A 130,977-nucleotide genomic window follows, 5' to 3' on the forward strand; every position below is an offset into this window, starting at 1 on the left:
ATTCTGTAGCAGAAAGAACAGCAAAAAACAGAAGCTTCTTTCACAGGCTGCCATCCCAGTTAATGACAACAGAGGGCTCAGCTGTAATCTATAGAATATGTTCCTTGTTGCTGGAAAAGCCAGCCTCCTCAACTACCCATGTTCTTTGGGGCCTGGAGGGGAAGACCACACATCATTTCTGTTTGCCAGAGTACTGTTCACACCTTCCCCCAAAGCCTTAGTCACTTCCCATTTTGCTATGAATTATGCCTGCCTGGGACTAATACCAATTTCCCCCTGTTGATGACATAACATAAAAGTCTTGTTCCACAGCCTGATGCTGAAGGAAAATTGCCCAGTTGTATGACTTTAAAAAGGGCAAATGGTCCTCAGCCTCACTCAGCCCTAGCAGATACTTCTTGTCATCTGTCTTCACTAAAATCACATCTTCCAGCAAAACACACTTGGAGGTCCAGGTTCCCAATATCTTGGCTTTGTCAGAAAAAAAGGATAGGTTCATCTTAGCCATCTTTACACTTCCACTTTCTAGGACAGCAAAACCTTATTTTGTGAATGCAGAACTTACATCACTGTCCCCTGCCTCCACACATACTTTCTCTCACCTGTTTTATGACCTTCTGCACTGAACAGCTTTGACACGGCAAGTTCTCACTCATCCAGAAGGAAGGAACTGGAAACATATGGTCCAACTCTTTTCCTAGCCCCATGTAAGATAGACTCTGTTTATGGATCCTAAAAAGGCAGAAAACAGCAATAATTCAGTACAGAGTAGCGACATTCTGGCCTTCCTTATATCAAGCCCTGAAATATTAGCCCAAGAACTGGAGTTTGGCCTGCCAAAGCATAAATGCACCAACTCACATGGGCTTTGCAAAATTCAGCACTTGTACTCACCAGACTTCATAAGGAGAGAGGAAGCACTGACCTGACCAAATGAAAAAAAGAGACTCATCTTTCTTCAGTTGTCCATTTTGTCCATAAGCAAGACAATAAAAGTGGTGGAAGAAAATATGCTTAGGGATACAAAAGGAAAGGGGAACTGCCACTATTTTATTACAACAACTGCTCATCCTGGCAGTAAGATAATAGAAGTTGAACCTTCCACATTTTTAATCTTTTCAAGGAACAAGTGTTGGGGGGGGGGGGGGGGAGGGGGGAAACCACAGAAAACAAAACACTGCTGCACATAATCCTGGACCTGCAGTTGAGCAGATTTGCAGCTACTATGTCTGAGCACCAGCTACCCAGAGACCCTTGCATTGAACTGACCCTTCAATGCACTTAGCCATTCAAGCCACCTCTTGCTGTGGCAATACAGAGCTGCAGACAGTACAGAGTCTTTAAAACCAGCCATAGAAGATAAACAGGTGAGAATCCTTTCTGAAAAGTTGCTTCTTCCCGCCTCTCATTAGTGAAACTTTTGCCCTTAGTTTGAGACAACGAGCGGTGTTCCTGACTGCAGAGACAGTCTGTCTCCCAAACGTGCCACTCCACAGGGCAACCTGTTAGCCTTCCTCACCCCTCAACTTGTTCTTCAGCTTTCTGTCTTTCCTGGAAAAGTGAGCTCAGTCATGGCAAACCTACAGCATGCAGCGTTTATTACATGAGACCTGTTACACCTAGAAACTGCATTGAGAAACGCATCATGAAGTGCTGCTATAAAAAACAGCTAAAGTAGACATGGGCAATGAGATGTTCCAAACCAGGTCTGACATACAAGAAGAGACCATATCTCCCCCGCGGCATTAACATAATACTGGAATTGTGTATTGTAAATTTCTGACTTATTTATTTTCTAAAAAAAATAAAACAAAACATTGCATTTCTTACAAAAACTGGATCATCTTTTTTACTTTCTTTGATTGAGGTTAGCAGATATGGGTGCAAGTCCCTAATGCTGCACAACATATGCATATGTTAATATAGACAGCAAATGCGCAGAGTTTTCTGCCATCTGTGCCTGCACTCCTCAAATTCAGCTTCTCCAGTTACTAAGTATGCAGTGAGTTGGCTTAAAAAAAAAAAATCTAAATACATCTTTCTCACACACATTCAGCACTAGTTCGTTCTGTTCTTTATTGTACTTAATAACCAAATCTAGCAAAGCCATTTTCTGACAGCTCAAATACCACTCTTGATTACCAGTATAGGCAACCTTGCCTTACTCTAATGTAGTGGCATCCTCCTCACAAGCACAAATTAGAAGAGCATTTCAACAGGAGTCAAAACTACTTTGGTGAGTTCACACTCCTCACGTTGGCTTAATCCAACCTAGCGAATTAGCTTAATTCAGCCTAGTGAAGGGCCTGCCTAAAGACAAACAGGCCTTTCACAGATGCACCAGAACAGCAATGCAGGGCCTGGTCTGCAGTGTCTTATATTTGCAGGTGGTTCTCTCCCACCCTCCAGACCCGAACAATGCCAGCTTACCACAACACGGGCCCAGCTCCCTTCCTTCACAGCTCATTGTGACTGCTGGTTGGCCTCCTTCACATGTATAGTGGAGCTCTGCCATGGGTATTTGTTAATAAAGGCCATTTTCCTTCTGCTGACAGCAGTGCCTTCTCTGTTGCAGGACCGAATATGGTGGTAAAATACTGCTTTCCAGTTAGACCAATTTTGCTGCTTTTCTAGAACAGCCTTCTCCATCCCTGAAGTCTCACTCGTGCTGTGAAGTTTGAGGGCCTTCAAAAAAAAAAAAAGATGACAAACATCACAGCAAGGGAGAACTGCAGCCAGGAAGCAATTTAATATCTTTTATTAAACCAGCTTGCAGTGTTGGCAGTTCCAAACTGCAGCTCATATTCATTAGCCCCCTGCTTCTACACTGGGGAGCTGGCAGTGGAGATCAAGGATGGTGTTAGAAATGGGATCAGCACAAGAGGAGAGGCTGCTCTCCCAGTAAAAACACAGAGCAGAGCCACAGCAATCACAGCAGTAAGAGACACTGCAAATGGAAAACATACCCAAAACACATCCAGAAAAAACTCCTGTCTGTAGTGGGGTTCCCCAGTTTCTGCTAAGCACCCGTCATTTCCAGACAAAAACAGCCACCAGGGTGCCTGCAGTTACTCACCCGGATTCAGCCACATGCGGATGCAGCTGAAAAACAAGGAACTGCACTTAAGTACATGCGAACTTCCTATCAGCATAAATATAAACCAGCAATGCTCACCGTTTTACAGCCTGAGACTGCTGATAACAAGAGCTGTTTGGAGCTGTTTCTAACTGTATTTCCAGGGGCATGACAGCCCCCACCTGCTCCATGTCACTACATAGCATACATTGCTTAACACACATGAATTGCTTGGTGAGCATCCTGCCCTCCTGCAAGCACACAACACCCAGGACTGCAGAAACACAGCTCTCATACTGGCTAAAATGGGGTTGTCCCCAGCTTCAGCCACCCAGTCCATAGTGACCATCCCAAATCCCTCCAGACAGTTTTTTTTAGAGGATATTTTAAAGGATAATTCATCTTATCTCCCTCTGGAGGGAAGTCAGACTGCTAGTTCAGACCTGATGTGCACATGGGGTGCCCCCTTTCCATGCATTGCCAAAGCACAAGGAGTTAGGTTTTCTGCACTCACGTCCTTACAGTGATTGAACACAACAGAATAAACCCAAGTTACAGGGACATACATGTAAAGCCAGGCAGAGCAGCAGGGCTTGAGCTAGTGGAAGTCTTCACTCCTCTCTCCCATGACAACAGTGCCTAAAAAAAAAACACAAAAAAAAAAAAAAAAAAAAACAAAAAAACGTTTCACAGGAACGGGGACAGCCCTAATCACAGTCCTAGAGAAAAGGGGAAGGACGAGCCCTCTTACTCTGTGCAGCACACAGGACAAAGATGGTCTCTCAGCCAGGTCAGGCAGGCTCAGTCTCACTCACAGACTGCTCCCCACCTACAGCAGACCTAGGAAAGAGGGACAGCACGGCTACAACCCTCTGGCCTGCACCAACTCATGCAGCACCACCTGTAAGAAATCCCCAAATCCCCAGCTGCTTCATTATCTGGAGACCTCTTATCACTGCATCATACCAGCTTTTTTAGCAACTCCCTTCAGTGAGAGTTCCTGAGCTGTCTGTGAGCTTTTTGAGGTCGATATAGCAGGCTGAACCCAGTACTCTTCTAACTTTATTAGCTCTTTTTGCCATCAGCTCCAAGCAGAACATCAGCTCTCTTGGCAGCCTTTGGACAACATAAATTGCTTAGGCAAAATGAGGGCTGACATAATGCCAAAGTAAAATGCTCTTAATGAGACTTTTTAACGGTGTGGACATTTAAAAAAATAATCATAGCTCAGCTAGACTATGACACAGATGGAAGAAAAAACTTAACTCTTGTAGTTTGGATTCACATTATCAGCATCCTGTGATGTTTGAAGCCTGAGGAAGAAAACTCACCATGACAACCCTTAAACCACATCACAGTTTCTATTGTGTTGTTGTGCTTCTGCTATTAAACAAAATACTGGTACAGCTTTATCAGGTGATTTATGCAGAAATGCATGAAAAATAGGTGGAATATTTAATGTAGATTACACCTTAGTGCTAAAAAAATCTGCTAAATGTACTTTCCAGAGCGTGTACAGAAGAATCACTAAGTGTACGCAAAGCCACGTCTCAGAGTGCAGACCACATTCGGCATCAACACCTTTCCTCACTGAAGTCTTCATGCCTCAGAGGTTGGGTGTGCTGATGCTCCTCTAGACCGAATACCATCTCTAACCAAAGAGGATGAAATTTCTGGAACATGAGAAATGGACAAAAGTAAGACAAAGGCACTAAAATTTCTTTGGGCAAACGTTACTGTAGGGATTTTCAAACAGCACAAGGAATAATTTCCCAATTTTGAGGGACACCACCCCTCCAGCAGCACAGCAGCTCACCGAGTCAGTGCATATTGGTTACTTACGAACTCTGGAATAGAAATGCCACCTTCTGATCTTCCAGCAATATTTCTTCCTATAGAATTCAAACATCTTTGAAGATTTCTTTGGGTAGCTGTGCAGCCCGGCCTGTGTTTTTGCTTAAAAAAAAGGATATTTGCTGATCACAGGCAGATACTATAGTTGGATGAGATAGGGCTGTTTTATACAGAAACCAAGATCAAGGGCAATTAAGACAAGAATAGTGCCTGTTCAGACAGAGAACAGTAGCAGGTTTAGGATCTATCTTGGATTCTTGTCATATTTTCATCTTTTATGTGGCATATTCTAAAGCTCATTTTTTACCACTAAATGTTCTTGTGCAAAATACTTATTTTTCAGGATACGCATCTTTTTATTATATTCTTAAAAATCAAATAATGAATATTATTTGATTATACTGAGATATTTAAGATATATTATTATTTGATTATATCAATAAAAATATTCTTAAAAAATCAAATAATGGAGATTCCTAAGCAAAGGAGGACTGCAGCCACAAGGGACACAAACAACATGGGATACACACTATACCTGAAGGAGCACAATCAGGACTCTGTAAATCAAGAACATTACTAACAAGACACACAGCACTCAAACTCCTTTCTGGGACATTTTTTTCAGGCAGATTCCCTGATCTTCCCCTTGTAGTCTCTTCACTATCCATCGGAACTGGAGGCAGCAGGGAAGTTAGGGCAAGCACAACTCCTGGCAGCTGGCCGGCCTGCTATTAGCACCTTTGTTATCATCATGCTCTTCACATTTTCAGAGCTCTTTAGAGACAAAAGGGAAAAGCCTGAAAGTCACTGCTAAAGCAGATTAGTTTTCTGTGATGAGTAGATGCAGATCCCTCTATACAGGCTGTTTTCTCTGCTTCCTTTCCTGCAATTAGAAAAAACATTACCTTCAAATATTTAGCAGCCACTCTTCATACTGCTAGCTGCTCTAAATCTTCCTACAAACCACGTCCAGTTGAGAGTCACAGTTCAGGCTCAGTTTGTACCTGAAGATCTAAAATTATCTTCTACCTCTGTAATGAAGATATGTAGCTGACATGATCGTTGATGCTACAGAAGGTACAGAAGTGCTGCACAATAGCTACAGTATTTTAGAGCCACTCTCCCTGCCCAATACATCCCCATACAGTCAGGATTTACTGCTTATTATCCCCACTTTATAGACTGGGACCTAAAGCCCATCAAAATGTTTTCTCCAGGCGAGAGGGAGAAACACAGGATTCTTCTCACTAAATTGAACAGTCTTAAAAGTTGGGAGCCTCATTTCACCTAGGGTCCTTCTATAATCAGTGGTTAAAAGATAGGGGCCTCCAGGGAAAGATCTGTCCCATTCTGAAATGAATGGGATAATAAGCTGCTGCAGTCAATAGCATAGGGCCCTGTTTGAGGAGGACAGGCACCATTATATATACAGAAGTGCAATTGGGAGGTGACAGCAGTCGCAGACTCCCTGTTTGATTCAGCAAATTGTTCATATAAATTCAGCCTGCCATCTTCAAAGGCCTACTGTATGCTGATTGCCAGGGCTGTGGCAGCATGGAAAAGGCTCAATACCAGCAAAGCTGGCAGAAAGGAAAAATAAAAAGGAACAATTCAGGTGAAGCTTGACACAAAACAAGAGATACAAGTGTAACCTTGTTGATAGCACATACAGAAAGATATTCAGAGAAAAAAACATCTCAAAGCATAATTACCCACTGAGTAGACTATAAGCTCTTCCGAGCAGAGGCTGTATTTTGTTATATACTTAGATATCACTTCGCATACAGGAAATGTGGCTCCTGAACATTGCTGCAATGCAAATTAAAAACCTGCTCTGCTTATCATAATTCTCTTAACTGGTTGCATAGCTCTTGGGGAGGGAACTGTTGGCCCTGGAGACAGAGCACTTCAGTCTTCATAACAACCACAGGTTTATCTTAGGATTTATATTTGGTTCCACACTCATCTAAGTAATGGAGCAATTACTTGGTGATATGCCATGCATGAACTGTACAGAGGAACACACAAGAATCACATATTTAATTCTGTATTGGACAGAAAAAATGGATACTTTCTGCATTCCTCACAGATATGATGATGAGATTTTAAAATTTTATAAGATACTTGAATGCAATCTTCCAAGGGCTTTTCGCTGTCTTTAGTCAGACTTGGGCTGAAGTAGAAACAACATTAAAGCTTAAACCTGTCATCCCTTGCTCCAAGAAATGTTTGTTTCAGAATCCAGGTCTTCTGCTACAACCTTTTCTTGTTTTAAAAGCCACACAGACACAGAATAGGTAAGTTATACTGAACTTCAACATCCACACTCTTCCCCCTTACATCTCTGATCCCTGAACTATAGACATATTTGAAAGCATCTCAACACTGCAACAGGAATGTGAATAAATCAAGATCTACTTTAATTTAAAACACAAGTGCAAAGGATTCACAACTACAGATGAGCAGGATCATTTTTTCAAATTATAAATCTTTAAAGCCCTGCTCTTTTGCATAAAAAAGCAGTATATCTGGAATACAGAAACATTTTACATCAAAAACTTTCCAGTGCAGCTAAGGAAGAGCTAAACAAATTCATTTCAATTAACTTCATCAGCCCCAAACTTAGACGTCCAGTCTAGGCAAACCACCTACGATCCCTCTACTGGCCACAGGCAGAGTGGTATCGAAAGAAAGCAATTTCATCCTTCAGCAGGTATCTAAAATGATGGAGATGAATCACCCTCTGGAGGCGCTCTTCTCACCATGGTCTACAGAGGCAACCTATATGCTTCTCAGTCTGGGTGCCCACCATTTAGGTGACTGTCATCAGTGCAGATGAATTCCATCTCAAATTACTTCAAGTAATCAACTGTGGCTTCAATTTTGAAGCAGGATCTGTAACTGGAGTAAATAGCAGAGGATAGAGATTATTTACATCTTCTGAAGAAAATGCAGTTACGAGGTTAGTATCTGAGACAGTAAGACTGTCCCAGGAATAACTTAAATTCCAATAAATTTGTATCTGGTTTTCAAAATGGGATCCCAGTTCCACATATAAGACTATATTCTTAAGACCTCACGAAAGTGCACACCATCACTGTACAACGTTACATCCTGACCTAGAGTCCAATTACCTCAACTAACTCACTGATCAGAAACTGTATCATACAAAATATCTAAATCTATTTAAAAATAACAGAGAGCTGCTTAGACAACCAGAAACCTTCTGAACATATCAGCAAAGGGGTGGTGGGGAAGGGGATACCAATTACAAAACATACATCAAAAGTTTCCCTTCTCCCCATGTTCTGCAGCAGCAAGTAGGGGAGATGAAGGCTGAACAAACAGCCTCACTGTGAATGTAAGTATCTCTCCTGGGACATGCAGGACAGCTGAAATGTTTTCATTCTGTCCCCTAAAGCATTCCCAAAGTGCTGCCCCACATTTATCTCAGGGCAGCACTTCTTGGCCCCTCTTGTGAGAAAGGACTCAGAAGGAAAGCTGCCTGGAAACTACAAACAGGAACAAGCTTCCTCAGAGTCTCCATTCCAAACAGCACTGGAGGTGTTGCATATTATGAATTTTCAACCACAAAATCCTGGTGGCAAGAACAATTGTCTTCACAGAGTCTACTCTGAGGCCTGCCTCCAAGGGTTTCCCCTCCAAAAGTTTAAGAAATGGATTCAAGACTGACCACTAAACCATACATATTCCTCAGCAAAAGAGAAGCATGTTGACGCAAGAGAGCTGTTTGAAAACAAATATGTACATATCACATCTGCTTCCTAGGAAAATATGTACAGTTTTCTAGGTCCATGTTTAACTGAAGATTAAAATCATCTGTGGAAAAAGTCTCAGAAGAGAAAAATTGTTAAGTCTTTGTGCATTGTTGGACAGTTCAAAGGCATCTGTGCCACAAAATGTACATTTAGGTCAGCTCAAGACTCCAGTGTACAACTAACAAAACAAAGATCACATTTCTAACTGGAAAATTTTGTTCCAGTTCAGTAGTCAGCAGCCCAGGCTTACAGGAACTTGCAGGCATTCAGATACACAACCTCAGACTCCGCATAAAAATGCCGTTCTTTGGAAGAAGCAATCCAGAAGTCATGAAATACCTGCTTTATTCTTGAGACATACTTGGTCTCATTAGGAACTAGTACATATTGATTGTCTTCAGCAAAAGAGAAGCCACAAAGGCCAAGACTGCAAGGACAATATTCACATTCATCCTGTAAGAAGATCACTGACAAGTTCTGAGCACCATTCCCAGGACAAGACCGCCTGGTCTGTTGGTTATTTATAAGTGTTACTTTTTCCTAGTATTTTCCTCTTACGTGAAGTCAGCAGGTAGAGGTACGCTTTCTGTATTGCTGGATAAGGGGAACCAAGCACTCTGGAAGTCCTGTCTGGAGCAAAAAGGGGTGATCCAGAAGCTCTTGTGCCGTTGCTCTTTCTAGCGGTTCCCGGGTCAGCATCCTGTCCAAGAAGTCTCTCAGAACTGGGGAAGTCTGTGAAAAAGCAACCAACCAAGTCAGCAAGATAAAGGAACGAGGCAACAGATCAACTGACAGCAGGTTGCTGCAGTGGGTTTACTTAAAAAGGACCTGTGCAATTCAACTTTGTAGCCCTGTTTTTGCACAGAAACATAACAGGAGACAGCATGCTTTTTATGGAATAATGGTAACAACTGTCTGTCACCGGTAGGCACGTTTACAGGCTGCTTGTTTTTAAGGGGGCACACATCTAAGTTTATCTTGTTTCCCATTTTGTTATTCTTTTTTGCATTTCAGCTCAAAAATTCAGCAGATTTCCTGCAGCACATTAACTTGGGTGTGAAGGGTTGAGCAATTCCTTCTTGTACTAGGCACAAGAGTGTGGAAAAAGTACTTAAATGTAGGTATTTAAAATATTTTAAAAGTATTTAAATATATAACCCAAGTAGGATTTGAGAACCTGGAAACCTGCTGCTGCTGCTACAAAATTCAGAAGCTACAGAGCAGTGTACCAAAAGAACTGAATGACCTCAGCTGGACTGTCCTTTAAAATACAGGTATTGAGGCCAGCTGAGTCACTACATTCAAGTACCACTGAAAGGCTCTGCACATCTCTTGCTGGTAGTAATCCTCTGTCACATTAAAACTGGATAAAAAATTAACTTGGTGCATATTTATTTATTTTAATGCCACTAATTACATCCATTTTAGATTGAGGGCACTTTTCTTGCTCTGGTTAACTTAGTAGATCACAAAATACTGTTCACAGTGAGGCACAGCTTATTTCATGAGTGCTTTGAACAAACACTGTGATTGCCAGAGGATGAAGGCACAACACAGCTGAATGCCAGGATCCAGCTTTTATCACTCTGTCAATACATCTACCCATGCTTTAGCAAACCAGCAGAGATTATCCCAGGTGGTGTCTGTTTAGTCTGTTGCACCCAATGCTACAGCAATTGACCCCAGCGAACCATTAACTGCAATCAAAATGCAGCAGCTGTGGATTCAGCCCTCTTAGCTCCATGCAGACAGCAGGGAGACAGGAGGATGGCCAGAGGCCTGTTGATCCAGAGGTCTGCTGGAAGCCAGCTTGCTTCCCAGGAAGAAGTGGAACAGAGCAAGACTATGAACAGCTCTGGCTCTCACAGCTCACGGTGGGGTCGTCTCACCCATCAAGGTGTGTGATCCAGACCAGAACTGGCTTTACACTACCTAAGCAGGTCCAGAATGTGACCTTGAAATTTCAATTAGTGTTGCAAAGGCAAATAGAAAAGACAGCAGCTGTTGATGTTTGAGTGTATGCTGTTAGTTCAGCAGCCTACTCTGTTAAATAATTCAGTTTTAGCAGCTGCAGATATTCTGATTAATTGGAAAGGCCGCATAGCTTGGAATGCTGCAAAAGCTATTTGATCTTAGAGGCTTGGACTGAAATGAAAAGAGGATGGCTCTAAGTGATGACTAAAAGGTAATCACTGCATTTCTTATGTCACTACTAGTTTTTCAGAAGAAACCATGAGGCTGAGTTAATCTTCAAAGCAGCTGCAGTGTCCCCCATGAGCTGCTGTCTGTTTTGAGCTCTCTTGCTCTGACCATAACACAGCCTCTGCATTCCCAAAAGCTGCTAAGCTGGAAACTCTCCAGAGCAAGGATCCTCCTAGTTGTTTCCCTAGAAAATGAGCTACTCTATTTACAACAGCAAGGTACCAACTATTGCCTCCACCAGAAGCAGCTTTGATTTGCATTATTAGGTTTATGCCCTAGTGACTTCACATTACCAGGACTGTTTCCCAAACCAGCCACTAGCTGTCAGCAGCAGCTTGCATCCACTGAGGCAAAGAAGGTCCAAAGAAGTTCCCCAAGAAACATGTTCTAGCAAGACCGTTTTCACAGCCAGCTCTGCAGGGAACAGCTGGTATGGATGTTTCCCCACGATAATCATCAGGTTCACAAGTGCTTTGCCAGTATGCTCACCCTGTGGAAATTTTTCAGTTTGGGAGGAGGACTGTCACGGAGTCTTTTCATTGCCTGGACCGGAGAATCACTAAAATAGGGGGGTTCTCCATCCACCATCTCTATCACCATGATTCCCAGAGACCAGATATCCACCTGTGGAAGCCAATGTTCCATCAATACACAGCTCAGAGCAACAGGTCCTCACTACGCTGCTTTCACAAAGGATACAACACCCTTCCCTTGACAAACATTACTGAGAGTGTAAACCATTAACCCACTTAATGCTACTGGATCCCTCACTGCAGCTTAACAAAGCCAGCTTTCCACTTAGGACTGATCCATGCCGGTGTTGCAACATGCAAAGGTCTGCAAGTAACTGCTTGTGCTACATCTGGTCGGTCGGTAAACAAAACTAATCAGTCTGCTGCCACCTGCCCATAATTTCAGAGCTCCCATTTGTGTCTTCCCTGCTCTCCTCCCCACCCCTCACGGCATTGATTGATTTACTGATCCATATCACATTACAGGCTGCTCCTTGCTAACATCTGTCTACACTACAGCATATACAGGCCTATGCCAAGCTTCAAGTATAAAAATAGAGTAAGTTTACACCTTGTTCCAGGAAGCTGAATGTGTTTTTATTTTTTTTTTTTTTTTTTTTTTTAAACTTTATTTATTTTTATTGCTTTAGGTCAAATGGGTATCATCACAATCAAATCTGCAATCATAGTTATAGTTCTATTTTAAATAGCTCCTAGATGCTTTTCCTGGAGAGCCTAATGTTTAGTGGGACACCTCAAAATATCATTTGCTACCTCTTCTGATATTAGCAAAGTGGTGCCTTACCTCAGTAGTGTATGGTACCCTTGCAATAACTTCTGGAGCCATCCAGTAAGGAGTACCTACTAGGGACTTTCTTTTGGGTACATCTTTACTGATCTGAGCACAGAAACCAAAGTCTGAGAGTTTGACCTGTGCAAAGAGAAAAACAACAAAACTTTAAAATAATTTCTAAGCTATGTGGAGGGAAGCACCAAAGATAAAGAATACAAAAGGAGTAAGAGAATGAGGTATAAAAAAAGAGACTGAGAACAGAAAGGAAATAATGAGACAAACTAAGGCTACAGCAGCAGAAGACAGAAAATAATTTTTTGGAGGAAACCTACCCTTCCATCCAGTGTCAACAGAATAGAGTCACTTTTAATGTCTCGGTGAATGACCCCCTGAGAGTGAAGATATGAAAGAGCCTGCAGCACTGATTCACACACTGTTGCAATTTGCTCTTCATTTAGCCTGAAATTAAGGACATAGGTTTTTAACTGCATTATACTCTTCTGTGGATAGCACTAAATCACAAGTCCTGTGTAAAGGCACTGCACAGTTTTGAAGCTGAGCTGCAGGTAGGTATTTTGGTTCCCCATGACCATTACTCTTTCTTGTTCTTTCTATTCTTTCACAATTGTGTTTTATTGTTGAAAACATTTTTGTCTTGACTAGCAGCTTAAAGCTTTAATAAGTCTAATTCAGAGAAATCACATTTTAAATCTGGTATCTAAATTCATCAAGCAACATACTGTTTCAAACAATTATGATGCGTAAGACTGCTTCTTCATGCCAAGATGCCACAGGAACTGTTGAGACAGCTTCTTACTTTTAAGCACATATAGTGGAACTTGTTCACAAGGCCTATTGTGCAACTTTATGCAAAAAGGATCTAAACAAGTAATTTTATAGAGAATGGGGGAATTCCCTACAGATTTCATGCAGCTAGACAGCGTGGATAGTCTTACACCTAACTAAAGGTAGCACAAATAGGGGGAGATGCTGTCATTCCTGAATTTTATTAATGCTAGCACACTGTGTATGAACACCAAGAACCTGATCTTCAGAATCTCCTGCTGTGTGGACTACCAACACAAGAACCTTCAGGATCAAATTAAAGTTTAAAAGGGCAGAACTGAGAATTATTTCCTGTAGCTGAGGCCAATGCCAATGGTTTCTGCACACGTACACCGAGGAATGCTAGAAGATATGTACTTCAAAGAATCACTGAAGCCCCCTATTTGAGTACTTTTGATTCTCAGCCTGTCTCTAGCAGTTGTTTCAAACCACTCTTACTTGGGGGCATGGAAATGATAACTCTTCAAATCCATGTCAGCAGGTAAGACTGAGGAAAAAGAGAGCTCAAAATGTAGAACTGTGCAGAGCACGCAACACTTTCTGAATAGGTAAGAGCAATTTCTATACATTTAGGAAGGAGGTTGCACCATCACCTGAGAAATTCATATTTCTACTGCTTGGTTGGTATTCCACATCTCATTCTACCAAAGTGACCATCTGACCAGGACACTGCGTATTTTGGCTGCACTGTGCCATGCCTATGTCAGAAATGTATCTGAAGGATGGCAGGGGGCTACTTTACCATTACAATTTAAACTCTGAAGAGAGATGGACAAAAACTACCCCAGTACAGAACCTAACCTATTTAGAAACAGTGCTTTTTACTTTGGATATAGCATGAGCTATAAGGAAAGCCGATACCCTTCATAGCTTTGTGGTTCTAGAAGATAAAAAGAGGTATACTTTCAGCCTGTAATGTAAGGAATTTGGTTTCAGTCAAGTGACTGCATAGTGTAAGAGAGATTACTAGGGGATTAGCTCACTCCTGGAGATGCAAATCAGTTATCACCTTCAGCAAGTATTTAATGAGGGGAATGACAGTGTTTTCCTCCCTGTGAAAAAGTGATAAAGGCTTGCAGCTTACTTTTGATAAATGTTATGGTTTTAACAGATCCTGTTTCCACTATGTGGAAAAACAAGTATTCATTAAAGGGTTCGAAGGAAGGCTTTGTAAAATAATATCTGTGCTGACATCCCATGATGTAATTCTGTCTCAATGGTGGATACACACTACATAACCTTCATAACTTCATAACCCTTTCTAGAATATGTTTTTTTTGTTGTTATTGTTGTTTGCTTTGTTTTAAATTATAGTTCTATTGGCTCTACTAATACCAGCTATGAGCTACAAGAGTTTCACTGGCTCTGCAATGCCAGGACTCAGCACTTTTCAGGACTAAACATTCCATTTCCTGTTCAGGAGCACATACAGGACTTTTAGTGAAACCTTGGTTCTCAGTCCCTGAGACATACCTCTGATCAAAAAATTGGAGGGCTGGCCAGATAAGCATTTCCGAGACATTCCTTACAGGTGTGGTTGTAGAGGATACAGAGGACAACATGCATTCCTCCCCCCCACCCCCCCCAAACACATCACAGGTGCACATCCAAAACAGAAAACCCAGCAAAACAAGATATATGCCTTAAACCCACCATAAGATCAGTAAAGGTCAGTCAAAGTACATTAAGTGAATTAAAGGCATACTACAATTTTTAAAAATAAATACAATTAGCATTAGCAATACTACTTAATTGTAATCCAATTAACATTCTGAATCTTCTAATAGAGGAAAGCTCATTCTACAGAAACTCTTGGTCAGTCTTTTCTTTGGAGCGCCCTGTGCCAGTTTACAGCCATTTCAGGACTGCTCAGAAGCTGGGGGAGGGCAGGTAAGACACAATCCTCAAACTCATCACCAAAACTTTTTGTGAGTGGGACTCTGAAGAGGGCATTTGAGAACAATTTCTTTGCCCTACAGAAATGCTTTGGGCATTAATGGATATGAAGTGGTGTGGATACAAAAACAAATTTAGGAGAGTGTCCAGTAGTTGCTATCTTTAGGCAGTGAAATTTGGGAAGGTACCCAGACCTCAAGGACCTGCTGTGCTTCCCCCAAGAAGTTACCCACAAATTCTACTTTGCTAAGGTTGTACCATGGCAAACTATTTGCATATTCTTTAATAGTGAGCTTCCTGGCCAAAATACAACAGATATAATAAGCAATACTTTTTATGAGTACTGTGTTTTACAGGGGAGGTTATCAACGAGATAAACAGCGAGTATCTAAAGAGATCAGTATGGTAACAAGTTCCCTTCAACACCAGAAGCAGATCTGAATGCTTCAAGTGGATGACAGTTATGAAGCGCAGCAGTTTCAGGGCACTGCAATCACAAGCATCACAAGAGCTCTGAGGGAAACTGTTCTTCCCAGAAATCTCCACTCTGCTGTCGTCTATGAGGTGGACACACAAGCACTGATGCTTTGGGTTTTGCTTCGTACCTGATCTGAGACACGATGTCTGTGAGGGCTCCCCCCTGCAGGAACTCCATCAGCACCCAGAGCTCCTCTCCCACGAGGTAGCTCTTGTACATCTCCACTACGTTGACGTGTTGATAGTCCCTCATTATCACCACCTGTAAAAACACAGGGAATGACTGACCACCATGCCACAACTTATAAAATCTAATCCCATCTACAAAGCAAATACATGTATGTGGAACTCTATGAGTACAATGCAGTTGTCTCCATCCCTGCAGTCATTCATTATCTTAGTACTAGTATAATTCTGTTAAAAAGAAGATGTCTTCTTCCATCCCCCCCCCTTTTTTTTTGTTTGTTTTGTTTCTTAAAACAACATTTACTGTTACCATGGCTTTGTGGTGGACAGAGAACCCCACCTCTCTACATTTACCTCATTAAAAAGGAGCTCCCGGCGCTGCTGCTTTCTCAGGTCCATCATTTTCACTGCCACCTGACGCCCTGAGTGCTTCTCTCGAGCAATGCAGACAATACCTGTGGACCCTTCGCCAATCTTTACATAGTTCTCCAGCAATGTCCGGGGATCCCCTTGGTCCACTACCATCCTAAGGGCAGCTTTGAACTGCTCATGAGTCACAACCACTGGGTCTTCACTGGCCAGCTGCCCTTTCACAGAAGAGTCCTGGGGAAGGTGAAGGTTGCTGGAACTCGTCTGAGTCTGACGGTTTCTCGGAGACCCTGCTGGTGATGGCCTGCCTTGGGGCACTGCGATCGCCTTCTCCATTGTTGGGGATTTCTGGGGAGTTCCAGCTTCCGAAATCATCCTGGGGAAGTCAGATGCAGGCTGATCTGGTGGAAGAGACTGGGCTTTGGCTGCGGGGCTGTGGGGTGAACCCCATTGCTGGGGTCTGAAGAAAGCATTAGGCTTTGGGAAGAACAAATATGAAAGCAGAAGAAAGAAAAAATGCTGGTTAGATTAAGCAGCAGGCATCAGCTGCATCTTACGCCACTCTGGCCTAATGCATTTTGCAGCAGACAGAGCGCTCTAGGTTAAGAGCTCTATGTTCTTGTCTCCAGGCCTGCCCAGCATATGCTGCATGATTAGGGGAAGCCACATGGTTGTTGATTTTCAAGAATCGGCTACAGGATGGATGTGATGCTTTAAGGACCTCCAAAATACAGCAGGGGCTCTGTTCTCAGAGGGCTAGATATCAGCTCATGCTTAAAACAAACAAACCCACCCCCCCCACACACATAGAACCAGCAGCCTGCTAAAAAGCATTCCAACCTTGCCACCAAAACTCAGGGGCAACCTGAGTTGCAGAGAATTTGAAAATCCTTTATCCCTCTGGTCCTCTGATCTTTCTACACACAAAAAGAAAGGATTTCTGCCAAAGCTGTAAATCACTTTGATGTCTTGGCCTAATTCCCTCCGGGTAATTACACTCTGCCTACGGAAAACTCTCCCTGCACTTTCCACGGGTACCTGCCGAGCATTCCTGTTGATCAGGCACAGAATTAGCTCTCTGTTTTGGGAAAAGCACAACCAACCAGAACAGCTGCGGATGGCCAGGGCAGCACGTCAGCTGCGCAGAGCCACCTGCCACATCACGGGCTTACAACCGATCTCCAATGATCTGGGGTTAGCAGTGCTCTTTCCTGAAGTACTCGAGGCTTTTTGGAGACCTCCCACTCAAGTACCAAGCCAGCCCAACCCTGTTTAGTTTGAGATGTAGTAAGATCACAGCCTGCAGTAACATGGCTTCAGGGTATGCATTCCCATGCTAGCAGTACACATCAGTCTCCCAAGAAGGAAAAATCTTGAATCTTGCTCATACTCACCCTCAAAATGCTGACTAATTAAAACACCTAGCAGGTTAGGTATAAAATACATTATACTTTGTCATATTTAACTAATAGTGGATCTGACAACGTAGCGCTTCAGAAAGAGCCAACCAGCCACTCATATTATGGGACAAATAAAAACTTCAAAGCAACAGGCTTTTTTGCTCTTACAATCCAGACAGAGTGTTAATAAAGTTAATAATATGGGCATGGGAACTGAAGATTAGCAGCAGAGAAATTTTTAAAAGAACATTCATTTTCTCTCAGAAAATATTCGTGTAGAGCTTAATTACATCCACCTCGCTTTTTTAAAATCAAGGATTTCTGAGAACAGTAAAATCTGCATAAGCCAAGCATATGCACACAGCCCCTGAATGTTTGATTTAGCAGGTCCTGGCACCGTGGTGCTGGAGTGCACAAACTGCCTGTCAGAAGTTACTTCCTCTTCATTTACCAGCTCCACCCCTGCAGTTCTGTGGAGACATGCTCATGGCAGCGAAATATCTATTTCCCAACTCTTGTTTTGTCTCAGGAGGGAGGGAAAAAAAAAAAAAAAAAAGATTTTATATAACCTAGAGCAGGCAAAAGGGCATAACTCGCATGCAAGCTCACACATGTTTGTCTAACCACACTAAGTATTATTTCCTGCTCTGGTTATTTGACAGCCCCTGTACACACGTTTGCAGTCGCTGGACGTTTTGATGTGTCACTGCTCTCCCACTTCTCCCCCCATGCTAGGCCAAAAGGAAAGGGCCCTCCACCTTACCGTGGTGACCACTGGCAGCCTGTCAAAGCACGTAGCCCCCCATTTTCAGTCAGATGTCCCCTCTCCATTTCTTTTGCAATTAGACATTTCTTAAATGTCACAGCTGCACACCATCATCTCCATTTGGAAGGGAGATTCCAGATTTAATCACTGAAGATAAACAATTGCCAGTGACAGCACAGATCCTTCACTGAAGCAGAGAGATGGACTAGATAACCTCAAGGTCTCACAAATAGCTCGAGTTCAAAACACACCCAAGCACGTGCACGCACACGTGCTATCTGGCCAGTAACCTCTGCTCCTCCTTGTGAAAGTGCAGAGGCATGGAAAAGACACTCTTGCCAGAGAAGAAAGAAGAGGTTAGTCCTCCTAAGTACTCATGGACAGGCCTCCAGCCAGTACAGATCAGCCTAGAGTCACTGAGACAGCATATAAGTATGGTTTGTGCTACAGAAAAACTGCATTCCTCCAAAACCCCACTCCCTCAGGAAGGGAATCTACAGGGAGAAGGCTGCGTTGGAAAGCCTTGAGCCTGATCCTTATGCAAACTGCAAGTGTTCCTGCAACAAGCTGGGCTGGAGCTTGCAACACTCATTAGAGCAATCCGTTTTGTTGGGCCAATGGTTCCTGTCATCTTCCTCTGAGTTCAGGACTCCTCATCTGCAAGAAATTAGCCTGGCCGAGCACCAGCACAGCACAGCCTTAAAAATGCTCAACAGCTGTGCAAGGACAATGAGTGCTAGGTTAGTCTGTGATGAATTAGAAGGAATGGCCTGAAGGGCTGTATTTCCTATCTAGTAAAAGGACCTGGAGTTTTTCTCATAGATTAATAAGTGAGTCACTCATTCAGGGTAGCTTTCCTGGGGGAGACGTAGCTATGAGCTGTCCCATCTGCAGCAAAACCCAAGTCAGATTTCCTGTTTGACAGTACTGTGGGTGCTGATACAAACATTCCTGTTGTAGGCAAGTTGGCAGATAAGCTATAACCACCAGACTCCACTGAAGTAGTCGTATTTTGCACAGGCAAAATAATACATTCCTAATGTAAATTATGGAAATTGCACAAATAGAAAAAGCACATTTATGTTAGTATAAGGGTATTTAAGTTATGCCTTTACAAATACAAAAGGGCAAAAATTAGTAAGTCCAGTGTCTCCTACCCACCCGACACCCCTGCATGTACAGCTTCACTAACAAGGCTTTCCGATGGAGATTGTGCTGCTGTTTTGAACTATGCCTAGCAGTATATGCTGTGAAGCCTAAGAGTATGTGTTTCCTCCAGCCAGGACTATTTTGATTCCAGCATTAATCACAACAGTAACAGCTGGTTGTGCATTGTTTGCAATTAAATTTGTTCTGCTGTTTTAAGTAACCTCTGGAACTCTAAAGTTAACACTGCATTCATCATTTAAAAATAAGGAATAACTGTACCTTTATATGCAGGGAAGGGCCTGACTTGTTTGAGCTGCTGGAGGAGGGGAACACACTGCGTAACAGCCTCCTCTTCAAGCTGTTCTCCCTTGATTTGGAGCTAGGGCTGCCCTCTCCTGAGGGCCTGGAGTTTGCTTGTCGTACTAGACAAGGTTGAGGCCAGCACTCTTCTGAGCTCTTTTTTCCCATTTTGTCACTCTCCCCTGGCAGAGCAGGCACATGCTGCAGACCAGAGGCGCGCTGGAGGCAGCTGCCATCAGCACCCTGGAACTCCGAAGGCCCAAGGGACTGGGCTTTCATAACCATACCATTGGGATGAGACTGTCCATCCAGTCTGGGTTTGTAATCAGGCCACATAGTCTGCCTCCGGGTCACCTTGGTCCCACCATTGCAATTGAGGTAGTTTCCATATCTGTCTGCCCAGTCTGCTTCAGGGCTCTGAAGATACATGTCTGGGGGTCTGTCTTCCCCCAGGAGCCCAAGGGACTGGGCTCTCCTCCTGCTGGTGGGGCTCCTTCCCCTCAGAGTGTTGGAACTGATGGCAGAAAGCTTCTGGATATCGTTGAGTATCCCAGAGATATAGCCTTCCACTTCCACGGTGCTGCCCCTCACCACTGTCTGTGAAACACAGAAAATGGGGGAAAAAGTCAGAGATTTACAATTTGAGGTTCAGTTAATCTTGACAAAGTTTAGATTTTGTCTGTCTAGCCAAAGCAGACCCAGGGAATTTAGTAAAGTAAGTTAAAAAATAATGATAATAAAAGGACAGAAAAATTTAATTTTCCTTTACTGAGGGAAAAAAAAAATGAATCATTGGGTGACATGCTTATTTAACAGAAGCAGCAGTGCTTTCAGCCAGAACAGTGAATCCTGCTGCTGCACTTGCATCCTAAAGGACAACCTTAGAGCAAAACTGGGTGTATTTAGTACTCCCTCCTGTGCCACACTACATCACTAACTTAGGCTCAACAAGCTCCTGAGAACTAATAGTCCTCCAAAGAAGTTACAGCATGCCGCAAGCTTTATCTGCATCAATCACCTTGCCATTCCAGGATAAGGTTCATCACTCCCCTGTACCACTCTCAGTACCATTGTAATCAGCATCCCTTAGTCTCGTTGTCTACTATTTTTGCTAATGCATCTTAATCTCAACCAATGCATACCACGCTGTTCCAACGCTGTATTTCTCCTCTGTTCTGCCAAGCTATTATAATTAAAAATGATGAACAAAGGGTCACACCAGCTCACAAATGCCTTGTAAGCAAGTGATGGAGAACAAGGCTTCCATCCAAACAAGCAACAGCACTACAGAAGTAGGACACTTGAAGCTGTCATTATATTACATAGTGCTCTACCTTGTTTATTCTAGAACTGAAATGCTTACAGAAGCTTTTTTAGTGCTGGAAACCAAAATGTTTTATTTCTTCATAGAAATTTACAGCATAGAATCGCTCCTGCACTTTCATGAATCTCTGCCTGAGGAAAATCCTTCCCTGGAGTGATGGCAATCTCCTGTTTGCTAACTGAACTCTGGGGATCTTCTAAGGATGCTGAATTAATTACACCAAGCCTAATATTTAGCTCATACAAAACAGCAGCTCCAGTAATTTCAACAGAATGCCACCACAGTGCATGAAATGCACCTGGCTTGCTCAGTGTCCGGGAACAAAAGGCAAAAGGGAAAGATTTTGTCAAACAAGGTGAAGAAAGAATAATCCAACTGATAACACTGCACACACAACATCACCTGCAGCTGAAAATTCTGCTCTTCAGTCCTGTTGTAGCAATATATCTCACCATATACATGCACCTTCCTCTGCAGCCTGTCAAGTAAATAACATGCTGAAGGCACTAATTCCTCAACTTGGTTCCATCATTTTTGCACAAAAATTGGTAGGAAAAAAATGCCAGAAATAAAGATACTCAGTCTTTTAAACTTGTCATTGGGGTGGGAAGAGTCTTCATTCTAATTCATCCTTTAGAGACTTAAGACATATCAGGTTACTTCAGTAATGTACTCAGTTAAGAGCACAAGATCGTAAATGAGTCTGAGCAAGGACAGATGGAATGTTCATGTCCCTAAGTAACACAGCCCTCAGCAGGATGCCTCCACACCCTTGCACAGGGAAGATGGGAGAGAAGGAGGCCCTCCTCCACAGCTCACTGATGTGCTCAGTGTTTCTACGAACTTGGGAAAAGAATAGCTCAAAATAAAGTTAAAAGAAATCTCAAGAAGCCAAATAGTCCAAAGTAGAGGGACAAAAATCATTCCAGAAAGGACTTCTGTCCAGCATGTTCACAAAATACGAAGTCTCCAAGAAAAGATGCTGTTGCCTTTTCAGAAAATCCATTAAATTGTTCACCTTATATTTTAGATAAAAACATCTTAAAATTAGACTAAGTCACACCTGTTGCACTTCCAACCCATTAAGTCAGTCCTATCCCCTGTGGACGGTGAAGATACGAGTTAGCTGTACTTTGCAGTCATATTTAAAGACTGCATCAGATTAATGAATAAGCATCTAAGTTTGAGGCAAACCTATAGGGAATGCTCTTACAGACATCATGTCTTACTGACCAAGATCTAAAAGTGATATTTTTAAAAAGAAAAGTGACCATTTACAAGCCACAAACAGTACATGTCAAAAAACAACAATAACAAAGAAAAACATACACACTATGAAAGCTGAATCCAGAACCTTATGTATAAGGGCTCAGCTTAACAGGGCCAATTAGCACTTACACACACACACACACACAAAAAATAAATAAAAAAAAATCTTACTATCAATCTTACTATCGATTGGTATTATTGAATGGGAATTTGTTCAAGCGAAGTTTAACAGGAATAAATCAACTATACAATGCAATCTAAAAGCATATTTGCACCTGGACTTACTGGGCAAAAAGAAAAAAAAAAGTATTCATTTAAGAGTCTTTTGCAGTTTTTAAAGACTATTAGGCATTCTAACCATGTTCTCTTAAAAGTTTTGCAACTTCTTCTTGCTTTTACCATCTACAGATATAAAAAGTCATAAATGAAAGTACTGACCAGTATCAGACTCAGGAAAAACTCCAGTTTCTCCACTCTGTGGTCGTTTCTATATTTGATAGTGATGCCTCAAACTATTCCTTGAGTATACTTTTCCTAAATACTTAAGAAAAACTTAAGTTTGCTCTGGGAATGTCATAAGTAACAACATCAAGAGCCTAACTCAAGATGTAGGAGAGATCCATCATTTCTCCCTGACCCAAAGCCTGTTAACTTGTCATAGAAGGAAATTGGGTTGCTTGCCATGATTGGCTTGTTCTCGATAAATCCATGCAGGCTACTAGCTACTTCCCTGTTATCTTCTAGGAAGTGATTGCAAATAGATTACTTGCCTATTTGTTCCAGTTTCTTTCCGGGAATTGAAATTATTCTGACTGATCTGTAATTCCTTGAATTTTATTAGGCCCAGCTGACTTGAAAATATCTAACTTATCTAAAAAGTCTCATGTGTTCTTCCCTTATTTTATCCTGAGTTCCTATCCTTTTGTGCTCATGTTGTTAGCCAACTGATCACAGTTAACCTTTTCCTGAAGAAAAACATTAAACATTTAAGAGTTCTCAGTGTCATCTGTTATTAACTTTCTTTCACAATGAACAGTGAACTAATTCTTTTCTTCATCCCCCTTCTCCTCCTCCTTAGTGTACTTGTGATGTTTCCTTAGTGCTCTTTATATTCTCTGAGAATAACATCTCTCTTTGTGCCTTGGCCTTCCAGTTTTGTCCCTACATAAATTTCTTTTTTATTTGCCCGTTATAAATTGACCTAGTTTCCACTTTTCTGAGCAATCCTCCTGCAGTTTAAGCTCATCAGAGAGCTCCTGATCTCAACAAGTTGGTCTCTTATTACACATTTTCTGTCTTCTCTGGATTGCGGTTCTGTCTCCTACTACATTTTGAACCTCAAAGCAGATTCAGGACACCACAAAACAAAGACAATACCCTTCTTATTTTACCTGTTCTTCCTGAACAAGCTTTTCCCTTATAAATCAGCATTCTGCTGGAAGATCCTGATGTGCCATTTAAATCGCAGGTTCGGTTTTGCATTACTACTTGTGTTATACTAAAATGTAGTCCCATTTAGTCTGTATTTTAGGCATCTATACACAAAAGGCTAAATATATTCATCAGATAGACAGCTATTTTCTTTTAAGTCCCTCCTGAAATCCAAGTAGTAATATCTCTATTTTACAACATACTTTTCACTTTTTAGGCTCTTGTAACATTCTTCTAACCAAGAACAAAAAGTTCCCACAGGCTAGCAAGACTTTAAACACTGTAATTCTGTCACCATCTTTCATTCCCTCTTCCAAGAGGCCATCGTGAATCTGCCTCTCTTCACACGCCAGGTCCCTGCAGACATTTATGAGCATACAGTCTCCAGATGACCATTATGAACCGCCATCCAAGCAAGACAACCATCTAAATTCACCCATCTGCAAGGATCAGTAACCTCTTCCTCCTTACTGAAGGACTTGCTTTAAGGAAATTCTCCTGTTTACTACGCTACACTTTCTGTTAAAACTGCTGGTTTATAAACCCTTTTAGCCTAAACCCAAGTATAGTCCTGCTCCCCGTTCTCTCTCATTCACTGAGACATCCACGAACTGCAAGCTACTGCTACCCAGCTCTCTCCCACTCAGGCTTCCCTGTCAACTTAATTACCAGCCAAATTTGCTCACCCACGAGAATGACAAACTTGCTAAAACAGGTCTCTCTACGAACTCTCCACTTCCCTGTACAACAGCTGAATATATCCGAGTCCCCGTCAGCTACCATGAGAGCTTTCACAGGTCCCTGTTTCAGTGACAGGCAGCCAGCTGGTTATTTGAACAGTGACACTACTGCAGCTAAGGATACTGATGTCCTTATTTCTGATGAAGTTACTATCTCCTCAAAAAAAAAAAAAAAAAAAATTAAAAAAAGCAATGTTATCAAAGCCCAGACCACTGCCATCCACTGAACTCATTACAGACCCCACCCTTAGCCCTTCTTGAGTATACATGGGGTTCTGGAGACATTAACTCAGCTTGGCTTCCTTCCTAGCCCAGGGAAGAGGAAAGAGTAGTCTTCCTTTCTTACCTTCATAGGCTGGAGTTGCATCCGGGTGATCCTTGAAGGGTCTACCACCGGCTTGGGGCGCCTCAACGTGTCTAGAATATTCTGCCATTGAGGTGGTAGGCCCACAAATTTGCCTTCCTTTGGGTCAAATGAAGTGTGGACACGGTGCTCAAAGTTCTGCGGAGCTGATATCTCAGGGCGTTTCTTCTTCTTCTTGCGGAACATGGTGCCTGAATCAGAGATGGCAATGTAGTCAGTGCTCTTGAATGTCTAGATGTGATCTGCTCAATCAGTAACATCACATTTCGATAATATCAGTTAAGTATATTGCATTAAAAACATTCTTCAGTGACAAGCACTTGGACAACAATGGAGCTGACAAGATTATCTGCTCTTTACAGATGAGGAAGTAGAAGCAATAGTAGAGCAATGGCTGGTGCAAGAACACCTACCAGATCAATAGCTGAACTAGGACTGCTGGTGACCTTTTTAGTTCTCTCTCCACTGTGAAACAGTGGTTCTATTTCAGAGGGGAAAAAAAGGGATACCTGTTATATCCATAGCTGAACTCCTCTTTATTTCTACACATTCATTTTGCCTATCATAAAAAAATTGAAATACATATAATAGATACACATTTATATTTTACTAGTTTCTACTTAGATCGAAGGTTTGGCTTTAGAGTCCAGCCAGTTAAGACAATATTGATGTGCTACAAAACTGGGCTCGGGTTGTCCTCTCACTGGTTATTTAAGACTACTACAAGTAAGTAATACACGTTTGAGTCACATTTAAAGGCAACAGAGTTGTTGTCAAAGGAAGAGCTGCCCAAGACAGATTTTGAATCTTCATTTTCCTAGCATGGAAGCAAGCGCTTCTGAGAGAGAAAGGAAGTGGTAGTTGGACACAAAATTCTGCCAGCAAGTAGCTGAAGAAGGTAAAATGAAAAAATTAAGATTCCTTTCCCTGGAGGGCTGAGAGATACAATTTGTGTAATAGTCCTTACAATTACAGCAAGCCAAAATCAGCTAACACTTAAAAATATCCAAACACGGGAGATGTTCAAAACCTCAATTTACATCCAAAAAAAGAGATGTAGATAAACCAAAAGCCAAAAGTTTTAGACTGTTCTGAAACTGGGAACATATGGAGGAAAAGAAAGAATCAGCACTCTGCATGTGATCACTTAACTCCAACATGGGTAGAATAAAATACAGTGGGACAGGACAGCCTGAATAGCTGGAGAACTGCAAGGGATGGGCACAACTTCTTCAGATAAGACAGACAGGGAAGAGATGAGGTGAAGGGATGTTACCCTTTCCAGGAAGAAACAGCTCAGAAGTAGGGAGATTTTCTATGGAGAGCCAGGCTTTTCACTGAGGTGTGTGGTGAGAGTCTGAAAGATGAGTCATAAACTGAAACAAGAAAGGTCCCAACTGGGTAGATGGAAAAACTTTTTCATGATCAGGGGAGTCCAGCACTGGAGCAGGTTGTCAAGACAGGCAGAGCAGTCTCCATCCTTGGAGATTTTCAAGAACAGACAGGACAAAACCCTGAGCAACCTGTTCTGATCTCAAAGGTGACCCTGCTTTGAGCAGGAGGTTGGACTACAAATCTATTGAAGTGGCTTCTCCCCTGAGTTATTCTATTATTCTATGAAATGGTTTTATGACTCTAAAGTTATAAGTTTCTAAAAATGTAACTTGGAATACTTCTGTAATAATTGGAATATTTCTGTAACTTTCCACTCTTGTGGAAATATGTTTAATGGGCAAATGACAGTTCTGTGGATGCATTGGACCAGGTGTGCTCCAGAGCTCAGCATCAGGATGGACTGAGTAAGGAGATCCATAAGAGATTAGACAAAGCAGACTGCCAAAACACTTTAGGTACTTTAATGCTAAAGCTTTCTAGTCTTTCTAGTTTGGGAATAAGTTGTGCAGGTTTAGTTTTTAAAGAAGTACCTGTTCTTCCCCCTTCCTCTGACAATTTTCTGCTTACCCATCTGTACTCAGACCTTTTGGGTCAGAAAGCTTGTAGAAGGGGACTTAGACACTGTTAGTAATAAATTGTGTGAAAATCCAGTCTTGCTTTGAACAGAGTTTATAGTCCCATGGCTATCTGAATTTAACTCCTTCTGTGGGCTTACTCAGAATAATGAAACACAATCCTATTCCTAACTTTCACTTTAGGTTCACTCTTTCTTGGAAAAAGGAGTTGTATCAGAACCCAAGTCCTTATTTCTGTCACTCTGAAGACAACACTCTTGTATACCAAATTTACATGAAACTTCATTACATTTACTGAAATTCAGTGTCCAGATTCTTAGGATATGTTCTAGATAACTGTTATACTGCTGTAGTTCTCTAAGAAATGAACCCAGATATGTTATTTCTGAACTTCTGGAAATAAACAAACCTACAGAGTTATAATTGAAAAAAAAACAAAAAAAAAAAAACAGTCAAAATCATTAGAAGGAAGTCAACTGTTCTAATCAAGTGGTTCCCATGACTCTAAATTAATAATGTATCGGTAACATTTCCCCTAGGCATTCATTGGTTCAATTTAAACCAAGGTAGTAAACTACCAGTTTTTAAATACAGGAAACATACTGACCACACAACACAATTCTAGTCCATGACTTCTTATTCTATGGATTATTGCAGTTTATCAAGTGTACAGTAATAGTAGGAGAGAAAAAGTACATTCTGGATACCGCTAGGCTTGAACAACTGATCTCCAAGTTTAATCGTGCATTAATATTAGCATCTGCCTCTCACTAACATATCTTGAAGTGATGAAGACCACCACTTCCTTGACATCAGAAGATTTCTGACACTTGATCTTCAACTTTATAATGATCATCTTCCCCTGTACAGGACCTCAGCTTCCAACTATTTGTGCTGCATAAATATTTGCAAGGGTCAGAGGCAATGAACACATACAGAGATAACATTGTGCTGTAGACATGCACACACTCCTAGGAGTCACTAGCCTCAACTATCAGCACACCACAGGTTTTTTTTCCCCACAGTGAAAAACAAATCAAATATTTTGAGTTGTTTTACTAAAAACTTGATGAGAGAGCAAAGTGCAGTCACCAGGTGAGCAATGACATTGCTTCCTTGTGCTTTTCTGAGATCCTGAAAATGCATACACGCCTGCTTGACATGGTTACCATGATCATGCAGTCACTGGCATGGGAACCATTTATGTGCCGCAGAAGTGCTTTTACACCATCTAAGCCCAGAGACGTGCAATCCATCCATGGTGAAATACAGATTTCACACATTGACAATGCCCATTGCAATCCAGAAGCCTACTAAAGATGCCTCCCAGATGAAAAAGAAAGAAAATCCTAGGCAAGTAAAAAAACATGTACAATAGAGACTGGAAGCAACTGCTCTGCCTAGAAGAGGTTTTGCAGCCAGAATAATCTTTGTTCAAAATGTGTTCTAATGGAAACCAAAGTACATCTTTACAGAGAGCTTATGGGAAGAGAGGCCATGCTCCAGATTTGTATTGCTGACTGCTCAAACGCAGTGATTCACCTCCAATGCCCCCTAGGTGCTGTGCATTAACTAATTACCAAGACTGAAGTCAAAGGGCAATTCTTTAGGGTGCAGACAACCATGGAAAGGAAAGATATTCCAACAGTTCATGGTGTTAGTACTATTCAAACCAACAGCTGCTGCTACTGAGGAGCTTTCACAGCCCCCGAGCACAGCAGGAAGTATATCTGTAGTATTATAGCCAAAGCTTAAGTTCTGAATCGCTGCCTACACATCAGTCGCTACAGCTACTTGATCCACCAGAATGGGGGCATTTCCAGACACAATGATGTTACTGCTTTAACCAGTATCTTTCCTTCTCCTGCTCCAACTCTCACAGCTTCATTCCTCATCTCATCCCAATAATGAGAAGATATTCAGGGCATAGCACACGCTGTCTTTTAAGTTTGCTCTTTAATGGCTTCAGGTGGCCAGGGGTCCTGTAAAATGTGGTTTTAAAAATGCCACAGCCATTAGCATTTGTACTATCAAATGTTTTCTGAACCAGAAGAAGAATTATTCTAGCTGAACTACAAGGTTCAGAATGCTCATTTTTAAAGCCTAGGTGGTATTTTGGCCCCAAGTAGAACAGCAGCTCTACGCCAGCGTATCAGTTTCCATAAGCACAAACACCACGTTTGTGGATTTACATTAAATCACTGTACCTGTCAATCAACACCTGGAATACACTTAGTTCCCATATACAAGAGCATCCTTACTAAACCCAGAAAGCAGCATCTACTAAGTTCACAGTCAATTTTAGGGTGACTAACTGGCAGCCTGCATCTACCTTATTGGCTTATAATAGACATCTTAAAAACAACAAGATGCAATCAAGTCCAAATATAATATACTCCTGGGCATCCAATGACATTTGCTTTATATGATCAGTATCAATCTTTGATTATAAAGACATTGCCATATCAGACAGGTGGTTTAAAGGTACACTGCATTAAGATCAAATGAAATTCATACACTAAAAATAGTTATTTGAAATCCAGTGGATTGTAATAATCTGTGTAGGTTTTGCATCTCATTGAGAAGGTCTGTATTTAACCAGTCTCCTTTCACTTTGTGGTTTTCATGCAAGAGCTATTTATTTTTATTTCCAATACCCAGCTAGCGAATGTTTAAATAAAAAACATAAAACAGGCCTTTTCTAATTCAGTAACAAATTCATAAGAATATTTTATGCATATAAGATTTTGTAAATCAAGACAAACCTGTAGTTAAACGTAGACAGCATCCCTTTAATATAATAATACAAATACTGTGACACTGATATTATAATAATCTACTAGACTTTAGTCTTTCATTCACTGCTGACAACTGTACTGTAAGAAATGTCACAAACATAAATAATAAAAGTCACTACCACAAGACAAAAGCAGTCGGAGATTGAAATTCTCTCAGCGATCCATTCCTGCTGCCTGGGAAACCACGTTAGATTTTTCAACTCCAGATATAGCTGTTCCTAGATGATACAGTTCCAAAAGCTGTCACATCTGCCAGTGAGCATGAGAAAAAATCCCACAGCCAGCAGATCCAGAGCAGGGGGAGGGATCGGCTGGGAAGGAGGGGCAAGAAGAAAGAAGGGTCAGGCTCAGATGAGAGGAAGGGGTGGGAAGATTAGGGATGGAAGGGAGAAAGGGGAATCAGAGTTAGGAAAGGAAAGAGCAACGACTGGGAGGCAGGCAACCCAAGGAGCAGGGCACAGAAAAGAATCGACTGCACTGAAAAAAAAAAAAAAAAAAAGTAGATAAACGTTATCAGGAAATGCTCATTACAACACAAGAGTTCAAACACTCAGACAAAGAAGCTCACACGCACTGTTATTTAATCTGACTTGCCTCCACCCTATGCACATTTGGTTATATACTCCATTAGTATATAGGCACTGTACTTAACTATCTACATACACTCATTCACTCACACATACACTTGATGATAGCAAAAACAGCAGAGAGCTACTTCAGGCTCACTTGTATAGTTTCCAGTTAAAAATAAGCTTTCCCTCCCCCTCCTTGCTGCAGTAACTGAACTCACTCACACAGTGCTTATTCCACTGGTATCACAGATCTGGACGCAGCTTGCCACATTCCTCCCTCCCTGGACAAGAGATAATGCTGGGTCCCCAGGCTGAAGAAAGCAGTTCCCATGATTTCTAAGCACTCCCCCAGCAGATAATGCCAACCCACTCTAACCAGTTATGAGAGGAGGGGGGGGAGAAAAATGAACTCAGGACCTGAGGAACTGCAATATGGAAACTGGGTTTGGAGTCAGAAGATAAAGAAGATTGTAGAGAATTCACCAATTAAATGGAAAAGCATAATTCCATACTTTGCTATACAGGTCACTGTCATGTAGTACATTTCAAATACATTAATAATGGCCTATTTAGCTTGTTGTAGGCATATATTCATGCATATGTGCATGTGAATATGCACACATGGTATTTCACTGCATTCCATACCTTCTAAAATCCTTGTTTACCCTCCTAAGGTGTCTGACACGATCATTATTTATACGAAGCCAAAGAAGATGTTCATAGCATTTTGCAGACAAAGAAAAATGACAGGTTCCTTCCCTAAGGAGCTTAAAAATCTAAATGTGACTTCACGCAGCAAAGATGACAAAGGGTGAGTGAAAGGGGAAAAGAACAGGTAAATGGGCTGAAATCTGAAATGAGATTTCAGAGCACAGAACCTTGTCTCAATGACCCCTGCCACATTCATCTGTGATACTAATTTTCGAAATACAGTTTTAGGTAACTTTGCCTCCCTAAAGGAAGAACGGATGCTTGTCTGGTGTGCTATCACTTCAAGTCCTTTCCTTTAACTCCCTTCTCTCTCTTCCAGAGCCCCCAGTAGTAAAGCTATGTGTTGGTGTGAACTAGCAGCACAGCAAACTGGTAAAATGCTCTAAATCCTGCACAAACACACACATGAGCACACAGATTAATATTACATTAGAAAAAAAGCTTAGGGAATGATGTATTTGTTATATTGTTGGGTTTATTTTTGACAAATGAGAAAAAACACAACAGCTTAACATTTTTTGCACTGCCTCCGCTGAACAGGGTCTACAGCCTATAGTGCTGCCTCTTTCTCCCCCGCTCCATTTCTTTGCTCATAAATTAGGACTAAAACCTGAAATACGGTGAACGCCTATATGCTAAGCTTGTTTTGGATGCTGCTCAGTGACATATTTCTAGGTGTGTTTTAGCTATAATACACCAAATTTGTTCTGGGACATATAAAAGCACTTGCAAAGGAAAGACCTCTTGAACTTTCTGAAACCGGTACAGGCATGTCCCAAATGCTAATGGACTTTTTCCCCTGACAAATAATAAAGCTTTCCATTATTTACAGTCTCCTAGAAATCCCAGCTAAAGTCACTGTCCCACTGTGCCAAGCTCTGAAGACAGTCCCCACCCTCCAGGGTTTTCATCTATAGAGACAAAAGGTAAGGAAAAGGAATTATTATCCTCATTTGCAGATGAGACAGAAAAAAAAATGACTAGCCCAATTTCTTCCCGGCTATGTCTAGGTTAGCAAACCTAAAAGAGATTCCAGGTACGTCTCCTGGCTGCTTTTTAACTACATATCAAGGCCAGATCGAGGTCCAGCACACCCTGGTGTCCACGGAGAAAAAATATGGGTGCACAGCACCATGGGGAGCTAAAACATGTTCTGACCACTTGTTTGATCTTGACGCCAGCAGGTAGGTCTAGACACCATGACAAAAACCAGAAACACAGACAGAAATCACACCCAAACCTCAATTGCAATCTAATGCCTTCATTAGAAGATTAGCCTTTTCCCATTTGTGTTTGGTTTGTAGGAGGGTTACAGCTAACAAATACCACCACGGCACCAAAAGAAGGATGTAGCTCATCTCAGCCTCTTTACCCAAGCCAGAGAGATGTATGCTGCAAGTCATAAGGCTGAGACATATGTCACTAAAACATTGATGAATTGTTTCCCTACCTTTCAAACACTTGATGTAGCTGTCCTCTTCTGGATGTACAAAGCCATACAGCACTGCACCTCTTTGACACATGCACACGTCACTGTTCCATGTCCACAGAGTCACTGCATTGTTTCAAATGGTTTTACAGGTATTACTTTGCCACGAAGGATGCATACGTGGTTAAAAGCAAGTGGCTGTAGTTATCTGTTAATCCAGAACACCAAAGAGCTTCAAGCTTGGATATAGGGCTTCAGTCTCCACTCTCGTGTGCTAGATCCACTCAAAGTCAGCGTAAAGATACTACCAAGATTAGAATAAGAACATTTTAGGCTCTGTCTGCAAAAATTCACATGAATAACAACATCTCATCTCTCAGACAGAAGGTTATGTTGGGACAAGCGAAAGGGGCCCCATCTGGCATGCTGGGTCACGTGGCAAAGGAGGGAGCCAAGGCACTGGGCTGCATCTGGGGAACAGGCTACTTCAAGCACATCACTTCAAAACACCAGGCGCCACGTCCTGCAGTTCTGTCTGAGCACTGTAACCCCACTGTGCTCCTCTGTACCATGTCATGGGTCACAGATCCAGCTGGGTTGCAGGAGGGAGGCCATAGCCGTGTGTTGCAAACACACGTGATACAGGCTTTACTGTACTCAATTCAGGAGCAAAGCATGAGTCGAACACTCGCTGGGCATGGCTGACTGCTTGCAAGCACACCTGCCCCTGCAGGGGCACTGATGACCACACACATCCCAGATCACGCTCCTCACTCCAGCAGCATGGCAGAGGGCTGGCAGGGTCACTACAGTGATCCCCAGACCACCCGCTGGCACCACAATGTAAGAGTTAAACTTCCTTCCAAATAACACTAAACAATCTTACTCCCTAGTTATGATCACTGTGTTCTCCTAAAGTGGGATGTATAGGTATTAAGTTGCAGGCTGTTGACAGCAATTAGTGTTATTCCCATGAGATAACTGATGAGAAAGCTGCAGCCCAGGCAGTGGGCCCCAAAACATGGAGACAAGAGGCCAGCTTAAACCCCAGAGCCTGGCTGTCTCTCAGCACCTTACTACTCACTACTGCCACTAACCAAGACCAACAGATATGGAAATTTAAATCATAACAGACAAGACTTCTCCTAGGGAATATCAGCTATTCTGCTTAGTGCAGAAAGGAGAAAAAAAAAAAAAAAAAAAAAAAAAAAAAATGCTATTATTATGAATGTTCACAGTATTCCATATGTTAAAACCTAAGGTGCACTCATAACACAAGTAAATATAAATAACTATTGTCTACAACTACACTCTGTTCATCAATAAATTACAAAGTAATCTAATTACTAACACTATAAATTAAAATGGCTCTGCCCTAGGGTAAATGTAATTTCCTGAGATTTTTCTGAGGGAAATAGATTCCAACTTTAAGTCTGTCATCACCCTACATTCACATTACCTGATCAGTCTCAAACTAACATGAGATCCCAGTGCATTAGTCCTCCAGCTACACAGTAATTCTCCTGCAATTTTTAGAAACCATACCAAGAAATCCCTTAGAAATGAGGCCTAAATTAGCCAAGTCCTGATTCTGTACTCCATTGCACCGAGTCTATGCCTTGGAAAGCAAAGAGGCAAGAAAGCTGATCCCCTAACCCAGAGTCTCCTGTAGCAAGATCTGAAAGTTTCCTGCATTTCTCCAGCTATCAGTGCTGAGCAGGACAACATATTGGCTAGCCTTCTGCTGCTCTTGCTGACTTCAGAGCTGATGCCCTATATGTGCAGAACTGATCGGCAGCTCTTAATGAGATGAGACTTCACCACAGTACCTCAATCAGTACCTCAGGAGAACGTGATGTGCAATGCAGAACTTGGAACCTGGCTGAGTTTCTAGCTGCAGGTGGAGTTGGCTAGTCCATGATGTTTTAAGCAGTTTGAACAAAATATTTTAGCTCTTTTTTCTGCTTGTGAATTTCCCTGAGCACATCAGAGAAGTAGGTTAAAAAGTGTTTTTAACAGAAAAAATCTAGTCTCTAGTCTCTAATCAGAGAGGAAAGTCGAACTTCCTGGTGTGTGCTTCTCTTTGTGAATGAAAATAATTTTGTGACCAAACAAGATTTCATGTTTCATTTTTGCAAGCCTTGTCAATAGGTCCCAGGATATTCTTTCCAGGTGTATACGTATAACTAAGGCCATACTGGCACCCATCTAGACCGAAACAACCCCTGCACAGGGAACAGACTGTCCACCTTAAAGCACAGTTACTAATCCAGCCAACTATTTGTTGATAGCTCTTTCCCTTATTTGATCAGCTGTCTTTGTTACTGGATACATAATCCTCTGCTCACACTTAGCACACAGGATGTACATACCAAGGTGGTTGTAGAATACGAACATCATTTTACAGCTTCATCATGCCATCAAGAATGAGACTGTTCAAAGGGATGGGACTTGAGAGAGAGCCAGCAGCGTTCCTTTCCCCAGCAGCTCTGGAGGGGCATAGCTGCTTGGATTTTACCCAAACACGTAATTTTCAGCAAACACCTCTTACTATATGTGCATTCCCCAGCACCACCTGAGAACTTTCACTCACCAGCCACAAACTTCTCTTCCGATTTTTTTTTGGTGTTTTTTGTTTGTTTGTTTGTTTGTTTGGGTTTGTGTTTTGGTTTTTGTTGTGTTTTGTTTTTTATTTTCAGTGCTGTGTCCCCAAATACATTAAGGCATTAATGTCCTGGCAAAGAAGAAAATACATGTATCAGCAAACATTAATGGATAAGACTACTTTCTGCAGCTGTGAGATGAAATTCTTGTCTGTATGTTGGCTACCACTTGGCAAAAATAATCAAGTACAAATGCCCAATAGGATAGTAACTATATAGTTATACAGTAAGACTTATAGTAATTTAAACTGGAGGAAATCAGCCAGCTTTCAGATAGCCAAGATACACATAAACCCACACACACACACCCCCACACATGCGAGTACTACAACATAGTGTTTCAGTAGGTGTTCTGAAAAGCCCTTGGCTAGCACAGCAGCCAGAAGGTCAGGAATACAGACACGAGGGGTTATAACTGGTGAGTCGATGAGACTTCTTCAAAGGTATGGTAAGGGTCCTCACAGATACAGGACTTAGGAGGAGATATTGCTATGTCTCACGTAAAAGCAACGAGCATGCATGTTCCTGACGTGCTGTCTGCTTTCCCAAGCATCACCCAGAGTAATTTTAACCCCTTCTTCACCCCAATGCTTTAAGATCATCACCCAGCAATATTCAACAATGCATTTTCCTCCCCCCATTCCCCATCATCTTCACTCTCCATAGTTTACACTACCAGATCCCAGAGACATTGGCCCATCTAAAAGACACTGGAAAGCAAAAAACACAAGATCTTACTGGCAGTCCTGCTGTAACAATGCCGGTAGAGGACAATTCCAAGTGAGAGGAGAAAGAAGGGTCTGCAGGGAAACTCTCCCACTGCCATGCAGCAAAGCCGATTGGAGGACGGTGTTGCTGGGCTATAGGAGTAAAGACGAAGTAAACTCCTTCCCAAAGGAATCCAGCTCCTGGTTTTTCTTCCCTTCCAGAACCATCCCTCGAGAGAAAAAATTGTATGACCACCCGGAACCGTTCGCCTCTCACTTTGCCCAAGGCTGGCATTGCCAACACACGTGTGATCGTTACGCTAGTTCCTGGCAGTGGCGAGGCTGAGCTCTGAAGGGAAGGGGTTAAGCTGTAGCAGCACAGCCACTGGGGAACAGAGATGTTAGTTTAAACTGACAAACCTAGTCCTCTGTAAACAGAGGGAACAAAATCGCATGAAACTGCAGCGATTAGGACAGTGTTGCTACTGCTTTAAAGCAAGCAAGCAAGTCAATGTTGAACCCCAAACCTGCAGGAGGGAGCTTACCCCTGGCTCTTCATTGCTCTGTAACCAGAGGTGAGGTGGAAATGCTCTGCCACCGGGATCCGCTGACACGCCGATAAACTTGGGAGAGAAAGATGGCAGGAGAAAGCGGGAGAAGCAAAAGGGGTGGAGGCAAGTCTGACATGTTTGTACAGTGCCTGGTTCACCTAAGCTGCTGAGTTTGATTTCAGGGTGTGGTAGTAGATGGAGCACAGATGCAGTCAGCGCGGAGAAGCCTCGGATTCATGTTCCAAAGGAAAATAACACACACCGACAGCAGAGCCTCGTGGGACCATCTTGCCTTCTCACTGTCTCCTCCTTTTGGTCCCTACGGGGGGAAGAGAGAGAAAAAGAGCTCAGTCACACCTGGGCACCGAGGCTTGCTAGGTCTCAGGCAAGAACCTCGGGAAGATCATCTCCCATTCCCCTCCACCCTTTCCTAACCCCCCCTGCTTCGCTGCTGACCTATTAAAGCTCCGACTTGCTTGTTAGCTCCTCTCTCTCAGCTCCACAGCCTCAGGGCCTAGAGCTGCTGCAGCTTCTAACGAATCCCGACATCTCCGCCTGTGTCGCCTGGCTGCAGATTTCAGGACCTGCCACCAATTCCTTGTAATTCCTGGCAGGAAAGCTTTGATTGTTTGCTATACGGCTGGCTATAGAAGAATTCACCAATTTATTTGCATTGCAGATGTGCAGCACATGACCTGGCGCTTTTACTTCTCCCCTGTCGCTTGCCGTGACTCAGTGCTGCGAGGTCTGAAGTCTAGTATCACCCTGTAATCCTGTTGCGCTGCCTGTGCCGTGCCTCAGGGTTTACTGGCTCCTGGAAATAGACATTTCCACAAGCGACCTGCGTTCGGTAGGACGCCGGCTCCACCACTGCTCAGCAGTAGCGGGTGTGCACAGGTGGAAGGGCTCGGTATCGTCAGGGGACAGGTCAGAGTTCACCGCAGCAAACCCTGCGACTGCTCTTTCGCCACTGCAAATAAAGGGGGTTCTTGGCCTCTCCCAACCACGAACAATAAACAATGCTGGCTTAACCCCAAGGTGTATTGTATTTAAATCCAAAGAGCAGAGATAAAAGTCAGCCTTCAAAATCCTCCCCCTGCATTAATCCTTCCCCACTCCCACACTTTTTTTTCCACCTCAGTTCTGTTAAATTGCCCTTAAAATGAATAAATGTCAAATTACTAATAACCATTAGGCTGTCATCATTTCTGCTGGGAGTGGGCTTGTGCAGTAGCAATGGGCCAGCTCAGCACGTTTCCCTGTTCCCGTTTTCCTTCCTACCAGTTCATCCTGCCTGGCTAGGAGGTGGTGGTGTCGTACAACACCCAAAGTCACAGATTTAGTGGGAATGCCCAAGATCTACAGTAACGTTATGGAGAAGGAACAGAACTGGGGTTCCTATGGAGAAGGTAATGGAAACCCTGGCATTTTAGCTGATGGGCTGAGGTTCGTAATCCTCATTTACAGATCTGCTAGCTAAATTGTGGAAGGCTGCTTCCTGAGAGTGCAGTCACAGCTTATACATTACACTGCAGGTCCTTGCCTGCCAGAGCCTGCCAAAGAGACCAAGATTTCCTGCCTGTTACCTCACAGCAGCATCCCTAGGGTATAAGAAGTGAAGTTAGCCAGGTTCCTTTCTGTCTGGGGATTAGATTGCCTCCCCCTACAGGGCAAGCACCATACACTGATGCAATCAAAAAAAAAAAAAAAAAAAAGTTCATGTTATTAGTAAATATACTATAATCTAATAGTAAATATACTACAATCAAGATCAAGAGAAAGGGACAGCATTCTTTCTCCTGAAGACTGGAACTTGCAAGATGGAAAAACTACTGTGGAGGATCAGAAATAAGGAAACAAAGCATTAATCCTTCTAGGTGTGGAGGAAACATGACGACTGCTAACCATCATTGTCATCTGTGCTATCTATGCTTTGGTGATGTGCCAATCAGTGAGGAGTCAGTCATCTACACAACGATAGCTTTGGGAGCGTCACAAAGAAATGTCATTTATATTCTACAAGGAGTCACCCAGGCTTGGAACTGGCTTCAGATTTGCATAAGTATTATATTTTATGCATTTACATGCTAAGACAGTCTTCTAGAACAAGATGCAAGTCCTTTATAAATGGAAGAGCCTGATTTTACTTGTCAAGACACAAGCTTAGATGGAACTAAAGCAGCTTTGAGTTGGTGTGAACCTCTGCTGCCCACAGTCTTAATGAAAAATTAGGACACTTTCCAGTCTTTCTATTCACAAGTTTGGTCCAAGTAGTCCTACACACTTTGAAGAAAAATTTACCTGTAAAAGTGCTGCATCTCTAATTTTCCCCTTTAGCGTTTGTCCCTTTATTAAACATTTCACTGCTCCTTCCCTGCCCACTGCTCCCTTCTTACCTAGAGAATTGCACAAGATAATATAAATAATTATGCTCACACATTTCTATAAACACATGCACACACACCCCACTCCTCCTACAGCTGCTGTATACTCCATGCTTCTCATTCAGATCCTGTCTTATCGATGGCAGCCATAACCTGTGAGCAAGAAGTGCTGCAGGGTACATTGACTAAACGCTTGCATCGCAGACTACTTATCTCGTTCATCTACACTGCAAATGGCCATTCCATATGCCATGCCACCTTCCCCCCACAAAGCATAACAAATTTCTGATAAAAGCTGCCCATCCATGTCACAGCACCAGGAGAGTGCTGGTACCTCACTTCCTGCACTGCTGCTACAACAGATTTATTTAAGCCCACTTCATCTCTACTGGAGGAGAATTTTGTGGTAGAAATGAACTTTTCAACATTTCACTGTGGCAACATGCAAGATGGGACACTTGTAATCTTTTTTTTTAAACAAACAAACAAACAAAAATGTTAGAGACACCATAGCCAACTGTGCCATATACAAGGTCTTCCTTCTACCTCAGCCAGGAGAAATGTATTTGACCACCTGTTTTGTGCTTTTGGGGAACTAAGCAAGCTATAGAGAGGAAAAACAAACAAACAAAACCGCTTATCCTGTTTCAACCAAGCTTCCAGACAAAGCCTAATGCCAAGGTACAGTAACTTTGATGCATTCAGGAAATCCCAGGAAGAACTGAGGCAATCCCATCCATGAAGTAAGGCTGTGATTTGGAGCTGGATCTTCTAGCAGGGCTCCTCTAAACTCTGGGATTTGCTAGGAGGCATAAATGTGCTTCCGTCAGGAGCTGTGGTCTCTTCTTTTTCATGGCTCTTGAAATCTGGAGTGAACTAACATGGAAGTGCAAAACCGTGCTAACAACTGGGACAAAGGGGTCACTACGAGAAAGGGTGTGTTGCGAACTCACGAAGCATCAGCTGGTGGGAGGAAGCACAAGATAGGAATCAAATCAGCAAGTCTCATAATCAACACATGAGATTAGCAGGCCTGGAGATGAGAAGGGAGCAATCCAGAGGCAGTTTCACTTTAAATAAGTGCTTAGAGTTGTGCTACTTCTCCCCAAGGCTATTGCATTCAGAGGTGGGCAGAAAATTGTAAGACAGCACTATCTGGATTGCTTGCTTATATATTAGGGCTATCTCCTGCTTACCACGCACTGTTGATATTATAAAGGTAGCATCTTGGAGATCCCAGCAGGACAAGGCCTTATCTGCACTCCCACTGCATAAGCCTATTCGGTGGGCTTCTAAGAGTCCCTAAGGATTTACCATCTAATCCAGTTTCCATCTTTTTGCCCCAATACAAAATGGAAAGAAAACACACCAGAACTTAAGAACTAGAAGTTGGTTAAAGTTTATCACCTCGTCTAGAGGACTGCATGCTGTTATAGGACATGTCTGCGTGCTCTAATCTGGCAGACCATTGTGGGACTGAGAGTGCATACCACCAAATACAATGCACACTGGGTCACATGAAAGAAGAAAATTCGTGCAGCACCAGGGCAGAATCACAGACTGTCTCGCCAGGGCCTGGCAACTCCAATGATGGAGCAGAGAACAGCTGGCAAGGAAGCAGCATGGAGATCTGCAACCTGGACTGAGAACGTCTGGAGCAGCGAGAGCCAAGAACATAGGCAAGAAAGCAAATTAATCTTAAAGAGGGTAGGAAAACAACAGACTTTAAATTTTAACTACCACTCTGATGAGAAGTTGAAACCAAAGCTTGAGAGGATCACCTGAACACACCACAGGTTATTTTGCTACTGGTAAAATTCCTGTGGCTTGGTAGACATTCCCTGCAGGTAATATCAATAAAGCTTGGATCACAGCCACCTCACACTTCTTCCACATCTTTTACTTGCAAAAATTCACAGACATATTAGATTATAAAAGAAGCAACATCATGCTCCACCAGACAAGTCTGTGCCACTCTACAAGAGGTGCATCTGCTGCTTCCCACAAAAGTCAGGATGATCAGTCCTGCAATGGCAGCATCACAGCACAAAGTCAGCGTAGCCTACCTTCTCACAGATTCGTCAGGTCACCTTGGGAAAGTCATTTCGCACACTAGTAAAATGACTGTGACAATGCTTAACTCCCCCAGAACAGAGGCAGCTTAATCTGTTGTTTTTTCAAGCATGCTGCGATCCTTAAAGATGCTATAGAAATGCAGATTGAAATCCCTGGCTGACATAAGAGGAATACATACTACAGCTTCTGCTCAGAATAACTAGGTCAGTCAGCTATTGCAAAAGTATTAACCAGAATTCAGAGAATTCCTAGTGGCTAAAATAATGGTAGCAAAAGTCTAACACCATTTGCCGTTATTAGTCACTCTCTACCTCTGGGTACATTCAAACCCAACTCTCAGGAGCCCGGAATAATTTGAGGGCTGCAGTTTGTGCTTGTCAAAATCCAGCCACATGGCTCCCTGCAGCACAGCAGGCTCCCGTCCTGCTTGCTGCCATGTGGAGGCAGGGAACAACAACTGCCCTTGCAGACAACACAGTCTTAAGCAGCTGAAGGCGTGCAGCTTCTCAGAGCTGCCCTGTTAATCCTGCGCCAGGAAGCAAGCATCGTGGTCATCCTCCCAGCAGCAGCCACCCTACAGCAAGTGCAGGAGGATGCTTTGTACTACGGTGGTGTGTGATAGCTTGTTTTGGAGTAAAATGGTAAAGGCAGAGAGCAGCTGTCTGAGGGGAATATGAGGAAAAGAAAAGGGGAAGGGTTGACCGCTGCGACAGGAATGAGATTCCAGACCTTAGCTCAACCCCTCCCAGTTGCTGAGGCTGGACTAACAATTGCTTTGCTTCTGGCTGGTTGGCACCACTGCATGGCACTCATTTGCAGTTTTGCACCACTGCAGTTCCTCCTTCTGCAAGTACAACTGTTTAAAAAAAAAATGGTTTTAGTGAGACAAGGGTGTAGATGAAGGGTTAAACCTGCTTATTTAATTTTTTAATTAATATCTAATTTATTTTTAACCTCAGATTGTTTCAGCGGCCTGGCATAAATCTCAGCCACACAGTCATGCCACCACAACTCAGAAGCCAGCAACCTGCAATGCTGGAACTGGGCCTTCTTGTTCTGCCACTGAAACAAGCATGTCATAATACTCTACCCTCAGTTTCCCTTGTCTACATGAGCTGTCAATGCACTGGAGTCCACAGGATGGTTTGCAAAGGATTAATTGGTTATAATTGCCACTTAGAAATTTATTTGTATAGTGTAGAAAAATGTGAGCTGTGATATTCTCATCTTGCATAGTAACTACTACAACAGAGAAAAGAGAAAAAGTCAATTACTGCTGAGAATGATTTTTGGTCTTTCCTGCTAGTAGTTAGAAAAACCTTTTACTTTCTTTATCCTCAGCTCTCTTCCCCAGTTTTCACTGAAGCTGGGATCTATAATAGTATGAACATTAGTCTAAGACAGAATAAGATGCTGGTTGCTTTGGTGCAGTGTTTTATCAGAACACATGCGGTGAGCACATAATGAACCTTCCAACCACCATTCTCCATTACAAAAAATAAAAAATAAAAATAAAAAATTATTTAAATTAAAACTACATAAAACGTTTGTGAAACTAATAATGCTCTCAGATTCCACAATAAGGAACTAAAATATAACTAAAATGTGCACACAGGCAATGGAGCTTATAAAGGATAGAACATGCCAGATGTCTGTTTCTGGTATTGTAAGAACACTTTTATACTGAAACCATACCACATGATAAATGGAGTCCAAATTAAGCACACCTATACAGCCTACCTGACCACATGGACCTGCTGGTATTTGGCTAGAATGATAACAAATGTGCTTCCTTTGGAACAAGTCTACGTCCTGCTGGCCACTGCAAGAAATGAAACCGTAGCAGTGTGGCTGGACCAGAATCCTCTTCAAGATAACACCAGATCCACTAATATATATATATACATATATATATATATATATCAATCAGAATCTTTTGATTTTATTTATATACCTGTATGCATATATCTATATATATAGTTAATAGTAATTAAAAAAAAAAAAAAAAAAAGGAGCAACATCAGACATAACCATTTAGGATGCAGATAAAATGGCACATCTATTCTGCAGATCTTGAGATTCTGAAGATGGCATCATAAAAATAAGGGGAAAACATTCATTAAACTTCTAGTTACTTCAGAAAATGACTAATACAAAAAAAAAAAAAATCTTGTTCATGTGCTCTCTGGAACACCAAATAAATTCTATAAATAAATTAATTCAGAGGAAGGTGTTCGAATTAAAAAAGTATCAACTTAGTTCATTTCCATGCATGACCTTTAAAATCAAACGCTTGCTAAGATTCCTAATGAACATTCTGGTTTGTTCTGCAGAACTTTCATTGAAATCAAAAGTCTGGCTAAGAGTTGTACTGAAACGCTTAAGCAAAGATTCTCTGCAGAAATACTTGGGTAGTTATCTGGAAAATTTTTTCATTTCCTTCTTTCAACAAATAACGAGCTCGGTCCAAGAACAGACACAACCCATTATGAAGGGGATCACAAGCCACAAGTTAGAAGTAGCCAGACAATGTAGGTGAGCAGCTGGCAAGTGACCCTAAGTTCTGAGAGACTTTTAAAAACGTGTTTTTAAATGACATAGACATAAATGGCAATGTTCTTTAAATAAGATATTGGCTCAGCTTTACGTCACTCAGGCTGCTATTCTGCAGAAGCTTAGAGAGAACATATTTAGAACTTGGAAGAGAACACAAAAGCCTGAAGAACGTCTGCAAGTTTGTGGCTTAGGAACAAGCAGCAGAATTAATGTTTTGTCTCTTTGCCCCCAGCTGCACATATTTTATAATGAAGCATTAGAAATCAGGAGGTTTCCTCAGTGGCAGTCGCTAAGAGGAGCATCTAGGTTTGCAATCCGATTTTCCACAACTTTCACTACATACTCAGCAGCTCTGATTTCTGCTAATTAATTACATTTATACCCAAACTGGGCAGCTTATTGTAGCATGAACAGCTCAAAGACAACTTGCCCAGAGACTGTTTTCCAGAGTCAGCTCTAACATCTGTTCTTCAGCTCCAATCCAAAGTCCACTGAAAACAGAGTTTTTTTCACTGACTTCCACAAGTGCTAAAAGCTGGATGTTACAGAAAAGAAGTCCATTTCTAACACTACTGTATGCATTTATGTACTTTCTTGGGCAAGGCCCAAGGCACTCATTATGAAGTGTAACACTCTGCTTAATTCTTCCAGAAGCCAATCGTAAGGCTACTATGAATTTTAATGAGCACTGAATCAGGCCCCAGATGGTTTTTAAAGCTAAATTATCCTGATCTTGGTTATTTTAAGCTCGATGCATTGCCTTCTGGCCACTACACATTTTAACCCCTCTGTACCTGGTCCAGATTAAGGCAAGTCTTTCACTCCTCCCTATCTAAGCACAGATCTTCAGCTCTGCTGCTAACAACCCTCAGCTCCTGCTATGCCTAAAAGTCACAGCCTTTAAAGAATATCCAAAGGCTGACACAGGTGAGAAAATAAATGTACCCACAGTACAATAAGGAGGACAGCAGCCTGGTCCATACTCTTTCAGTATGGCAAGCAAGGTTCTGCAACCCGTTTAGTCCCATCTTCTGGGCACAGTAACAAGAATAAGATCAAGCTTAGACAAGACAAGCAAAATCTGTGAAAATTTTCTTGAATTTTCAATGGAAAAGGCAACAGAGGATGAGAAAAAAACAAAGTATAGTAGCTTACACGGCTTTGTGCACTGCAGAGAAAACCAGTAGGCCGTCAGTAAGACAACATACTACAGACAGTCCTGTTTAACTAGATTCTTAGGGGAAAAACAATTGAGCTCAGAGCCATCAAGTTGACTAATGTCAGTTCATAGAGATACTTGTCTCTGCTGAAACTGCTGAGTACATTTGCCTTCTAGTTTGAAAGAGTATGCATCATTTTAAGAAATAAAACGTCTTTTTTTTTTTTTTTTTTTTTAATACAATGGTGTGTTAAGCATCTCCACATCACATCAGCTAGACAGCTGTTACTGGCCAATGTCTGCTGGCTGCAGTGCCTCAGCTCCAGGACGAGCACTGCTCAGAGCTGTAGTTTAGCTGCAGTTTAGCTGCAGAGCGACTCTTCAGAGCAGACTACAAATTAACCATCCCTATCTACCACAAACCACCATTACTTTATGCTTTCCTTCAATTAAACTTGTTGGGGGGGTGGGGGGGGGCTGTGGTTGTGTCCTGCAAAGCTCTAGCGCAAATGGCAACCTGAGCGTCTCGGAGATTCACAAGTCCTTCGTCTCAGCAACCTGCAGGAGAAAAAACACATCACCAGGTTGTTTCCGCAGTGGTCTTTGGCTGAAGCATCATTGTTTCTTACTAGACTTTCTGCAAGTCCAGAGGAACGTGAACCCCTGCTAGAGAGTTTCATTTTAGGAGGTGATGTGACCAATAGCAGACTGCAGCCAGCAATGTGTGCCAGCCTCTGTAAAAAAGACAGCTGTTCAGAAGGCCAACAGTTTTAGGGTTTTGTTTGTTCTGGGGGTTGGAGGACACTGAGAAGGAAAGGTGGAAGAGAAAAAAGAAAAGGCTTCTACAACCTGCTTTTTTGGTCTCCATGCACCCAGGATCTTGACCCACTTTCCTGCTCAGGGCAACAAGAGTTCTCATTCCAATGTTTAAGTACAGCTCTTCTTTGTTAAATACCTTTTACACTCATTTGCGTGTTTAGTTTATTTATTTATTTTTTTTACTATTAAATATACATTCTGGAATTGTTTATTTTTAAACCTTGTCTAGTAAACAGACGGACATCACAGAAATGAAAAAGAAACAGAAAGAGTAACAACTGAAGTGCAGTATTATGCAAACCACCTATGGAAAAGAAGTCACATCACTGTATATTACACGGTTCAGAATGGTTAATGAGTTTATGCTGTTTAATCACCTTAGAATAATGGGCATCACAGCTCAAGAAAGGCAGACAGAGCTGTGACATGGTTTCAGAATTGGGTGTGTGTGTGTGTATGCAAGCACCTCCACGACACACTTAACTAGCCATCATTTGTTAGAGCAGAGGATGAGCTCAATCTCTCACCTCTCTACTGAGACTAAGTGGAGCAGCAGAGGCAACAGTGGGTTCAGTAACTCAGACAGCTGTGCCTTCTGAAATGGCCTATGAGCCCTGAGGAGCATGTTCTTTAACAGGTTTCTGTCCCTTTTGACTTGAACCACATTTGAACTTCTGAGAAGTGGAGGGAAAAAAAAAAAAAAAAAAAAAAACTTTCTATCCTGTTACTATTCCTCTGAGCATTTGCACACACACCCTTTCATTATTACATGAGCTTAATTTTGTCTCCATCATTCCCCCGAGAGGAATTACTCATGTCCTGCTATTATTTATTTTACTACTAAGACCCTGGTTTTTAACAGTAGTTTTAATTAACTACCAATCCTCCTCCTCTGTTAGGATCACCTTTATCTGTCTTGCTGTGCTTTGTGTTCTCTAGCAGTTTCATTTGCTCCCTCATATTTATCCATCCCGCAAGCTCTCTAAGGAACCACAAAAATCATCCCTTTCCCCCCAGATCCTATCATCTCAAAAAGAGGTATGAGATTTTACTAAAGAAAGGAACAATCCCATGGAAGATAATATGGTGCTCAACACTGGTTATGTGGAATTTCACTGAGCTTAAACTGATGTCAAGTTATACTGCCAAAAGCAGTAGCATCTTCTATACCCTGAAGTCATGCTGTCTGCTGCTCTGTCCTGTCTCACAGCATGTTGCTCCTCCTGTTCCTCTTTGGTGTCCCTTCCCCTCTGTTGCCTTGCTTGCACATCCATTGCTTGCAGTGGCACTTGCTCCCCTACCCTCTGATGCTGCACCTATGCACTCCGAACGTACCACTGAAAGTTGCAAAGGCAGGTTTTCTTTGGGAGTTCACTGTTCGGTATGTCCACACACTGGCTAAACACCTCTTCAAAGCCTTTGCTGTCCCTGGATAATGAATCAGATCACAATGTAGACTAGACTTCAAGTACACATGATTCTTGGAAGCTGCCCTAGATTAATGTTTTAAGAGCTATTCATTCATGCTCCCCAAGTTTCAGAGGCAGAACAGATGACTCCTGACTGTGAAGCTGGCAGAGATTTCCTCATCTCAACTACTCCTACAAAGTGGAATCAAGCAGCAACAGCATCCAACTGCATTAACTGCTCCAGCGCCTGGCAAGGCTATCTGCGGAGACAGCACCACGTTACGCAATGACTGCTGGCACCAAACGCCGTTCTGGCCATTATTCCCTACCTGAATTCTGGGCACAAGTACCCTTCCCCAGGCAATCTCACCTAACCACTCCTCAATCTGCGCAGAGCACAGCTCCCCCCCTAGGCACTACTCCATTCTTTCCATGTCAGGGCAGGGAAGAGGAGGCAAGTCAGAGATCCTTCTGATTACGCTTTTCACAGATCTGACAAGGATTTTTCCTCCTTCTCAGCTCTGTGTGGAAGTTTACCAACTGCATTTACTTCCCTGGACATGAGATGCTTTTGCTTTTACTAGCGTATTTTATTTCTTGTCCAAGAGCAAAGTGGAACTCCACGCAATGATTAGATCAATTAGCGTGCAAAGAAAAAGTGTAGACTTACACCCACACTCATCTGCACTTCTAGGCTCGGTAAGTGCATTCCTTAATGGCTCCAGCACCCTTACAGGATCTGTGCTTTCCTGCATTTTAATTGAGGACTATAATTTATACACCACAACCCAAGCACAAAATTCTGAGTCTGGAGGGTTCCCAATTAGGGATAGTCTCAGGTCTTGGCTTATGCCAGGGAGAAGGTGGTACTAATGATAAAGATTTTTTAGATGTTACCATTTTTTTCCAAAGCTGTCTCTGCTATTTTCAAGGTATTTTTTTTTCCGTCTTAAATGCTTTTCAATTGAGATGCCAGCAACAGGGACAAGGAGGTCTCTACTACTTTCTGCCACTCTGGAAATGGTTTTTAACAGTGATAAACTGGTTGTTCAGGTGTAACTCAAATAGGTGCTTTAAAAAAAAAATCTCCTTGCTCGTTTCAATGGCATTTCTTCAAACCAAGCCTGTTAAGAAACTTTGAGCTCAAGATCCCAAAGCAGGAACCACCTTCATTTTGCTTCCTACAGAACAAAAAATACTCTATCAGCATTTAAAAGCACTAAACAAAATTAATAAACTGTAAACTAACCTCTATTTACTACATTTTACTTGAATTCACCCTGTTCCTAAAATACCCATTATTCTAGTATTTAAGTGCATGATTTAGAAGCACACTCAATGGTGCTTGTTCACCACTAGTATACAGGCCAGCTAAAGACAGTGTTTAAAAAAAAAAAAAAAAAGTCCTCCCTCCCATTCTTATGGCTTTGGACCTCAAAAAAAATAATTCTCATTAGCTAATTAACATTTCCAGCCTGAAAAGGGACTGGTAGAGACCTCAGAGATTTATCTCAATTCTACAGTCTGGGAAGGTAAGGATATCTGAGAAGTCATCTCAGTGTTCAGAGCTGGACCCTGCTGCCCCTTCTACCTCCCACAGTAGGAGTCTTACCTTGAAAAAAAGATCTCTGAGAAATACTTCTGGAGTGAATTCAGTCCCTTCTTCCTTCTACTGGCAGGTTGCTACTTGTCTAAGACATGGGAAACATCCCTTGCTTCAGGCAAAAATTCTCAGCAATTTCATCTTAAAGCTTCTTCAGAAGAATCCTGGTTCAGTCTCATATACATGCAAGCACATCAAGCTTGCAGCTGCTTACTCACCAGCATTACCCCAGCGTTGGCTGCATGGAGGAGTATATCAGTGCCAGACGCCCCCTCTTTCTGGCAGTCAGCAGAGGTACTGGAAGAATAACCGAAGGTAAAGTAACCTCACAGTCAGAGGACAGAGAAGATCACAATGATAAATTCCATTAAAGCCTTGCAGTTAAGTAGCCAAGACCTCACTGTAGACGCACACCACTACCAAGATCTGTAATGCAGTGAATCAATTTTTTTCTGGGACCTTTTTTTATTGTGGGCTGATGCTGTGATCTCAGCAAAGAGGATGGGACTGTGTGTTGAGTGACATTTTACACAAAAGGCAAAAGCAAGATACTAATCTAGATTCTAGTGCATAAAGACTATACGTGCATTTCCCCTCAGCTCAGCCTTGAAATCACAGGACTGCTGACTTATGCTTCACTCCAGGGCGGGGAGGGAGTTAACAGCCATAACAAAGTCTCACACTTTGAGAATCAGTGATTAAAGACTCCCATGCCCTATAGAGATATAAGCTTCAAACCATGAGTGGCAAGTAATAGCGTTACAGCATTGCTCAGGCAAACCAAGTGTTACTTATCAATCTGGTGAGCTCTCCTGTGTCCCTGGGCTGGCTATAGGGACTCTGTGGGTGTTGTGCTGATCTTGCATAACTGGCCTGCATCCATGGCATGCAATTCAGAAACACAAAATGTAATATCATCTTGACGCTTCTGCAGGCTAAATTTCAGCAACAGATCTCATGGCACCCTGCAGAAGAAGGAAGGTAAAGAGTTCTAAGGCTTTAGACCTCATAGGGATGTAAATTAGGGCAGATTTATTAAGATTGGAACAACGAGAGTTTACACTGACTGAAACTCTGCAGATGTAACCATTATGTTGCTGCTACTTGAGTCCCAAGTGGAGCCCAGCAGAATCTAATTCTTTAATCAAGACAGCAAGTGAAATAGCTTCCCCCCAGTGCAGTCAGTTTAGAAATCAAGTCAAAACCAGCAGGGCTGCCAGTGAAGCAATTAGGTATTTTCCATAGGTAGTCTGATAAAGAAGCCAGTTATTTACTGTTTCCCGGCATGTCAGTTACTTCAGTATTTCCTGGACAACATTCACAAAGAAAAAGCTTTTTTTTTTTTTTTTTCTGTCTCTCTGTTTTTTTTTGTTTGTTTGTTTGTTTGTTTGTTTTTTTCCCCCTCTTAACAATGCAAAGATGTTGTATCCAAGAGACAATTTTTTTCTTGTTGTTGTTTTGCTTTTAGAGTTGGCTTTTATTTCCTCACCTGGATAACCACAAGCACTTTTTTTGTGAACGTTAGGTAACAAGAAAGCCTGCTGCTAATTCTTTCTCATCAGGGCCTGGGGAAAAATACAAGCTGTTGGGCAAAAGCTGAAAAACAAACAGAAAAGATAGAATGGGGGAGAGAAGGGGAGCGAGAAAATAACTCAGGAGTGAGTCAGTCATGCTCCTCCTGCTTAGTCACCTGTAGTGCTTCTCTCTAGACACACCGGAGATGAAGAATAAGATGCCTGCCTGCCTGCCTGCCACCCACCTCCTCCTCCTGACAAGGAGTTACGAATAGAGGAGATTGGGCAGAGTTTTAGGGGACAGTCATTACAGATGCATGCTTTCCAGAGCAGCAGAGTTGACAGTAGCCTGTTTGCTTGTGTTTCCCACCCCCTCCTGTCACCCTCTGTGCTATTTCTCAATTAAATCAACTTGAATCAATGTGTTCGTTCGGTGGTTTAAGTTCCTCTGATGGTGCCCTGCAGTTTTGACATCGTAGGGAGTTGCCATGGAGAAAAGGGTGATGTCATTAACACAAAAAGCACTGAATTTACAAATACGACAGGAACAGTGCTATTTATAAAAAGAGCTGCTTTTCTCCCCCCACTCTTTGCTGGAGTGGGTGGAGGCAAAGGCAGCAGTTCCATTCTTGATGTTCCTGTCAACAAGTCTCAGAAATGAATTTTCTTGTTAGAAAATATCCTGAGCTCATGAAATTGCTGAATGCTGTCAGCTTTCGGACTTCATTCATTAGAGCTGGATTTAGCCTTCCAATCCACAGTTATTTTTGAGGTCATATAACACTTGTGTCTGTATAGTAATTTCTATCCTGGAAAATCTGTGTGGCGTTACTGAAATATAGCCACTTCTGAAAGGAAAGACAATAACATGTAATGAAAAAGAGAAGAGACAGATACCCTTTTTATACATAAAGGCTTCATGCAGCTTATAATCACTTTGAGTAATAACTTTGACTGCTGGTTTTGCCTTAACTATGTGGGGTGCCATTGTGCATTAATGTACCCCTTATATAATGAAATATTTAGTGCAAATAAAAATTGCAAAAACACAGAAGACATAGAAAATAGATAAATTTAGACATGAACGACAACAGCAAAATTGAATAAATTAGGAGGAATGAAGGGTGGTTTAAGAACATGACAGAGAACCTATCACAGATGTCCAGAGTATGATGCCTATGCATGTGTATAGCACCTAAACCAAACATACAACCATCTGGCAAACTGAAATCTGGCAGGACGGTGACACTCCTAAAAGCCAGAAGCTAAGAATTATTTCACCAAGTTACAGTTCAAGGTCCAAAATTCAGTTTTTAATACTATCCACTCAATAAAACAGCTTAGTTATCAAAGAAAAAAAAAATGTTTGGATCTCAATAGTTGGTGCAACTACGCTCCAGTTTAAACAAACAACCAGAGCAATGCTTTCCCCAGTTTGACTCTCTGGGTACTGTCAATTGCAAAACCTATTTTGGTGAAATGTTACTGGTTGCACTGTACACTTCAACTGCCCAAAAGCATCACAGTGGTAGGAAACAACAGAAATTACTAGTCCAAATGTAGGTTAGGAAACCAGCAACTGCATGCATCAGCATTACCTTGTTTTTATGTACCACTTCTCCAGAGAAGCGAAACATTTATAAATATACCAACATATTTATATATGAAAATATACATAAAAATACAATGCCCGTTTTATAAATGGGAAAACATAGGATTTAAACAATTTGTCCAGTATCACATACAAAGGCAGAAGCAGTGCTGACAGTGGAAGGTAGTTCTTCAGGCTGGAATCGTTTGTCTCAGTAACGGAAATTTAACAAAACCGTAAATGCTAGAAGTATTAATAGGGCTTTGCCAAAACATCCACAGCTTCTGCAGCACAATATCCAACAGGTTGGCTTTTAACATAATGAAACTGCAAGATGATTCAGGAAAAGCACAGTTTCCTTATCTCACCTTTACAGCAAGTCCAACTACTCAAACACTATTTCCGTATTTGCTGTCTCCTGTTTTGAGAAGACTGGGGTGAATTTACCAGTTTACCAAGAATCTTCTTGTAAATCTTATTCTTGAGCCTCATCCAGTGCAACGTGCATTCCCAGCCACATAGCCCTTTCCCCTCCACCCATTTTGCTATGCATCCATTTCTGGGAAGGATAATGATACCTCAGGAAACAGCATTGTGGAAACCACAGGAAAGTTTACAGATGTGAAGAATATGCCATATAGTGAAAGTCCACAGAAACTTAGGTTTATAACTGAGAAAGATATGAAGTGATTTGCTGACAGTATATAGGTACACTGCTCACTGATAAAAATACCCTCAGTTGAGCAAATAAAAAGCAAAAGACGTTTTGATCTTGGTGCATGGATCACATGTTTAGCAGAAATGAATGCTCTTAATCTTGCAGTGAGGATGGCTCCCATGCTCAGCTGTGTGGTAATTATCTGTTGAAAGGACTGAGAACAGGATCAGTGTGACTTTTCCATTGTTGTCTAGCTCAGCAAGTGAAAAATATGCTTTCCCAGGAGATGAGGGGTAATAATAATTGTTTTAATTACATAAAAATGGAAGATTCTTATTACACATTCCCTATATGTTAAGCAAATGAGAGACTATCTTTACAGCTGCCCACACCAGTTGTCAGTAATGTTTGCTGTTTCAGGCTAGGCAAGATTACTTTCAGCTGACACTCATGCTTTAGATCTTGATATAAAAACTGCTGCTTTTAGTTGCACGGGATCTAAGCAATGGTTTCCAACATACAAGAATATGGCTGACCCTACTAAAGCTCTATGAAGTTTTGCATGGTTTGCCTGCAAACACAGCAGGAACAGTTGATGTGCCACTGAAACAATAGATGTCTGCTTACAGTTTAAAGGATGTTAGATTTAATCCCCCAAATACTTGTCTTTTAAAAAATGATATCAGCAGATCTGGACTGTGAAGCCATGGGAACAGACTAATGAAAGGACAAGTTGCAGACAGTTCAGTTCATGGTAGATGTAAAAAACTAAGCAAGGGAGTAAATGAAAATCTATTGGTATGGCAGAATGGTCCAAAATGCCTTTACTGGATCTATTTTTTACTGGTCATTTAAGAAATTATCAGTAAGTCATATCACTTTTCTTCCCAATGAAATGATTCCCGAGTGAATGGTTATTTGAAGTATCACACTACATCAAACTTCATTATTATTCCAGCTTCAAGAAAGGAGCTATACAATTCAAAAGATACTGAGGAACTGTGTATCTAAAGAATGCAAAGTGCCAGAAAAACAAACATAATCTCGAGCACAGAAACTGAACAGAAGACTAATGTTTGTCCTTTTTTGGAATTGTGTCACTTAGCTACTGCTCCTGCTTAGTGAACCACACTTCCATATCATTCAGGAGCCACAGGATCAATAATTAAATAGCTTTGGATGGAATTTATGACAAAAGGAAAGTAGGGAACAATAAATAGTTATAGAAGCAATAAAAGGAACTGGGCTCTTCCCAGGTCTTCCTGAGTGACCTCAGTGATCACATGCTAGTTTAGTAATTTAAAATATTCTATCAGATAAAGAATGAATGACAGTGAAACCTCCTTATTTCTGAGTTTTCGAGACATGGCATTCTGTTGGATTAATCAAGCAGAGAGGGGCAATGAGTGTAAAATAGTAAGAACTGAGAGAATGAAACTGCAAAAGGAACTTCAGTCTTCCTTCCACATTCTTTAAGGGCAATCTTTTTAAGCGCATGCACATTAATGTAACTGCAGTGCCCATAGCCCAAGGCTAAACGAGAGACTCTAACCACCAATTCTCAAGACCACAGTCAAATAACTCACTTAGAATAAGAACACTGAGCTTTTGTACACCGAAGCATCACTGGGAAATCACCAGTGCACAGCACAGAGTGCAATACCTCAGAAGTTACAGTTTAGCCCAAAGCCACTTTGGAATATTTATTATTTGGGAAATCAGCAGCAGCACAGAGGAAAGACTTGGAATTATTAGGTGATGCACAAGCAGGAGGTGTAATTTGTCTACATTTAAAAATATTCATAAATTGTATGGACTAAAAAACAGTTGGATATGATTCATAGTAGATTTTGTAGAACCAGAACAGAATTAATTAGTGCATGGAATCTACAGTCTGGTAGGTCAGTCAGAATGACACAAAATGTGAAGCAACAGTGTACTTGATAAAAAATAATTAGGATTTTTTGCTTCTATATATATATATATATATTTTTAATTTTAGACTACAGATAGAACAAATGGCTCACTTAAGTCCTTTTAAAACTTTCTTTTAAAATATTGATTTCACTGTCTCTTCTCAAGTCAGACAGCAAAATTTCAATGAGGTTGATGAGTAGACTTTATTTTATTATGTAAGATTATTTTACAAAGTAGTGAGGATAGTGACACACCCAATAGGTAGAAAACAATGCAAGCCAATTACCAAATTAATATAAAGATATTAGAAATTAGAATAATTCAGCTTATTGAAATAGTTCAAAAACTTCCAAACATTCAGATTCACATCCTGTCAGCTGGTCACAGTATCCTAAGGGCAACAAAGCTGGTATAAGGGCCTGAAGTCAGGACCTGTGAGGGGAAGCTGAGGACATCTCGGTCTTTATGTCTACTTTTTATGCCTTGCCCTCTACCAGATGAAAGAAGAGCTCTGAGATTTGCTAGTCTGTAGCAATAGGGGACAAATGTTGCTGTGTGTTGATGTAGCCCTCAAGATTCAGATCCTGTATTTGTCTAAAGTTTGGCAATTTCTTAACTATTTTGCAGAATGAAAGCCTGACAAGAGTCATAAATGTGAGAGTTTTGGTTTAGAATTACCTAACTACTGTCCCAGGAAAATTTAAGGTTACTGATGTAATCCAACATAATTACCTTTATACAGTGCTGAATTTTTGTTAAACGTTCCTGAAGTTACATGAATACATAACAGAGGCCATAAATAAGAATATCAAATAGTTTTATAATTCAGTATCAAAGGCTGTAAGTACAAATGTGGGTTTTCGTGCACCAGCCACATGAAATGCATTCTCCTTATTCATCAGTTGAATTTATAGACACACCTAATTTAAGTGTTACAGGGGGCACATATTAAGGTAAACTGCAAGCTACTGTTTCTAGTTCACTCTGGAAATTTTTTGTCAAGTAATTTCTGCTAGCACAAGCACAAACTTACAACTCTGATAATGTATCAGTCAAACAGGTGACTAGTTCAACTGTGTGATTTTCATAGCCTTTGTATTTAACACAGACCCTAGGCTATGAGAAGTCTCAGATATGAGGACATATAGAACATTTACTTATCAGTTCAAATAAATATATATCAACTATCTCAGTTTTAAAATTTCCATCTTATACAAATTAAATACCTTTTTAGGAGAGCAGGTGATGAATTCTATTGCTGATATTTCATTAAAATAATCTTTTAAGATGCAAACCCTTAGCAAGTTAGCTTCAGAGCTTGCAACACATTTTTTGTAAATATTTGTAGATGCACTTTTCAAAGTAAATTCTGCTTTGGTGTTAATGATTTGGAACTCTGATTCTTATTGTTGGCTCCTACAGCTTCTTTTAATCACTTTTCTGCTTTTAACTATCAAACTCTGCTTTTCTTATCATTTGCACTGACATAATCAGGTAGAAGCAATAAAATCATATAACATTGCTGGTCGTTACAGTACATAAATACTGATGAGGTAACCTGTACTATCTGTAAGTAAAGACAGTGATCTTGATGAGCCCTACAACTACTAGAAGCAACTCCTTTAAACCCAGATAGAGCTAACATGGCCTACTGAGCAGTAAGTGACTCAGAGCTGTGTTTTTTACCTCACAGTGCATATACACATTTCACAGTATACATACACATCTAATGCACATTTTATTAGCCTAGATTCTTTTTATCCATAGCATCTGTTGGGGGGCTCAGGTATGGTTTGTTTACTGTTCTCTTCCCATTCTCTGGCCAGTCAGAAATCTAGGGAGACATCAAAAATATAAAGTACTGCTGCTGATATAAAGATCATAAGAGAAATAACACAAATAAGATTCTCAGGCTTTATTTAGGAGGATCCATATTTACTTTCCAGCAACGTCCAACATTATAAATCACTTCTATTCTCCTAACCTTTCTCATCCAACATTTGTATGTACAGAAACACTTTAGAAGCAAGAAAAAAAAACTGTTCATAGAAGATCAGCTTACCTACTGCAGGTTATCCAGGCAGGAGAAAAAGTATCATCTGGACTATAATATTATTCTAAGTATAGCTTCATATTTAACTTTAGACTATACTTGAATTGCATCTAATTAGTGATTTTAGTGAAAACTTACTACAGACCCAGTAGCTAGGATTTTTGCTGTATCTCTAGTTAGTACAATACATGCAGAAACAACTTTGTATACAAATGAAAAGCAGGCTGAAGAGGAATGCAACCTCAGAGATCATACAGGTGTGTTGTTTTTTTCTTTCAGATAGTAAAATAAAATACATTTCATCTATTAAAAAAGGCATTTTTTTGTTTGGCTTCAGGAGTAATTGATTTTCTAGTATACCTACTTCTACAATTGTTTCTCTCTCCTATAGTTAAAATAAAGATTTTCAAACCCTGAAATGTAACCACTGATTTGTTGAATTCAAATGTGGTAGGCACTTTGATTCAACTAACATTCATATTGTTCAACATCACATGCTTTGTGTTATATCCCCCAACTATACAATTAAGGAAATGTTATGTTATTCAGATGAACACGTAGAGCCATTTACTTAAGCAAGGTAACCTTTATTTTATTTTCAAGTTTGATGTTTTCACATTATTTACAGAAGAGAGAAACCAAAGACAATAGAAATAGAACAGTCATGTTAAATTTCAAGTATATGGTGTTTCCCCAAAGTCGCATCAGTCAACTTGACACCTTTTTATCCAGATTCCAATGGTATTGCTTTCTGGTAACAGAACATGGTCAAATCTGTTTTGACCATGGATCAAAGTTTCCATGGATCAAAGTTTACATGAATCTTTTAAGGATCTGGGAAACTACGGGCCCATCAGTCTGACCTTGGTGCCAGGGAAGCTCATGGAGCAGATTATCTTGAGTGCCATCACATAACGTTTACAGGACGCCCAGGTGATCAGGCCCAGTCTGCATGGGTTTATCAAAGGCAGGTCCTGCTCGACAAACCGCTCAGTGTAGAATGGAAAGGCTGTGGATGTTGTCTACCTAGCCTTCAGTAAGGTTTTTGACACCGTTTCTGAAGCATTCACCTGAAGAACCTGGCTGCTCAAGGCCTGGACGGGAGCATGCTTCATTGGGTTAGAAACTGTCTTGAGGCCAGGCCCAGAGAGTCATGGTGAATGGAGCTAAATCTAGTTGGAGGCCGGTCACAAGTGGTGTGTCCCCAGGGCTCAGTGCTGGGTCCAGTTCTCTGTAATCCCCAATGATCAGATGAGGGGATATTGTGCACCCTCATCAAGCTGGCTGAGGACACCAAGGTGGGCAGGAATGTTGATGTGCCTGAGGGCAGGAAGGCTCTGCAGAGGGACCTAGACAGGCTGGAGCGATGGGCCGAGGCCAACTGGACGAGGTTCAACAAGGCCAAGTGCCACGTCCTGCACGTGGGGCACAACAACCCCGTGCAAGGCTGCAGGCTGGGAGCAGAGTGGCTGGAAAGCTGCCCGGAGGGAAGGGAGCTGGGGGGATTGGTCAGCAGGTGGCTGAACAGGAGCCAGCGGTGTGCTCAGGTGGCCAAGAGGGCCAACAGCATCTGGGCTAGTGTCAGAAGTGGTGTGGCCAGCAGGGTGAGGGAAGTGATTGGCCTCTGTACTTAGTCCTGGTGAGGCCACACCTTGAGTACTGTGTTCAGTTTTGGGCCCCTCACTTCCAGAAGGACAGGCAGGTGCTGGAGTGTGTCCAAAGAGGGGCAACGAAGCTGTTGAAGGGCCTAGAGAACAAGTCTTATGAGGAGCTGCTGAGGGAACTGGGATTGTTTAGCCTAGAGAAAAGGAGACTCAGGTGTGACCTTTTTGCTCTTTACCATTACCTTAAAGGAAGATATAGTAAGGTGGGCATCAGGCTCTTCTCCCAAGCAGCAAGTGGTAAGACACAGGGAAATAGCCTTGAGATGCACCAGGGGAGGTTCAGTTTGGATATTAGGAGAAATTTCTCTACTGAAAAAGTTGTGTGATATTGGAATAGACTGCCCAGGGAAGTGGTTGAGTGACCACCCAGGAAGTCTCCAAGAAACATGTAGATTTAGAACTTAGTAGCATGGGTTAGTGGTGGACTTTTGTACAAGTTGAAAGTTGGAGTAGATGATCATTCCTCTGCTTCATCAGTAGATGAAGCATTCAGGTTGGAGAAGACCTCTCAGATTTACCCTCCAACCAGGTCTGAAGCAATGGTGTGTTTTGGGGATAGGATGTTTGGGTTGGTTTCCAGCAACCCTCCAGGTAAGTGTCTGCCTCTAGCCTCAGACAAGTTTGCCCTAAGCATCTCATTTTGAATTATAAGACACAGGCATGCTGACACCTCAGATACCACGACTGTAATAAGCCAGTTATGAACTAGAGTAGAGGACAGCCTTGCCCTCAAGATGCTAGGAGATCAAAATAGTCCTAACATCTTCGCAGGAAAAGAGGCAGCTTTAAAAGACACCAAGATGACAAGAACCGCCACAAACAATAAAGGGTAGGGCAAAATTACAGCTGATGTCCAGACTTAGAAGTCCCAGGGAGGTTGCTAGTAACAACTACGATGACAATAGGCAGAGCTACAAATTCAAATACAGTGCTTATTATACAAATAAAAATAAGTCAAAGGAACGTCATAGATCTTGGTTGTACCAAAGTGCTTGGCAAACAAACATTGTACAGATAACAGGGATGCCTGGGGAAAAAGAAGTAGACCTTTTACATGAGTTGATTGCACCAATATGAGAGGCAGAGACTAACCCAGGCAGGAGAGCTACAGACTTTCAGCTAAGCTAAACTGAGAATGAAATACAGACATGTCTACACTTTTTTTTTTTTTTGGTAAAAAGTTCCTCTTCATTTTTCTTTTTTTTTTGTTTCTTATGTCAAAATCTGTAATGTCATTGCTAAATTACTTTGCTAATAACAGTAGTTTTAATAATTCACTGGCTACAATACACTGAGGTACGTGTGTTGTCTGGAACGTATGTAGAACAACAGAATGGTTTGGGTAGGAAGGGACCTTAAAGACCATCTAGTTCTAAGCTCCCCACACTATGGGCTCCCACCCTACACCTGGGAGAAGAGGCCAGAATACCCTTATATGCTAAATGCAGTGCAGGGCTATAAGATAGCTGTCGGAGAACCTGCAGGGACTTGAATCCACAATCCCCAACAAAACAGTAACAAGACATGCTCTTGCACTACTGTGCAAGAACACTTTTTGCTCACAGAGAAAACAGTAGTCAAGAAAACACAATAATCGTGTTTCAACCTTAAAGTAGAATTCAATTTAGAATAAAGGCAAAAAGTTTCAGTTATGTATTTTGAAGACATCAGGAGCAAACTTCCTTTACTGAAACTCTGTGCAGACCAGTCTGAGTAAGATTAATGAAACAGATGAAATGTTACTGAAGTTCTTCTATGCTGCTTGGAAACAGGTTTTGTCTGAGAGCTCCTTGGGATAACCAGATAGTGTTTTGAACATTTTCTTACTAAGCTACTTTGTTTTCCTAGCTGTGTTTCAGGCTCCAGAATGTAAAGGCTAAAAATGAGAGGACAATGAGTGAGATCACTCACAACTTATTAAAATCAAGTTAGAAAAAGTAAGTAAAAAATAAAATTTCAGCTAAATGAAAAGTGCTGACATGTATGTAAATCCCTTTACAGCTCACAGCAGTTAGGCCAATGCACAGCTCCCAAATATTTTATTGGTGATCTTTGCTTCAGCCTCTGGCTAGAGAAAGATTATTATATTTTATTATTTACTTACTCAGTAGATAGCTAACTAACAACTTGTATTACAGGAAGCATTATTTGAGGCATTAATGGACAAAATTCTTCATAAGCAGTTTACATTAAGACATAGTAAAGCTTGTCTATCAACACATTTAGTCTTATTCCCGAATTACAAGAGGATATAGCCTTCATAAAAGGAACTATGAGGAAGACATTAAGGATCTGGAAGAGCAAGAACACATGTCAAAGTACAAAGATTAGTGACAGACAAATTAGTGACAGACAAACAGAAAGAACAGGAAAGAAAGTGGCTTGTAACAATGTAGAAAATATGGACTTAAGTTCAATTAGGTAAGAATCAAACAGAACCATGACCAGAGAACTTGACCAAATAAAAAGGACACTAAACCAGCTTGTTTGTTAATCAGGAGAACTACTAGTGATGCAGTGCTCTTCTTTCTTTCATACAAGGAAGAGGCTGTAAGGAAGTAAACCACACATCTGAGAAGTTTCTCTGCATAGTATCTTGGTATGAAATCCTGTAAGTTCTGTTCAGTCTTAAATAAAGTGAGTACAGGCCTTTGTATTGATTTTAACAATGCAGTTTGTAAAAAGTTAACACAAACATATGTCTCCAAAAGCTTTCACACAAACCTGGAAACACTTCACATAAAGCAAGTAGAATCTTCAAAGGGATTTCTGAAAGGTGTTTATTCCAGACAGTAACTCTAGCCCTTGCTTTAAGAAACAAAAACAAATATGCATCTTTTTTACTTGTGACTCCTACTTCTCCTACAACAATCATCCATGACAACATATTCCAAATAGGAACATTCAAGTTTGACATGTATTAAGTGCCCAGGAAGTCCTGTGTGGTTATGAAAGCTGCGACCAAATGAGGTGCTTTCGTATCTTGCAGTCAAAGGCAATTCTCAGTCAGGCAGAAGCACTCCAGTATGGATAATAAATCAAGTGTTTTGAAACCATCTGACAGTAATGCTTAATACAACCAAGATACAATCAAAAAACAACTTTATTGATGAAACAGTGATTAAAAGCAGTACTACAGAACAACTAAATGTAGGGCAAAGACACTTCCAAGACTACAGGGTGAACTAGATATTAAATTCATTTCTGAGAAGCTACATAGAAAGTGGAGTGGGCAGTTACAACAGCTTGTTTTCTCTGACAAACTTCTCAGACACAGACTAGTTCACCTAACAGTTTCAGGATAGCTATGCACTGATGCAACATTATTTAGCAAGTCCCATAGAAATGTCTACAACTGCTGCTCACGCTTACATTTGAAAAAAAAATAAGTTATGTGTATTATAGACGGGAACTTAAGATTTGTTCTCTATGAAATCAGATAAAGTTGTCCAAGACGACGATGTCTCCCAGTGCTGCTGCTAAGAATTCATAAAGATGTTTCTGGAAACCGCTGTCAAACTTGTCACTTAGTTCCTCTCTCAACTCCCTCAGCAGAGGCACTGTGGACTTACCATCTGCATTCAAAAATCGCTCAAAAAGTTTATGCCAGAAATCACCACCAACAGTCCTAAAACAAACAGAGTAATTTTCAGTGAAACTGTAGGCACACATAATATGTTTGTCAATATTTCCACTTATATTCAGCACTATATGCCTTGGGAAGACCAGTAACAACATTTTCATCCATATATAAGGGAAAACTAGGAATGTTGTTTGGTTTATGTGTAGGGCTCTTTCTCCAGCAGGCTTCTTCATATCTAAACATGCTGTTTCACAGTTCTATCAAAAGCAATGCTTTTACAGTTAACTCTTCTAGTGTACTTGACCACTATTACCACCCACAGAGACACAGCACTTCTAAATGAGTTAGCAAGAGGATTTTTTGCACCAAAGTTGACAGATTCCTTTTTCATGAATAAGGGGCAGATATAACTCTTAAACTCTCATTTACAGGCTGTTTCCTAGTCAATATTAAAGAAAAGCTCCAAGAAAAAAAAAATGGGTTGTTTACAGCCAGTTTTTAAACTCTTTGGAGTTTTGTTTTTTAACCTCTACCTTCCATCTGTCAGAATTCCCATACAGAGAGCATTTCAAAGAAAATTAATAGTAATAAATACCATCTCACAGATGTCACAGATATACCCACACAACATGAAAAGGGTGACTCATTAAAGTCTATGAAAACTAGTATCAGAGCTAATATTTTGTTCTTCAGTCTTGCTCTGAAGACCATAGACTGTGCTGTTTCTGATTACTGAAGTACTTTTCCCCTTTAAGCCAGGAGTTATGCTGGCTTTTGAACAAATTATCTACCTCTGCTTTATGTGACTCACAAAACAGCAGCAGTCTTAGTCTCATCTCAGAGAGAATCTGACCTGTACTATTACAGTAATAACTCTTACATTTTCTAAGATAATGAAGCCATACAGAACCCAATAAAAAAAGACATGAGATCACTTCCTTCACAGCAAGTAAGGGGGAAAAGCAGAGGATGTTACATGTTGGTAAGTATGTCTAAAGAGTTAATGAGTGACAAAAATAGTCCTAAAATTTTAAACACATTTTCTGTATGATAGCCCTTATCAGCCTGCACAGATGAAGTTTCCTAAAATAACATGGTGAAAATAGAAAAACTAAAAAAAAATACTTCTGGAACTGAACAGTTTCCATCAGTAACATGCTAAAATTCCCTACCAAAAAAAAAGATTGAATTCAACCTTATAGTAAGGCTCAAAAATCAAAATAGAAACTCGATCAAAATTCACGTTCTATCTTTCCAGAAGTCTTCACCATACTGTTTAACTGAATTGCTCTGCATTCATTCTGTCAGCTTTTAAGGCAGCACTGAGTGCCACTGGGTCTCCAAGGCCATTTTTGTGCTTTGCCTTGCAATTTTCAACTTGCAAGGATAGAGCACAAGATTAAGTAATATCCATCAAATGGGGAGTACTTTAATTGGGCAGACCCTTCTGGTGGATGAAGGCTCCCTGCAGCAGTAAACCAGCTTGTCAAAGATTACTTGAGTACTTATTGAGAGCTTCAAATTGACTGGAGGAAGGGTCATTAGCTGTTAGTAAGAACCAGACACACCAAAAGATTTTAAGTGTGAATGCAGAACTTTGCCAAGCAAGAAAAAAAATCAGTGCAGATTCCTAATTCCTACATAATGAAGTACACCATTTACACTGTTGGTAGAACGTTTAAGGATAACATGTTTATATAGGTGTTTTAGTTACACCTTTATTGGAATTCTTGATATTGAAAAAATTAGTAAAGAAGAATGACAGGCACAACCACATTTTCAGCAGCAAAATAATAAACAGGACTGAAAATAAGTTATTTGTATTTACAACTCCAGAGAAAAAACATAAACCAATGTACCCAAGTGTGAAAAGAGTCATTACAGCCTGGGTTCAGCCATACAAAACACATGCCCAGACTTCACCTTCTTCCTTACTTCCTTACTCTAACTCCACACAGTTCTGTGATAAATGCTCTTCTACCCAAGTCTCCCTCTACTTTGAGCCCTTCCTTCAATCCAATGGCTGCAGTTTTGACCCAAATACCTTTCCAGCTGACTCCTTCTCTCCAAACTCCCCATAATGGTCAGTCCTATCCTTCCAAACTCAGACTTTCTATACCTGATACTCACATACTCCTGGTCCAGTTATCCAAAGTTACTGTTATTTTTCTCATACCCACATCCTGATGAGGTCCCTAACACCCTTTCTCAGCTCAGACCTTGATTGGCTTCATCTGTTGTAGCTCAATTTCATCTTTTGTAGAACAAAAATGAATAAAAATTAAAAAGCAACACTTCAGAAATGTATCCCACTATCCCCAAAAATACTGCAAAAAATGGATTATGTGCTGATAGAAATGAATATACAGGAGTCCTATTTTTCAGAACAGGTCAGCTTTACTTAAAGATACAAAGTGTCAGAATATCTGTTAGTAGAAAGACAAAGTCAGTTTCCATCAATGATTTAGCTGATGGGGAGAGGTTGGAAGGAGGAATGTTCCAGTATTTCTGAAACTAAGGTGATATAAAATACATATTTACTGCCAACCTATATATAATTGATATTCATCTCCTCAGAGGTGAATTGCTCTTGGTGATTTTGTTCTTCTCATCTAGTCCTGTAAGTTGATCCTCTTAAGAAAGGAAAAAAAAAAAGAAGCAACTGGGTACAATATGAAGTATATAGTCAGTACCCAGCAGAAGCCTGCTGTAGCTGCATAACTACTGGTATAATTCTATAACAGCATGTAAAAAAAAGAAAGATATATGCAGAATAAGAGGAGAAGAGAATTTTTCCCTCTCCCTATAACCCAGCTTAAGATGATTTTTTTTCTAATGGTTGAACACAAAGATTTATAAGTAATGCAGGTTGCTAGGGAACTGGACAAATCCCAAATCTGTAGTATGTTTTCTTAAAGCAATAGTTACAGACGTACATCTACACATCAGGTATAGCTAATATACCATGACCCTGAAATGCAGATAGCTGTCAACCAACTTCTGCTATGAGCAGGAGAGCTCTAGAAAATCCTTATGAAATGCTAAGGCAGAAAAATTCTATAGGATACGACTAATGAAATGAATGAACTTTTAGTTTAAGAACGTGTAGATGAAGGCAGAATAGTGTTATAGCCCCAGCCCTAGCATGTGTCTAAATGGAAACCCTATAAATTAATAACTTAGAACAAATACCAACTTCCGAAGGAGCGGTTGGCTGTGCAGCTTAAATTATCAACGCACAAGAAGAAAAATAATTAAAAATTATACTGCTTTCATAACTGTTACAGACAGAACCCTAGTGTCAGTGTCTTAGTAACCCTTCAATAGATCCTGGAATCAAAAAGCAGAAAATCCAAGTAATCACCACTTCTAAAGCAAAAGCTCATGGAATTTTCTTACCACTCACCCACTTATAAACATCTCCAAGCTTTGACTACGAAGTCAAATGAGACACTAAGACTTTCAGACTGGTCTGAAAGGAAAGCAAGACCAAAAATAACAAAAAAACCAAAATCGATCATATTGTAACTAGACTGTATGGCTTGTATTCAGCTTAAAACTGTCTCCTACATAACTCTAAGGGTACCAGTAGTAAGTCTAGCAGTACTGGTACTAAGACTAGTAGTTTCAAAAATCAGGCCCCCACAGATCGTATGCTTTTGACAGTTACAGCACGAAGAGCTGGGTTTTAAGCTTTGAAAATAGTAACACTAGAAATGAAGGACTAAAGAAAGTGAAGGAAATTGGAAGAAATGTGTTACTTCCCAGTAGCCTCCTCTGAAAAAGGACTTACTCTGATATGTTTTGGCTGATTTTCCAGATGGAATTCTCTTGACAGACCTGGATGTGATCACCAAACAGCATCAAATGGACTATATCTGCAATGCCAACCAAGTCTACCTGCAGTCATAACAAACATTAGAAAGTTCAATTTCTGTTGATTTCTACAGTTCACCACAGATCTCTAATGTTGGTGCTTTTACATATTTAAGTCTGTATTGGTCTCTGCATCAGGATCTTCAGAAGATACTACGCAAAACAACTTCAAAATAGAATTCTAGTCTTCCTTTACACTCCTAAATACATACAGTAGTCAAGGCACCCAGCAATTCCAGAACAATGCTGCTAACCCCTTCAGTTAATGTCAAAGATGTAAAGCAGATGAGAAATTCTCAGTATTTTCCACAGATTCTATAAAATACAACTTAAACCAAGATTTTGAAAAGGAAACAGAAACTAAGGTATCCTGCCAAACAGACTTACCTGATAAGGAAGGGAACTTTTTGCCAGAAGCTGTTGTCCATGAGGAGTCTGAGATATAGGAAAATTATTGGGCAAGCTTACTTGAGACTTCAATCTCAAATCCACACTGTGAGAGAAATCCACTACCTTCAGAGCTCCTGTCACCTTACCATAACCAAGTAGGTCACAGATACTGAGTAGAGAAAACAAATGAAGCATAAAGCAGACCAACACATAAAAAAACAAATTCAAGAAGCAAGTCTTAGCTACATCAATGCTCCCCTCTGATGGCTAGCTTAAGAACTACTACTGAAAGGTCTTCCCCTGAAAGGGGAACCAACCAGCTGGCAGCTTGAAGCTTACAGATGACACCTGTATCTCCAGAATAGCAATAAGAAACACTAAAGACATTGTTTTGATATTCATCAGTTATCTGAAACTGAGTTGGAGGAACAGGAAAACATCATAACATCTAGTACTTCTCCCTCTCTTTCAAGATATCAAAATAAAAGAAAGAATTAAGAATCATACTTCATTAAACCTTCCCTAGTCCACACACCAGTGAGGACAAACCTAAATGGTAGAAGCGAGTACTTGTATAGATGACAGCTGCCAAGTCAACAATATAAACAGATCACCCTGCTCACTATTTTTATTTTATTTTTATTTTTTTAATATTTTCATGCTGTAAGCATACTTCACGATTTTGACTGCATTTACATTATACAACTGTCCTAGGATAGTTTTTTTTTCTATGACACCAAAACCTATAATCATCCTTACTTTTTGGCAGCTAAGATTAGGTTTGCATTTTCCACAGAGAAATCATAATAAACCTACCAGCAGATAACCAAATCCATCACACCACTGTTTGATCAGTGATTTGCAAAATGGGGTGCATGCACCCCAGAAAGCGTGCAAGACAATTCATTGGGGGTGTGTGAAGAACATGGACACGTACTACGAACATACTAATAACTTATAAACAAGTATGCATATATTAGAAGTGACTTCCCTCTTTTTTCCCCCCCGATAGGGTTGCACAAGCAAGTTTAGAGACTACTGTGTTAGATGCCTGTAAGTTGAAAGTTACTTTAAAGTCAATAGCTATTTTTAATTTATCAGCAATGACTAAGAACTGCTCCAGTGAATTTATTCTAATGTAATTTTATTTGAATCATTAGGTATTCTTTCAGTTACTACCTTCCCACACTCCATTCATAGATCATACTCCAAGGGATATGTGACATTTTAAACTTAATATAGGAATAAGTTTAAAGCAGAAAGCTAGATCTGTGCGTACAGTAAGTTACAAGCTGGACTACAGTGGAAGTTAAGCAACACATTTAAGAGTGCCTGGGTATTCCAGTTCCATCTGTCCTTTGTTTTCTAATTTTGTGTTTTCCAGATATGCAAGACCAAAGACAAGTTATTCACCAGTATCTAGTTAATTGTCCAGAATTTTGGAAAAGGAGAAATTTGGGAACAGGGACAATAGCAAAAACATTTTATTTAGTATCTTATATGTTCTACAGCATCACTATATATTACTGGGGGGGGAGGGCACACAGGCATAAGGTTGACTCCAAAAATGTGTTTTCACTGTTCAGAATTTTGCAGCCTAAAAAAAAATGAACTGTTACATCAGTTTCCTACCTAAAAGGGATAAATTACAAAGAGTTATAGCTGAAATCAAGTATTACATATCCTCTCAGATCCATACAAAGAAACTAACCTGTCTCCCAGAAAGAGCACCTCTGGCCTCAGATCTCCATGGACAATTTCTGCTTTGTGGAGCTTCTCAACCACACTCAGGAGATCATGAACAACCAGCAGGATAAATTCCTTTGCGATAGACTTGCAGCCACGAATAAGATCCTGAAAACAAGGAATAAACATGCATCTGTACTACAGATTAAGTGAAATATTTATAGTTCACCTTCCCCCCCCCCCCCCACTTAACTGTATAAAGGTAACAGTCCTACCCTAAATTTAGTGTAATCAGGTTTTTCCCATGAACATCCAGCCAGAATTAGAATAACCATTATTAAGAAATGGACAAAAACAGGAGGAAAAATTAAACTTAAGACTGAAATGACTACTTGATTTATACCCTACTTAATTTATACGCAACAACCCAAAATGCACTTACCAGACTTTATTTTAAATGTAAATCCTTCAACAAGTCATTGAGCGCTATGACCTTTCTATGGCAGACAGAACTCATTGAAAGATGCCAAGTTAAACAACGCAGAGTTTTAGATGTAAGCCTTATTGTGAAATAACGTGTGGTTCTGGGCTCAGGTTGTTTATCACTCATGAATAAAGTTTAAAAAAATGGGTTTGTTTCAGAGAAACACATGATCTATAAATGAGAAACCAGCTTTAACTAAGGCTGTAACAGATGGCCTTAATTTGTATGTAGATAAAACAAAGAAGAGGATTTAGATTGCAATAATAAACACGTGAAGCTATCTTCAGCAATAACCAAAACTCACTATTAAGTACCTATGGAAGAGTTCGTGTCTTTTGCAATTGTACTTTGGTTATCTGTACTGACCGCAAGCGTAAAGCGATTTACATCCCTGTGCAGAATCACACAGCCATCCTGGTATAAGAAACAGCTGCAGTTTTCACTGAAGCTTTGGTCAAAGTCAGTATTCAAACGCTCCCGTAATTGAAGTGTGATATAGAAGTCCCAAGGCACAGGCTGAGAATACACCTACAAGAGAATACATAAGAACATTTATTTTTGGAATAAAGCAAAAATTGCTCATCTTCGCATTCTTCTCATCTTTTTAATTCCCAGTTTAGCAAGGAACATTTGCCGCAGTCACAAAATTTGAATATATATCAGCAATTTGAAAAAGGACATGGAATAGCAAACTTCATGCATGGAATTCCAGAAGTCATGGCCAAGTTCACTTACAACGTAAGTTATATCTCATAGGAACTTTATACATGAACTGCAAAATGTTAAAACATCATTTATGTTACCTTTATTACAAATCCCTTTGCATCCAACTGGGCAAAGTTAGCTAGATTCACAAAAAACATCTTGTGTTCTTCATTGGTCCAGTATTCCCATTTGATAGAGTAAGTCTCATCTCCTGTTATGAAAGTTTACATTTCATGAGCTGTCGCAGCAAGTGTGCATCCAAGACTGTTCATGTTATTCCCCCTCTACACCACATAAAACTGGTATGCATGAAGTATATTTCAAACCAATAAGAACATCAATAGATCCCTTGCGCTCCCCAGGGTGTCTGGAATACCTACCTAGCTTAATGTCTTTCTCGAACTCCATGACAGGCATAGAGCCAGTCTCCAAATGAAAATCTGGAGAGGCAGTCAAAGATTCTGGCATGGGATCTAAAAGCTTTTTATGCTGTTCAGCACTCCAAAAGAGCAGAGTTACGTCACCTAGGAAGACAAGTAATAGAAACAGATGAGCTCAATATAGGTGTTGAGTCTCTGAAACAATTGTATCTGTCAAGAAGAAAGTAACTTAGATATTGGAAGCCTTTAATTTAGCTTTCCGTCTGTATACAGATTCACTGCATCACCTTTCAGCAAGTCCATTAGTCTCTTCCCAATAGTTTCTTGTTCTATGAAGTGAACATAACTCTATAAGGCAGTTTCAAAAGGGAGTGCATCTCATGAGATTCATGACACTACTGTAGTGTATTGTGAGATGTGCCTTTCACGAGAGACAAAGCTCTGAATTAGATGATGTTCATCTATCTGCTCAGCAACAGCAGAATCCAAAACCATTATTTTGTGAATTAGCTTTCCTGTTTTAAAAACTGTATCTGGAGTAAGTGATCAGTTTGTGGTTTTTGAAGCGATGGGGCTTAATTGAAATTAACTTCTCTGAATACAACAGGGTTTTTATTTAGGAAAGAACAGATTGGACTCCAACTCTGCTGTTCTCTACAGTGAGGATTTAATGGATTTCACCTCATGAAAACGTACAAGAAAGTTACATGTAGGTCTCAGTTGCTTTTCTGCATAACAGAAGACACCAGTCAGTGGATGAGATCATCTATCCCAAACCAAGGTAGCCTGAAAAGTATTGGTCTCCAATATCAGGCCAAGTAAAACACATCAGAACTAGAAGGCTTCCGCCAACTTCCTTTCCCAAACACTAAAATGGTGTCACCCATTACTAATTATAATCTTTCACAGCACAGAAGTAAGAAAGTGTTATTATCTACTATTGTACTTATTTAAAAGCATTGTGTTTAGTACAAGTAAGTCCATGGAAGCAGATCCAGGAAATATTGTACTTTATAGGCTAAACACATGTTCTATTGTATCACTACAAATTTCATAGTTCTGTGAAATTTATGAGTAATAAACTGTCAAATGCCTGAAGTAATTTTTCCTGCTATGCAGCATGAAGTATTACTTATTACTACATCCAGGTTGATAACTGCACTTCAAGGGAGATGTGCAGAAAGGGAGGAAGAAAGAGTAATAAGAGAAAAAAGGACCATTAGAGCAACTGAACAAATGCCTTCTCTTTCTGAAAATAAGGAAAGATCTTGCATCCTTCTCCAAACAGTAGCAAATATGAAGAAGCGTAGGATCTAGCTGAAGTGCCAGCTACGTTTGCAGCACTCTTCTAATAATTTTCCTCCTAATTTTACTTTGATTCCAGTTCCTGAGTTCCTGATCATGCTTCATCAGGAAACATGAGTGGTACAACAGACTTCTTTAATAATGTAGTCTAGAGCTACACAACAACGTATTGTTCCTTAAAGTAGATACACAGAATTTTCAGATACACACGTCTGATTAAAATGTCATAAACCGAAATCAAAGGAGGCAAAAGAGGTTAAATATCTTGAAAACTTGTTCAATACAAACTTAATGGTACTAGCCAGGTTTTGAAGGTAGTGACAGTTTCTGTATTAATTGTAACAATGATCTATAACAGAGAAACAAAAGGTCTTTGTCTAGAAGAGATAAATTAACTATGAAAGTATTGGTTTTGTTTTTCTTCAATGAGAATAAAATACTGCAAAGACACACTACTGTTTACAGAAAATTTAGAGTGTAGAGAAAATTTCATACTTGTTTCAAATTTAAACTTCAAATTCATTGGCCTTTTTCAATGTCGCAGCTACTGGCCTATGAAGAGAACAGTGTGATAATAGAAGAAAAAGTCAAAACAAAGCTGTCTTAAGTATTCTCCCTACCATCCAGACAGAATTTTTCATTTCTGCATTTAACCTCAACTCTCACACATTCTCTGCAATAATACCTTAAAAAAAACTTCTCTATCACCTTAAAGAAACCGTCCATTACATTAAATATTTGTCTTCTGGACACTGACAAGCACCCTATACTACATACCTCAAGTGGTAGCGCTATATAGTACAGAAAAATGACAAGTTCAGTCACAAGACAGTATAGTGGAAAATACACAGAAAATAGAGTAAAACATAAGATACGCAGAAGCACTACAGAGTAACTACGGCAGATGCAAGTTATTTGTTGAAAGTGAAATTCAATTTAGTACTAACCAGTAATGTTTTCACTGATACCTCCAGAATCAGTAATTGTTTCAGCAGGCAAAGTCTGAGCAAGTTCCAGTTTCTCAGGGATGTGCAGGTATTTAATTGTGGATATTTGTGTAACAGAAGAAAGAGAAGATCCCGAGGAGACAGAAGAACCTGATGAACGAGTATCTTCCAGGCTTGCTTCCATGATTGGACTGTGAATAAAGGACATCTATTCAGACTTTCAAAAAATGCAAGGTATGACCAGTGAAAGGATACCGTGCACTCCTAGACTTCTTTTTGTAAAATAAGAAGCCCTTCCCTATCCTTTCTGGAAAGTGTACAACTGTGTTGAAACAACATTTTAGTTTCAATGAGTTCACAATCAGAATCCTAATCTACAGCTGACTTCTCTTCTTAAATAGAACTGCTACAGTGGAAGAGAATGACAAATGTTTATTACTACCTCATTCTGGTAGCTGCACCAAAATTCAGACCAACAATGCTTTTAAAGCAGTGAAGAGGGGTAGGAGAAAGAAAAATCACTCTTGATTTTCCGTCTTAACTATAATCAGCATGTCTTCCCAGGGAACTTACTAAACGCACACCTTCAGGTTGTTATACATGTTTACACATTAACAGCTAGCAAATCAAATGCAGTTCTGAATTAAGTAAATGCTATACAGTAGATGCTTTTTTCTTTACAGTGGTAAGAAACAGCAGTTTTTTATTCCTTCTCTCCAGCTTTTCTCCTCTGTAGAAGTCTAAGCCATAATCATCAGATCTATTTTATATACTGAAGTGACTACAGAAACAAATATAACTGTTTCTGCTTTTATTCTCCTGTTAAAAAGTCAGAATATGCTTATGAATTTCTTTACAAATTAATCGGTAGAAAAAGTATGAAGTCTTGCAACAAACATGAAGAGATGATTGAGCTTGCTATTACTTCTTATATCTGCTTAAGGCAAAACAGATCCTGACCTAGAGAAAGCATTCATTATACTCTGATCTCTTCAGAAAATTGTTTCTTCAGAAACAATAGTAAAAGCACAACCAAAGAGACACGAAAAGGGGCTTAAGATGCAGTGCTGTTAATTACCTCAGTTTATTTACTGAATGAACTTCATTGTATGTCCCCTCACAAACTGGTGTGTTTTGATTCGGAGGCGCACTCTTTGATTCTGGACAGTCTTCCTTCAGAACACTCTGTGAATAAGCAGGATCTGGGATTCTCTGAGCTAACACCCCGTGAAAGGGAGTTGAGGCAAGATGGGCAGCCCTAACAAAGTCACATGTGTCTTCTGGGTTGGCACAAAGGGTTTTGTTCTTGTAGGAGCCTGTCACAATTGCATCTTCAGACAAAGGCTCAATTCCATTCAGCTCATCCTGGAACAGGTAAAAAAAGACAATGAAAAGGCTGTAGATAGTATCAAATGACTTATTTTTAACTGAAAAGCTATCTTCTACTCTCTCCCCTCTTTCCTGTTAGGGGATTCAAAAGTTCCGCCAAGATGTGCTTCAAACATAGCTTCCTTCCACAAACAAGAAGTATATAAAACATGTCATACAAGCAATTAATAAGTATATCATATTTTAAAAAATAATTGAAAATTACTTACGTTTATCTGCAAGTATAACAATAAAATTTAGTTACTGAATTTTTAAACTGGAATAATTATCTCCCATAATAGTGTTCTCTCTCTGTCTTCAACCCTGTTATACTTCATGTGACTCTTTTAGTCATTCCAGTCCCACAGGTATCGATTACCTAATCAGTATGAAGAACACTTCTTCCTTCCATTTCTTCCACCCCACCACCTTCCAACTTGGCTCTGACATCCAGACTCTGCATACTCCACTTACATCTCTCATTCCAATTGAGTAACTGAACCCTAACCATAACATAATTGCATTTTTCTCCCCTCAGAAAAGTCTATCATTGTTTACCTTCTAGAGTGTTGCAGAGCTGTCAGGCATTGCCAAAGACTACTTGGTATCTAATGCCCTAGAAGTACCTCTCTCGGTTCAGTTATAATTGCATTATTCAAGTGTTGATTGGTCAGGACTCCTACATACGGGCATGGCATCAAGACACCTTAGGAAATGAGTGCAGAGATTTAAAGGAGTCACATAGGTGACAGTGTTAGGCATTGAAGTAAAAGCTGCACTCTACAGATATCCAGACTGACTCCGGAACCGAACTCAGTATGATGATTACCATGAATTATTTAACCCTATTTCATATTGTAGCTGTACAAAAAATCCTTCTCAGCTCAGAATAAAATCCTCTAACTCTTTAAAGCACCAGCCTAAAGGTCTACTGCAGCATGCAGTAACCAAATCCTTTGAGACAACAGCTAACACCTCTACTGAAAGCTTTACAAGTATCTGCAAGACTCATACAGAGACATCAGATCAAGACAGCTTAGGAAGCCAGTGCAGAGATTTAGAGGAGTCTCATATGTGGCTCTTTAGGTAACAGGAGCTGAGATGTTTGGATGCGTGGCAATAAAGTGGATGGAACAGGATGCAGTGCTTGAGAGTTATGCTCAATCACAAAAGCTTTTTCAAATTTGAGTGAAGAATCCTGACCACTAATCCATTGCTTATAATCTGGAAGACTCTCTACCATTATCTCCGTATTAGTCAGGTTAAAGCCTAATAAAAACGTTAATTCCAGTGAAATATGAACTGATTCTATAAACATCACGCAATTCAAGTATTGGCATGCCAGACAGAAGCTTAGATCTCACATCAGTTCAGCCAGTCTCACTCAGTTCAACAGTAGGACATTCTTTTTTGATTTCTCCTTGACAGGAAATTATTTCCTTTAAACTGTTTCCTTACACAGGCTTCTGGTGGTATGTTTTCCTTCGCAGTGGCAGATTCTGAAGGTTTACGAACAGCGAGAGGGCACCGGGCACTTTTCTTTGTATTATCTGTAAAACAACTAAGATAAGAGTTAAATGTCATTGAATATTTATTAGAGTAGCTTCCAGTCTTCAACTTCCTCTCAAGAGTTTAATCCACTGAACATTTCAATCTACCATTTTCTACTACAGAACTACCAACAGATTGCAATATATACTACTCTCCTGAAAAAGAAAAAGCTTATATAACACCCTGAACAGCTCTAAGCTTGAGGAACAACAACACAATTTCTTGTTATCATGGACATCCCAAGCAGAATAATGAAAGGAAAAAAGAAAAAAAACAAATATAAAAACCCACATCTGTTCAAGGAGGAGACTAATTCAGCTGATAAGGTAGTTTGAAATTGTTTTTCCCTTCTCCCTCTAAAATCTAGGCCTTGAGTAATTCTACCTTATGTTCTGGTTTGCTGAAGTAGATGATTCGTCAAATATGGAGAAAGGCATAGACGGATATGTTGATGGAAGGAAAACTACATCTAAAGAGAAAAACGAGAGGCTCTATTATATCAACAGTTTTTCTACAACATATAAATGCTACTTACAACATCCAATACTTAAAAATACTAGTCCTGACAGGAAGTTAGAGCTGACAAAGAAACTTTAGAGAACAAGCTTTAATTTGTCATGTTAAACAACCACACTTTTACCACATTAATCAACTTGTTTTCTAGAACACACCTTCAAATTTTTCTCTTTTCCCAAGGCTGGCCTTAGCCCTCTGCTCCTCCTGTTCATCCTCAGAGGATAAAAACACACTTCCTCCTCGTGTATCTGGGCATACATCAAGAGACTGGATAACCTCTGCTAACAGCAACAGTAGTCAATTACTTTCAAAAGTAAGTTTCCTTCAGCACATAGCACATATCCATACCAACAAAACTGAAAATGTAATTTATAATTATATCCTTCTACCAAATCGTCAAAGGAAAAAAGGAAATGACTTAAGACATTATCAATCTTAACATGAGTTTTATGTATGCAGTCTTACTCAAATCTGCAAAAGAGTATAAAAGCAGAAGAAAATCTTCAGCTGTTAAAAGAAAAATTATCTTCTTCCTGAAAGACTCCTGAAATGATGAAAGTTCTCAGAAACTCAGGTGCTCAGTCTCTTGTCTAGTATACTTAAAAGTACTGGACACTAACACTTTCTCATTTTCATTCCTCTATTCCATATAGGCTTTTTTTTTTTTTTAGCTTGTTGCTGTTCTGCTATTCATGTAAGAGAACACTTTCCATCAATGCAGCCTTCTCATTACTGCTAAAAAATTTAAATCCTTACCTTCGGAACAAGATGGTTTGCGCAGCTTAATATCTTCTGAGGGCTGGTATTCACTGTAAACAAGATACAAGCTGACATTTTATACACTCACAAAACATAAGTAAACTTCATAAAAAGGGCAAGCCAAGTTGACCTATGCTATCCATTAAAAAAATTAAAATTATTCTCAAACAGAAGTTTATCTTCACACAATTTCTGTTCAAATTCTGGTTATAGGCTGATGCCTAGGGTTACATCCACTCTTTCTGTTAAAACATAAGTAATGTGGAACGCTGTTTAAGTAATTGTACCCACAGGTTCTCATTGCTGGGAAAAAAAAATCCTTTATTACCTTTCCAAGTGAGGCTCTTTCACCCCAAGTTCTGTTGCACTCGAAAAAGTAAGTTCTTCTTGTCCCAGAGATGGAAGAGGCTTTGTTATCTCTGTTGGCTGTAGGAACAAAGACATATTTTGGTTCTACAGGTATGGAATCACAGACCATACAAGATTCCAGGAACAGTATAGTATGACATTCCCATGTGGGTCATGAGAACTCTGATGCATTAATGATTGTCTTCGTACATTTTTATTGTACTCAATTAGTTGCATGATAGAGAGACTCCATTCTTATGTTTAGCCCAGTTAAAGGGTACAGATTTTACTCTTTGCAACTCTGTAATTTTCATAGGAACTTTTAAGTACACTGCAACTATTAAAGACATTTTGTAACTGTTTTTTAACATAGTTTACATCAAAGTAGGAGCACTTTGCATTTCATCATTTAAAAAAATTTATCCTTAAATCTTTGTTCTGGAAATGAGGACTGGGGGTACTGGAGGTATTGGGAGCAGTAGGAGAAAATAAAATACTCTATTGGCCCAATGGATATAGTAGAGAAAAGGAAAAGCTTTAAAGTAATTAACTTTTACTTGTTACCTACAACCTGTAGGAAAATTGGGGTTTAAGTACTTCTGCAAACATAAGAACAGGTTGGGTGACATCTTTTTGCTAAAAAACAAAAACAACTATAAATAACACTACCAAGAGAACAAACTATACTTGCTTCAAAGATACTCTGATCAAGACTTCTCTGCATATAGAAAAAAATTAATACATGATAGAGTATACTATCTATAAGATGTGGAGACAAATCTCAGATATGGCTTGTGTACTGATTCTAGCTGGGTAGAATTAATTTTAGTCATAGCTGATTCTGTGGTGCTATATTTTGGATCTGTGAAATTAGGTAGTACTTCCCATCTTCTGGTGAGAAGTAGTGAACTCCTTATTTTGCTTTTGCCTATTAATTTGTTTGTATCTCAACTCACAAGTTTTCCCCAGTTGTAACCTTGTGAATCTTCCTCCCACTGTGGAGAGTGAGAAAGCAGCTGTGCTGCCTACAGCATTTAACAAAACACTTTGCCACCTTTTCACTCCTTTCCCTAGTTCCAGTTTCTTCTGTCTTCTTTTGCACTACAACTTCTCTATATAAAAGGAAACTGCACGCGAGTGGCCTGAAAGAGCAATTCAATCTCAAGCATTTAGTATGACTTTTTTTTAAAAAAAGGAAAGAAGAAAGCTCATTATACCTGAGCATAAGGCATCTTGTCAGATTTTACATAGCAGCAATACTTGTAAAATTAAGTTAGACTACAAGACTTGAAGTCTTTGATTACATCCTTATACTGGAAGGACATTTAAGAAATATTTCTGAACTTTCTTTTACTGGGTGACACTTAATGCACACGATACAACAGACTGAAGTACCCTTTCAAAAAAAGGAAAGCCAAACATAAGATATTGTACTCTTAATAGTACTTGTAAATAGTAGCTATTTGTAGAAGTTCAGGTAAACGAGGACAATACCTGTTCACATGATTGTTGCTGCTGCTTGTCACCTTCTTTCTCTTTTAATTTCTTCTCCAGAGCCTCAATTTTCCTTTGTATTTCTTCCTTCTTCTGCATTATGGCCTGAAACTCCTCTAAGGAAGAAAAGCTTACATGGCACAGTATGTATTTCACACATGATCCATTATCAAGCCTGAATTCTTTTTAAAGAGACTAAAACCTCTGGTGGTCTTTCCCCATTTCCTGTGTTACACACTAAGCTTTCACCTATGTTGCTTTCTTTGTACTTCAGACCAGTTAAGTAATCAATCCAGTAGAAAAAAGCAGCTGCAATAATAGAGGTTTCTTTATACTGACAAGAAGTCTGATTTTATGATTTTATCTCAGAAGAACTTATGTCATCCCATTCTGAAGCATACCTTCAGCTTTCTTTTTTGCTTTCTTCCTGTAGACTTCAGCTCGAATCTCTTCCAATGAGAACTCTTCCACTCCTGCATAAACTTTGTCTTTACAGTACATCACCATCTCTTTTTCTTGAGAATCCAGACGTTGATTTTGCACCCGCCATAGTGGATCCTCCTCCTTCTGAGGCTTGCGAGCACTTAAAACACTGTTTATGCTCGGATCAATCTTGCAGGGAGTCCTGAAAACACAAGCACTTATTACTCGGATCATATGCACTTCACCAAAACACTGTAAAAAGATTATAGGCAAGAAAACAGCAAATTTCAGAAACCAGCTGCAGAATAAGTCTACAGACATTCTGTTGTGTTGACAAACAAGAAAAATGGAATGATCGTACATAAAAGGGAAGAATATCAAGTCAGAAAAAAGCGTTGATAAGACCAAGTCAAGAGCATATAAAGTTCTTATGATACTCTGAATTGTTGTGCATTCTGAAGTGTGATCTGTTTTTACTTTAGTTCCATCAGTCTGTGTGACCATACCGATGCCAAGTCCCCACTCATCCTACAAAACAGATTTTACCTGACAAAAAAACAAACAAACAAAAAAAAACAGAACAACAAAAACAACAGAAGAACTTAAAAAAGGTCTTTGGCTAGATTGAACTTGGCATTTTAGATTCAGGGGATAAAAAAAGATCTACGACACAATAAGCAAGTAGTTTGCTCAAGGAAAATATTCTGCATACTAAGTGACAGAAAGAAGTTGCCTATTACAAAAACTAATACCTGTGCAGTGAAAGAAGCCAAGAGAGCAGCATGTCAAATCTAATTTTAATACCATCACTGTTTTCCAGGAGAAAGTCTTATAGCTAAAACACTTTTTATTTATTTAGCATTCTTAAATCATGGTATGTCCTTGGTCAGAGCTACTTTGCAGTCCACATGCAACATACAAAGCCCATAGGAAAGATCTATGCTGCCAAACACTTTTCAGAATTCTTTGATTACACGTAATTTAAAACCAAAGAAGCAGCCTGTAATATCATACATTCTTTTCCACCTTTCTCTTAGGGAGAAACTATGCTTTCTATAGCGATCATCAGCCAGCAGAAAAAGAAAGTTAAGCAGCTTTGCAAAATATCACATTTTCCTCTGCTGTAACAAAACAGTGAGTGCTGTACAAGCAGGAAGGTTATTTCAGGCAAAATTGCATACTCCTCCACAACCTATGCAACACTGTTGTCATGGAAACTGACAGCTTCTTTCAGTATAAAACTCTGGATAGGTTGAGCACAGAGGAAGATAAGAGGAAAACAGCAGTAAGCCTCTGTCAATTTGGGGCTGCTTTCATAGCAAGTAGCATCCTAAGAGAGGTAACTGTGGTTTTGTTTCAATATGCTGAGTCAAGCCATTAAAATATTTAACATGTATAAATGTGATACAGGCTCCCCCAAAATGAGCACACCCAAATATTTCCCATACCCTTATGCATCCTCCACTGAAGCCTCTGCCATCAAGCTGAAATACTAAGAGCTTCCAGACTGACAGATTTTAAGATTTACTTAGATCTAAAAGCTCAATTACCTGGCTAAGTCAGAATATTACAAATCAGCTTTGATAATCTCAGGTGCAGGTATCATTTCAAACTGAAAACTCACATGACTTGCTGCTGAGACGATTCTTCTACATATGGGGTGAAAGTGGTCATCGGACAGGGCATTTCAATGCCAGAATTTGCACTGCTGTGAGGACGCTGAAAAAGGAAGAGTCAATGTTAGCAGCCTAAAGACTCATTGTTAGCTTCTCTTTTCTTCTGGTAACTGAATCTCCTTCCCCCCCCCCCCCCGCCCTCCAGTGTGGGATATTTGGTGGTTTCGTTACTAAGAATTAAACTTGATACTTTTCACAAGACATAAATTTAAAAGACTACCTCCTTTCTGATACACAGATAGTTACAGACCAGTCAGTTGGGCACTAGCACCTAAAAAAAGCAAGACAACTCCTGCATGTCCTCGTCAGGATTTATGTTCTTTATTATTCTGACGGAACATTGGTCTAGCAGGGTATTCCATTTTCTCCTCATTTGTTTTCCAGAAACACTATAGACATTTTTCAGCCAAGATTGTCTCAATCATATAATACTATTGTTTCTGCTGCCCACTAAGAACCTCCAAGACTTCTCCATTTTCTTCTCAAGGACCATTCCTGCACCACAGAAATCCCTTAACTGCTTTTGGAGCCAGATACAGATGGCATCAAGTCTGATATCATTCTGCTGTCATCTACCTACTTGAAATTCTCCTGGATTCCCAAGAAGAAAGTTTTATGTAGTAGGGATATTTCAAACTGGTTTCCAATTAGTTTACACTACTGGAACAAACCTTCTATCATCCCCTTTTCCATCTACTGGCAAGCTTCTTTATATTGTTAGGATTAATATTTAATTGGTACAGTTCTCCACTTCTTTTGATCTTAACTCTTCTGTTTTCATCACTAACACTCCAAACAGACTTGCAGAATGCTGTACATGCCTTATTTTCATATGCTAGACAATGAGTTCTTCTTGCACGTACGTATTGTATGTTTGGGTAGGTGTTACGTGGTCTCCTCTAGAGAGGCCCGGACAGGCCTGAGAGGTGGGCCTGTGCAAACCTCTTGAGGTTCAAGAAGGCCAACTGCAAGGTCCTGCCCCTGGGCTAGGGCAATCCCGAGCACAAATACAGGCTGGGTAGAGAATAGGAAGAATTTGTGGATGCCCCATCCCTGTAGGTGTTCAAGATCAGCTGGGTTGGGGCTCTGGACAACCTGGTCTAGTGGAAGGTGACCCTGCCCATGGCAGGGGGGCTGGAACCAGATGGCCTTTAAGGTCTCTTCCAGTCCAAACCATTCTATATCAATAGAACTTTTGCTCCCTTTTCTATAGAAATAACTAGTGTCTGGCTTCTCTCTTTCTTTGCAGAATCTAGTTTTACCTCATATTCTTAGCCTAGCAATGTCTTTGGAGGGCAGGAAAACTACCTATTTTTTTGGTTAGCAAGAATTATGAATTTGGCTTCAGAAATAAAGTTTTTAGAAATTATTTTAGCAAGATCAGCTTGTTAAACCTGACTAGGTTACACAGGGACAGAGAGTCTTCAGGAAGAAACTAGAAAGTTTGGTTGCTATCTATAGAAACAAATCCCAGGAAAGCGAAAAAGAACATGACCTTTGTCTCAGTTATCAGAAGACTGACTTACATACACTTTCCTCTCTTTTTTTTTTTTGCCAGTCTACTTTGAGACTGCTTACCCTTCCAGAATTCCAAGGACCTGCGCTTTGTTCATTCTCCTTGGCCCTTGGAACTGGAGGTGCTGCCCATGACTGTGGCGTAAGTACAGGAATTTCAGGTCCAGAAGCCAAAGATGAATTTTCATCAAACACAGCAAAACCTGGATTCTTTGAAAGCTGCTGAGAAGTTAGAGTCTGGAGACTTCTGTTTTGGTTTGTGGCTGTAAGTAAGAGATTTATGCAAATTAACCTTTAGCCTACTGTACTCAAATGAAAATTCCACATTGAAAGGGTATAAATTTTCCATTAATGTGTGACTCTAGCAATTGACTGTACCTTTCAGCGCATCTCCTACACGACTAATTGGAGCTCTCACTTTTTTCTTTCCCCTGCCTTTTAGATCTGCCAGTGAGCTTCTCTGAGGTTCTTCAGTTCCCAGAAGACTGGTGTCTCTTTCATCATTATCTTCCTCGAGCCCCAGTAGTGTCTGCCGAGAAACACGGGTCTGAAACTGCCTGAGAAAAAAAAATATCGGAGAAGTCAGCAAAAACTTCACTGTACCAGATATCCACTAGAGCCCATAAAACTGTTCTAAGCTCTTCTCTTAGCTACAAACTTACCTGTGATGTGACTGAAGTTTGTCCAAAGGCTCAGCCTTGCGGTTAAGGCCTTCCTGGAATATTGAATCAGCTTTTTTAAAGCTTCCTCTAGCCTCGAGTTCTTCTGCCCATGTGATATAGAGTAGTGCCAATGTTGTACCAATTTCCTGGCTATGCAGGTAACTGTATAGATCCAAGGGCTCATTACAGCAATTTCCCTGAAACAAAAGTATTTCGGTAATTATAAAGGATTCCAAGTCAATGTCTGCTTTTTGATATCCCCTGCAACACATTTATCTCAATAGAAGTCCTACAGAAGCAGCTGTTAGGCCAGAACATATGACTGTATCATGTCATGGTGCACAAAAAAAAGGAACTCAACAGGAGAAGGAGGAATACCTCTGACTTCTTGTATGTATTTGTCAATATTAGCAGCCCCATTAGTCTAGTTTACATGTTCAGAGTATCAAATTCAAGTTTTTTAGCTAGTTCATTGACTGAAATGTAATTTTAATACTCCAGAGAATAGTTACTTCATCCTTACATAAAGGACAATTTATTATTGGTCCAGGGACTGGTAAATCAGTTGAGGAAGCTGGACTTGGAGAAAGTCCCATTAAGATGACAAGAATAGCAACAACAAAAATTATAGCAAAGCAGAGACAAGCCAAGACCAAAACATATTCAAGTTTTTCTTAAGCATAGGATATGGATACAAGACACTTGCAAGTTAATGAGTGGTAGGACAGATATTACACCTAAAATGTGTCTTTAAACCATTTTTATGTTCTCCCAATATACATAAAGAATCAAGCTTCACTCATTCCAACTAGATTTTCCAAAACAAAACATAGGGTGTATACCACTGTCCAAACTGAATGATCATGAAAAACATCTGAAGATTGTATTCAGAATGTGAAATGGGAATTCCAGAATAAGTAACATGTTTTCAGATAAAATTTCTAACATTGCACTTGTTGTACAACATGCTTTTTGACTCAGTTACTAAGAGAAATCAGGTTAACACTGCAAATGACATGACAAATACAAGAAAAACTATCATCCAATGGATTTTCTAAAAATACTCACAAACTTGAGCCATAGATTAAGATAGCGAGGATCTTTATAGTATCTCTTCTCTTCATTGAGCGCTCTCACTGCCCTTTCCAATACTGCTGAGAGATTGCTTTCCTTTCCACCCTGGGGGAAGGTTTGCTCTGTCCACTTGATGTAGCTAGAAATGGAATATATTCATAAGAAGTCAGTTCTGCATAACATACACAGCTTCTGTTTCAATACAACATAACAAAAGTTGAATAAACATTAGGTATAGTATTGAAACAGATGCTACAGATTATTAATAAGAAGCTCCAACTAATTTTTTTTAATTAATTTATTATTAAATTAGAATCATATTTTCTAAGCTCTTACAAGAATATCTAACATTTCAGTGACACAGATCTAATGATTTTATTATTTCTTCTGGAGTAGAAAGAAGCTTACCGGTCCCAGACATCCAATGGATCATCACCAGAATAAAATCGGATCTCTGATTCAAACTCTCTAGAAAAATAATAGTAATTATAATTATTATATATATACACACACACATGTATGTATGTGTATATATATATATATATATATATATATATGTATGTATATATATATATAAATCCATCCAATAAATTGCATGTTTTCTACTCTGTAAAGTAAGACCTTCACTCTCACTCATACCTTTCTTTTTTTTTTTTTTTTTAAAAAAAAAAAAAAAAAGAAGTGTAAATGAAGTAAGGTAGGTTTTATATATTGAGACTTGATCTTTTACTGAGACCTGGAGAAGCTAAAATAAACATCCCTTTTGCACTCTTCTTCAAAAGGAATGCATAAGAAGCATTTATTTAAAAAGAACAGAAATACATTGAAACAACCTTTATGAAGTATACTTCCAAGAACAACTACTATCCTAAAACCCATATGGTCTCCCATGTGAGAGACCAATAGAACACTTGTTCTCTTATGAAAAGTTATTAGAGATATTAAAAATCTAATTTTCACATGAAACATCTTTTACCTAAATATATTATTAAAGTATATAATTGGGGTTGGATTACAGAAGACAATGGAAAGTGACGATGATCAGACAACTACAGAACCACACCACAGAGCACAGTGAAGACATCTAAAGGGCCACACTGATAGTCGCTATCTTGCCTTGTTGTTCAACTCCCATGCATCATTCCATTCCTACAACATGATGGCTTTGCTCTCAGGCAGCAAAATAAAAGTCAAGAAAGAAAGCCACTTAGCAGTGTGAGTCAGATAAAAACATTGGCTTGTGCTAAGTAGTGGCTCTCACTTTGCCCTGTAGAACTCCACAGGCAGTCCCTTGTTCAGGGTAGTGATGCACAATGCAATTGCTCACCACCTGCCGACCAATGCCCAGCCTATCCCTGAGTAGTCGGCCCCCCCATCCCGGCTAGCCACCTCTATATATTGTTTAGCATATCAAATGGTATGGAATAACCCTTTGGCCAGTTTAGGTCAGCTGTCCTGGGTCTGTCCCCTCCCAGACTGCCCGCCAGCAGGACAGAGCAAGAAGGTGAGAAGCCCTTAGCTTTGTGTAAGCACTGCTCTGCAACAACTAAAACATCAGTGCGTTATCAACATTCTTCTCATTCTACATCCAAAACATTGCACCCTAGCAGCTACTGGGAGGAAAATTAACTCCGTCCTAGCTGAAACCAGAACAATACTTCATTGCAAACCTAAAAATAACTATCTGTGCTGTGCAGCATCCACAAGTACCTAAGCCCTAAGTACCTGTAGCACAGCACTAGCACAAATCTCTCTCTAATCTTCTGTTTTTCTATACTTTTAAAACACTGGTACACATAAGAAGGTGTAGAAACATTGACAAGAAGGCAGGAAGGTAAGGGAAAACAAGGTGTCTAAAATCTTGCTCACTGTTTTTTGAGCTGAACAGCAGTGTGAGTGGAAGCCTCCTGCTGAGCCAGTGCTTCCTGCAAGGTGGACATGACCCGGCCCTGCTTGAGGGGCTGCACATTCTCTTTGCTCAGCTCCCACTCATCATTGCAGTCTTGCGACATGACAGCCTCTCCTTTAAATTCTGCATTGAGAGCAAAAACAGTAAGATATCGATACATTAGGTAGGATAGTAGCCTAAAACCTGATAGATCTGGCTTTCAGCAGCCTATCCAGCGCACACTCAGCATAGCCTTACACATATCACACAGACCTCACGCTTCAGACATTCAGCACTTCATTCCCCGTCATAGCAATCACACGAAAGCAGAGCTAAGCCCTCCTCTACGATCAAGAACCCCAGCCAGGAGATCTCAGGGGAAAAAACACCGAGACCAAGGCGCCCCCATCCCCGCCCCCATCCCCATCCCGCCCCGTGCTTCCCTCGCCCTCCCAACATCACCACCCTCCCTGCGGCCGGCGGGCAGCGACCTGCGGCCGGCGGGCAGCCCCCGAGGAGCCGCGCCAGAGGCTCCCTCACGGCAGCGGCGGAGCCCTGAGGGACGATCGCGACGCACCTCCAGCACCACGCCGCAACGTCCACACCGGCCCCGGCCCCCTTCAAATTCAAACCTCCAACCGCCGCCAGCCTCCTCTCCCATTGGCCGCCCCGCTCGCCGCGCCCCATCTGATTGGTTAAAGCCCTGAGCCGCGCCGGTGCCTCATGGGAGTTGTAGTTCACAAGACTTCCAGGAAAAATTGCTAATTAATTCTCTAATTGAAAACTTCATAATTAACCTCACCTGAAAGGCAGCTGCCACCACAGGGAGCAGTCCTGCACCCTCCTTTTCCAGCTCCCGCGTATTCCTGGCACTTCCTTTGCTCAGATCTGTTGCTGATCTGTCTGGCTTTGCTGAATTTGCTCAATTCTCTATCATAAAAATGGAAAATAATTCCTTTCGGCGTGCAACCAGCCATTCGATGGGCTTTGTTGTCACAATAAAACTTACTTTTCTGGTGTCTCTCACAAACACAATGCAGGGTTTTGAGCTTCCCAGGCTGGCTCCATTTAACCTGTCAGAACAAAAGACTGTACAGAGGTACTTGCTCAGACTGTAGAAGCAGCATTGCTGTGTTAATGTGATGCTCAGCCCTTTAATTACTTTTTCTTCTAAAGCATTGCAAGGCAGAAACAATTAACCCAATGGGCTGCAATAATACTTCAATAATATTGCTATACTGCTTCTAGAGCCAGAGAATGACATGGAGTGAGAGATCACATTTTCGTGGTCAGCACTTATTTACATGGTATAGGAATGTCCTGAGAGTTAGCCACGTAATAAGATGGGTGAAGTACTTTACAGCTCCCCACCATAATTTCAAGCTGTTCTTGTGTTCCTGCAGACTAACCAAAATCACAGAATCATAGAATGGCTTGGGTTGGAAGGGACCTTAAAGACCATCCAGTTCCAACCCGTCTGCCATGGGCAGTCACCTTCCACTAGACAAGGTTGCCCAAAGCCCCTGAGTCCCTCTCCTGCTTTCTCATAGGCCTTCTTTAGGTACTAAAAATGACTAAAAAGACACAAAAATGAATTTGGGCTAAATGTTTACCTCCCTTTAAGTGACAACTGAGATCTTAATAAAAGCCAGTAGTTTCAGGGAACAGGGCCTGAAGTGTACTCCTATACTGCTCCCTTCTGTGTTTTATATCTGCAAAAAAATAAAATATGAAGCAGCTAAAAAATTGCCCTACACATGAATATTACCCAATGAGTAATGTAGGTTAGCTGCCTGCTCTTATTGTAACTGTGGTAACTAAAAATATCTCTCATAAAGTAAACTGAATATTTTACAAGTAAAAAGTGATATTTTGTTTTTCCCTCACAACAGGCCTTAATAACTTACAAACTCTGAGGGCATTTCTGGTGCCTATGAGTTATGAAACTTTCATACTCACAGAAGAAATGTAATAATCACACATAGCATTTATGTGATATAAATAAAAGGCACAAGTTGATTAAGGAGACACTGGGGAGGCAAGGACAATCCCCAGATAAGGAAGTGTCAGACAGACAGAGAAACAGATGTAAGGACTATAACTCTCGAAACAGAACATTGGAATTCATGATAAAGATACAACAAACAGAAGAATCAGCAAAAGCCAGCTCTTGCAATTAAGAAACGTACCAACTCAACAGAATCCTGACCAAAAGTGAAAAGTACACTGTGAGGAGGACTCGGGGTCTTCCTCCAAAAGACCACTGCCCACGTCCGGAAGACCCCTGCCCGCAATTCTTGGGAGGCTCTACACAGGAGCAAGGTGCCAAAAAGCTAATTAGCATGAGAAACGAGGGAAGGCGGGGATAGGTGATGAATATGTATAGGCTCTTGTAGAATATTAATAGATTGATTGTATAAATTCAAGACTGCTTTTCGCTTTGGGTATGCACGATAGGTGGAGAGATCCCCTGTGCATCCAGCGCTGCAATAAAGAATATACCACTTAAAGAAATTTCAGCTTCGATATTTGAATCTGAGTCCTCTTGTGAGTGCAAGTAAGCAAAGTAAACACAGGGGCATCACAGCTTCATACTTGGAGTTTTTTGTTGCCGCTGTTTTTGTTTTGTTTTGTGGTGGTGGTTTGTTTTGTTTGTTTGTTTGGTTTGGTTTGGTTTAGTGCCTATATCAAAGGCAAGCTGTGATCATATCACTAATGGGTAATTGCTTCTTCACTGTACGAGTAAGAAACATGTGACTTACTTAAGAAAGATACACGGTCTCACATGCCCCTAACAAATCTGTTACATCTAAACACAAACATTTAACATAGTTATCTTACAATAAAATATATAATGTACACATAAAGATACATAAACTCAAGCATAACATCAGGCATAATATGGCCTCTTAATTATTTCAGCTATTCCATTGAGACTTATCACAGAAGAGTTCATGTCAATTTACATAACCTCAAGGTGAGAATCAGAACTGGAATGTGTCATTCATCCCAGCAACCTCTCTGTGCCATATTTAACATTAAATAGATGCTGTGTGCTATTGTGAAGCCTGCATACGTATTGTCACAGACCTACTTGTGCTCTTACAACAACAGCACAACAGAACTTCCAATGTCTCAGTTTTTATCCACCAATGAAAACTCAAATATGTCCACAGTAATGACAAAGGTCTCCGTCTCATCCTTTCTGGGCTCTTCCAAGAGCCTGTGAAGAAACAGATAGAGAATTACATGTGTGAGAAACTAAGTTGTGTTTTTGCAGTAGAACGTATTTTCAAAGTAGAGTGTCTGGTTTGTTTGTTTGTTTGTTTGTTTTTGTTTGTTTGTTTGTTTTGTTGTTGTTGTTTTGTTTTGTTTTGTTTGTTAGTTTTCAGTAGAAAACTAACTTTTTGTATTCAAAGATAGTTGTGTACTCATAACAAGGATAAATGCTAAGTAGGTAAGTGGACACTAGAACGCCTCACTGTTCCAAAATAAGGTAGAAGACAGAAAAACAGGATGAGAAGTATGAGAAAAGTAAAAACAAAGTTCTCAAAAGTTCTCAAAGTTCTCAAAAAAAAAAAAAAAGTTCTCAAAACATAAGAAAGGAGAAAAAAAAAAAAAGGAAAAAGGAGAGTAAAAGGTTATGATATATTTACTATAATGCGCTCATGCTTGCAGGATGCCCGCCATTGCAATCACGAAAAAAAAAATGCTACTTCACTGAGATCCTCACTTGAGCCTATGTTATTGGCTACAGAGTGTTACTCACACATGTAGTGTGATTTCTTAGGCTGTTTCCACAAAATATGGAGTATTTTAACATGCCTAAAAGCATTAATCCAATTTCATTAGTATTCTATCCATAAGGAACAGCATAGGATGTTTTAGAAATGTGGTACAGTGCAGTAAGACACAGTAACAGAGCTGACAATGTTGGGTGCAGAAGAAGCTATCAAAGATGTAGCCTTAGATGGGCGCTTTATTAGACTAGAACCTAGGAAAACCCCATTTCAGAAACTAGGAAACCTCATTTAATGCTTAGATATTTCTGAGAGTGAAACTACTTTTTCTCTCTTTTGTCTGATGCATTACAGGAGCCTTCCAAGACTTTAATCTCATAGAATTTCAGAGAAACCCATGTTAGAATAACCAGTTTCCAAATTTGAGAACAGACTACTTTATCTAAGTTGTTTGAAGAAGAAAAAGTAAGGTTTGGAAAAAAAAAAAAAAAAAGAAAAAAGAAAAAACTTGAGCAGCTGTTGGAGAGAAGGTACAAGACATTCATCACTTCAGTCACTGTAAAGTACACTAAGGCCTCCTCTGAGCCTTCTTTTCTCCAAGCTAAGCAACCTGGGCTCCCTCAGCAGCTCCTCATAGGATTTGTTCTCTAGACCCTTTGCCAGTTTTTTGTCCCTCTTTGGACACGCTCCAGCACCTCGATGTTCTTCTTGTAGTGAGGGGCACAGAACTGAACACAGTTTTTAAGGTGTGGACTCACCAGAGCTGAGTACAGGGGGACAATCACTTCCCTCACCCTGCTGGCCACACTAGTTCTGATACAAACCAGGATGATGTTACCGCTCTTCACCACCTGAGCACACTGCTAGCTCCTGATGTTATACTGTAAAATTTGGCTGTGTTGAGCCACACACAAAGGAAAAAGGCTTTTCTTTGGCTGTGAGGAGGCTTTAGGAGGAATACTTCTTGAACATATGGAGAGAAGAGGCAATTTTGATACAAGAATACAAATCCTCCCCCAGATCCTTGTGCTTGATTTCATTCTGATTCAGCCTCTGCCTTCATAGCTGTAAACACCACCTCCTTTTCAATCATTCCTTTTTTTGGAGCAAATGATGGGACTGTACCTTCCTAAACACAATTTGTATCACAGTATTACTACAGGGTCTCTGCTCTTCACAGGTAATTTCTTCAGCCTCAGTTTTAATGTTAGTTCCAAATCCATATCAAATTTGTGACATCATTCAGTCCTAAACAGAGACAGAATTTGGGCTTGTAGAAATTAATTTTTGGATACCTATTTTTGTTTGTTTGTTTGCTGGTTTCTGCTACTTCCTAAAGGTAAAATGCCTGTATTTCACTTCTTGATTTTTCAAATTCCCTGTCTGTATCTGTTGATTTCAATTTAGGTTTACAATTTTCCCTGGCAGACAAGAGGGGATGTTTCCTCTTTTCTCTTCCTAGGCTGAGAAAGAAAATTAAATGGCCACTTCTTAGGTGCATGTTACTCCAGAAGAGGGTGCTCAAAGCTCAGGAATGTCTCCAGTCTGTGGGTCATTTCTGCAATGCATTTCAGTCACCATCTGTAAACTCAAATCCAAAATTTTTTTGTTTTGTTTTGTTTTTTAACTCCAGCAGAGAAGTATTGAAGGTTCTTATTTCTGTATATTTTGTTCCTTAGTGGTTTGTGTTTATCAGAGAGATTGTCCTACCTGATTTTTGCATCAGTAAAACAAATAAAATAATCAGTAGAGAAAGGCAGCCATTTCCAAAGCCAAAGTCCAAGTCCAAAGTTGGCTTTTTACAGATATGTGTACTACAAATACTAAACAAATGTTTATATCAGCTGGTATGGAAATAAAAATCAGAGCTTGGCTGTGAATGGGATGAAAGATGGGGTTGGGGTGAAATTTATAAATCAACCTGTAGAGTTAAACTTTGAAAAAGATTTGAATGGCTTTGGAGTTTAAAGATGAGATTTTAAAGATATTTAGATGTTTATTTGTCATCAAAAACTACTTCAGAATAAACACATATACATCTCAGTCCTGGACAGAAAAGGGCCAATGCAGAAACCAGTGCCTGCATGCCTCAGGAAATGTTATACTTTATATAACATTTATATACATAATATATATAGGAGCATATATAACACAATATGCTCCTCATAATACTTGTATGTGAGCCTATGACATTTGTTTAGAAGCTTATTGAAACACAGTTCAGTTACTTTGCTTTATCCAAAGGCTTATGACTGGCCTGAAAAAAAAACAGAAGAACATTTCTGTAACTAAGTATATTTCTATCTATTTCTCATATAAATATTTATAAATAAAAGTTTCTTCTACAGTATTGCAAAAAGTTAGTCAGCCTTCCCAAAATAAACAAACAAACAAGAAATCCAACTAAGCTCAGTGTAACCTGAGATGGAGTTCAACTTAAAATAAGTAAGTAAATAAATAAATAAATAAAAGCTAACAAAATCAAAAGTAGGTGTAAAACATTAGAAGCATAATAAAAATGAAGGGCTTTGTTTACCATTTTTCAGAGTCATTGTTACTTTTTCATCCAGTTCCAATGATTTACTTAAACCAAAAATACTGTCAGGGCAGGCCCACGACAAGAGAAAAGAATATAGGATGTGGAGACTTTAACAGGCAGTAACTCACAGATGCTGAGTGCTGCCTTCTGCCAGGTTTTATTAGGTCTCCCAACACCAAAACAACCACTACCATAGACTTAATATTTACAAAATGTAACTTCCTTTGAATGGATACAAGTATAACCCTGAAATAATAAATACTGTGGCTCTATTTACTGATGCTAGAGGTAGAAAATCAAAAGAAAAGAATGGTTTAACTGAATTTGTCAAATGTATATATGTTTGAAATATTTGTCTTAGAGATATATTTGAAATGCATTAACATTTTATATCCACGTGGAACCAATATTGTTATGCTTTTCCTCTAATGGAATTTATTCGTCCTAACAGAATTTTTGTTTTATTTCCAATTTGTGGACTAGAAACTTCCCTTTCACATGGGTAGGATTACTTCTGTGGTGCCCAGTATAGAGGTAATCCTTCCCATGGAAAATCCTGGAAATCTTGACGAGGTTGCCTACACTATTGTACTTTGCCAAACAGCTGTACAGATCAGCTTGGAGAGTCCAGGGCTGGTGTTGCCTTTATTTTGCTTTTAAAGCTGGATTTTAGCATCTCCACTTTGCTAAAAGTCCCACTGTCCTAGGGGTAAACAATGACAGCAAAAGTGGGAGCCCCCATAGACCTGCCTCCCTTTGCTTCAGAAAAGCCATTCACAGGACTTTTTCATAAGGAAAATTCATGATGCCCAGGCCTGGACGCTATCTTGCCATAGCAAGGAGAGGAGCAGAGTCCCTAAAATGACAGCTGCTGCAGATGCCAGAAGCTCTGTCCTGGCAACAGGACAGAGACCCTTTGAGTTCCCAAATCATGCATTTTTTGGGATAGAAAAGAGGTTACTACAAGGGAAGCCAATAGGAAAGAGGGAAGAAGAGATCCAGAGAGAAAAACTCTCTTACCTGTGTTCTTTCTCTGTTGTTAATTGTCTATACCACAGAAACATGTTGCTTTAAATAAATTAATAAAAGGAAGCTTTTAGTTAACTGGGGAAGCCCTGGTAACAAAAGAGTAGGGTCAGGATCTCTTGAATTTCTTCTTGCCCTCAAGACCAGTATCCTTTCCATGGAAAGGAGGCCCTCCTCCATGTTGAATCCTGCGCCAGCCCCTCCTCAGGGACCCCTTGGAACAACCCCAAAGGTTGCACACAGCTCCAAGGAGCATCCCCAGACAACTAGTGGGACTGCTCAGCCGTGGTAGGTGCAGGACCAACCGCTGAGGATCCCCACAGTGCCAGCTCTCCTCTTTGGCCAGGACACCCCTCCGTCCCACACCCCTTAGACTCAGGAAAAAAAGACTTCAGGAGACTTCACAACCATCCACATCTCCCAGGATTTATGATGGTGCAAACTGGTGACTGGTAGGGAATTCATCCTTGACCTACCTCTCAGGAGAAGCTTTTTCTGGGGAACTGAACACACATGGAATATCAGACACCTTCTTAAATGAAATCTGAAATCTCACTGAGAAGGAAGAGAATGAGCAAGTGAAACACGACTGAAGGTGTTACTAACTTTGTATGTCAAATTCATGCCAAGAAAAGGAAGGATTTTCTTTTGCCTTCTTACCAGGAATAAATACATCTTTATCTCTGAGGCCATGATTTTTTGCAATATAATTGGAAAGGTGAAATATGGATCTCTGAACCCTCATGGTATGCCATCAGGTGTGAAACATTTGTGCTCACAGGAGACCCTAATTCACTGAATGGCTCTGAAGGAGTGGTCGAGTACAGAAAGGAGTCTGCAGAAGCACCTTATCTTTCCAATTTCTAATTCAAGGTGTGTAGAATTAAAGACAGATGCCTTTGCTGTCCTTGTGATGGCACTATTTGAACACGTTTTCACTCCTGAGTGTTGCTATGTAACTTGCCTTAACAGTCACTGAGTTCTGTTTTTGTTTTTTGTTTTGTTTTGTTTTGTTTTTGTGGTGGTGGTGGGTTTTTTGTTTGTTTATCTGTTTGTTTTGTTTTGTTTTGTTTTTTTCTGTTTTCTTCCAGTATTAATTTTGCTGGATAAAAGAACAAGACCATCAAATCTTGCATAGGAACAGAATGGTCAGCTGGGGCTGCAGAGGAACAAACTGCCAGCAAGGAGCCTGGCAGGTGAATGGCAAATTGATAGAATTCCAATTGCATGCCAAGGAAGGGAAGCCAAAAAAAAACAATGAAAAGCAAACTGAAGATGCCCAAATTCAAACTGCATGCCAAAACATAAAGCTGAAAGCATGAGAAGTACACCAATGGGAGGAAGAAAAGCACCAACAAATGAGTACAGACTGCAGATCGAGAGGGCACATAAATCAGTTTGCCAATGCATGTACCCATCAGCACAAACAGCACAGCAGCAGAGGGCAAAGTGCAACACTGTGCCAAGAGACGGGAATAGATCATGTGGCACAGAAAAAGGGGGAAATGGAGCAGCTATGCTGTGTCAGCCACCAGGAACTACATTCTGCTGGAAACCATTTATTTCAGTCATTGCTCACAGGTTATCATAAAACAGTCTTCTGGAAAAGCAGAAAAGGATTTGATTTTTTCTTTTTCTTCAGCTGTGAAGAAAGAAGAGTTGGAGAAGGATGATCCACAGGAAAGCAGTCTCCAAATGTAAAAGTGAGAGGAAAGTTGTGTCTCTGTTAATGCCCATGGAAAACACTCCACTCAGAATTTTTGCTAAAACTGGGGGAACTGGTCGAACATGATCGCAGACCCCACCAACCTAGCTCTTGCCCTCCATCACTGGTTCTCATTGCTGCTTTTCCAGCCATCTAAGTAGGTGGAGGAACATCTCTGCCAACCTGGACTTTGTGGGCCTGGTTTTAGCAGCTTTGAGAGAGGTATTTCTGCTGTAACTCTAAGTGCATGAATATGTGTGTCCCACCATCACTGTGGTGGTATCATCTTTAGTAATGGCTGGTGGGGCCAAATTTGCTGTGCTACAGTAGACACCAAGCCAGTACTCCATATCCAAGTGCACCCGGACTGATTTGGGCCTGGCCTATGTTCCTTGCTTTCAGTACACACATATGCGTGCCAACATTTCTCCAGAAATATTTTTGCTGGTTCGTTAAAGACAGAGATGAGCTGTCAATCAGCACTTCTTCCTAGTGCCAGTCAGTCACTTCTCAGGTCATTATGCTAAAATAATTCAAGGCTCCTTAATAACGCACCAAAGCAGGAACAGCCAGTTGTAACCCATGTTGCAGAGTTGTGGGTAGCAATAAATGGAAGCTGGTATGTACTGGTCCCAGATGCAGGAAAAATGGGGCATAGGGGCTGCTGAAGCCCAGGTTGCTTTTATCTGCACTTTGCTCCCTCTCATAAACCTCCTTCGTCCTTTGCAGTCTCTTCTCACTCCCACGTGTTAGAAAACACAGTGCTGTGTCTGTTCCCTTTGCCCACCCAATGGAGAGAACTTGCTCTTTCGTTAGCACAACAGCTGCTTCTTCCGTCAGTTTTCCACTTGCCTTCCACAGAGATCACCCCTTGTTCTTTGTATGCTAGATTATGTCAACCACTGCCCCAGGACACAATCCTGCCTTGAAAAAAAGATCCCTAGTCAGCAGGACACTTAGTACTGCTTGCAACACCATCACAAATGCTGATTGTTGGTGTACAGCAAGCTGGTGGCCCATTTTTTGGACCGTTAGCCAGATGAGATGAATAAAGCAAATGCCTGGAGGGAACCAGAGTAGAAACATTCCAGCTTCACCCACCCATCAACAATCTTCCCATGGGTAACACCAGCACAGAGGGCAGGCTTGGCTCTACCCTTGCTGATGGCTGAAGGTGGTGCAGTAGCAACCAGCATCTGCAGGAGAGTTCTCACAGTCCCATGGGAAACTTCTGCAGGACATAACCCTAAGTTACTGGAGGTACTGTGCTTACAAAGCAGACAAAGGGCACACTCCCCACCCTCCATTATCAGTCAAACCACACCTGTAATTTCTGGGCAAATAGCTTTATTGCAGTAAGGACGAAAGCTTTCCATATCTCAGTCTCCACCTTCAGCAAAAGTGCAACTCCTGAAGTCCACACACAGCGAGGTTAGCTCTCCTCAGAGACAGGACAACAGAGATGAGCACTAACAACACTGGGATGGGGAGATGTACAGAAACAAAGTATAAACCTAGATGAAAGCCTGCTCGGAAGTGATTGTCCTGTGTTTTGGTGTACATGAGAATCCCGGCAGACATATTTTGGTTTCACTCTCTTAAGGGTTTATCTAGATTAAAGGAAGAAATGTGGAGATTTGCCCTGTAGGGCAAAGGCAGGAGTACTTGTTGTTGTTGCTTCTCTCAAAGGACACTTATACTGTTACAGTTCTGTGCTGTTATGCTAACCTGAGCAAGTGAGATAAATTTGTGACCCAGGATTATCTTTCCTGTCTTACTGAAAGTTTAATGCTCCACAGCCCGTGTCTGCCCTGAGCTAGCTCCCAAGTGGAAAACCAGCAGCAGCACAAATTTTGTGTTGATAGATCAGAAGATTCAAATGCACACTGCCATGTTCTCAGACAGTGGAAAACATCCCGGTTTTTGATTGCCAGCTGGGAAAAGCAATTTGCTGTTGTGAATCTGAACTAAAGTACCACTCCCCATGCTGCCAGGCAATGGAGTATTATCTTTGCTGAATTGATGGCAGGACCACAGCTGAAGACAAGATTGCTGAAAGATGAGGGAGGATTGAGGGAGGAGTCCATCATGTTAGCAGCCTTTCTAGCACAAACCTAGGCTCAAAAGCCACACACAGCAGAGATTACTTGCTCTCAGTGAACTACCTCCTTTTTCAGGCTACAGCTCAGCTCTCGGTGAATCCTGAAGATTGTATTTCACCAGTAAAAGAGCCTGCTGGGCTTCTCATGAATGGAGAAAGGTGAGAATGCAAAGAGGCTTGCATCCACAAGTGAGGGACAGAGAAGGCAGTGACGTCAGGCACTTGGAAGCAAATGCTGACCTCCACCTTCAGTGACAATGAAGTCCCTTTTATAAAGGACACCTTGAGTCCTGCTGGACAAAGGACACAATGGGAAGCAACGTGCTGACCTACATCCAGCACACCAGAATGATATCTATTGCTGCCAAAATCCCTGGGAGCTGGAAATACCCCTGGCATTTTGTAGGCAGGTTCTGGCAGAAGCTCTTATCTGGCCCACAAGGTACAGCACAATTAGTTGTCTTGTGACATAGAAAAATGTGTGGCAAAGTCCTCAGGAAAGAGCATGTGATCCGTCCTTGCTTATCATTGATGGAAGAAACAGTAACTCCCGAGCATTTGAACACCCGCTTACTGGCAAAAGGGGGACCTGCCGTGGCACTCCTGCTGCTCCCAGTCTCCTTGGATGTCATGCCAGTTGCTTGTGCTGGGGTGCAGAGAGCATAGCCAAGCCCTGATGTGTGCTCCTGGATGCAGTCATATGAGCAACTGCAGAGTCAGAGTGACTTGCGCTGGCTTACGCCCTGCAGCTGGCATCAACCTGCAACACCCTAAAGGGAACAGCCAAGCAGTCAGTGCTGGCTCGGTGACCCACCAAGAGGAGATGAGGGCATTGGATTGTGCAGTTAAATTGCTACCATGAGCTGAGTTAACTGCTTCAAAGTCAGTGTAGCTATATCTCTGCTATTCCTGCAGCCAATTTGGGAAATGTGATGTAGGAGACTCCAGGGCAAACAGGCAGAAGAGTGGAGAGATGGGACATGTTTTCCCCATCCAAAATCCCATGTGGTGTTTCAAGGTCTTGTTAAGAAGTTAAATTAATTGTAATCTGGCTTTAATCTCTGCATGCAGGAGAGGCAACTGTGTCCTCCTGCATTCCAGTTAGCCCCGAGCAGAAAGGTGGGCTCCATCTCAGCAAAGCAGCAGAGATTCCCCAATTTCAGTGGGGAGCATACAGGCTTATTTCCATTACACCATAATGCTATTTTCTGACGCTGTGCGAGACATGTTAATCATCACTTCTGCAGCCCCTGGCCCTCTGCGGTGATCATCCTTGTCATCTTCTTCCTCCTCATTCTCCTGCAGATCTTGATCACTGTCATCATCATAATCTGATGCATTGTCCTTAATCACTTCAACCTTTTCTCCAGCATCTGGATCCACATCAGTCTTAAACCACACGGCTTTGTAGCCATGGTCCCCCTCATTCCTGTCTGTTTTGAGGATAGACTTTACTTCTTTCTCATGCTTAGTGTCTTCTTTCACCTCTTCCTCTTCATTTTCCTCTTCCTCTTTCTCTTCCAGGTCAAAGACGACTGTGGAAGGTGTGGAAGTCTTTGCGAGGCCATCAATTTCTTCTTTAGAAGAGGACAAGAAAAACGATGGCTGCTGTAGCTCAGTTATACCACCATTTTCTGAGCTCTTCTGCTCTTTGGCACTCAGATCTGGGTGTTCATCTTGATTGTAAGCTTGGTTCTCATAGCTCCCAGGGAAATCCTTGGAGAACTACAGGAGGAGAGACATCTTGTGAGTGCAGTGAAAGAAAATTAAATGGGATGTAGGTGTGTGACTGAAATTACTCATCTGGCCTTTCTTGAATATGTACAAGCAAGACCCTGGACCCTCTTGATGCTGGTGGAAAAATGTTCTCTGATACCAAGTAAACATGCTGCCTACCAAGTCCAGGTCAAATTTCCTGCTATTAGGCAGGAACTCTCATTTTTCTGCTTGTTTTGTTTTGTTTGTTTGTTTTGGTTTTAGCATGTGTTTTTTTTTGTTCACTCCCTTCCTTTCAAGAATAAAAATTAAAAACTTAACAATTGCAACAACACACCCTAAACAGTTAAACAGTGCTGTTATTTCTTTACATGTAGGTGGCAATTACTGTGAAGAATTTAGCCTAGCAAATGACCTTAAGGACAGCTTTTCAATCTCAAAACTACTTTAAAACCCAGAGACCATGGAGAATTACTGGGACCATTGGTGATGAAAGATATGTTATTGCCTGTCTATTGTCTAGATGCATTGTTCCTGCATTTTAGGTGTTCAAGGTTGTCTGCCAGCATCCATTTGTTCCTACGCAAACTATAATTCGGGCAACACTTTGTATTTGAGAATACAAAAGCACTGAGTAGAGCAGGATATGCCATACGCATCGTATACACTTCAGATTAGGTTAAGACAAATTCCCTAGGTGTCCAGTTCCTAGGTGTCCAAAACTTGGTTGTCTAAGGCCAAGCTTTAGGATAGGATAAGAAGTGCTCTTTCTCTCCACTGTCTATAGAGAAAGGATGTGAAGTGGTTTATACCACAGGCACATGATTCTCAGAGACCACCTCTGGACTGTGTCACATTCATCCTAGATTTTGTGCTCTGTGGAGCTGTGCTCCTCTCCTTACTATGTCTGTTCAACTACCATATGGCTCCAGCCTCAGAGGACAAAAAAGATCAATAACAAACATCACCAAAGCGATACTGCCTTTGCAAATATTGTCTCAGGAATGATTCATCACCGTTGCACAAATGTGTAGTATTTGGACAGCCCATCCATACTCTAAGTCTTCCTCAGGTCCCATCTACTACCTCTAAGAAATTCTTAATGTGAATCAGGTACAAACAAGTGACTTACCTTTTTATTTATTAGGAATTTGACCGTATTCCCATAATGTTTGTATATCATCAGTCCAAGGAAGATTAAGGTAATCAGCAACAGTGCTGCTAAGATACCACCTAAGATACCCATATCCTGTGCAGTGTATAACTTATCAGAGGTGATTTCATCTACAAAAAAAAAAGCAAACCAATGTTACAAAGTCTAAAAATGGCAACGAGCTTTTAAGCACAACACTTCATTGTGAGCAAAGCTCTGAACAGTTTTTGAAGGGCAAAGAAGCACCCTGTGCAGTAGAATGTGGCAGTGATATATTTAATGTCATAGCAGGCCATTCATTTTCTGTCCTAGAAGCAGAGGTTTCTATTAAAGTGGCCACTCACAGAATATTATAGCTTGCAAGAAGTTACATAAAGTGGAAATAACATCTATTTACTAGACTATGATGTTTACCCTATGGTTTATTTAAACAAATATGTACACGACTGTATTAGGCAAGCAGAAGTAGAGCTAGGTCAATCTTGTCTGTTCCCACTTCACCCATTTCCACCAGCATGCAAATATGAGGTATGTTTGTAAATATGTATGTGAAAATGTAAAGCTTTCTTTAATGCGGAACTTCACCTCTGATACTAATGAGCATGTTAGAACAGGAAATAAAAGTAGAAAAAACAATGTGCTCCTTGGAAGGAGAGGAATTGACTCTGGCGTCAATATGACCAGCCAGGTCAGGTCTGACTTCTTTGTATATTAACAGATGAGGGTACAATAATATCTTGGTTGTGCTGATAAGTGCAAAGGTACTAGGAACCATGTTGATGGCCAACGAAAGGGATTATGTCATGAAGGTGTTTGTTGGAAGGATTTTTGCTGAATTTGTTATTGTAATTTTCTTCTTGAAACTGATTCCTGTCCCCATACTAGACCTATCAGGCTCTTTGTGACAGAGTCCCTTTCACCTCCAGGAGAAGACAAGTAGTCTCACAGCTCCCTAGGACACATACTTTTTCTCACATAGCAGACTTTTAGTGACTCTTTTTAGTTAGTGACTCTAACAGGAGTGATGGACACATGGGCACTATTCAAGCAGCAGCTTGGAGAAACTCAGCACTGCCCACCCTGCGTTAACTGGGGTCTCTCATCTCTGCCCAATACTTGCTGTTCCCCAGGATATATCTCAGCTTCATCAGGATGTGGGAAGGAAAAACATTAGAAGGTCCCAAAGACAGAAAACCCTTTTGTGCCCTCTCTGTAGCTGTAGCAACACATATCAACCTCCTCAGGAACTGCATATGCTTTCAGCCACCGGGCAGCGTAAGCATATTTGTATGGAGATCAACATTACAGTGGAGAGACAGTAACTTCTTCAGGGCTAATCAGCTGTACTTGTTGTTGTCAGTGGGATTCTTTGTTTTTAATTTTTTTGGCTTCATGTTGTAATGTAAATTAATCTCTTTAATGTTTAATGATTAATGAAACACAATTTTCTTCTCCTGCTGATCTGTTTATGACAACGAACTCTGAGTACCCTCTCTGCATTTTATTGCACCCTCAGTTTATCATTAATACACTGGTGAGGCTTTAGGACGTCAGGGAATTTTCACTTCTAAATCATGTCTCCCAGGGAGCCACAGCCCACAGAGCTGATGTGAAGCTCCACCGCCCTTAACTCCTTCTGTGCTGTGCAGCACCCAGTGCCTCCATCAAAGCTAGCTCAGCTTGGTGGGATGACTCATGCTGAAATCCACGTAGGCTGACTCTGGCACCAATGTCTCAGAAACCAGAGGTCACTGTACAGTCACCACTTCTCGGAAAGAAGGCATACTGAAAAGAACTCTTTTTTTCCCAATGGATATTGTGACACTTAGTAAAGCACCCTCTAACCTATTGCACACACACTCCTTAACATCACCTATTTGAGCTGAGGGTTAAATAGCCTACTGTTTGGCCAGGCAAATGTTAATCTCATCCTTATTTGAGCCATTCCTGCATGCTAGCTGTAGTACAGAAAAAAGCATAAATCCCCTCACAGGCTCTGAACCATTCAGTGTAATTTCCCTCTACTTCATTGTATAGTCACCAGCATCATTATTTTGTGGGGTTTAAATAGCAAATGTAACATGTAAAAGATGCAGTCACCTGTTGGTACATCTGCTTGGAGCATTAACACCTTGCTGTACTGACACCTGAGCTAGCCGCCTGCTGAGCTGGACTGTGTCACCTAAAGTTGTGCTTAGGTGATTTTAACGCAGACGGTGTTTTCAACTGTGAAGTGACACTACCATCAAGGAAACCAAATTTACACCCAGGATCCCACTGTTTTCATCCTCCAGTAATCCTCACAATGGTGGTGGCTCTGAGGATGAAGTAATTGAAAAGTCCAACTGGGGCATTCAAGCACACATCAGGTTGAAGTCAGTGAAGTCTGGGCATGATCTACCTGCCCTGATGTGAAAATGCACAAAACTGATTCCTCTCTATTCAGAGTGTAAAAAGCTTCATACGCCTCAAACCTAACTGATTTATAAGAGAAATTTCTAAGTACAGAAGAGTAGGCTATTTTTACCTCAGCAAATCCAAATGATAGCTGGAGGGTTATGTGTGTAGCCTTATGTCTATCATTTCTCATGGGTCATTTTTCCTGGAAAGGCCTTAAAACCTTGGAGTATAAGAATTTGTCCTGACCTGAGCAGAAAATGCCAAGGCTCATGAGGAAGCCTGGCTTTGTGGGGGTGTGCCAACTTCTGTCTGCTTCTTCATAAGACAGGAAATTATGCTGCAGTTTTCTCTATTTTCAGTCAAAAAAAGGAACAAAGATGTACCAAGGTGTCAGGGCAATCCTCCTCTGACATTCTGGGTAATTTTTGACTCACAAAACACTATGAAGCAACTACAGATTTAATTTTGGAATAAAAAGAAGAGATGCTACATCACAAAGCACTGCTTAAAGCCTCAAAAGTTCGTCTGAGTCACGTGGTGACCATATCCTAAGGATGTCTTTTGAGCATTTTCTCTGTCATAGCCACCATAGGACCTCCAGTAGATATAGGGTTGGCCTTATCCCAGGCCCACAGACTTCATTATGTGACCTATCATTGCCAGTTTGTCCATGAAAGTGGAAAAGACTCCCCAGTCACCTCACTGTACCAGAAAACCAAGAGATCCCCAGCCTACCTGCAGTAAAGACAATCTCCACCACGATGATGGTGCTCGCCTCCTGCAGACTCACTGTATCTTTTGCAACAGCCTGGGTGAACATGGGGAAGAGATAGTTTAGAGACTTTCTAGATTTATATCTTTCTCTCAAGGGAAGTGGTGGACCCTTTGGGGACAAAGTACCTCATCTAAATCCTTGCCATGTCTTCAAAATAACCCAATATCCTTGCATTGTAGCAGTGGCAGTCTGGTCACAGAAGAAGAGTTCTGAAAAGTCCCTTTCCTCAGCCAAAACCACATTCATCATTTGTAAAAAGCTTTGCAGTACAGTGCAATGCTGCACACAGGCAATGAGGTAGTGGGGGGCAGCAGCAGCATGATGTTGGCACACCTTTTTACCCTGCAAACAGCTGTCCATGTAGCTAAAATATTGCTGTAGTCAAGCTGTGTCAGATAGCTCCAGAGGACATGGTATTGTGCCAGGCAAGCTTTAGCATTGCCATTTGGCACTGACAGGCAGGTGGGCAACATGAATATGTTCTTCTTAGAAAGTCTAGAATTATTAACTGCTTCTGTGATTGTCTTGATCTGAGCAAAAAAAAAGTACTGGATTTACAGAATCACAGAATGGCTGAGGTTGGAAGGGACCTCTGAAGAACATTGAGTCCAACCTCCCTGCCCAGCAGGGTCACCTAACATATGGTACACAGAATTGCATCCAGGTGGGTTTTGAAAATCTCCAGAGAAGGAGACTCCACAACCTCTCTGGGCAACCTGTCCCAGTGCTCTGTCACCCTCACAGTACAGAAGTGTCCTCTCATATTCAGATGGAACCTCCCGTGCTTCATTTTTTACCCATTGCTTCTCATCCTATCGCTGGCCTCAACTGAAAAGAGACTGGTTTCATACTCTTAACACCCTGACCTCAAATATTTATACACATTGATGAGGTCTCCCCTCAGTCTTCTCTTTTCCAGGCTAAACATGCCCAGCAATCCCCGTCTGTCCTGGTACAACAGGAGCTCCAATCCTCTGATCATCTTAGGAGTCCTCCTCTGGACTCAGCCTTGGCACAGTATTTCCTCCCTCAGAAAAATCTTAAGCAGCTTGTGTTCTGTACCTATGAAGTCTGCAATATCTCTTACATGGTATGTATGGGGGAGGGGAAATAATTAAAAAAAAAAAAAAAAAAAATCTGGTAGGTTTCTCTTTTTGGGTAGAAATCGGGGGATTAATTTAGATTTTATATTTTCTGTTTTATTTATTTATCTTTTAGTCCAAACCAGACTGTGGGACAAGGGTCCTAAAATCTCCCCAGTTGACCTTTTGCTTGTCTCCAATGATATTTTCCACAGGAGGACAGAGGAAACATTTTTTCAGCTAGCACCAGATGGTAGCTTACATGTATGTCATGCAGAGTGCATTTACTACCACTACATCTCCCTCCATCCCTGTACATTTGTGATACAAATGGTTGGGGCTGTCCTTTCATTAGGAAGGGACTGTCCTTTCATTATATTCCACATCTAATGGAATTCCACCCTTGGTGCTTCTCTGTCAGAAAACCCTTCCTTCCACAACCCTGGCAAAATATGAAGTTGTCCTACCTCCATGATTACAGTCTCTGGTGACAGCAGATCGACATTGGTCAGGATGAGTCCATCTCTGGTTGCAATGAAGTTAGTGCTGTTTTTTATATAGTATTCAATGTTTGGGTTGAATTTCTGAAAAGCCAGAAAAGTGAATGATTAAACTACACAGTGCTTTGCATGCATCTTTGTAACAACCTGTCAGCAGGACTTGTCAAATATGCTTGAAGTATTAATGGGTGTATAGTGCAGTAAATAAACATGAACTAAAGGAAGTTTGAACTCGGGTGTATTCACCCTCTTGCTCTGAGTTTAAGAGTGTATACTAAAAGTTTTGCCTCCCCCCCCCAAAAAAAAATAAAAAACCCCAATCTTATCTGCCATACTGTAAATGATTCTGATCTATGTAAAAGTCCCAGATAAATATAATTTGGGACAGTAGAGGAAAGCTAGCATTTGTCTCTCCCCACCTCCCCTTCATTATGTTTTCTTATCCTGCTTTAAGACTGAAGCAGTAAGGAAGAATTCAGTGCATTTTCGGTTTCTTACTTCAGGGTAGTCCTCATCTTCTGCTTTTATCATCAGGGGACTTGAAGGATCCTGAACTTGGAAGACAAGGCTTTTTGGGGCCGCACCAACAAATGCTATTCCTGTGTAGGTACTGAAACCAAAGGATGGTGCATGGTCACTTTTATTGATGACCTTAATCTCCACACTGACTACAGAGTATTTCTGTTTGTTGTTGACTTGGGTGGCCTGGAGACACACATACACAGGAGAAAGACAGAGAGAGAGAGAGAAAGAGAAATGTTAGTCTTTTCCTGTTAGTGACAAGACATAAGAGGTTAGGTTTGGACCAAAATGTGTTCTAACACAGGGTTCTTTCCATCATTTTCAGTGAGCTTTGGGCCAGGCCTGTCACAGGGGACGTTATGTTTTGGGGTCCGTGTGCCTTTGCTTGCTTCTGCAGTTGGCCATCCACAGTATCTTGGTCTAGCCCTAGAATCTAGATGTGGCTCTTAATAAAGGTCAGCTCTGGACAAACTGTCATGCCCAAGCACAAAGCAGTAGGATTCCAACACCCGCAGACAGAGACTGTTCAAATTCACGAGGGATTGGGGCAGTTCTGTTACTATCTAAGAGTCCACATCTTTCTGGGTGCAGGGAGTGCTTTGTGTAACCAAAAGAGGAGCTTGTTTCTAGGAGTGATATACTTTAGCTACTTTAAGACAAGCTCCCCTACAGAAAGCCTTCCAGTTATGTTCATCTATACTTCGAACTCAGCAGGAGAGACTTGCTAAGTTAACTTGCTTTGATGGTGCTACCCACACATAAGAGAAAATGCCTCAAATCCTGCAAGGGTTTTGCATGTAAATTCGTATAAGATACTGCTCAAAAACTTGGTCTAAATACTTCCAAAATAAAGGATGTGAACAAGTTATCTTTCATTATTAATGTAATTGACTCCTGGCACAGCAAGACTGATGCTCCCTAGAAGGCCAGCTATGCTGGATGGCTGAATGCAATACCATCAGACTTACCATGACCTGCAGTAGGTACGAGTCTGGAGAAGTAGCTCCTTTGTTCATAGTTAGATTTCCTGTGTCCGCATCTACTGAGAATGTATTATCCACATTCCCTAAAGAAATTGAAAGACTATTAAAACACTGGATACCTTCATAAAGGGACTTGGAACTCATTGCTCATTTTTCCACGTATTGGTGACAACAACCCCCAGGCAATGATGCCATTGTCCTTGCCTCTCCCACCTTGTTGGGTGGGGGTTCATCTTAAACAGCTCTAGGCATCTACCAGGCAGACATCTCTACCTGACCTTGTTACCTAGGCTGTAAAGAGAAAGGGACATCTTAGTGCATTGTTTATCTGACTCATGGACATTGGCCTCAACATAAGCTGCATTCAGCTCTGGAAACACTTATTTTTCTCTGCTGCCTACAAAAGGAGCCTAGACACAGAGACCTTCTCGTATTGATGTAGTGGTAGAAATCAACCTCCTACATGAGCCATCTGTCTTTGAGTCATAAAACCATCTATGTTGGATATACATTAAAATATATGTTCAATTTTTTGCTTATTTTCCTCACTTTGAGATAATGTGGGCTTTATTTAGACAAGGGTCCTCGGTATGGGGTTCCCTTTTTACTGTGGGGGACTGAGGTCACACTACCTCCAAAATGCCAGTGGAATTTGAGGTTCTTTAGCATCTCTATTGTCAGGAGTATATTCACAGATATGGTGCCATGTAGAACAAATAAGAGAGATGAACAACTGATCACTCCACCTGACCAATATGATCTGCCTTTGCCTTGATCATTAATCAAGAACTCACTGTTAATAATAATAATAATAATAATAATAATCCTTTGAATGAGAAGGTGGCCCAGTCTCCCAGTCAATGATTGGGCAATCAGTTCACTATATTCAAGTAAACTTTTTGAAATCAAGGTTAAAACAGGACAGATTAGACAGTGGCAACGCACAGTGGAATAAGAGCATTATTTCTGGTGATAAATGAAAATGATGCTGATGATGCGAGAGTTTTTAGGTTCAGCTCAAAGACTATGAAAGCGGTGTGACCAGACTGGCAAAATCAGGTCTAAATTCTTAAAGATAAAACACGTCATTCTCCTCCCCACGCCCCCCCCAAAACAAAAATCTTTCTGAAACAGACTTCATGGAGCTTGGCTTATGGGTCTGCAATTCTCTTCCTCTCCCGTTTTGTACAGCCTGTTTCTTCTACTTAATCCACAATGTTCTGTGTATCTAATAATTTTGGGGCAGAAATAGAGGGGCAAATCTTCAGGCCCTCAATTCTCAAGTGCTGTGCAGGGCATCCCCTCTTGGCAGCAGATAATGTAGGAATGTACAAGTAAGGCTGCTTGGAGAAGGTGACAAGTTCTACTCACCACCAATTATACTGTACACAATTTTTTCATTTATAGTGTAGTCCGGATCTTTAGCATAGATGGGCCCTGGATCCAGGGTGAGTGGTTCTTTCTGCAATAGAAAGGCAAGGTGTTACACAGCACACTACAGCACCAAATGCTATTAGCACTCTCCCATCCCATAATGGCTCTGCTGGTTCAAACTGTGAGAATGCCATTTGTTGTATATTATATTATATATTATGGGGGATGGATGTAACAGGGGAGAGGTGAGAAGGCCTTCAGCAAAGAGTTTTCCTTCTCTTGCCTCTCCTGCAACATGATGTAGGAACAAGGACAAGCAGTGCTCATCTGAGTGAGGGAACTTCCACTTTCCAGGATGATTAAGACTCCTTGTCATGCTGAATTATCTGCATTTATGTCCGGAGACCAGCACAATCTCTAGAAAATTATTAGGCACTACCCACTACCAAGAAAATAGCATCAGGGATACAGTTTGGTCATGCCTGCTTACCGACATCTCGGATATATTGACTCTTCCAGAATAGGGGCTGCTGATGCAAACGCTTTTGTCCTCGTCAATGAAGCTACAGGGTAGGAACCAGGGTGGTTTGGTGTCAGCTTGCTCAATAATTATGTTTATTGTTGCAGTAGCTGTGTGAGTGGTTTCCTTGCTGCTCACAGGCCTGTCCTGTATCCAGAAGCAAAGCATATTTGTAAACTGCAAGTTTTATTGCCAAAAGGACCTGCCTGCAAAAGCCAGTGACCCAGGGTCTTTTAGCTGTTTTAACTCCATTCTCTCTGAGGAGAGACAGTTTATATGAAATTAGCGAAAGCAGTTAATTATCTGCTGACACCGGTGGACTGAATGCTACTCTGGATGCAGTCAGTGTGGTTATGGAGGGTAGAAAGCTGCTCCAAATCAACTGCCTCCAGTATCCACCCTCCCTCTTGCCACCCCAGAGATCTCCTGTTCAGATTTGCCCTCTAGTTAAGAGACGTTGTGGCATATGAGGCATTTTGTTCTGCATAAAGAACTTACCCTTGCATACAAGATCAATGTTGTTGACTTAAGTTTATCGTAATCTAATTGTTTTTGCAAATATATTTCAGGATTATTGATTCCTTTTATGGCAAAATAATTGGTGGTGTCCTAGGGAAGAATAAATAAATAAGTGGAAAAGCTTTATTAGCATACTTGATCACAGACATGTTGAAAATACTGCTCATTGCTGTGTTTGTCATCCCACATTTTTTTTTTTTATTTATTTTTACTTCTAGCAGACCCTTCCAGATTTCCAGTCTATCCTGGCATCAGTCTAACTGTACTTACAATTTGTTTCTCACTTTATCAAGCAAACCCCTTAAGATCGAGAAAAAAAAAAAAAAAAAAAAAAAAAAAACCAACAAAGGCACTAAACTAGCACCTGGGGAGAGCCAGGCCTGCCTTCGGCTTTGACAAAGACTTCTTCGGTGATTTTGGGCAACTCATATCTCCACTCTGTATAGGCACTGTAGACAAAGAGACAATAACTCCTTTTTTTCCCCTGACTCAGTGCAATTCTGAACTCTGTAAGGTGCAAAGGTCTCTCCTGGTATGTTTACAGACCATCCCAGCATGACTTCCCTGGATCATATGGTTCAGAATATCCCAGATGAAAGTGTGGTCTGTATAATGTAATAAAAGTGTGAGCACTAGAAGAGTTCAATACCAGAAATACCAATTGCTCCAATCTGCTAGCCAAACCAATGCTTGTACTTAACAAAAAGCTTACTTAACAAAAAGCTTTTACTTATGAAACACCTCTTCCAGAAGGTGTTGTGGAGCCAAATGCAATACAATGATCCCTTAGCCTCAAAGCTGGGGCTCGTCTGAAGACTTCATCACAAAGACTTCTCTCTTGCTTTTTTTTTTTTTTCTCCCCAAAGAAAGATGCTCACCTGCACTGTTGAATTTAGTTCATAATAGATGATGTCCAGATCAGCATCACTAGCACTTAAATCTTCACGGGCTATAATGGTTGCATTCACTTTTGTGTCCTGAAACAAAGTTGTGGTTATTTTCTCTGTGAAATTGGCTGAAGACCTCTCTCTGGTAATTATTCCTTAGTCCCATAGCACTGTTTGACCCAGTGCCCTCTTCATTTATGTGAAACTCTTACCTCAGGAACAGTTATGGTGAAATTCGTTTGCTTAAACACTGGGGTGTTATCATTCAGATTGATAATGGTCACAATAATTTCCAAAATGTCTTTCTGTAGAAATGGTAAAATGAGAGAATCAAACACAAAGGTAAGATTGTTAGGGGTTGATCCCAGTTTGCAGAGTGATGGAGAGGAAGGTTTGAGAAGCACAGCTGGTGGGTGCTGAACAGGGCTGGGTTTTGCAGACAGCCCACAGGGTGTGAGATTTGTAGCTTGCTCCCACATCTCCCTATTCACAGAGCCTTGAGTGCTCTTTCTTTGACTGTTAGAGGACTGTGTATGCCTGGAAGGAAAAGGATGGCTCTTAACCCTGGTCTGTGGGTTAGGAAGAAACAAGGAAAGTGCTTCCTTGCAATACCTTGTAAGAAAACACAGTGTTTGGAAGAGCACTCACCTGCCCAGAAGTGTCCTGGCAAGCCACAAACACTATCAGCACGGTATCATTCTGTATGGAAAAACAAAACCAGAGCCATTTTAGAAACAAGCCAAAATATACTGAATATACTTTTTCTGAAGTAAATGAGACAAATGCATGCATTGCAGAATCAGAAGGGCTTTATCTTGGTTTTGGGCATATCTAACATTTCTTTTCTTTCTTTTGCAGCCATCCATCAGTGCTGGGCCCTTGCTTTACTGGGGTCAAAACTGACTGATTCACCATCTTCTTTCTTTGTGATTCCTGTAACCTGGTGGTAGAGCTAATCAACCATTTCGTCCCACTTAAGGAAAGTTCAAACAGATTTCTTTTTAAATTGAATGAAACAGAAATATGTCATGCACCAAGTGCAGCATTGCCTCTGTCTGCTGTTCCTCATGCAAATGTGGGATTCTACATTTGGGGAATGGCAGTTTAAGGACACTTGTGGCTGAATGCAGAAGGTAGGTAGGTAAAGTAATTTAGCTGTGACCTAACTGAACACATTGACCTTTTATACTGCTTTTATGCTCAACGTAAGATTACCTCACTGCTCAGCACTGTATTTTATACATGCAAATAAGGATCATTCTACATGCATCCTGGAGAGCTCTGAACACCACAGTTGTCAGACTTCTGGTTTTAAACCTCCACCTTGCTTTAATTCATACAGATTCGTTGAAGGAAGGTGACAGCAGGCATACAATGCAACCCCCTCCTCCCTGCCCTCTGTCTGTGCAAGGGCTGATCTCCCTAGTAGCGAACTAAAGCACAGTGAAGATATTTCCTAGATACTTTATACACAGACTACAAATCCCTGGAAGTCCAAGACCCCAGCTTGAAACCCACTGCTTCCCAGCATTATCTGTCTCATCCTTACAGCCTGCCAGCTAAAAGCTTACCTCATAGTCCACACTTTTGACCAGCTGCAGCTGAGACCCCTTGATGGTAAAATAATTGCCATCTGGTGAGGAAGAATCAATCATTGCAGTGAAACCTGCTTCCAAATTGATAGTGGTCACATTGTATCCAGGAGGGTTATTTTCTTCAACGCTTGGTTTATTGTTAGAGATGGAACATCCTGGAAAAACACACAAATGAGATACAAATTTGCCCAGGTATTCATGTTGTGACACAATTGCGTGAGACATGAGACCCCGCTGGTTACCATTGAAGAGAAAGCTCTTGAACAAAGCTGTCTTAAAATAAGACTGTAAAAATCCTTTGCCAGCTGCAATGGTACAAGCTGGTGCCACAGGGATTATTATCCTGTGGTCACAGACCTCCTGTGACAACTTACCTGGTTGTTGTGCTGAAACTTGTGCTATGAAGGGCAGTAGAAAGAGCACAGAAGTGAGAAGCAGGTGAGAAACATCCATGGTGAGCTGCTAGTCATTGAAGAAATACGTTTCTAATTAAGCTGATCCTCTTCTCTCCTGGTTTCTCCCAGTGCTGTCTCCCGCATGAACTGCTTCGTGAAGGCAAAAAACATTGGCTGGCTGGAATGGATTGCTCGAGTTCAACCTTTGCCTCTTTGCCTCATTGGATGACTTATAAGACATTAACTGGTCACAGAACATGATAACGCATAAATTCCCATTACTACTTTGTTCCTGAGTCTTTCCTCCTTTAAACTCTCTTTAGCAACAAGGGAATATTTGAAGCATTTTAGAACTCAGACCCAAGTTCCCTGAGACAAGCATTAGCAAGAAAGAATATGAGAGCTGACAATTCAGAAGTTGTCTGTATACTCCAGACTTTCCTGTTGGGGTAGAAGTGGTGAAATCTATTTTTCTTACGTGCCAGAGATATTGTCTATTTTGGCCAGATTTCTTATTGAAACGAGTCGTAATAATACTAATACAGCCCCAACGTGCTTACTTACTTTATCCAGACTTCTTCTGCATGGCCTATGTCCCCCTTTATAACAGGTTTTGCTTTCCTCTGGTTTCTCTCTTCTAGTTTCAGTTTGTCATGTTGTTGTTGGGTTGAGATGGCAGCTCTGGAGGAGCCAAGAAGTTGGGTTTTCCTGCTTGTTCTATGGCTTGGACCTGTTGTTTCCACAAGATTTTATTTTATTTTATTTTATTTTGTTTTGTTTTGTTTTGTTCTCTCTCAGAGTGTCCCTACCAGCTGAAATGTTTGAGGATAGCTGAGAGCTGGCCTTGGGGTGCTGCTTCTTTCACTTCTTCTTGTCAAACAACATGTCAAGACCTGAAGGGGCATAGGCATATGATTCTTAACCAGAATTTTGCCCAGTACAGGAGCAAATCTTTTCAGAGGGTCTGTTGGTTGAAGATGACAAAAGTCTGGACTGGTTTAAGAGAGTAGGACCTTAGCAGTGGTCCCATCACTTTCTCAGACAGTCTGATTTTATCATGAAAAAAAAAGAAGGGGTTGAAAGTAGGAGTGGCACCATGCAGAAAGCACCAAGCAGTGGCTTAGTGCCTTACTGTGCTATTGTTTACATAAGCTGGACTTTGCCCAAACTGTTTAAGCTTTTTTTTTTTTTTTTTTTTTTTTTTTTTTTTTTTTTTCCTTCATTTCCCTATATTTAAATTGAGGGGATTAGTCACCATTTTTCTGTTTTATTTTATTTCACAGAGCATGGCCAGAAAGTGCTGCAGAGAAGGGAGCCCTTGTTGCCAGGTGGACAAAAAGAGACAAATGGAATAACCGTGCCTCAATCTCTCTCCTCCCTGAGCAAAGTCTTATTTCTTTATGATAAGTCTTTCTTTCAGAGCAAGATGACTTGATGCCAGTCTGATTTATCTATAAGGCTTCTTCTGTACCTGTTGTTTCACATGTGTTCTCAGCTGCTGGCATGCACATCATCAGTGCTGCCAGGGGCAGGTGTGCATTACTTTGCAAAAGGAATGTCTTTCCTTTTATCAAAAACCTACCATTTTCTGAGGAAGAATCTGTTGAGAATTAAAGTCCTGATGTTTATCAGGTGGGGACTGGGGGATGATGCATTGATGTATCCAGTAACAGGAGCATCTACCGACAGAAAACCTCATATGTGGAGCAAAGATAGGACAAAGGGAGGCAAATTAATGCTCCCACCATTAAAATGGCTTGGGAGGATGAGAAGTAGGGATACTGTGAAAGATTACAGAGTGTTTCCCATGAAAAGTAGTACAGTCTGGATCCAAAAGATAAAAATGTGCAGAAAGTGTCCTGAAAAGTATATATATATATATATAATATATATATATTATTTTTAAAAGTCAGCTCACAAGTATCTTGATTACATTTCTGAAAAAGTTTAAGGTTTCAGTGAACACAAAGCCATCTTAGCTGCTCTTTTGTTTGTCTGGCAAAGGAAAGAGCTAGACCCTGTGTAAGTCTCTAGGTTGAGATAATCAGTTATGTTTCTTAGACAAACTTGTTATTCCCAGCTGCCCTATCAGGACCCCTACCAGGTGAGCAGAGTGGATCCAAAAACAGTGACAAGGTTCACACATAGCCCAGTGATCGATTTTCCAGCAACTCTATAGGCATGAGGCAGTTCCCCTTCTACCAGTGGCTCTTTGTAGAGATGCTCCCCCAAATCTCCATCCAGGTGCCAGCTACTTACATCTCAGCAGCTTCCTGAAGCCTCATAGTATTAAATTCTCTTCATCCTGTCTCTTTCTAAGCCTATGTACATTTTTCCAAAACAAATACCATATGGCAAGACATTTGGCCACTTGTTGTGCAGACAAAAGCCATTGTTTCCAACTTGTCCCTTGTGGTCCCTTGTGTAGGAAGAAAAAGAGGACAGCTACTCTTGCTGCTCCTTTTAAAATCCTAATTGATTCTGGAAAGTTCTTTGATTTTAGCCAAACAGTTTAACAAAATGCAGATTGTCAAAACTCCCTCCAAAATTCCTCCAAGAAGCTTCTTTCCTAGCAGAGATTTCATATAGACCAAAAATAAAAAAATGCCAAGGCCCTTGAGAACAGCTTTAAAGCATCACAGTAAGGGGATGGGTGCTTACATGACTGTGGGAACAATAAACTCCCAGTCAACCCTGAATTTCTGTGGGATTTGCTGCTCCAGCTGGATGCATATAAGTCCATGGGGCCTGATGGGATTCATCTCAGGGTACTCAGAGAGCTGCCTGATGTCATTGTGGAACCTCTCTCAAGTATTTTTCAACAGTCTTTGGAATCTGAAGAGGTCCCCATTGACTGGAAGCTGGCAAATGTGATTCCATTTTTCAAGAAGGGCGAAGAAAGAAGATCCTGACAATTACAGGCCTGTCAGTCTCACTTCAATGCCTGGTAAAATTATGGAGAAGATTATTCTGGGAGTTGTTGAAAAACACCTGAAGGACAACACAGTCGTTGGTAACAGCCAAATTGGGTTCACAAGGGGAAGGTCATATTTAAAAAAATTGGTTTCCTTTTACAACAAGATCACCCATCTATTTGACCAAAGGAAACCAGTTGATGTAGTCTTTCTGGATTTCAGTAAAGCTTTTGATACTGCCTCTGTCCAGAAGTATTCTTCTGGACAGAATGACCAGAGTACAGTTAGATAAACACATAATAAGATGGGTAAAAAATTGGCTAATGGGTCGGGCCCAAAGGGTTCTTGTAAATGGGGTTACATTGGGATGGTGACCTGTCACTAGTGGAGTTCTCCAGGGCTCCACTTTAGGACCAGTCCTCTTCAATGTTTTCATAAATGATTTGGATGTAGGACTTGAAGGTTTTTTGAGCAAGTTCACAGACAATACCAAATCGGGTGGACCTGTTGACTCCTTTGAGGGTGGTGAGGTCTTGAAGAGAGATCTGGACAGGTTGGAGAGTTGGGCAACCACCAACAATATGAAGTTTAGCAAGAACAAATGCTGGATTCCACACCTGGGAAGGGACAACCCTGGTTATACATATAGACTGGGAGACAAGATTCTAGATATCAACCCCATAGAAAGGGATCTGGAGGTTTTGATCAACAGCAAGCTGACCATGAGCCAGCAGTGTCCCCTGGAAGCCAGGAGGGCCAACTATATCCTGGGGTATGACATTACTAACTTTGAGGGAAGGGATTGTCTCACTCTACTCTGCCTGGTGTGGCTTCACCTTGAGTACTGTGTACAGTTTGGGCACCACAGTATAAAACGGATATAAAACTCTTAGAGAGTATCCAAAGGAGGGCTACAAAGATGGTGAAGTGTCTAGAGGGCAAGGCAAATGAAGAGCAGCTGAAGTCCCTTGGTTTGTTCAGCCCAGAGCAGAACAAGCTGAGGGAAGCCTCATGGCAGTCTGCAGCTCCCTCATGAGGGGAGCAGAGGGGCAGGCGCTGAGCTCTGCTCTTTGGGGACAGTGACAAGAACCGAGGGCATGGCATGGAGCTGGGACAGGGGAGGGTCAGGCTGGGGGTTAGTGAAAGGCTCTGCACCCAGAGGTGGTTGGGCACTGGGACAGACTCCCCAGGGCAGTGGTCATGGCACTGAGCCCGCCAGAGTTCAAGAAGTCTTTGGACAAAGCTCTCAGACACATGGTCTGATTTTTAGGTAGTCCTTTGGGGATCTAGAAATTGGACTCAGTGATCTTTGTGCGTCCCTTCCAACTCAGTATATTCTATGATTCTGCCAGGCAGCATGGTGCAGAGATGACATGTAAACCTCATTAAATCATGGGAACAAATTCCTTCCAGTGGAGCTTTGCCTTTACTGGCAGTGATAAGGTTGGGCCAGTAAATATGAGGGCAGAGTAGAGCGAAAACAGTATTTATGGGGTGTATCTATGCTGTGTAGTTCTCATTACAATTCCTTGCAATAAAATCTAGCACATCAGTTTCTGCTAAATGGAGCCAATCCTGATGCTGGCTTCTTTGTAAAGTTGAGCTGTGGGCAGTGCTGAAACCCAGACACAGAAGACATAGCCAGAGCCACCAGCTAGTCCCAGCATGCTGTATATTGGTGGGGTAAACATAGCAAAATACTCCTTCCCCCATCCCGACACCTAGTAATGGTACCACCTTCACCATGTTTCCCCAAATTACAGCCAAAGCACAGGCTCAGCTAACATATCTTTATTTGACTTCAGAAGCAGGCATCCAGATGCTAACACAGTAGAAGTGATGTGCTTCACTCAGGCTCCACCTATTGACAACAGTTCACACTAACATGTATTTTACTCTTGATTATCATCTAAGAGGTTTTATTGTGTGCTTTTTTTTTTTTTATTTTTTTTTTTTTTGGCTGCTTTCCAGAATTTTATTTGCTGATCTCAAGAGTTTTTACTAAGCAAAATTCAATAGCTTTCCTGTTTTTTTGTTTGTTTGTTTGTTTTTCCAAAGCTGCATGCATGCAGAACCATGCTGTCTCTGACAGCACACTGACTTTCTCTTCACCTTCAGTCAAAACTGTTGGTATCTTGCATGATGTCTGCAACCAGATGCTCAGAAATGGGGCAAATGTACTGGCTGGTAACTGCAGCAGCTTCCCTGGCATCGCTGTCCGAATGGCTGTTGGGAGGGGAAAAATGAGCAATAGTTTGTTATTCCTGTGGGAACACTGTTGGAATAGTGACAAGACCACCTTGTAAAATTCAGAGATGATACCCATGAGTAGATGTATGATAGAGGGGCCCAAATCACAGACGCAAGGTGCTTAACAGATGTACAGACAAGGTTATTGGTCTAATCATAGAATCACAGAATGGTTTGGATTTGAAGAGACGTTTAAAAAATAATCTACTCTATCTCCCCTGCCATGGGCAGGGTCACCTTACACCAGAGCCTCATCCAACCTGGCTGTGAACACCACCAGGGACTGGACATCCACAGCTTCTCTGGGCAACCTGTTCCAGTGCCTCACCACCCTCTGAGTGAAGAATTTCTTCCTTATATCTAATCCAAATCTGCCTCCTTTACTTCAAAGCCATTACTCCTTGTCCTATCACTATATGACCTTACATGCCCAACTTTCTTATAAGCCCCCTGTAATTACTGAAAGGCTACAGTAAGGTCTCCGTGGAGCCTTCTATTCTTTAGGCTAGACAAGCCCAGCTCTCTCAACCTTTCTTTGTAGGAGAGGTGTTCCAGTCCTCTGATCATCCTTATTAATTCTAGGCAATGTGGACAGAAAGTACTAAGGGCCAGCTCACTCCTCCTAGTTTTTGATTCATATCCTAGTATTTTGATTTAGTAGTTTAGTATTTAGTATTTATTTTTAGTAAATTTTAGTGTCCTAGTATTTTGATTTAATAATGAGATGTCTAGCTGAAAATGGTTGGTCACTGGGAAGACAAAATACCCAGGTGCTGGGGTAGTGTGTGTTTGAATCAGCAACTGCACCAAAACATGGTAGCAAAGGCTTTCTATTTCAACTGTTGGACCAGGCTTCCTAGTGAGATGTGCATTTGTTTATTTATTTTTTTAGTCCAGAATAGCAACTCTGCAATTAGAAAAGAATCTTATTTAATTTCCCTGGGTTTTATTATTTTTAATAACTGGCTTTATATGGCACTTTTTAGCTGTAAATCTCGATGTCAACATTGCTTTAGATAAAGCAAAATTGAGTGCCAGGCAAGGTCAGCATGTAGAAATTGAGATTGCTGTGAATGCAGGCATGGAAATCAATTGAGATTGCACACAGCTGCCTGCTGTCTTGCAGTTAGACCAAAGCATTTGCTTTGCTAGCTCTGCAAACCACCTCTGGGAGTGCAGTTGCTGGCAGAGTGGCAGGAGGTACAGAACTGTGTGATGGAGGGCTGCAGTTCAGCAGTGACACTCCCCAAGACATCACCTTGCAAGCTGATGCAGAGGAAAAGAAGAAGTGGTTTTAAAAGATGGACAATTTCATAGATCCAGTGGTGCAGCTATTTTTGAGGATATCAGCTGAGCTGTTTGGATCCTGTAGTGCAAGGACCCACAGACCCCATAACTACTGATTTTATCAGACTTCTACTGTCAGAGCAAAAACTGGACGTTTACAAGTTACTGAAAGTCCTCTTCTGAACTCAGTACTCTGGCGGTTGGGGCCATAGAAATGCCAAGGTGAAAAGTCTGTCCCTCCTACCTGGCATTCAGAAAGCTCTGGTACAACCACATAAAGCAAAGGTCCGCATTGCTGTCTTCTTCCTCTCTCATCTGCACATCTGTGTTGACTGGGCCTGGAGAGTTGCTGTAGATAAAGAGAAATATTAATTAAAAATAAAAATATTGTAACCACCACAGTTGTAAAGCTGTGTTGCTCTCTGGAAAGCAGGTTCATCCCACCTGCAACCTGCCACATGGGCCAAGCTCTGTTAACCAGCTGACTGACACTTAGCTGTGTAGGAAAAGAAAAAGGTATCCTCCTCAAATCAGGCTCAGATGTTCTCTAACTGGCAAGAGGATAGATTTTAATATGCACTTGTATGCTGCCTCATTACCCACTGCCATCATGTCCTTCAGCCCATGGATATATACCTTCTTCCAGCAACTGGAAATTAAAAATCTACTGCATCTGCCAGGATTTTGTTATTAGTGCATGCCCTAGAAAATATCAGAACACCCTGAACAGATGGGAAGGAATCAATGTGCTATGTTTCTGCCTTGGAGAACCAAGCCTGCAGGATGCCTCTGCAGGCAATTCTCTCCCCTTGTAACATACCAGAGTCAAGGACAGCAGCAGTTGTAGGGTGTATCACCCTGAGGGCCATGTACTGACAAGGTACATGATCATGGGCTTCAGTGGGAGCAAGTGGTTCAGTATTTCAGCTGTTCAAAGGAACCCTCTTGGCAATGTATATAATTATGTCTAACAGCTGCCCAGTTTGGCAAAGCCATAGCTGGGGACTACGAAACCCTGAGGTCTCCCTCATTCTGCAACAGAGCACATTTTTCTCCATGAGCATTTTCTCAAACACTTTAAGCAGGTAAATCAACTACAACATTCCCCAAAAGACTAAACCAAGCACAAACAAAAATATCTCAACCTGTGATATGGTGTCAAGTTTCCTGTCCTATGGATTAAGCTTGATACTGGCATATGCCACAGATAATGTTGTCTTATGCTTAGAAATTGCCACACTCAGAAGATTTGTGCTGGTCCACTATTGCACAGCAGCTCCACAGGGGTCTCACAGGAGGAGACCAAGCCCCAGACAGCTTGCTCTTGTCTTGAGTTTTCCCAACCACTGTCCATGCCATCCCCCTTTCCTTGGAGCTAGGGCCTGCTCCCTGCAGCCTGCACTGCCCACGCTGCCTTCCTCTTCCTGAAGAAAGTTGAGCTCTTACCTGCGCTTGTGGCCCATGAGATTTTGGATGAATTTCTGAACCTGGGCATTTCCTCTCATCTTGCTGTATTCGCTGGTAAATAGTCCATCTGAGTGCCTCTGGGACCTGCATCAGACAAAATACAACAGCTTCTCCTCCCAACCACAAGACTTATCCCAAGGCTCTGAAATCGCTCTTGCCCCAGTATCCAGGAGCCTCATATCCCTGCCCTTCTGTCTCCTCTCATCAGCAGCAGCCTCTGAATGAGGCCAGCACTGAGTTTAGCTCTGGAACCAGAGGCAGTTCAGCCCCATGGGCTTCTTTTCCCACCTCCCACTGGAGACTTCCCTGCCCCAGGAGCCTGGTTTCAGCTCCTCCCTACCTCTCCTTGAGGCCCACCAGGTGTTTCACTAGCTGCTGCACATAAGCATTATCCTTCATCTTGCTGAGCTCACTGTGGAAGAGCCCATCCGCATGTCTCTCAGTCCTAGGTGGTCAGAAAAGAAAAAAATGGATGAAAAAACATGGTTTATAAGACTGGAGGAAAATGGTCATTTAAAACTGCTACCTGAAGGAAAGATAGACAAGAATTTGTGCTAATTTGGCAAAAGTTTAAAAAAGAATATTTTCTAAAAGTTTAAAAGAAACACCTGTGTTAACCTTCACACAGCAAAAACACCTGCCCTTGCTCTAATATCTTCACCTCAAGAAATTGAAGGACCTGCTAGGTAATGGTAGCAGTGCCAAAGACTCACACCTGGCTGATTGACAAGGCATTGAAAAAGTGCTCAAAAGTCTCAGCTGTGTCCTCCTCCAGCCTGAGTCTTTTGGTCTCTTTGGGCTTGAAATGCCCCTGCACAAGCAGGAGCAGAGACAACTCTGCCTCAGTCTTACAGATAACATTAGGAACTGGTGAACTGCCAGGACTGCCTATTCTTGGTTACGTTTTTGTGACACTAAGCTGTTTAAAACAGAACCTTCCACCTTTACCAACCTGTATAAGTATCTAGTAGGGAAACAGGCCCAAGAGTGATTTTTTGTGTGTGTGTGTGTGTAGTTTGGTCTGTTTAGGTTTCTGATTTTTCTTCTTAAGCAAGAAAAAAAAAAAACATTTTCAACATTTGTATTCCTTTAACTAAATCAATTTAGGGAAAAAAAATATCAGCCAAGCAGCTGTAACTTCTGGAAGGAAGATAAAAGGCTGTCTTTATAGTTAGCAGGCTCTTTGAACAAAAAGCCATGGAGAAAAAGGAAGCAGAGGCACAAGAAATGCTTACCTCTCCAGGGATGGAAGAGATGCTGAGAAGTGAGACAGGACAATCATGGGAATAATTAACTGCCACAGACCAGTCATCAGGGAAAACATGTTGGCTCCTAAACTAAAGCACAAGGTTTTATGACCAGCAGAACCAACAACCTTGATCTTTGGTACAGTTTGCGTGCCACACAGAAGACAAGGCTTTATAAATAACTTTACTATAACTAAATTAGCAGAAATTATTGCAGCAAATATAGTTTTTCTTTAAAATACAGAAGATGAACAATTCAAATCATTCATGTTGCCAGTCGTTTGTAAAATGTTTGTAGCTGTTATCCCACTACCACCATATAGTCCCAGCGCGTGGGTCTGAGGGGCCTGTTTGAGATGATGTTCGTGCTGGAGTATTGCTGTGAGTCAGTATAATATACCTTGAATAAGCAGGGAGGTGTCATGTTGAGTTAATCCATGGGTGGCACAACTCTGTGGAATAACGTCCACTCCACTATGAGTGTCTGAGAGATGAGTCTTCAGGGAGAGGATTTAAAATGCCCATTAAAACACCCCGCACAGACAGTTATTAATATACCTAGAGGGTGTCCAGGATAAATCTTTTTTTTTTTTTTTTTTTTTTTTTCTGTTGTCATTGTTTGTCTATTTTTGTTTTGTTTTCCCCTAAATTATCAGGCAAAAAGATTGGCATGTAGCAAAGAAGAATTCATCCACTCACAGGGGAAGGGAAGGACTCTTGTGTGTGCTGATATCTGCCTATCCTCTAATCTTTCAAGAGGGAAAAAAGAAATAGCACATTTTCAGTAACAGCAAAACCTTGTATTTTGTTTTCTAACTGAAATAAAAAGAAAATTGCATTTTGCTTATCACAAGCCATTGCATGTTCTTTCTTTTTATTTCCAACCTCATTTCACAGCTCTATGCCTGCAGAGATGCGTGTGTGCCTTTATAAGAGGGTGCTCACATTTTCCTAAGGAATACACAGAAAACATGCCTGTAATTTTTAATATTCCTGTCTTCCTCCTGCAAAGAAGCAAATCTTGCTTTTTAGTCTCTGTCCTGGAAACTCTCAGACTGTACTTGCTAACCCCAAATCAAAGTCCTCTTGCTTTGGTTTTATTCTAGTCTGAAACTAAACAGAACAAAGAGCATTAAAGGACTGACAGTTTCCTCAACACTTTCTCGCCACCCTCCTGGGACTGTTTTCTAATCTAGATACCACAAGATAAGATGAGACAAGATGGGGAAAGAGAAGAGTGGGGGATTTATGCAGAAATGTATTTGCAGTAAGCCACGGCACAAATGGGGGCTGCAGAGCAGAGAAAAGAGGTTTGGCAAAGAAGTTCGTGATTAAGAATCTGTAAGCTTCACCTCACACACACTTTTGATGCTTTTACGTTGGTTTCCTGCCTGGTTTGGTTGTGAGGGGGGTGGAACAGAAAAGAAGAACATTTCAAAGATCAGTTTCTTATGGGAGTCCATACAGTACAGACTCCACATTATTGCTTCCTGCTCGAGGAATGTGAAAGAGCTGAAAACAGACATCAAGAATAGGCTGTGCCACCCCTCAGGGAAGGGTAACCTGGACCCTGAGCCTGTCTTCAGTCAGTATAAGACCTGCCATACAGTGCCTTGCCCCCCTGGCCAACATCTCACCGCAGCATTTTGGCCTTTCTTGTGCCATCCCTGTGCAGGTTCTTGTCTTGGAGCACCACATTTAACAGCCCATTTTAAGCATCAGCCCTAGCTCCAGAGTCTCCCCTCTCTTCATTATCTTTCTGGCTGCTAGCCAGGGAGATCAACTCGTCTTTTCCCTTTCTGGACATGATCTTCTCTTCTGCATGCAGATTGCTTGTTGAAGTCTCTTGGAACAGTGATGGTGGTTGAGGAGCTTCCTTTCTGTGTCGGTAATGATTGATGATTACTTCGTATTGCATAGTTGTTTTATTTTATTTTTAATCAATGAGACAATGTCAGAAGGTAGATTTTGAGTTTCATCACTGTAACACTGTTTAACCTCCTTGACTTTCCAATCCTTTATTGCCCTCCCCAGTGCTGCTGGCTCTCAGTAAATGCAAACTCCTTGGACTGCTAGTGCTTTTAGCTGAAAGAAGAGCACACCGACTCAGCGCAGGACCTGGGAATAGCTCAGCCCCTTGCAGCAGACAAATCCTGCTGCTGAAATGTCACATCGCACCCACAGGCTTTGCTGAACCAAAGCTGCCATCACCTTGCAGGAGCACTACTGCCAGGAGAACTTCCCAAAAGGAACATTGCAAGCACTACACAGCCAGTTGGTGCACCTTCTTGCTCTTGCCTATCCCTTCCCAAAACTAAGGACCGTGAATCTCTGGAAACACATCAGCTTCAGCTGCTGTTTGGCTCTTTTCTTCCCACTGGCTATTCCAGAGGAGGAAAACCCCATCCATCATCATCACTGCTGCTCAGGAGAGGGATGAACAATGGCAATAGCTCAGCGAAGCATCACAGAGGCCCAAAATACACCACCCAAGCCTTGCAAGCGGGGAAGAGGCAGCCCATCCAGCCTGACAGCGTCAGCACAGCCATACTCACCACGCCGTGGTCACTGCAGGCTCCCAGCTGTCCCACAGCTGACAATGCACCACTGGCCCACTTCTCTTTGCAGCCCCCTATAAATCTGAAGCCCTTATCAAAAGCAATTATTTGAGTAAAGATATGAATATGAGTAATCATGGTTAACAGCAAATAACACATCCGGACTGAAACATCCTTTTAATTACTTTCTAAACCCAATCGGGTCATTCACAACAGTTCAATAGACCATATTTCTGCTGATGTGTAATAATTCCTGTTTGTGTGTTTAATGAGAGTAATTTGTAGGGCAAACATCCCTGTACCAATTGATTCACCATGATTGTCATCATTATCTCTCCTCCTGGCTTTAATTACCTCTTGATATGAGCTTAATCTTCTGCTCTTCTTCTTTTTTTTTTTTTTCTTTTTTTTTCTTTTTTTTTTCTTTTTTTTTCTTTTTTTTAAATTCTGGCTCAGCTTTTGTTTGCAATCACCAGGATGATTAGATGAGTGTGATTTGGCTAAACAATCTGTCACTTTTCTTAGGGCAAACATTGTCTGATCAGTAGGACTGGTCTGGGTTTGCAGGAACGGACAATATTTTTCAAGCGATGGTTTCACAGCCACTTCTGGGAAAGGTCTGGTGAGAACAGATTGTTCTTCGCAACTTCAAAGAAAGAAGCATACTGACACATGCACAAAAACATGCTGGATATATCCCCTGCCTTTGCTGGGTTTTGGAGCTGGTTGCTCTCAAACTTTGCTACTACAGGTGACATGGAAATGGAGGGAGAAAATAGGATTATGCTCTTTCTCTCCTTTTTATGTTGTATAGAGTAGCTTGGGAGGATTCATTGTTATAAATAAATCTTCTTATCTTTCTACTGGAAAAATAGCAATTATATTACACTTTTTCTCATCTACTTGACCTTTTTTTTGGGGGGGAAGCAGATGGCATCCCCATGCTAGAAGGCTGGGAGGAACCTAATTCTCCACACCATCTTTCCCTTGGAAGAATAACCCATGCACTGATGAGCAGCAAGCTTCAGCACTACTGTGTATGACTGCAGGCTGCAGCCATACCCCTACACAAGACAGGGGACTCAACAGCAGAGAAAAGCTGCCCCTTTCCAGGACATGAGGACAGGGAGGTGCCATGGCCACCATTTGGATAGAGAAATCCATTTTCTCCCTTGAGACAGTCCAGGTCAGTCCTACACACATTCAAACATTTCCCAACCAGTTTTCTGTCCTTTCTGCAACACATAGACCTTACAGCTGCTTTCTTCAGCACTGTTAGAGTTGTCATTCCTCTGCAACCCTTCCACTATCTCCCTGATGCCCCTTTCTGTAGTGTTCACAGAATCACAGAATTTTCTAGGTTGGAAGAGACCTCAAGGTCATCGAGTCCAACCTCTGACCTAACGCTAACAGTCCCCACTAAACCATTTCCCTAAGCTCTACATCTAAACGTCTTTTGAAGACTTCCAGGGATGGTGACTCCACCACTTCCCTGGGCAGCCTGTTCCAGTGCCTCACAACCCTTTCAGTGAAGAAGTTCTTCCTAACATCTAACCTAAAACTCCCCTGGCTCAATTTAAGCCCATTCCCCCTCGTCCTGTCACCAGGCACGTGGGAGAACAGGCCAACCCCCACCTCGCTACAGCCTCCCTTGAGGTACCCATAGAGAGCGATAAGGTCGCCCCTGAGCCTCCTCTTCTCCAGGCTGAACAAGCCCAGCTCCCTCAGCCGCTCCTCGTAGGACTTGTTCTCCAGGCCCCTCACCAGCTTCGTCGCCCTTCTCTGGGCCCGCTCAAGCACCTCGATGTCCTTCTTGTAGCGAGGGGCCCAAAACTGAACACAGTACTCGAGGTGCGGCCTCACCAGAGCTGAGTACAGGGGGACGATCACCTCCCTAGCCCTGCTGGTCATGCTGTTCCTGATACAAGCCAGGATGCCGTTGGCCTTCTTGGCCACCTGAGCACACTGCTGGCTCATATTCAGCCGACTATCCACCATCACTCCCAGGTCCTTCTCTGCCTGGCAGCTCTCCAACCATTCCTCTCCCAGTCTGTAGCTCTGCTTGGGGTTATTGCGCCCCAGGTGCAGGACCCGGCACTTGGCCTTGTTGAACTTCATGCAGTTGACCTCAGCCCATCGGTGCAGCCTATCCAGATCCTCCTGCAGAGCTTTCCTACCTTCAAGCAGATCGACACACGCAGGCTTAGTCAACGCATTTGACTGAGCCTGCGTGTTACAGGCTCAGTCAACGCATTTCCTTTCTGTACAACCAGGTGCAGATCCACTGAGTCACATCCTTCTCTCACGGCATCTGAAAGCTCTTCTGAGCACCCAGCCCAGCTTTGGGAACCCTCAGTGATGCTAGCGATGCCTGCAATTCTCTGGAATTGTGTTTAAATCTTTATATTTTCTGTACTCGTATTTTACGACAGTATCACTGGTGAAAGGATCAGCTGGGACTGCTGGTGTTGCTCCACTGCAAACATCTTCAGCTGAGAATGGCAATGTAGGAACAGAACAAAGAGTGGGGAAAAGTTCATTAAAAAAGCACAAACAACATATAGGGAGCTAAAAATGACTAATGTTATTTCCTTTCATTTGCAAATAACGTCAACGGGTCTGAAATGCCCCCACTATAGGGGAAAATCAGTGTGCCTGAGCACCTAAATGGGTCTAGAGAAGAGGCACGCTGGAGAGGCTGCACGGATGCCTGATGAAGTGGCCCCAGGATGGCAGCAGAGGGTGAATAACAGGAGAGAACAAGCTTTTCGAGACTGGAAGAAACAAGAATTGAAGTAACCTGATTTGTCTACTCGGCAACAAAAAGTGATTTTAGCCTTGCTACAGCAGTTGGAGAGAGTGAAAAGGTGACGGGGTGGGAAGGTGTGTGTCCAGGTCCAGCAATGCTGCAACATAACGCAGGTGACAACTGTGGGCTTGAGTTTACACACAGCTTCTGAGGCCTCTGGTGAGGAAATTTAGGAGCATACAATGAAACTCAAAAGTTTTTGCAAGCTCTAATTTATGTCTGAATAAAGCCCAAAACAAGTCCTGAGTCCTGAAAGAGCATATGATCCTCCTAACTATAATTAACACTAAACTCTCATCAGGAGACATTGAGATAGAAGGGATAAACAGCAATACTGCTAAAAAATATCAGCTGTCCGGGTTTTTGAGAATTTTCACCTTGCTTTTCCCATTTTTCACGTGTGAGCACTCAAAGTGGGAGTGAAGATTCCCCTTACCTGCAGGTAGCAGGCACAAAGTGTGATTAAATCACCCATTGATCACTGTAATCTGCCCCATTGTCTCTTTGCAACAGCATTACAGGGAAAGCTCTCCACCATTGACTGGAAGAATGACAAAAGAGAAGGAAATTGTTGCCCTCATGTGATCCCCAACTCACACAGATGTCACACCCAAGGCTGCAAGAAGTCAGAGCTGAAATGATCCTTGCCGCCTGATGCCAGTGACTTATCTAGACACAGGCTGCACCAACTTCATGTTGTCCCTGGCTGGAGGAAAGGTTGGGGATCACCTTCCAGCAGGCTCCATGTGGGAATTTATGGATGCTCTGCTTTTAAATAGGATGGGGCCATCCACAGCATCACAGGACCAACCACAGAACAGTGCCCACAGCTGTCTATGTGCTCAGGGAAAAGCTCCTTGGCCAAAATCGAAAGAAATGGCCTCAGTGATCTTATGTAGCTGTCCACAAGCTAAATGTTGGTGAAGATGGTTCAAGAAACAGCCCGAGTTTGGGAGCAGAGACAAGTTTTGTGCCTGAGATAGGAGCAGGACAGGCTGGGCTTGGGTGCCTTCAGTCTGGGCCTCTCTCAGATGCGCCCTAAGCCTGAGTGCTCCTTACTCACCCTGTCACACTGAAATCCTCACAGAGCCCATGACTGTCAGGAGGCAACCAGCACCTGAAAGTGTGGGTTGTGGTCCTCTTCCTATGGACCAGAAGAAGGCAGCCACATTTATGGGACACAACACAGTATTGACAGGATTTATAGTAAAGTCTGTAAACAGGCAAACTAAGGAGGTCAGAGGCTGTACATCAGCACCCCATGAAGAAGGCAGGGAGAGATGCCCTAGGGCAGGAGGGAGATGGGGTCTCTGAGCCTCGGGGCCATCCCTGAGCAGGAGGTGAGCTTCCCTGAGCGTGTTCCCAGGTGTAAAGCTGCCGGGATCTTTGTGCAGTCTCCTGTGCTTAGCCTTGACGCCGGCTGACATGCGCAGCATGGAGAGACCTGTGGTGAGCAGTATTAATTAAATCCACTTGCCACGGGTGCAGGGCTATTCTTGGCAGCCACACTGTCAGCTGGGGACACCCTCATGTGAGGCAGCAAGCAAAGGCACTGACCATCCTCACCTCGACACCGAGGATACCTCATTTATCCGAAAGGATACCTCATGGCTGGTGCACACCCTGGCACATCTCAGGGACACCAAGGCTGGGTGGTAGAGAGGAAGGTCTTTTTTCTCCTCCTTACAGTAGGAAGGAGGGGTGACCAAACCTGCCACATGACATGCATCACCTTAGAACTACACTGCCATAAATTTGGCAATATTTAAAGAAACCACGAGCCTGTCCTTTGGCTGTGCTGTAGGAGAAGACAAAAGAAACAGCACTTTGTAAAAGACAGGATTTCATCATAAAGGCAAGTGTTCTGATCCCACACTGCAAGAAAGACTCAAAAATTACCACACGCAGCTCCAGAGGGTTGTTCTGAGACATAAAGGGAGAGAAATTCCCCTTCATGCTTCAAGGAAATTGATACAGGAGATCAGGAAAGACTTTCTAGCTGGAGAATCAATGTGGGTACATCTCCGGTGAGCATTAAGAATAGGCTGGATAAATGCTGTTATTGTCGTGTGGATGTTGTAGCCCGTGCCTTGGATGGGGAAAGCCTATCCAGCCTTTGGGGTTGCTGTTTATCCAGGACAGCCCTTACAAGGTCGCATTCATGCCAGCTTGTCCACCGTCCAGACCCCAGATGTATTACTGCAGCAACTCAGGATCTGCTGGGGCTGCTTTTCTTCATGGATGCACCTTGCTTGGCCAAAATGTGCATTCCCAAATGCTCCTGCAGCCTCTGCACTGCTCTGAGATCTATGGCCTTGAGATGGCTGAGTGCCCTGGGGTGAAAACAGATTGAAAAGGTTGACAAAGACCATCTCACCCACCACACATGTCCAGCAATGGCATCACAAGTCCTGAGGGTGTCTAGGTGCAGCCATCTTTCAAGGATGCACAGTCTGTGACACCATCCAATGGTGGCATCTGCTGATGGCATGGGAGTTTATTGAGGTCAGATGGTACTAGGAACTGCATGGCTAAATCCTTCCTACGTAAAAGTAAAATACCCTTTAATCAGCTTAAAGGGTGTTCAGGAACTTCTACCTCCCCCATTCTGTTTTTTCTTAGTATGCATATGTGTGAGCCCGTGTGTGTAGTGAGAATTTTCTCTTTAATGTTTTCAGGTGAGCCTACTCCCATGCCAAGGAGCTGACCACGATGCTGCTATCTACTGAGAGCAGATTGGAGTCATTTTCTTGAACCACCTCCAAATCTGTTAGAGAAAGGACACTAATTGGAATAAAGGGATTGGGGGATTTAGCTTTCCAAATGCTCCTTTCTTGTACAGGATGGTTTCAGGAGTAGTTTTAATCTTTACCACCTGATCTGTAATTTTGGCTGCAAAAAAAGGAGGAATGGGATGGGGTGGGAGCAGGGGCAGGGGAAGATGTAGGTGGGATTGAAAAATGGAGGGAGAAGGAAAGTTACAGTCTCATACAGCTAAGTGAGACCTCAGAAAAACACCCGCCCTACTCCCAAACCCCAAGGTGGACTCAGTTATTCCAAGATCCTGAACAGAGCAGGGATCGTTCCCTGTCTTGGAATAAATCCACGTCACAGAAACAGACCCTCATGGTCCCTTTTGGCAGCTAGTGCATGAAACAGAGGGGAAAACCATGTTTCCTTTCTGGGCTGCTGGCTTCCCAGTGCCTCTGTGTGTAAATGGTCCACAGCAATCCCTAAAGGGCTCCCTCTTTGAGCAGGAAGCATGCACCTCCCTATGCCCAGTGCAACAAAATATCTGGGATCCGTTCAAGTCCCAGCCCTGAAGGGGAGAACCCCTTCCTTGTGGCTACAGATCCTCCACAGCAGCATGTGATTGAGCAAGGGACAAATTGCTCTAAGCCAGGAAGGTGCCTGCCTGGATCCAGGAGTCACCAGCAGAAAGGCATCTCTCGCTGCTGTACCTCTGGGGAGGTGAGGGATGTGTGCTCCTCTCTGTCTATTTGCTTATATAGTGCTCACCTCCTGAGCTGCTCTTGGGTCCCCTTATATTGCTTATTTCTCTCCTCCATTTTGTTCAGCGGGGCAGCAGAGGTCAGAGATGCCTTGTGCTTTGCTGTAACATATGGTGCCCTTCTGGATTTGCACCCGACTAAAAACAAAGTTAAAATGTGGGGGGCAAGAGGTAATCACTCATAAAAAATATCACATTCCTGAAAGTGTGCCCGTTTGTTCTGAAGTCTGGAAGGTGCTGGACATGCTAGTTATCTCCACCATTGGCAGCACTACCCACGGGCAAGGAGAGCAAAACCTTTGTGTTGGGAGCTCTGGGCTCTGCTACAGCAGACCTCAGCCATTTGTACTAAGGTTGTGTCTGCCTCGAGCCAAACCCTTGGGTGAAATCTGCAGCAAAACCTGGCTCTTTAAAGAAAACATGAGGCATTCTGCTCACATTGGAAAAATCCCAAACTTTTAAAACATTTTGCTAAGAAATGAGAGGATAGAGGAGAAAAATAACCAACTGACAGGTGAGTACCCACCTTGGGTGCTGGTCAGTGCCTTGGCTCTCCATGGGATGGGATGATAGAGGTGTTTTGGTGCTTTGGGACCAAGCCAGAACATCTTTTATCCACCTGCTCCAGAGCAGGGCTGAGTACTAACCCAAAGAGTCCCCTGGGGGTGTGAGTCTGCCTCCCTAGAGATGCTCTGCCCTGGGACGCAGGGGCTGAGCCCGGCTCATCCTGCAGGAGCTGCTCCCCTCTGCAGGTGTACCCGCAGCAAGCAGGAGACAGCCTTGAATTTGGAAGGGCTGCATTGAAGCACTTCCCTCCTGCAAGTAAATCTTTCCTCCTGCTTGAAGCTGGACAAAATAGAGGGAAACAAAGGCTGGTTTTACTGTGGCTGGCACTGTGACCCAGAAAAGCAAAGCCAGGTTCAGGGGATGGTGCCGTTTTGAGAGGAAGAGGGAAACTGCTTTCCTATGTGCACATTGTGGCTGTCACCAAGGAAGCACAAATAACTTTCTAAAGACCTGTAAAGGCAAGCTTCTCCCCTGACAATCACTTGCTACCTTTTTTTACATCCTTTGACCCTTCTTTCAAACCTCATTCAAGGCCTGATGAAGTGAGGGCACTCTGCCTGTCCCCAGGTTGTTTCCATGGCATGGGATGCGTGGATGGGACAGCACACACCACTGCAGGGACACGGCTGGGTGGCTTCTTCCCCAGGGCTGCTCTGCCTGTCCTGGCATTCAGCCTGGCATCGCTCTGCTCAGCTGGAAGCTCCCTCGTACCTTGACACGGAGGAGATCCAAGGACTGTCTCTCCACTGCAGAGCTGCACACTAATGCTCCCCATGCGTCTGGCCTTATCACAGCTCTAATTGGCATAAGCATCCGTAATCTCAGCCTCCAGCTGTTTGCTGTGTCTGGGGAAGAGGAGAAAGCACTCTAGGGAATTAATTTTAATTATAAGGATGACATGCTCTGCGTCCTGGCTGGCAGGTCTGGCCCAGCTGTTCCAGGTATGTGGTGCCAGCAATGAGCAGGGCAGATCCTGGCAGTCGCACAGCCACGTGGACAACATTTTGGCTGTGTCCCTCTACGGCCTGTGTCAGGGACCTGGAAGGCTGTCCTGTCCAGGTGGAAGGGAACAGGCAGTGTGAGATAAGGGGGAAGGAGGAGCACTTAGAGGTTCTTGCTGCTCACAGGCATGTCTTTCCAGGCCTCTTACCTTGCAGCCTCCCCAGGAGGTTTTTCGTAATGATTGGCTCCAATAAGCTCATTGATGTTTTAAAAGCAGGAGAGACTCTTGAAGTATATTCATTTGATCTGTCCTGTGACACAAGCCCTTGTATTTCACCGCGCTACCCCCACATGAGATCAATTATATGGCTTAGTCTGAAACCAAGCATCCAAAAAAACGTCTTGGTGTGATTACAAGCTAAAAGAGACAGCAAATCCAGCCGTTTTCTCTGTAGTTCCATTCCCAAAACTAATCACCATTAAAAATGCATGAGATTTTACCTCTTACATGGATTTATCATAACTTGCCAGAACGGTGAATGTCAAAAGATCTATTCAGTGTGTAAGTAAATCCCTGCAGCTTCTTGAAGGGGGACTCAGTGAGCCTGGGAACCAGGAGAGCCCTACCATCCTTTTCCCTTTCCTGCAAAGGTTAACCCGAAAGGCAGGATGCTGCTGCTGTGTCTTTTCTTGGAAATGCATTACAGGCGAATTGTAAAGCAGGATGGCTTTGCTGTGGATGATACTTTCATAGAGAATTGCTCAGCTAAATATGTCAAGTAAAAGGAACAGGACTGGCCATAAAAGCTCTTTATTTTCCTCCCTTTGTTCTGATCCTGCTGATAGCCCCAGTGATCTGTTGCTGGGCTATCAGGGTACTATTCAATACCTGAGTTTAGGCACATCTGTTCTGAAACGCTGGCAGGTAATTTTGTTCTCCTTTTCTATTTAAAAATTCAGTGCCTCGAGTGTGAAAAACTACGGTGATAAAAGTTCTGTGTCTTTTGGGAGACTCTGACAGATGTCTCACTTTGCAACCTTTCTGGTCCCCTGAATTGGCTAAAAACCAAATCCTCTATCAACTCATCCTGGGAAGTCTCTGGAGGACTCTTTCTGCCTCCTTGGCTAGCTGTCAGGCACCAGCTCCACCGCAGCCCCCTTCCTGAAAGCTGACCGCACTGCTCATTCCAAGACTCTTTTTAAAACATGCCTCAAAACATATCAAAAAGGCAGATCTTCCACTATTTTGTCATTCTGTGCAAGAAATGGGTGCTTTCCTGGTGCTGCTGATCCCGGGCAGAAGTGGGTGGCTTGTGGGTGGTGAGTTGAGCAAAGTCTTTGCATGCCACATCCTGTGGTTGCAGATGCATGGCACTGAAGGTCTTGCGAAATGCTGAGTACAAGAGCCTCATCCCATATTTGAAATGAATTTATACAGATAATCTATTCCTGGCACAGGGGAAGGAGCCCACATAGGCAGATGTTTCTTTGATGGCTTGGCTTGGGCACCAGACTTATTTGAGGCTGAGATGCCCTGCTGGCAGAAAGTGCTGCTGTTCACCCCTCGTGTCCTTCACAGCACCTGCTTAGGACAAAATAAAATATTTTTGATGTCATGAGAAGCGGCTGTGGGTGACTTTCACAACCTCCCCAGTCCCTGCCCTGAGCCAGCAGGATGTCACAGAGCAACTGATGAACCAGGATGCTCTGCAAGCTGCACATCCA

General features: G+C 41.5%; 3 protein-coding genes across 14 annotated transcripts; all 3 read right to left on the reverse strand.

Moving 5' to 3' along the window:
• Positions 1-7,327: 7,327 nt before the first annotated feature.
• PAK6 (p21 (RAC1) activated kinase 6) lies at positions 7,328-48,558 on the reverse strand. Of its 10 annotated transcripts, none has more exons than XM_032188921.1 (11): positions 48,359-48,558; positions 36,129-36,453; positions 35,615-35,813; positions 24,716-24,924; positions 19,585-20,202; positions 15,976-16,467; positions 15,564-15,697; positions 12,549-12,675; positions 12,229-12,354; positions 11,401-11,535; positions 7,328-9,441 (listed from the first exon to the last, which is right to left on the reverse strand). In XM_032188921.1, the coding sequence occupies exons 3-11, from the start codon at positions 35,700-35,702 to the stop codon at positions 9,274-9,276; spliced, it is 2,097 nt and encodes a 698-aa protein (XP_032044812.1). In that variant the 5' UTR covers positions 35,703-35,813; positions 36,129-36,453; positions 48,359-48,558; the 3' UTR covers positions 7,328-9,273. The 10 variants fall into 10 exon arrangements, with proteins under 10 accessions (XP_032044812.1, XP_032044811.1, XP_032044813.1 ...); XM_032188920.1 differs by having other exon boundaries at positions 48,150-48,558; XM_032188922.1 differs by lacking the exon at positions 48,359-48,558 and adding an exon at positions 36,591-36,641.
• An 11,012-nt stretch (positions 48,559-59,570) lies between these two features.
• Positions 59,571-84,777, reverse strand: BUB1B (BUB1 mitotic checkpoint serine/threonine kinase B). Of its 3 annotated transcripts, none has more exons than XM_032189238.1 (24): positions 84,745-84,777; positions 84,149-84,311; positions 82,688-82,747; positions 82,274-82,418; positions 81,206-81,402; positions 80,922-81,100; positions 80,607-80,806; positions 78,977-79,071; positions 77,331-77,554; positions 76,930-77,045; positions 75,416-75,513; positions 75,085-75,137; positions 74,484-74,606; positions 74,197-74,281; positions 73,720-73,822; positions 71,972-72,258; positions 70,894-71,084; positions 68,642-68,785; positions 68,360-68,472; positions 67,923-68,084; positions 67,098-67,240; positions 65,384-65,555; positions 64,914-65,020; positions 59,571-61,165 (listed from the first exon to the last, which is right to left on the reverse strand). In XM_032189238.1, exons 2-24 carry the CDS (start codon positions 84,289-84,291, stop codon positions 60,973-60,975), a joined length of 3,333 nt encoding a protein of 1,110 aa, XP_032045129.1. In that variant the 5' UTR covers positions 84,292-84,311; positions 84,745-84,777; the 3' UTR covers positions 59,571-60,972. The 3 variants fall into 3 exon arrangements, with proteins under 3 accessions (XP_032045129.1, XP_032045128.1, XP_032045130.1); XM_032189237.1 differs by having other exon boundaries at positions 74,484-74,609; XM_032189239.1 differs by lacking the exon at positions 74,484-74,606.
• An 11,689-nt stretch (positions 84,778-96,466) lies between these two features.
• Positions 96,467-118,052, reverse strand: CDHR5 (cadherin related family member 5). Its single transcript, XM_032187917.1, has 16 exons — positions 118,032-118,052; positions 109,679-109,766; positions 109,281-109,459; positions 108,358-108,408; positions 107,922-108,014; positions 107,701-107,799; positions 106,802-106,912; positions 106,274-106,450; positions 105,781-105,871; positions 104,395-104,492; positions 103,403-103,609; positions 102,872-102,988; positions 101,296-101,355; positions 100,295-100,310; positions 98,127-98,278; positions 96,467-97,003 (listed from the first exon to the last, which is right to left on the reverse strand). The coding sequence occupies exons 1-16, from the start codon at positions 118,050-118,052 to the stop codon at positions 96,467-96,469; spliced, it is 2,097 nt and encodes a 698-aa protein (XP_032043808.1).
• Between the last annotated feature and the right edge of the window lie 12,925 nt (positions 118,053-130,977).

Source organism: Aythya fuligula, chromosome 5, assembly GCF_009819795.1.
Source record: "Aythya fuligula isolate bAytFul2 chromosome 5, bAytFul2.pri, whole genome shotgun sequence".
In the NCBI taxonomy this organism is placed as follows: Eukaryota; Metazoa; Chordata; class Aves; order Anseriformes; family Anatidae; genus Aythya; species Aythya fuligula.

Bases quoted from the DNA above. Each gene is read 5' to 3' on its own strand.
- PAK6 (XM_032188921.1), bottom strand. From the start codon at position 35,702: ATGGCAGTGGGAGAGTTTCCCTGCAGACCCTTCTTTCTCCTCTCACTT. The intron at 24,925-35,614 runs GTAAGATCTTGT...TCTCTGATTCAG, and splicing joins TTGTTACAGCAGGACTGCCA to GCACCATGTTCCGCAAGAAG. The intron at 12,676-15,563 runs GTACGAAGCAAA...CCTTAATTTCAG, and splicing joins GACATCGTGTCTCAGATCAG to GCTAAATGAAGAGCAAATTG.
- BUB1B (XM_032189237.1), bottom strand. From the start codon at position 84,291: ATGTCGCAAGACTGCAATGATGAGTGGGAGCTGAGCAAAGAGAATGTG. The intron at 68,085-68,359 runs GTAACATAAATG...ATTCTCTTGTAG, and splicing joins CAAAGGGATTTGTAATAAAG to GTGTATTCTCAGCCTGTGCC. The intron at 65,021-65,383 runs GTAAGTCTGTTT...TTATGACTGCAG, and splicing joins AAAGTTCCCTTCCTTATCAG to GTAGACTTGGTTGGCATTGC.
- CDHR5 (XM_032187917.1), bottom strand. From the start codon at position 118,052: ATGCGGATGGGCTCTTCCACA. The intron at 109,460-109,678 runs GTAAGTTGTCAC...GTGTTTTTCCAG, and splicing joins AGTTTCAGCACAACAACCAG to GATGTTCCATCTCTAACAAT. The intron at 97,004-98,126 runs GTAAGTCACTTG...CTCCTCCTGTAG, and splicing joins AATTCCTAATAAATAAAAAG to TTCTCCAAGGATTTCCCTGG.